Here is a 139,958-nt window from a genome sequence, read left to right on the forward strand (position 1 = left end):
AAAAAACGGCCTGGTCGCCATCTTGGCTCATCACTGTCAATGTTAAAGAGAATCTGTCTGTCTCACTATCGCGGATGAACCCAGAGGTGATCAGGAACTTCTCCCGGGGAGACTCCATCCCTCTCTGCAGACGACGATGAAGATTATCTCTGGAAATCTCTGAAGACAGCTCTCAGATGAACAGCACTTGCTCCGGACGTTGGCGGTAGATGCGCTTCAGTCTGTAGCTCAGGTGCGAATAAAGTTTAAAAAGTGCGGCCTGCTACTTATAGGGACCCATCACTATGGCGACACGTTGTATTTTGATGCTTTAAATAAAGCGCTTTACTCAAATATATTATGTTTAAATGCTAAGTAATTTAAATTACTGTGTCAGTGTGTGTTTTTTAATTTTACGTTTTAAATAAAAAAGTGGTGTGGTGGAATATATATATATATATATATTTATAGCCTATTAAATATATATTATTATTATACCGGTTTTGCTCGTTTATAATCTTAAGTACTTTTTTAGTAGTAAATAATAAATAAATAAATCACTTATGTGTGTTAAATCCCATTTTGCCAAACAAAAACAAAGTCTTTATACAACAAATTATTTCACATTGTGTGTGGGATTCATTATTAAAACAATCCTAGTATCAGCCATAATTAGTCTAAGCAAAATGTTAGCATACTGACTACATAATTTTGTCAACAAAATGCAATGACAAAATACTGATCATATGGGTGCGAGTGAGAACAGAATGCAAGAATATTACTGTTTATTGAACAACACTGAAATGTAAACACTGAGAGTCAGTAGCAGTAAAAACAGAAGCCAGAACTGCACAGCACTAATGGCTAAAAACAATACAATCTGGACAATACATTTGTAAATAAGAGTCTCTCTCACCAATGCATGCACCACTGAAAGTGTTCTGAACTTTTTAGCTAGTTTCTTTCAGGTACTTTTACTTAATTTTATGAAACACAGTACACACTAAGTCCAGAATCAAAGTCTTGTTGTGAGTTAAGGCAACTAGGTGATGATTAAAGAGTAGACCTTCATTCTTATACATTGTACCACTCTGCTGTAATGTTGCATTGATTCAGCTCGGTTTTCTTTCTCATACATGATAAACTACAACATGTGAAATGCTGGGACACAAATACTTGAACAAGTAGAGATTCAGTCAGCACCTAAAGTAAGTGCTAAGTAATTTCTCTGTGTAAATACATGAATGATTAAAACCAGTCATGTTCTACTGGTTATACATCACATTATTAGTGTCATCTTAATGCAAAGCTGACTAAAACTCCCAGGAGTCCATCCACTTCAGGCCAGCCATTGTGCTGCCTGGCTCGTGTGCAAGGGGACCCGTCATGCCATAGGACAGTGGATGAAACAGGTAGAAACTGACAGAGAACAATAGTGATTTGCAGTTCAGTATAGGACCTCAGTAAACACAGCAACTACTCTTTGTCAATGTGTAAGAGTGGAAAAAGTAGAACGTCATCTCACCTGTAAAGAACACCAAACAGAAGAGCAACCTGCCCACATCTCTGCAGCCAATCAGAATAAGGTGGGTGGAGCAGCAAGTCAGCACTTTTCAACAGGATGTCCAAGGTCATTCCTGACAGACAGACAGACAGAACCAGGAACAGATAGGCTTCGTTTCTCTGTAAAAGCCCTGTACTACATCTTTCATTGGCTTTCAGCTTATACTGTTTGGCTCTCTCTTTGCAAAACCAGTGATCTGTGTGATGAAAGCAGGTAAAATGCAGTAAGATTTGGTACCTGTCAGCATGGTGCTGAAAAGCATTGCAGGAAAGTAGTGGTGATAGTACAGGACACGTCCCATAGTATAGAAAGGTGCATAGTGTAGCAGCCAGCCGAGGAGCATCAGCCCTCCTCCTCTCATAAGCACTTGGGAATGCTCTGAAACGCACAGTATTGGATGTTTATGTGTTTAGTCCTGTTGAATCCACAACAGTGTACAAAATCATACTTATTCTTTTGTAGTTCAGTGAGATCCCTCTTTGGATAGCTATCGATGCCACTGCCACCATGATGAGATATAACCCCAAGCTGGCTAGGTTTACCCACCAGACCACCTTAAAAGAATGAATTTAATCAATGAATGTGCTTATCTGTATAGTTTTAACAAGAAAAACTAAAACAAAGACAGTTTCAGAGACTTACAGGGTTTCCCAGCAGGTAAACACGAAACTCTGTCTCGTTGACTCCTGAAAACCTCAAACCCTTCAAGGACACCAACCAACCCCATTAGCAGTTTAAATGTTTTATGCATTCATTTTGAATTCATTCGTAATGAATTTTATTTCATGAATCCTTTATTGTACCTGGTAGTTGATGGGCCAGTGCCAAGGTTTGGAGTTCATTTCATTGTCTTTGGGCTTTAAGCCACTGTTACCCTGAAAAAAAGTTTTCCTTTGATTCAATAAACGGATATTAACATCCACATTCTGTGCCTTCACTATTATTACCCCATACTTACTCTGATCATCACAATGTGTGACTCTAGTAAGATTTCCAGAAAATGGGGCTTCAGCACAGACAGACTAATGTTGGGTACTGTCAAAACACACAGCAGGAAATGTAGTTAGCATGTGACAAGTAGAGGTAAGGACAAAAATATGAATGCAGCAAGTGTGTTTATCATACATTTGGGATTTATATGATCCTCAATGTTCCACTGAGAGCTTGGAGTATCCTTCAAGTAAGGACTACAGGTCACCTCCACCTGCTCCCAGCCCCTTAAACAGAAACATCAACTTGTTGTGTGCTTTGACTGTCTAGAGTTTTAAAATGGAAAATGTGGCAGAACTGAGATGTCACAGCAGAGAACATGAGTTTTACCACTTTGGAAGAGTCTTGCCAGAAGAGTAAAGAACACAACCGGTAGCTCGGTGAAGAAAGCGGACTTTACTACGCAGCACCTTCACCAAGTCTCCCTTCCGACCTCCACACACCTCCACCTGCCATAGGTCATTGACGTCTCCTGTGCCATTCTAAGTGGGAACATACAGACACAGACAATCAGAATAATAAATAATAAAAAAAACATTGTCAAGCGTTATGAGCAGTAAATCACTGGTTTACTCACAATGCCATAGCCTGTAACCTGAAAGTGTTTCTTGGTCATAGGGGCCAGATGGAGGTGACTGTGAAGGTTGCGGGTTGTTCTGCAAAGACCAAGAAAAAATAGGATATGTGCAAATTTTGGATGTACAACTGAATCATGACGATCAGTTACACAGCTTTCGTTTCTGTGGATGAAGAATGGTACTAACTCTTTGTGCTCCAAGCGAATGATGTCACCATGACGAATAAGATCAGGTGTCCCAGATTGAGCTTGTTAAAGGATAAACAATCAAGCAGTCATATTTTATTTTACAAGACAAAAAAAACATAACTGGAAACTGTGAAAAGTAAATCAACAGTATTTTCTTACAATTGTTATCTTGTTTGTGAACCAACCAAAAGTTGTTGTAGTCCTTATGAAGGTAGGCTGTCACCTGTACACACAAATCAAAGACAATAATTAATTCAGGGAATAACAATATTTCACAGTTAAACTGTGGTCTGACCTGTTGTTGCCTTGCTCCCACTCCTTCTGGGTACAAGTGCCAATGAGAGTGCAAATAACCACCAGCAATGCGGAGGTTTTTCACTGTGATAGTGGAGCCATGTGCTAAGTCTGCATCATCAGAGAAACAAGAAATCATTCAAACATGTCAGACACATACAGTTATTGAACAATGTATGTAACCAAGACAAGAAAATACAATGTGAGGAAGCATTCCAGCCAATCTGGGTATCATGCTAGAGTAATGTCTACATTTCTCCCTGATCGCATCTGCCACTTTCTTAGTAGTGTTTAAAGTAAACACAGCTGCAGTAACATTTGGTTTTATTTAAAGTGGGACTCACACTCAGGCATGGATGCATTGTGTAGGTTGTTCCCAATTAGACGGGACTGGAAAGCAGAGCTGAAGAAACCATCTCCTGGACCACTGGCAAGGGAAAACAACCATGAGTACTCTAACGGTACACTGGAAGCAATTGTGGAGATTACCAGGTAACCAGTCTCACCTTTTGTTCAACACAACAAAGTGGACTGCAAATATTGTAACATAGAGGAAAAGTGGCAGCAGGATGAGTCCAACAACCCGAGCCAGGAAGTGCTTTGTTATGTCAACCTAGAGCCAGAAAACATGGTGATAAAGGTGGTCAAACCTCCAGTATTCAACAGCCACAGCATCATCACAGGTGCATTTCAAACTACTCAGTTACATTAACTGTGTTTTTATCTTCTTATCTTCTTTGATCTGCTTTATGTGTGTGTATGTACATTCTTCTTGTGTATGTGTATATAAGAGTTTTTGCTTGTGTTTACTGTATTTATTGTTTTTTTGATATGCTGCTACTACAACTTAATGTCCCCACGGGGATTAATAAAGTATATATCTAACTATCTATCTATTTGTTACCAAAACTAATCTGCTTAAATATGTTGCAGTTTAAAAGGGAAAGGCTAAGGTCTCCCAGAAGCCTCCAGAGATCCCAGAGTGTGTTCAGGCCCACCAGCAAAATGACAAACAGTCCCACAAACTTTACACCCAGAGCCCCAGCAAGGTTCACACCGCTCAGTACCAGCCAAAGCCACCAGGTGGTAGTGAAAGGCCTGAAGGGAACAGACAGCAGTGAACACTCAATTTTTTTACTAATTTACACTACTAACAAACCCCTAGAACACACTATGCACATTATCAGATAATAATTTCATTCTGAGATCTTCCAAAACAAAGACAGGTCTCTTTAAATAGCTGAAGTCAAACATTAAGTCTGCTTTCTAAGACGTAAAGTTTAGTATTTAATCTGAAATGCAATGTAAATAATAGTAAACCCCTAAATTTACTCTAGAAAAATGTAAATATAGTTTAAGAACATAAAAAGATAAATGTTGTAGTGATATAAACCTGTATCTCTCCTGGTTGAACTTTACCATACTCAGCACTGCTGCCATAATGAAGAACATGAGTATCGGGTCTAACAGGATGTACTGGGAGATGGTGATGCAGCCAGTATCTGTCAGGAAGGTGATGTTAGTCACACATATCCTTTTAAAACATAATCAATGCAAAAATCACTGTCTTAACAATGTGTACATGAAGTGTTTTACATTGTGTGAAACAACTATGGAAAATGCAGATTACTCACCAAATATGAGCAGGGTGGCAGTGATACGAGCAGCAGTGTGAGACTGAGACAGCTCTAACACTATGAGGTAGGCAAAGATTGGGAGAAAGGAACCCAGCACCGCACAAAACTGTAGGAAAAAAGACCAGATAAACACATCAGCGACATAAATTATATAAAAAACATGGGGACACAGACTATATCAACCAGGACTGGGCAAGGGTCAGCGCTTTGGCAGCAGGTATCAATAGCTGATCCGCGTATATTCAAAGTGTCGAAAGTAGCATACCCCTCTCATCCCCCAGTAGTTGTGCTGTTCATATTTGTCTCCTGGCTTTATAAAAGGAAAGGTACCATCATAGCCAGTCATGTACCCAGCAAGACCTATCAGCATCTGCAAAAGAGTCATGAAGGTCAATAAGCTACTAGAAAGATCTGTATGTCAGCACATAATATACACCTCACCTTTCCCAGAGGAGGATGGACGTCAAAAAAGAAGGTTCTGTTAATGTAGTAGCTTCCCATCTTTCCAAAGTGTGTTTCGTCCCAGCTGAAACACCCAGAATAGTCATTATGTGAGTATAGCTTGGACTGATAATGATGCATGAAAATGACTTGGACTCACCACACATGAGGGGGCTCTGTAATCCTGTAGAGGCGTGTAGAGAAAGACAGGCCCACCACCAGCATCAGCAGCACTTTCACTGGGAACCCATCATGTCCCCTGTCAGAAAACTGAGAAGATGAGCCATTTGATGACAGTCTGTCATCTTCTGATGAGTGTCCAGCAACTTGACTGGTTTTGTCCTTTAACAGAGTCTTTGCTGAGGTAAGAAAGACTTTCCTGTGCCGTAGTGTTGAAGAGTCCCCTGTTTTGTTCCATTGTGAAATGCATTCTTTTGCCATTAGGAAATTAGAAGTGTGATAAAAACGACCTCTCCTGGCTAACGTATAATACAAATGGATAGTTGATGTGTGGTATCTGTGTGATGAAGGACATGTATTAAATGGAAGTTAACTACATTTAGCATATACATTAAAATGTAAAGCCAGACATCAGCTCTCAGTACCGTAACAGAGCAATGGACAGGGAATGTCTCGCATTTTGTGCTCAACACAGTGTCAGACAAGATATTTGTTACATAGTCGTCAGGCTGTTAGCAGCTTCAGCAGCGACATACATCCTGCAGCGTGCTACTAAGTGTCCACTCCTCCAATGACGGCATTAAAAGTGTTAGCTAACAGGCTGCTAACGGTCTCTGCCCTCTCGAATTATTATTAAAAATTGTATCACAGCACCGCACAAGAGGTTGTTGTATCTTCAATTTACTAAAACACGTATGACACGCACTGGCTTCTGGGAGATGTATTCCAAAACAATATATGCACGATGGATAAAAACCAAAGCGTTGCAGGATGAACACGATTTCCCAAAATCACCACGGAGGCACCACGGAAGCACATGCAGAACTACGGAGTCCTCGTAGGGACATGTTGGGATTTTATGGAGTGAACCGTATGTGTCTATGGAGTGAACTACTAAACCGAGAGACGGAAACAGAGACAACTCGACTTCAAAGTAAAAGTTCCAACCGGAAACCGAGAAAAGTTGCCTTTAAGGTAAAGGTAGCTCATGTTAAGGCGTGTTGGCTGCACTGCATATTTGGGTACTGTGATTATACTTCTTATCTATTCATTTTTATAAGCAGAATCACGGTTTCTTCCCTTTCTTCCCCCTGTTAATCTACAACTCAGCTGTGATTTTGCAGTTTAACATTTGAGCCAGTAGAGGGCTGTATAATACAGTAAATGATGTCTTCCCTTGTAAGATTGCAGACCTTAGTAGTGAATTACTGTCTAGAGAAGTGTAGATTTTTTGTCATAATTTGTTACATATTCAGATATAAGAATTAATCAAAGTAGGCTACAAACAATACTATATATATATATATTCCCATATTCCCATAACGATGAATGGATGGATGAATACTTTTATTTTGAAATGATTCACTTCATAACTAATCTGTTCTTTTCATTATGATTGCAGCATTACAACTTCTTATTCAGTGACATCATTCAGCAGGAAATAAATACATTTTGATTCTCTTTGGTGTAAGAATATCGATCCTTTATAGCTGTTCACTATATAATAAACATTTATATGATTCCTATTTATTCCTATTATTTATATTATATAGTTGTACCAGGTGTACTGGGTGTCAGTTTTAATGTAAATGATTAGAGAGACTGATATTTTTCTGTTTTATTTTGATGACTGATAATGATTACAGTCAAGAGGTAAACAAAAAGAATTAGCATATTTCCATAGACCACAGCTTTACAACAGAACTTATATCAAGTTGTTTTTGTAAGGCTTTAAATATTCAAACATTACTTCTGACCACTTCAGGCAATAATTTGAAAAGTAGCCCAGAAAAGTACAGTGGGAATCAAGTGAAAACATTTGTACAACTTGGTTACAACTGCAGGTCAAAAGCATAAAGTCATCCACGTTAGTCATTCAAAGTTAGAAATTAGACTTGTATGTTTCTGTGCTGCTGAGATTTCTTCCTGAATATAAAAACTAAAAGGTATGAATGGGGAACCAGATGAGAAGGCTGATACTGTCTATGATACATTCATGACATATGGATCCAACAGAGACTGATAATACCGAATATTTAGCTGTAAAGTTGTGAGGCACAGAAGTGGGTGCTTGCATTTCAAAAGCATCGTCTTTGAAATGAACTTAAGGAGAGAAAAAAGTCTGCGATTAGAACAGTGCTGCCACTTCCAAAAAATATAATTCATTGTCTGCTCCACAGGGCAGGGTATACACACACAGTTCCTCTGCTACAGTGTCAGCCACTCTCCTCATACATAAAAAGAAAACATTTTTTTACAGACATATATAAATCTACAAAGCTATAATGTCAGATTTGTCTTACATTTTATGCCTTATGTCAAACAAATTATTGGTTGTGCTATAATGCATCAAGAGAATATGTAACAAAAATAATACATAGTACTAGATCTGTACAAAATATACCAAACCTCTCCACTGAAGCCTTTGTCTTTACAGGCATTCAGAAATGCACACATGGGAATGCTGATGCTGGTGCGTAAAAACCAATTTCTCATTTTAAGCTGTGGATCATTTCAGAGGTAAGGCCAGAACAAAGCCTTGAATCAAAGTCATGACACAGCTGGTATTTTTACACAAAGTATAAACAAGTTAATACTGCTATAAAAAAAAAATCTGGGTCAGTAACAGAGTATATATTTTCCTACTCCATAAGAAAATGGTGTCAAACAGAGAGAGGCAGGTTTTACCTATTGCACCGTTTCAACACATAGAGCATCATATACATCTACAGTCTTTCCACGCCCATGTGAAGACTGAGTCTTTTAATGTGAAAGTTTGGCTGTTGACTTCCCAGTTCTTGGTCTGCAGGTTCTCCTTCTTCAGTTTGCAGTTGCTCGTGAAGAAAGGCAGCTGTGGGAGAAGTTCTTTCTTTTGATATCTGATGTTTGTTGACCCTGGCATCCATTTAGTCCAAAGCCAAAGCTAGTTACAATGACAGAGTCAGACAATATTGGTGATTCATGTAAGGCTGATATTTTTTTTATGAGATTATTTCTCCTTACACTGTCTGTGCAATCAAATAAGGCAAGAGGAACCACACGTGCCTTCTGAAATAGGTTCTTAGTTTACAGAGGCCCATCATGTAAATGAAATAAATAACACAACAAAAAAGGAAGAGACAGAGAAAATAGTGTGGAAAGTGTATCTGCATATCAAATTGCCTGGGGTTACTGAATAAAAAAAAGTCAGTCCACAAAATCCCTTTAAGGCAAATGGAAATCTGGTGAATATTAAATCCCATGTAATACATTCACTGCACAATTCCTGGTCCTCTTGAATGCGTATGAGCGGGATGTGAATGTGTGCTTTTTGATGTAGATGTTTGTGTCAGTGTGTGTGTGTGAGTGAGTGTGTCGAGGGAAACGAGTTTGGACGTTTCAGCATTACTGTTGGAGGTTTAGTGCCGAGCCCTTAGGGAGAAAAGGCAGAGGGGTGTGTTTTCTTTAAGGGGGAGGGCAGGAGAAGCCAACAGTCCAACGGCCTCTGTCTCAGTTTCCTGCCTCCCTAAGCCCAGACTCTGGGATCGTTGGGATGCACTTGTGTGGCTTGGCAGAGGCCACAAAGCCCGGCAAACAGGTGCACTTGTAGGATCCCTCTGTGTTGATGCACTGCCCATTCTCACACAAGGGCACCTTGTCACTGATGTCCTTACACTCGTTTATGTCTGCAGGGGAAGAAGATGAGGCCGGTTAGTCAGCAGGGAGAATGCAGAGCTGAAACAGCTGCCTGCGCCACATGTGCTGCTTTGCAGGATTTTTGGAATGCTAAAATAGATGATATATTTGATTCATTTGTCTTCATTTTATTCCTCCTGACCCTTTCTTTCATTGCAATTTCAGAAAATCCAGTATCAAGCTTTCTCAAAAGCACTTTGTGGAGACACTTACATGGATCCTGCATGTATGTAATAAACTCAGAGGAGACAACTGATTTTACAATCATTTTGGTTAGTCTCTTTAAGCTGACCTTTAGGCTTTTACAGAATGTATCTTTTCACATACATTTCAATTTGTAATAGATGTAAAAATCGTAGCTCAAACTGCTTTTTAGAATTTTGGCTCTTCTTACAACCACATGTAGCTCCAGTCAGACATTGTGAAATGTCAAAACCAATCCAAAATTACACAAGATTGTGTTCCAAGTACAATGACTGGACACTGACTGCCAATGGATATATTGTAATTTTTTGATCAAAATTATTGCCGCTGTCATTCCTATTTAAACTACATTTGACAGAATATTAGGTGGAGGGTTCCGAGCGCTGATTTGGCCAAACAACTACTGATTATCATGAGTTGCTATAATGCTGTTCAATTTCGTGTATAACCAACAAGGGTGTTTTAATTAGTTCCACAAAAGTTCATGCTTGCATGTACAAAGCTTTCACTCAACAAAATCATATGTTGCATAATATCTGCTCTTGTATATCTTTACTCAAACATGCCGTCATGTTGCGTGTCGGCTGGACAGGACCTGATTGGAATTCCCAGCCATGTAGAGCACTGGACTGTTCGGAACGATGGTAAAATTAACAGTGCACTGGATTATGTTTCCTTTTTGGCCTTCAATAAGTTGTTCTTTCCCTCCTTCAGCACGGGAGGTCTGATTGTCATTTTATAGCAGTCAATCTCAAATGACCCTCTTTGTGTTTATGTCATGTTCTACTGGGAAAATGCTAGTGGTGTTATTTATAAAAGGAGGCATGGCACGGGTTGCATGGTCAGCTTCCACATGTTTCCACTGTGTTCAATCACTTTCCTTGGGAAAAAAAGCTGGCCTTGAGGCTGATAAGCCTGCATGCAGACAGAATATTGTAATCATAGCATCTAATTACAAAAAGACAGTCTCACTTTCCTATAAAACAAACAAAGTACATTTAAAAGATGTAACATCTTGTGGAATACACGAGCGGCTAAGATTCAAGGCCTCTTTTCTCTTGGCAGTATGTGACTAGGAAATTTCAGACCAAAGGGTAACACATGATGGTTTTGAGGAGTACACTGCTTTCATTAGTTTCCCATAAAACATAGCTTAATGCAAGGTTGTTAAATTCAAAGCTTCTCCTTGAGCTTGATGATATACAGCATGGAGAGTTACCCCGCTGAAATTAATCCAAGACCTGGCTCCAAAAGGCTTAAAACCTGGAGGGAGAGTACACTGTGGTTTGTTTTCAACATTCAGCACCACATTCTGAAACAAGATTACATGGAGTGATTGATTCTCCTATTGATTCAAGGAAGCCCCTGAACATCTTTAACTTGGAATAAAAAGTCTAAATGTGGGTGGTCTACTAAGAAAGATGCTGGAGGAAAGTACCTACCTATGCAGGCCATCTTGTCGAGGTTAAGCTTGTAACCGTCGAAGCAGTCACAGGTGTAGCCCTCCTCCACACGAACACACTGGCCGTTCTCACACCCATTCAGGATCCCACATTCCTCTGCTCGCAGACCCTCGAAGCCCCCATAGTGCTCTGATAGGATGCAGAAATATGGCAGAAAACATGTACAAATAATAAAGAATCAAAACATTACTAAGATTCTAATTAGGCTAATAATTGACCTGCAGCCCCAACTGAACAAAACTAAAAGCATATACCCACCTGTGTAGGAATCCACCGGCTGTGGCTGACGTTCCTGTGGACGCTGTACAGGCACAAGGGCTGGTGGCTGCTGAACGTTGTAGTCATTGTCATTGAAGAGAGGAACGCTTTCGGGAATGTCATAGGGTGCTGCTGGGCCCCCATAACTGTGCCAGTAAGGAGGAAGAATATGTGCGGGCTCGTCTGGACCCTCCGGGTTATACTCATATCCTGCCCGCTCCCGCAGACTATCTGAGCCTCTCCTCCACTGCAGGTTGCATATTGTTGCATAGTCGCCTGTAAACAGTAACACACTTTTATTAATTATTATGTTCTTTTATTTCAGTATTATAATTTGACTAGACTATTCATCATTATTGATTGATTATTGTGCCTTCGCACCAGAGTCTTTGCTGGGACAGAAGGCACACTCTCCACCCCAGGCAATGCCAAACAGACAGCAGCATTCAGTGTATGTAGTTTCCTGTCCCTGCAGGGGATCCGAACACATGTTGTTTCTTTCAAGCCGGCGCCAGCAAATACCCACATGTACGTCATTTTCAAAATCGACAGTTTCTGGAAGACAGAGAGAAATGTTTAAACATTCGGTCTACCCATCGAAATGATTTAAATGTTTCTTTTAGTATCAGGTAAATATCACATATGTGTGTATGCATCTGTGTGTTTCTGACACCTTCTGAGGTGTTGAGGCCAATGCAGCGCCGCCGTGTGCTGTCCAGGACTAATGGAGGACTGCAGAAACAGTTGAAAGACCCGGCTGTGTTCACACACGCTCCATTCTCGCAAACATTTTCAATTTCACACTCATCGTAATCTACAAACACATGAAATAAGACAGGCAAACAAACGTTATTCAACAGTACATTGTTTGGCATCAAACGGGCAAAACATTGAAATGACATTTAGCTGATGAGTCAATACAAGTAGATGTCAGGTCTCACCCACACACTCCAGCCTGATGTTGTCGTAGTAGAATCCAGAGCGACAGTAACAGGTGTAGGTGGAAAAGAGATTGGAACACTGTCCATTTTTACAAATGTCAGATCCAAACATCTCACACTCATTTGCATCTGAGGAGAGAGAGGGAGAGATTCACACCTTGATGTTGCGTAAGTGAGCTGAAGTACAACAACTGTTTCTGGTAACAGTGGCACACTGCTTGACAAATCATCCTCTCCTCTTGTCAGAACACACAACAATCACAGCAATTAGTCAGATATGCAGGCAGACTTCCCATTAAGCCTGGCTGTCTGTAGAGACAGCTGTGTGATTGTGGTGAGGGATTATTCATGTCTATCTGGCTTTAAATGTTGCTACAGGTGGAAATAAAGCACATTCTGTGCCAGATTCTGTGTGAAGGGAAACTCGAAAAATGTAAAAATAGTATTTATGAAGGTCTGTGTGTGTACCTATGTAAGACCGTTGCTCTCCAAGGCTTTGCGTAGAGGAAACAGCCACGGGTAACAATCCGAGGCCATGTGGGCACAACTTGTTAAAATCATCTAGAAAATAAAACGAAGTTTTTCTAATTAGTAAAAGAAATTATTTTTTAAAGATGATATTTTGACAAGGTGCTGACAGAGTTAATCAGCCTCCTGTTGTACCTCTTCCGGGGACAGGACAGGCATGGATCTCACAGTTGTCGCCCCAGCCTGCTCCGACCGTGCAGCAGCACTCCTGCTTGGTGGTGTTGCGAGACAAGACATTGTCACAGAAGTTGGCATCATTCAAGTTATAGTAGCACTCCTTCCTCTCGCCAATCGAGGGAGCAGATGGAAGGATGGGTTTAGGGTCAGTCTCAGCTGTAGGTGAACAAAGGAAGCAGTTCTGAATAGCCCTGTGGTAGCTCAGGAGAGCAAATGCTCACTGATACAGCTTCTTGAACTCAAATTTTATGTGTGCACATAATGTTGTACATCAGCAGTATATCATCATTATGGAATACCAGCATCTGCTCAGCTGTCTGTCAGCCTACAGCAGGTAGTGCATTACCCCTGCCTGCCACTGCTGAGGCTGCTCATTTGTCCAAAGGCATGGGCTCAGGCATTTCACACATAAGCTGCTGGCTTAGCCAAATGGAAACACTGGCATGTGAGTCAACACACCATTCAGTCTCACATGATTGATTAACACACGTCAAAAGCAAACAGCGGAATGTGGCAAAAAGGTACACAAAGGCATAACTGGGGTTTAGTGCCCAGGCAGGAGGGAAAACATCCCTGCTGAGGGCGCGCCGCTTAATAATGTAAATAGACATACACATACGCCAATCAAGCTGGAGATGAGAAGGTATTTCCATGACTCAAAAGACCTGTTCTGTCCTTTTAAAATTTCAATGCATTGCATATCTGTAACCTCTGCGCTTGAGATGATTTTAGCACGGAACAGAGCAATGTGTCTTTAGCTCTAATTGCCAATAGCTGCACCTTATCCTTGTTTGTCTTGGTGGGGAAATGGGTTTACAGTAACTAGGGCCTTAGGGAATTTGCTTGGCTCTACAGGAGGAGTTACTTCATCAGTCATCCATGGGATTAGGCTAATACAAATTTTTGTAGGCAAACCCACCCAACCATGACCCCAGCCTATAAAAAACAAATGGAAACAGACAGGTCAAAAGATACTCTAAGAGACGTAGAGTAAGCCATGTCCACCTCGTCACCCCTGTTTGGATAATGAGAGACGGCTCATTAAATCAGGGAAAACTCCGTCTCCCAACGATGGGATGGAGAATTAAGTCCTGTGAGTCACTGTGAGTGTTAGTCCTGCTCTATTACCCATGGAGCGGCACTGGCTGTTGGTGGGATCAAATTCCTCATTGTCGATGGGGCAGATGCACAGGAAGCTGCCATCGAAGTTCTCACACAGGGCCTCCCCGCACAGCGCAAAGCTCATCTCGCACTCGTTCACATCTGAGAAAGGCAGGAGAGGAGGTCAGTAAAGGATCAGGCACGTACACACAGGCATGTGCTCCACAAGGTCACAGCAAGGTCAAAGTCAGAGCGCTTCATATCTTCATTTCCTTATGTACCACCACCACAAAACTATGCTCTGTTATTTTAAATGCATGCAGAAAAAGGAAAAAATAAAAGTACTACTAAGATAAAAACTGAACTCAGTATATACTTAAGTATGTACTGCCATATAAGTAAAGTGAAACTAAATACAAAAAGAAATAATATAATAACAAAGAATATTATATACGGTACTAACTCTCCAATATACTTAATTCTTTTATGTCACTGGACAGCAGTTACACACCGACACATCTGGTCAGATCTCCTGGAGGGTTGGTGTAGCCCTGGTCACAGTGGCAACGGAAGGAGCCATCTGTGTTCTCGCAGAAGCCGTGGTTTCCACAGATGGTTTCATTGTCACACTCATCAATATCTGCGGGCCGAGAGCAGGCAGAGAGGTGAGCGCAGCGTTAATATTTACACTGTCAATCTGCACAACAGGCTTCCAAAACTGCCTCCGTAAACACAGAGCTGCTTCTTCAAAATAAACACCACTACCACTCCGACCATACAATAACAACAGAAATCACTGCCATCATAACATGTCAGAAACAGTGTACAGATCAGACAATTCATTAAGGGGGTTTTCAAACTTTGCTGATCGTCAATTAATTCAAGGAGACATTCTCTGCGCATCTACACAGTGTATCTGAGCGCAGTGAGGATTTGGAGAAGCTGCAAGTGAATGTTGTTTGGTTGCGTAGAGGGATAGAGAGGAAGGACGTTTACATCATCTTGTATTCACCCAGACATTTTACAAGCCGTTGGAGAAAAATGAGAGAGCTCAGGTCTGGCATAGGGACGATTTTCTGAAAGCTTTCTGGCTAGAAGAGGTTTCCATCCTAATCAATAAATCTGCTGAAAACCCAAAATGGTGCTCGGAAAAGATTGAAAGCATGTCGACTTTACTTTTCAGCCTAAAATGGAAGTGAGTCTGGCAGGTTGAAAGCAGTTTTCATGGCAGTAAATCATCAAAACAAGTTCAATAAAACCACAGAATTAACTATATTCAGTGTGTCAGTGTGAAAGAAGTGAACATTGAACAAGTCGTTGTTTAAAGGCAACATTTGTTAGCAATTTTTTTACATACATGGTTTAGTAATTCTTGGCATCTTCAGTATAACAGAGGGGCCAAAGACTGATAATGCACGGAGAGTGAGGCTGATTATAATTGTTTAAAAAACAATCAGAGTTTAATGATTACATTTATGTCACGTGAATTTCTCTGGTCAGTTTGGCTTGCCGTTGGTTTCTTCACAAGTTATCAAATCTGGTGACATGACTTCCAATTTCCATTTTTAGGTAACTTCATCAACAAACAGCAGCTCTTTTCAGTTTAAAAAGGCCAGCCAGGACATTCAGTACTTGTATATTTTCTCGGCAAAGGATTAAGTTGGGAACATTATGACAGGCAGTCCTCTCAACTGATGAAATATAAGGACACTGTCTTTTTTATCCAAAGCATAATTTGATTTTTTGTTGATTTTTCAGTTTCATAACAACCCTCCATGAGCATTCCATTCAAAGTTTCCATGACTAATAGTAACTCCTCTGGAGTGATCAGGGTGGCCTATTTTAAATAATATAAAAAAGAAGAAGAGGTAAAAAGCAGTACAAGTCCGATGCTTTTACATCTGCTCCTAACTTCAATAAAGACAAGTTGTCCAGTGGCACCTCAGACATTTACAACAAACTGACTTATGGTGTGAAAAGCACCATTATTCACGTTGTCCAGACCAGCTTTATTTAGCCTCTGAGCACTCATAAATGCTGCGTGAACTGTAGAGGGGAAGACAGCGGGGCCAGAGCAACCACAACCCTTTTGATTTGAACAGTGCACTTGGCCAGGACTCTGTCTTCTCCTCCAACGCAGACAACTGCTTTCTCAGGCTTGCTGGGGGACTACTCCTCTGTCAGTGTTCCTGTCCTGACTTGGCCACTTCACTAACATGCCTCCGGGGTCACAGACAGGGGCTCCCACAAGCTAATAAAGCTGCAGAGACAAAATTGTCTTTGTCGTTTGTAAAACCTTACAGGAAATGCTGAAAAGGACTAAAATTGCTAGAATAGACTTGTGGGCTAAAATGGCTGTAAGATGATAGAGGGAGGATAGATGGACACATACTGAAAACCGCCGACTCGCTGGATTTGCATTTTTCAGCTGTGGCTTGTGACGCCAAACTGATCTCAGATTTGTTTTCTACAGAAATCCATGCACGTAATTGAAAAAATACATTGTCAAGATGAATATTCCCTAGGCTCAGCACAAGAATACTCTCAGAGTAAGGTGAAAAGTATTGTATATCAGAGTTTAAGTAAGATTGCCTCAAGTGTGAAGAGCTTAAGTGGAGTTGGGAATGTTGGAATGACAGCAGCAGCCAGCTGGGAGGTCCGGGAGGAAGGCGATGAAAGCTCTCCGCTAATATACGAAATCATCAGCTTTTGATTCATGTGTAACATGGAACAAAATCTGTTGCAAACCACATGTTGTGATGAGATGCCATCAAATTATCATTCCTGGGAAGAATGAGAGCATCAAGACCAAAACGATGTTAATGGCTTTTGTTGTTCTGTGTATCTAAGTGTGGTCGCGTTTGAGCGACAGGATTGCTTGACCAGCTGTAATATTTGTCATCTGTACACAGAGTCAGCATGCTAATCACAGCGCTAATGGTTTGCGGGAAAAAATGAATAATACAAAATGAGATAACTGCACCAAGAGCTAGTCCCACACCAGCAGGACGTGGGGTTGCCTTTCTTAAGTCTTTCCATGCAATAATCAGTTACATCAGGACACATGCAGCGCAGTAAATTGCCCAAAGGAAAGAACTGAAGCAGGAAAGAGTAGGGTGAGAAGTTCAGATGAGACAGGAGAAGCTGAGGTTAGGGGGCGATTGAGGCCTAATAAGCACCTATTTTAATGCTCTGACCCAGGAGGACGTGCTTCCTGGTTCCGGTGATGCTGTGATTTGGGTATTGAGGTGGGAGCTTTAAGAGCTGTGTCTCTGTGCCATGTGTTAATCTAGAGCACATGGTGGCAGACAGCAAGAATATAGGAATCAGTGACTCTTGGCTCACCCTCCGCAGCCCACACTTCTCCCATACTCTCTGGGCAACCCCTTGTCTGATTGGACCCATATGCAGAGGTTATTTCACACATGACTGGGTAAGGATGAGGTGAGGTATTTGTTTTCAGGGAAGCATGTTTGTGGGCTTTATCTGACATTAGATCTATAGACTCTCTTGGGTTAACTATAGTACAACGGTGGCCAGCCTGTCATATCTAAGAATAAAATCTTACATCTGCACAGTATGATGAATCACACACATGGTAAAGCCTTCACATTTCTATACGTTTACAGGGGTGGGACGAGTGTGACCACAGACAATTTCCGCCCATCGGGCTAGCCTTATTAAAGACAAGGCATATAGCTGGAGGGAATTTATGAGCATGCTGCTAAATTAAAGCTAAAAACAATGGCCTGTAAATGTACACAATCACTCAAACATACATTATGCCCTGTGTATGGTATCATGGTGTGTTTAAGTGCAGGCAGTTGCGGGTGACGTCTGATGTGGAAAAAACTGTTTTTCCCTTTTGTGTCATGGCTTTTAAATCTAAATGAGCGCAGGGAGCAGAGCCAACGACAACCGCTGCCCCTTCGAAAGGCCAATGAGTAAAAATAAAACAACGCCCCTCACAGAAACTGCAAATTACAGCGTCTGGTCTCTTCTTAAATATCTGATGATTTTTACAAGCAGACAAAAATGCCCTGGAGTAATTGAGCTCCCTCCTTGGACTTTTATTGAGGTGACGGCAGCATCTCCCAAAACTTCCCCATCAGGAGGTGAAACAAGCTGCTATTGTGAGTGGTGCTGGGGTTCTGAGGGTAAGAGGGCTTGGTCCTCAAACTGGAGCCGTGAGTCAATGCTGAGCTGTATGGACAGCATCACAACATAGCAACAGGCGAAAAAATGGTCGTAACTCATATACACAATTTAAACTGGGCGTTTTGTTGCACCATGAAGGAGAATGTAAGATTCTTACAGGTAAAAAAATGTATTATAACATTTAACACAGCAGGAACGTCAGTTAGCATTGCACCACAACCATTGACACCACACTTATGTGAACTTATATGAGCTGTTTAGCAGTGTTTTGACTCTGACACTGAAGTAGTAGAGGTGAGCAGCTGGTTTCAATCAGCCCTTATCACACTACAGGCCTCTGCACTCCTCAGCTGGTGCCAGACAGACAACATCATAAAGTGCAGCGAGGAGGCAGCCACACGTATTCAGGATCAGGGTGATGGAGGGGGTGGAGGTAGGATCTGTCACTGATCAGTGCTGCAGCAGCATGTTCTCTCCTGATCTCCATCAGTTGCTAGTCCAATAAAAACCTTAGGGTCATGAGAATATGCAAAGTCGCACAGTGCATCTCTACAAGCATTACAGTCTCTGGTTTTCTTTCTCTAACACAAACACACACACACACATGGAAGGATGCAAAAAACCCACAGCTAACCACATGCACACAAACTTGTGCGCACACAGACACAATCGCCCACAAACACCCACAGCTTCCATCTGCAGTCCAGCACATCATTCCATTCTGATGCTCTCAGCCTGCTTTTCCTTCTTCGCCTGTCATTCTCTGGTGACTGTTGGGATCCTGTGTCTATATGAAAACATATCTGGCCTTTTATTTCCCCCTTCATAGGCCTCATTAACTAGATTTTCTGTTTTATTGTGCCTGACAAAAAACAAGTAATGCACTACAAAACACAGAAGCTTAAATGATTAATATTTCAAACATGAGGTGTTTATTCCTGCCATAAACACAGTGGCTTCATGCATTCTGGAGGTGCTGTTGTTTGACAGATGCAGCATGCCAACCATGCCAAGTTACTGAGCTCCTCCACAGGGAGAACAAAGAGATATGTGACCATCTTTGCTGGCACTGCAATTGTATCTTCTTTTAACTCAACAGTGATCAGGTTCCACCTAGTGTCCCTGCCAGAGGCGCTCCTCCATTAGCTCCGTTGTCAGGAGGATGAGACTATTATCAGTTTCTGGCCTCACACAATGCTTTCAATGACAGTGCACTTCTGTCTCTAACAGGTCCCAATTTCAGGGGCCACTTCTCATCATCTCTGCGGTAGCCTTTTGTGTGGATAGACTCAGGGGGCTTGATAGCTTTGATTCACATCAGCCTCTTTTTGTCTGCATGCCAAACTGATATCATTCTCTATTAATGGAGGGGGAGAAACATGAGGAGTATGTAGAGTATTGGGCCTTGCTCTATCTATAACCACAGTTCAGAGAGTAAATGAATGGCATTAGGATCACTTATTCAAGAAAAATAGGCAGCTTGCCTCAGCATAAAAACACAATTTGTGTACTAGGCTTTCAATTGTACATGGTTTGACCACTCACCACAGTCTGCGGCCTGTTCTCCCTCAAGGCCGGGCTGGCAACCCATGAAGCACCGGTAGGAGCCAATAGTGTTCTCACAGCGCCAGGTACCACATACTGGGCCTTCAAACTCCTTGCACTCGTTCTGGTCTGCATGGGGAGACAGATGTTTGTTAGTAACTGACAAACAAATGCAACCACATGTGCAATCAGACACTAACACGGACACATGCACCCCCGCACACCAACTCCTATTCCCTCCACTGCTCCTCTGGTCCCTGTGTAATGGCTCTGCAGCAGGAGTTGGCCAGGAGGCCTGTGGTGTAGCTGTCCTCAGTAAACGCAGCAGGCAACAGGAATGGCCAAGAACAATATTATCACAGCAACTAAAGAACTTGTGAAGGAGCTAAAGGGAGACGTTCCAGAGGGAGAAACACCTCCTGCTCACAATGGGGTCATTCATACTTACCCCAGGGAAGAGGGAGTTCAGGGCTCCAGCCACGTAATCCAGGCACCCCTCAGCCCTGAGACCACGGAGGAAAGCCTCTAAGCCAGGCTTGGACACTTTCACTAGAGCCTAGTCTTCACACGCTATAGATAATCAATCATAGCCAACTGTGCTATACTGGGTGTGCTTAAGCTGTAATGTAGCATGACAATCAAACAACTAATGCTGACATGTTGGTTTACTCAGAGGGAGGGGAAACCTCTGGGAAGAGTTAGGGGTCAATAACCACAGGGACAAACACAAGCGGACTTCAGGAAGGTTTTAATCCGCTTACCTTCACAGTCAGCTGTGTCAGCGTTGAACTTGAAGCCAGCCTCACACAAGCACAAGAAAGAGCCATCGGTGTTAAGACACTGTCCCCGGATGCACACATTGTCTTTACTGCACTCATCAACGTCTAAGGCACACAAATAGGAAAAAAGGGTGGATCAAGATTAGTTACATAATGATTGTTAATAACCACACATATCTGTCTTCATTAGGTCCACAGAGAGCACCACTCCTTTCATAAGTATCATTGATAGAATGTGTAATCAAGAACTCGTCTGAACACAAGATGCACTGGCCATTTGGAGCATGTAATGCTATACTGGCAAATAGAAAGCCACTGAGGTGAATAAAAACATCTACCCCAGCTTTTTGGGCCGAGAACGTTTTGCTCTGACTTGAAAAATTATTTATGAATGCTGCATGCTTGATTAGCCTTAGATGGATAATTGCAGCATTACGACATGACTTGTAAGGTACTTGGACCTGTAGTGAAAAGGTGGGGGAAGTGGCAGGAAAGCAGAGGGAAATTTATCACTTGGGGAAAACGCCTGTCTCCCTTTTCCAACCTTTGATTATCAGAAGAATAATTCAGAGACGACAAGGTAAACACCTATTTGCAAAGATAGGGAGAAAGAAAAAACAACAGTCCAGACTTTAGGTAAACACATAAATAGGCTGTGAATGGATATTTTTGGAGTTCATTCAAGGGCTTCAAAGTTTTATTGAAAGCCGCAGCAAGTCTATGGCACAAGCTGTTGATGTAGATTAGGTTTAATTAAGTCTTTTAGTCTGCTGTCAGTCTTTTATTATATATGTCCCGTTTTTGCTGAAAGACCAGTCTGGACAAGGCTAAGCATCATTTTGACCTCACCTGACTAAATGCATCCTTTATTCCCATAGCCCCACAAACCCTCATCCTCCCCTCTTCTCCCAATGCATGCTCATGTCAGAGGGGTCTGGCTTTCATTGTGTCAGCACTGAACACACAATGGCAGACTGCAAGAAAATATACGACAACTGCTGATTTATAGGATAATTAGAGCCCAGTATTTGTTATGGCGACCAGCCAAAGTACCTGATGCAGGCTGAGCAATTTGCTCAGAGTTTGTGAATGATATCTAAGGAGCTCCAAGGCTGAAGCCGCTGTGGAAGAATGTCTCTGCTTAACAACTGACCCTTGTCCTCTACTGTAGGTAAACTCTGCCCATTGCAGGTCCACGCCAGAGTCTTGCAAGCACCTGAATGTTAGGAATGAACCTACCTGCTTCATATCATGACAGGATAATTCAATGCCAGACATCCTGTCGTTTACTTAACTTCATAACTTCCCCTTTTACTTGCAAGACCCACCAGGAATAACACTGATCCAATTCTGACATCCTCGCCAGAGTTATTTCATGTATTTTTTTTACAGAAAATGTTCCAGTTGGTGTTGGTCTTCCTTAGTTGGTGATCTGGCTACATTTTTCCCCCCATCGCTATGACCAGTGGGTCACTGGGTGCGGCTGGAATAACTTCAAACTGATGTCCGAGCTGAGAGAGTGAGCTGAGACAGTTGATGAGGCCATGGCCCATTACACAGAAAGGCAGACATGAGCACCCATGCCAGGGGTCCCAGGCTTGGCCTCAGCACCCAGGACTGCACAGTGAGAACAGCCTGTCTGTGTGGAGTTACTGTAAAATGATGTGGGCAATATGCGCTAAAAACTTTATTACATTATTAGCAACTTGATCCAAAATGTGGGTCGGCCCCACCCAAGAACACAAAGCTCATTAAATCATGTGAACTGTTACAGTACCTTGGCAGCCGGGCCTGCCATTGATGGTGGTATATCCATCAGGACAAATGCATGAGTATGAGCCCTCTGTGTTCAGACAGTCTCCTTCTCCGCAGATCCCCATGATGGTCAAACACTCATTGATATCTGTCACAAACAAGCACAAATATACTCACACAGCTGTGTCAATATGCTAACGTGAGGTAAGCCACGGGAAACAGTTAACCACTAATGGTATATTTCATAGGTTGGGTGACCCACAGTGGATACATGTGTGTGCACTGTATATACCTCTGCAGGATGTCCCAGCTACGAGCTCCAGGCCGGACGGGCAAGAGCAGCTGTAGGAGCCAATTGTGTTGGTACACTGGCCTCCAAGGCACAGCCTGGTGTCCTCACACTCATTCACATCTGAAGTGACACATGCACAGACGTCATCACCATGACACATTCACACCAGCTGTAAATCACTGGGCTCACTGCAAATTTGCACAAGTTCTGTCATCTGGATGAAGAGCTTCTAGACCACCGTGAGCATGTCACAAGAAGTCATGCATCATCTACACCAGGAAGTAATGACTTACAGGTCATGCTGAGCTGGAACATATGACTGTGAAAATGACTGCATAGAGATCATAAATTGTAGTGAAACACACACACTGCACTGTTACCTTCACATGAGAGTCCATTGGGGGCCACTGTGAAGCCAGGGTCACAGGCCATGCAGGAGAAGGAGCCCTCTGTGTTGGTGCAAACACCCGTGGGGCAAACACCTGGAGTCTGGCATTCATCAATGTCTGGGAGATAGAAGAGGAAGAAAAGGTTAGATACAGTTATCATTTGAAGCAAAAATGTCTTATCTTTTAAAATTGTTAACAGTTAAGTAGCTCCACATACCGCCTAACGTACAGTAAACGAAGCCCTCTTTATTAGATCGCACTGACAGTGTTTTATTAAAAAGGGAGGAAAGATAAGTATGTAGGACGGTCATCAAATCCAAAACAGCGAGCTATTACAGGTGGCGTATAATTACTGAATCTACAAACAGTCACTGGCACACTGTTATGTGATCATTAGAAATTCCTCAAGCCAGCACAGATTGTATTTCTTAAGAAGAAAATAGTGTGGGCCATTGTTAAGTGATTGAGATGGCTCCGTTTTGCCTTTGGGTGAACGGTGCGAGTTCAACAGGGCAATCTCTCTGCATAACGTGGAAAGCAGGGGAGTGGTTGACTTCATTTCAAATTAAGCCCTTAATATTTTCCATGGCATCAGGGACATCCATTAAAATCCTATCAGAGGCTGACTTGGACTCTGGCTTGTTTTGTAAAACGTTTTCCCAGCACAAAGACACATATCAGTGGGGGATCTTCCTTTCAGGCTACATCCACACTTTCATTCAAAAACACACTGCAGTATATATGACTAACCGAGACCACGTTTAAGTCCATTTAAATAATCATTCCCTTTTCTGATTCCCATGAAGTCATGACAGATCTAACCTCACTGGGTTCGTCAAGCAGCCTTTTTCACTGCATTGATCTCATAAATCATGTCATGACAAATTACTGAATACTGTAAAGATTTTCTGTAATCATCTTCTGGGCTTAATGCATTCTCTTTTTTACTGTGGTCCACCATAACTTTGACAAGGTTTACTACAGAGATACACAATATGTTCTAAGCAGGTAAACACATAGATAGAACATAGATTTACCTTCACAGTGGTGACCATCCTTAGACACTTGGAAGCCTTCTCCGCAGCTCCTGCAGGTGTAAGATCCTGCAGTGTTCAAACATAGCTGGCCCAGGCACAAGTCCGCCACCAAGCACTCATCCACATCTGGACACATACATAGACACATCATTGTACAGATTACCATCTCTGGCTTCAAATAAATAAAGGCCGCCAGTTGTAATCACTTGGATGGGTAATCACTGGAGCTTGGAATTACAAATGTCCACACCTCTAACTTTTTAACTGAGCTATCGGCAGGACATTTGCCTGACATCATCTTGTTCTATTTGAGGGCTGGTGAACAGATGATTGGTGCCAGAGCCAGAGGGGTTCTGGATCCAGCTATGATGTGATGTCTAGGATTATCTCCGACAATTTTTGAGCTCAGATGAAGAGACTTTGGGTCCAACCTGTCACACCTGATGCTGTTAACATTCAATCTAAACCAGCTGGTGAAACATGCTCAACAGAGTTGGCATGTATAATCTCACACAGTAGAGGCAACGATGGAGAAAGCAGGAGCAACACACACCTGAGCTCAAACATGCAAACAGCCTCACCATCACACTGCTGTCCATCCTCAGAGACTCTGAAGCCAGGCTGACAGACGACACATGTAAATGAACCTTCTGTGTTTGTACATGTTCCCTGGGGGCACGTAGTGGGCAGCGCGCACTCATCAATATCTGAGGGGAAAAAATGCAAACTTACATACAAAACTACAAAGGCATGATAAATAGAAAGAGGTTTTGACCCTGAACATAGTGTTACCAACCTTCACACAGTTCCCCATTATACGCCACTCTGTACCCTGTAGGGCAGTTCTCACAGGTGTAAGAGCCTTCCGAGTTCAGACAAATCCCATTGGCACACGTTGACGGAGACTGGCACTCATCAATATCTGAGGAAACGCAGGCACAGACATGCATGAACAGCAGTAAAAAGACTAAATAATATGTGCAGCTGTACAGCAAAGTTAATGGTGAGTTGACAAACAGCCCAGAAGTGTTAAGAGAGTCTTTAACAGTTGTAACAGTATTAATGGTTTTCACTGAAAAAGACAGCTGGGGATTGAATTTACCTTCACACCTCTCCCGGTCTTGAGAAACTCTGTAGCCAGCCTTACATCTAGTGCAAGTGTAGGATCCCGCCGTGTTGGCACACACCCCACCTAGACACAAGTCACCCTGGGCACACTCATTCACATCTGGAAACGGAAAGGACACCACAGGTGGGCAGATAAATCATCACTGTCTACCAGTGGTTCTTGAAAAGCAGTTAAGTGTAAAATCATTAGGCAATTTCATACCTTCACATCTCAGTCCATCAGCAGATGGTTCAAACCCAGGCCTGCAGTTCTGGCAAGTATAGGAACCTGCAGTATTGATGCAAATTCCCGCAGGACAAGCATTACCGGTTGCGCACTCGTTGACATCTAGCAAAAAGAAATAATTTGCAGACATTATGCTGCTGTCGAGAGAGCTCCACGAGCGTACAAGTATGCGGTGATAAGTTACGCCCAACAGCTCCACATAATCCTTTACAGACCTTCACAGGATTTGCTGTCTGAGGTGACATGGTAGCCATGGTTACAGGTACATTTGTGGGTGCCGTTCAGATTGATACAACGGCCATGGGGACAGACTCCCGGAAGCACACACTCATCCACATCTGGAGGGAAGATATAGAGAGGAAAAAAAAGGGGGGCCCAACAAAATAAAGACAACCGCTAACTCGGCGGGAACTATACACAGAACTCTTTCATTGATTTATAATGTCTGACCGAAGGTCTGACTGACAGTTACCTTGACAAACATTGTCTGGTGACAGTTTATAGCCCTGGAAACAGTTGCACTTGTAGGAGCCCTCGCTGTTGACACACCTACCACGGCCACACACCGTTTGGTTCAAGCACTCATTTACATCTGAGGAGAGAACAGGGGGAGGACAGAACACAACATATATATGAGAATATTCTCCTGAAACAAATGCACTGTGTGCTAAAAGGGTTTCTTCAGGAAAAAGTCTTCCCACACGTCTGAGTTTTGAGGTGCAATTGTAGCTTTCTGCACATAAAATCTAAACTCTCGACATGGATCAATGCCACAGGAACAAATCTTTATACAATTCAGACAAAAAACAAATATCTGCATTCAAAATAATGTTTGTGTCAGCACAGTCCGGCAGTAAAAGGGAAACAATTACAGCATAATTAGTCTGCATAATGACTGTAAACAGCAGTCATTAAATTACATCAGTGCACAGAACAAACCTCATTCATGTGGTGGCAGTAGCTGTCTTTTCCACTCAGTGGAATTATGTTTGTGGAAAACCTCATGCAGAAACATTGTTTTATAGTGGAATTTATCATGTGTTAATTGTGGCATTTTTTTAGGTTAGGTGAATTTGTGGGGAGAAAGAGAAAGTGAAGTCTGATCAAGTGAGTGTGAGAGAATGGTAAGAGAAGGTGGAGACGTTACTGGGAGGTGATACAGATTCTGAAATACAGAAATACTCCATCAGAGTCACAGGCCGGGTTTTGTTTGCCTGGCCATGGGCATTGCCAGTCATCTGTCAGTGTTGCCCATTGCTTTGTTTCCACAATCACCTGGAATCTCTCAGGCCTCCCCTGATAAGCCCTGACAAGGGAATGGAGCTGTTTTCTCTATCACACCAACAATTACGCTTATCCACGATTCGGCCAATTGGACTCAAACTACTGTACTGTGCTGCCGTCAATCGACCGAAGCAAATACTGGAAACCCAGGATTAATGCTCCCTGTTTTATGTGACTCCCACAGAGGCAGACGTATGCTGAAGGCCTGTAAGGGCCACTTGTGTGATTGTTAAGAGTAAAAATATTTAGCTCCAGTGATATCCCTCATTTGCAGACTTCCTCTCGGTTACTATTTATAAACCGCAGATTTGCACAGAATGAATAATTTCAACGGGCTGACAAAGAGAAAGTAGAGCATGTGCTGTTTGCTTTGGAGGAAAGGAAATGGTAAGACTTTAAACAAGAGCATCAGTCATCAGACTGAGTGAGAAATCGATTATAAGGAACTCAAACATACCACTAAAGTTAATTTCCATATTTTCCATTATTCATTTGGTGTGTAAGCTTTCATATTTCTGGAATAGTCACTACAGGAGCTTAGGTTTCCAAACAGAATTCCAATCCAAAATTAGAGGGTCACGCAGACGGGATGTGGAAAGTAACACCAGTTGGGCTGTTATGTAACAGGGCCACTTTCTGGTCAGGAGCTGCTAGCATGTTAGCCTAAATAAAACAAACACCAAGCGTAGCCTGTCGACCATTGTGTAGTCACATCTTGTAATCCGCAGTAAGAATTTACAGTGAACCAAAAACAGCATTATGGGTGAGTGAGAAAATGTGTTTGTGTGCCGGGACCTTTCTGCTGTGGGAATTGACCCTTTGACCCACTCATACATCTCCTGTGACTGCTCGGTCCTCTCACCTAGCCCAGCAGTGGTAATAAAGCCTCACTGGCCTCTTCTGAATAGTACAGTGGCCAGAGCTCTCCAACAATAATACACTGTTTGTTCAAGGCTGTGGCCAAGAGAAAATATTTGGACTCTCCCAAATTGAAGTATTATAAACAATCTTTTTACGGGGCCAGAGATATCAAAAGATCAGCAATAACACGGTGAATGTGTTTAAACAATATTGGGGATACGTAGAGGACTGCTGGGTGGGGAGGCTGATATACGTGGAAACACTGAACGGACAACGATCAGCCCCTGCAATATAGCCATCATCGCTGTGGTTTTAGGCTGTCGTGTGGGCCGCACTGGAAATAAAACATTTAATATAAAGTCTTTTGAAGCAAAAAATACAATTTATTTTATAGTTTTCAAGCACATCGGCAGTCAGAGTGTCCCTTTGAGCAAAAAAGCCACAATCCTGCAAATTTAGAGCAGCGTGTGCTATGTGGTGAACTGTACTGCATCATAAGCTGTCAACAGGTCTTTAAAGGCACGGCTCTTTGCCATTTTTTTATGCGATGCCAACTGAGGGCAGCAGCTACGATTAGGTAAACGTTACCTAATACAGGAAGCCTTTACACTGTAAGAGGGAAACCCAGCTTTTTTCCATGCAGTGGTCGGAAACACCCTTGAGATTCTGGCAAATGGTGATGGTGCTGCTGCTATGATGGAGTAGGAGGTAGCCTTACCCACACATCTCTCATTGACAGGCCTGAAACCTGGGCCGCAGGCCTGGCACAGGAAGGAGCCGAGGGTGTTGACGCAGACACTGTTGGGGCAGGAGTCGGGATCCCTGCACTCATCTATATCTGCTCACAGAGAAGGCAGAACGTGAATTCTAGGTAGCGGTTGCTAAAGCAATGTTACTAAAACATTGTGAAGAACGATGGTGTACGCTCACAAATGTACACATATACACACACAATCCCTCTGTTTGTGACAAATGTTTCACTGGAAGAAAATACAATGAGTGTTTTGTTACAAACAGACCTGGCTTGGATTGTGCTGTTACGTGAACCGTGTGTGCGTAGGTGGTTGTGCGTGCATTCAAGTCACCTTCGCATAGGCCTTTCCAGGACTTGGCATAGCCACTGTTGCATTCACAGGTGTAAGATCCTTCTGTGTTGACGCATTTGCTATTCTGGCACTTGTTGGGCATGCTGCACTCATTAATGTCTGCCAGTTTGAATGAAAACCAAGAAGAAGGGAAAAGAAAGTGACTGTTGTGTTCCAGAGCATTAATTAGGGCAGGATGCTTTTTAAACGAACAGTGCTGACAGACAAGTACTTGCAATGCTCTGACACAGAGAAAGTTAACAGCAGCCCATGTTTCCATTGGAAACAGTATATCTCCTACTGTCACAGTAGAGCTGTGTCTCACCTTGGCAGAACTTCCTGTTCTGAGTGATCACCTGGCTGTAGCCGCTGTGGCACTGACAGGTGTAGGAACCATAGCTGTTTACACAGCGGCCCTTCCCTTCACATGGGTTCTCATCACATTCATTCACATCTACAACAGGAGACAGAGAAAGAAGTTGCATTTTTACCATGAAACTCTGTGCACTTTCAGTACAGGATGGACCTGAGCCCAGCTGCATGGCGCAGAGGCTGCGGCCAAGGCCTTTGTGAGGTGAGCTCTTTGGATCGCCTGCATGCTGCTGTCAGGCATCATGGAACAGGTCAGCATAAACAGACGGACCCTTTTCATTTTGGCTGACTTGATTTCTAAAGGCTTCTGGGCTGTATAATAAAACTTTCTCCCACTGCTGTGATGAGAGACAGACCCACTGTGGCCTCAGCATGTGTGTTTATGCGTCTATCCTTCTTTTACCCTCTGTCCTGTTCTATCCCTCACCCACTGTGTGACTCACCAATGCAGTTGGTCTGCAGCGCGCTGAGCTTGAATCCTGGCTCACACTGGCAAGTGTATCCCGTCTGCACCGGGATACATTTCCCACGGCCACATATGGCGGGAGTAGTGGCACACTTGTCAATACCTGAAAAGGCACATTGAGGAGCAGAGTCAGAAGGCAGACAAGGATACCTCTGACCTACGATTACGCAACATTATAGACACTGTAAAAAAGTGCATTCCACTAACACATGTTGTTCTCCACTGGAACACGTCTTGCTGTTTTATAGGTGGAGTCTGGATGAGAAGACTGGTTTTACAGCAGCGTAGTGTTCTAACAGGTGGTATGGAGCTCTTACAAAGGGTTCAGCAAGAAACAGGCCATGCACAGTAGAGCCTGACATTAGTTTTGTTCTTGTCTTTTTCCATCCAAAGTGTGGTAAAACAGAGACATTGGCCCCAGGCTGAGGACAAAAAAAAAGAAACATCTTTCTCTGTAGGATTACTGTAAATTCCTCTGGCTTCCTCAGTCCCTCTGCTGCTCCTTCTGTCACCCAAACACACCTTCACCCTGCCTTCTCCATTTTTCATAAATCTGGCCTCTGATAGTTCCCCTCATCCAAGAGGCACACACTCGTTCTTGGTTTCTCGCCCTCTAACCCTCTGTGCAGCACGGCAGCTTACAGCCAAATTGGCTCTGAGAAAAGGGGTCAAATAAAGCACTCTCCATCTTTACTTTGGGTAAGCCTGCAAAAATGTTTTATGAGATGTGCTGCTGTCTGCCAGCAGTTGACAGAGAGCATAAAAAATGAAGAGTTGAACTTTGTGTTGCTTTTTTGCATAGTAGACCTACATTTCCCTGCCCACCTGTTAACTGGATTTGTACATCCAGTGGAGCTTCTTTTCTATACTGGTACCTTCAATGTATGTCGTTCCTGTGGCTGAGTCTGTGGAGGTTGTTTCCTTTGAGTCTGGCTTCTGATGGATGCTTGTGGAGTCTGGGGAAGTCTCTGTTATTAGGGGGTAAGGATAAGGATAAGGTGGGGTCATGATGAGATGGTGAGTATACATGATAAAGAACTCAGTCTCACACAGCATCAAGTCTGAGTTTTTGCAACCAAAACAAGATCCTGCTTGTTCTACCAAGCACTACTTCCTCATTCATTGTTCAGTATGATGATCTATGCCTTTTCCCTGGATAAAAACATTACAATGACCAAAATAACTCAAAGAAAGAGACAACCCTCAGACTTTAATGTCAATGTTTTCACTGGCGTGAGGGTAAAGCAGACAAGAATTGAGAGTGCCACCGCTGTGTGGGAGCAATTTATAGAATCACACATGTCTGTGCCTGACTCTGTTATAACTGTTATTGCACTACAAGCTCAGAATGCTAAATCAAAGGCATTTACAACAGCACTTGCTCTACAAAGAGTGAGGAAGAAAAATTACCTGGATATTTAAGCGGTGAGTCAGTCACAACAGCTGGCTGAAAAACACGCATATATAACTTGTTAAAAGATAAGATTTCATTGCTTTACTCCCATTTATATATAGAATGCCTGCTAATTAGGTGTAATATATAATCACAACAAACCATCTAGCTGAGATATCCAGAGCATATCGTTCTAAGAAAAACATTTCAAAAGTATGTGCCAAGAGGCAGAACTTACCGGGCTCAGAATTTCCACATCTGCCACAAAAAAAGAAAAAAGGAAAAAAGAATTAAAGGTTTGTCAGTAGCAAACCATGACATTATCACCATTGCTGTATACACACAACATGCACACAAACCCATGCCCTCTTTAGGCACATGACTTGCAGCTTTGGAGGTCTTTATTTCTAATAAAACAAAGCTTACAACATATTTATCCTCTGAGCCAGACCAAAAAAAAAAAAAAAAAAAAAAAAAAAAAGGTATCCAAGAAGGAGTGCTGGCCAAGGAAACAGGCAAAGAGAGACAAGGAAATAGATATCTGATAATAAAGACAAAAACCCCTAAATATTTATAAAATTGTCTCCTCATATAAATCAAAATGTTGTGACGTTGCCAAGTATTTCACAAGCATTACATCAAGAAGATACATTTACAGAAAATCCTGAGGATTTGGATGTATGGCTGATGTGGATTACTTTTCTGTGATGTTCACAGGGGTTTCATCTTGATGGATGGGGTACATGAATACAACTCTGAATACGTTCAGATCAAGAATTTATTTATGGAGCTCAAAACATCCTGTTGATGTTTGGATTCTCAGAAATGAAGCTAATCCATTTACATGGACCCTGCACTGTTTATTGTTCGTAGTGATGTGTCGGTTGCGAACAAAACGGCTCTTAGAACCAGCTCTTATAATCAGCTCTTTGAAGTGAACGATCAGAAGCAGCTCCTACCTGGGAGCTGGAGCTGTTTTTTTTCCTCTGTTATTTCTGCTCAAGCTGCATGTGATTGGTGAACTACACAATGTGTGGTCACATCTGTGTGTTCGCACCAAGCAGGAGGGGAAGGCGGGCGGTACAGATACAACACACACGCACGCGCGCACACACACACACGCACAAAGGGAGGGAGATGGCAATAAGCAAGCGAGAGAGAGAGAACTGCTGCTACAGAGACAGCATGATGAGTGACAGCAGAAAACGTACAACAAAGTCAAGTGTGCAGCCGAAAGAGCCAGCTCTCTTTAGTGAGCTGATCCATAAGAAATTGCCATCACTAATTGTTTGAGTAACTGAGATTGCACAGAATGCACAGCATCATTATTCATCCTTTACCATTCAAAATAACATCTAAACGTACACAACACTTTACCCTTACCCTCTGTCTCTCTACCCTCTGGAGTTTCTCTGGCAGGATGCTGTGTTGTCAGAGGGTACTGGTGTGCTTGTGGTGTCTCGGGGTACACAGGGTACTGGGGTACGTGCGGCGTTTGTGGGTAGCTGGGGTATTGTGGCCAGATGACAGAAGGCTCAGGGGATGGTGACTGAGGATAAGCAGGGCTCTGTTCCTCCAGTGACACTCCAGTGCTCTGCAGCTCATCATCACCCAGGTGTGTGACAGCAAACTGCACATCAGAGCGTGAGTAAGTGTATCCGTGACCGGCAGGGCAGATCTCCTTGAAGTGGTCTGCAGGACACAGGTGCAAATCATAAGAAAACATCACCTCTGTGTTCTGACCCTGGGCTCATAAACTATAATAAACGCTGACTGTGAGTGTAAATGTGGGTCATATTTCTTTCTGATATTCAATGTAGCATCTTAAGCTAACTGTGTAACACTGTTATTATGAGCATGCTGCGTGCTGTGAATGAAAGGATTGTGTTTCAGGCCAGTGACAGCTTTCACAGTGGGCTGCCAGAGAGGGGATTTGGAAAAAGCGGAAGATACCTGCACATAAATGAACAAAAGCATGCCAGGGAAATGGGGGTTGAGGATCATGTAATACTGACTGACCTTTGAACTCTTTGGTGTGGATGTGTATGAGTGAGGAGCTAATGGAGGATTGGCTGGCTAGATAAAAGGAGGGAGACTGCACCTCTTTGTGTCTGAGTCCAACAAGGCTCAGCGATGGTGAATCCATTACAAGTGAGAAGCTCTGTGTCCCTTACCTGACCTGACATCAGCAACTCTACGCCAAAAGAGTCTGGAATAGAGATATGAGTACTGACAGATATGTGGTCTCTGTAAATGCTTGTTTAAATGCAGGAAACGTGGATATGATAGGCTACTGAATGATGATTTTAAAGTGGAGGGAAATGGGGCTACATATGATCAGAACCCACATCAGAGGACCTGGAGTAAATATGGAATAAAAGTCAATGGGCTCCTGTTACCAAGTCACAAGTAATGGGCCTGGCAGAGTGGTTCAGAACATGGCTCTAACAGCTTGTCAAGCTGTACAAAGAGCCAGCGTCCCAAATAATCTGAGGCTGTGTGTCTGTGAACCAAGTCAGCACCATGGAGGTCTGTGCCTGTGATATCTGATCTATGACAATCCCCATGAATCATGTCCAGTACAGACACTCCATAAAACCAGCTTGTTTCTCTCAGTGACTTTGAAGATTAGATCAGTATGAAAAAAAAAGAAAAAGATGACAACTACTTCCCATGTTTCACTTGGCTTAGTTATGTATTTCTGCTGTGAAGCTTTGCCGGTCTGTTAGTGGGGTTTCTCTGAGGGTTGGAGTGATAACACAAGACTGACTCCCACTATTATGTAGTCTCCAAAATATGAAAACTGTTATGTTTTTGGTCCTTTTCCACTCCAAACACATTGGGTTATTTTGAACTGCTTTACACGCCTGGCAGAGAGCACAATGGTGGCTGAGTGGTAAATATTCTCTGCCTGTGGTTTCACTGCCGCTGCTTAAGATTACATGTGACATTGTATATCTGCAAAAGCATTTAAGGGGCTTTTTTACTAAGTACAGTAAAAGCAGAAAATGGGCATTTGTGTCTGCAGATTGAGGACAAGATAATTGCCGGAGACGTTTTTGGGACTGTACCTGATCCTGGCAGAGGACAGCGGTCACATCCAGCGCCCCAGGCTTTTCCCACGCGGCTGCAGCAGCATATCTGCTTGGTGAGGTGATTGGCAAGAGGCAGAGAACAAGTGCCTGCTGAAACTGAGCGGTAGCACAACGCTCTCTGATCAGACACTGCCTTGTCGGCTAGGAAAAAAGTTAATAACATTTATTATATTACAGTTATATAGTACAAGGCCCAAGACTTAAATGATGCATCAATGTTCAAATAAATACTTACAGACACAGTGGGCCCTGGCAGGGTCTAACAGGTACCCTGACTTACATATGCACCTGTAGCTTCCTTTGGTGTTGAGACATTCAGCATTCTTACATATCCCAGGTAACAGGCACTCATTGATGTCTGTGGAGTATGCAGCAGGTCAGTCATGCATTACATTCTGATTATGGAAATATCTTAAAAGTCAAGTTTTTTCCCAGGGCAAAAATATAATTCTGAACTCACACTGAACCAATGTATTATTATCAGACTGTTTTCATGCTTGCAGAACTGGAGGGATGATGTAAGTCTAAAGAAATTATTTACACCTTGAAAGGTGAAAGCTGCAATAGATCATACTGTCAAAACTACTAGCTGCCGAGAGGCGATGAAATATGAAAACGTTAAGGTTACACAATTTGTATGAAAGCTAGGAAGAGTGATGACAAGGGGGAAACATGCACAATAAATTGCACCAGGGTAAAAAAAAAAAAACTTATTAGATCTGTAGAAAAACCAACAGTCATGCAGACATAGAATGTTTCAGACTTTAACATCTTTTGTGACAGCACCTTCGGCTTATGTCAATGAGTGAAAGTCATTAAGAGGTTTTCCCCTCTGCTCTGTACCATGTGTGCTGGAGTGATGCAGTGGCCAGCGGAGTTCACCTACTGCTCCAACAGCTCTAAGCCAACAGTCACTAAGCCAAACAGAGGCAAGCTAGCCAGTTAATGGGCCAGCCAGGAGCATCGGGGGGACATATTTGAGGGGTTTAGTCATGCGATCACACTGGGACCAGGCAAAGTTTGTTGTTCTATCGTGTTAAACAAAGAGTACATCATTAGGTCTTTTCCAATTGCTTTGACGACTAGAACCCAACAGCCTGCCACCACAGATTTTCCCAATTCTAATTAATCTGCTCTTGTTTTGTTGTTTTGCTTCCTGCTGGAAAAAGTGAGCTTATAGGGGATTGGGGCTGATAAATTCAGTGGATTGAAGCAAATCCAGGGAATGCCTCAGTGTTCCTTTTGCTGTTTGTTGTTTCTTCTTTTCTATCTGGTCTGCCTTTTGTTTTTCCATTCCTCTTTTCTAGCTCTCTCAAGAGAGACTAGTTTAAAAGCCAAATGACAAAGCTTGTATGACTGTATAAACAAGCCCGTGTTTCTTTTAGCAGGAGCGACCTGTTTGGATGAGTAGATGAAGCAGACCACAGATGTCCTGCCTGCCTCAGCTGAGACTCACAGTCTGCAACAACAATATTGTGTTTGCAGGTACTGTGGTGACTTTAAGGTGTAGTTCAAGAAGCATCTGGTCAGAGTTCAGGTCAGCGTTGGGCTCAGCCTTCATCACATGGGGTCTTTAATCCATGGTTCGGTTGAGTCCCAGATTAGTGCTATTGTTACAGTCTGCTGGTGGCTTGATTGGGATTGAAACTGACTTCCATGACAGCCTGTCATGACCAGCACTAATCTCAACATCTATTTTGAATTGCTGCTTGGTCGCTCTCTTTGACAAATAGTGCGTGTGGTCGGAACTCACTTTTTTAACGATTGTGTTTATGGTGGACAAGAGGAGATTGATAAATTGGTGGCCTAATGTAAAAAACAAAAAATATACAGTTACACAGCTCTTGTTACATGAATATGCAGCTCTGAGTGCTCATACAGAAAGTTTGTGTTTTTTCTGGTGCTGAAAGTTATAGCACTATTGGAAAAAATTGATAAATGTTCCCAGTGTCAACCCATTCAACGCCTGCCATTTCCTCAGATTACAATGTCTGGCTTACACAAGAAGAAGGAGTTCAGTGGTCACCATTTTGACCTTGATGATGATGATGTCATTGCTGCTCTGATGAAGTCTTTTTCTATCTAATAAAACTGCTATAGTATATGATTGGTGGGACTAAGTTTGTAAATGTAGGGAGAGAGGTGAAAAATGAAGCTGCTAGGTTTTATGAAACGGAATTCTTCTTGAAGCAATCTTATCAATCACACAATAATACATGATAAGAAGCTCCCTAAGCTCAGGTGTCAACCTGTCAGAGGCGACCTCACTTGACCTTGTCTCCTCGTAACTTCTGGAAGAATTCCCATGAACACCTGCAACATTATTTACAGACACTGTAAAGTAAATTGGCAGCATCACCCTCCTTTATTATGAATCGGCTGCTATGGGTAAAGAGATCAGCTTAGGACTACTTTGCAGGTCTCAATCCAGACATAACTTATGGAGCCATTTTGAAACAGTAAAGGAACGGTCCCAAAATTCTGCCAAGGCAGCCGTTACTGGGAAAAATATGTCTTCTCAGAAAGATTCTGATATATCCTACTGATATGTTAGGGTCTTACCCTAAGCTCGTCTGTATTCAATATGGTGAATGTCAGGGTTTTAAAATTGTTAGTAGATTTTATTAACTTGATCCAAAATATCAGAGGAGCTATGTCAGACTTCCATCATCTCTACTTTGAAGTGGTGTATGAGTAATATGACCTGTTCCCAGCACCAGTTAACCACCCACAACAGAGCCTGCACATGCATCTCTGATCTCATCAAACAAGCACAGTTACAACCAGCCAATTCAGCTGACCTCATTTCTGAAAAGCAGCTTCTGGAGATAAAGAGTAGTCTCTGAAGTCAAAGAGCTGAAGGGGCATCTTATCGTACATGCTGTGAGGGCGTCACTGACCGCAAGGGTCGCCATTCACAGTCAGAGCAGCAGTATCTCAGGCCTGTAACAAAATATGAGACAAGCACTGCTCTGTTCCAATATAACACAATACAAGCAGCTCAGAATAGGAGCCACGATGGGGAAGGTTTGGAAGCTACCCTGATAATAATGACAAACCCTCAGAAAAAGCTGATTTTGCCTTCTTGGCAGTGTGTGCGAGGTCTGAAATTAGAAATCATTTTGGGAACGGAGCACCAGCCGAACAGGACAGAGACTTTAAAGAGCTCCAGTAAATATTGTGGGGTAACTGTCAGCTTTGCTTTTTTGGAACTCCTGAAACGAGCAACTGAAACATCTTGAAACAATCATAAAAGAAAAGCATGAATAATAGAAAGATAAATTTCTACATTTGTTGGCTGGTTGACACACTATTGGAAAGTAAGTGTGTCCTTGTCCACAGGTCTTTGTTTTATTAAAATGTTTCCCTGCTCAATCATTACCTGAAACATCAATAAGGCAATAATTCTGTACAGAAAAAAAAATATGCTGAACTGGCTGAACCAGTGGATGAGGCCTGTTACAGAGGTAGTCAAAGCTGTCCGCTGGACCGTATTGTTGTTGTACTCCATAGGCTTCAGTAACCCTCGGGATTATGACACTATTAATCAAGTCAGTGACACAGCTCTAAGTAGCCTGTCAGAAAAGCTGCATTTTGTTATTTCAAGTGTCAACACTGGTTGTCAGTGCTGGGTCCTGTTCCCAGATCAGGCTGCACATTTCCCCCCTGTGACTTCCAGCCATTGTTTATTTGTTCACGCCGATTAATTCCAGCGCTGTGTATGAACAACACTAACAAACATAACTGAATTCGATAGATAGTCTGCACAGTGGACACTGTGGGTGGCAGCTGACAAACAGCCTTCCTTGAGACGTGGCAATGAAGAAAACCACAGTGTACATGACTAGGATTGATCTAAATTTGTTTTTATATGCAGATGGAACATTCAGAAAAGAGCCACCTTCTGCCATAATGATAGCTTGCTGCACCACTCTCCACTCAGAAGCCCAATTAAAACAGGAGCCACGGGTGCTTATTGGCTGCTGACCTCTGACCCTGGAACAAGCTTAATTGTAGCCTTGACTTAGTTCCCATAGACACCAGATGTACAGCCAGATACTTATAGATGTCCTTAGGGATCAATGTATGCATGGAAACATGCAGAAGTTTTTATCACATCCATTATGCCATTATTTTTAATATTTTCCTGTTATTGGTTAAATTAATATGTGCAGTGTTTCCAAAGCTGTCCCACATGCCGTCTATATATTTTACAGCTTACCTTGACAGTGTGTGAGATTCATCCTTTTAAAACCTTTGGAACATTCCACTTGTCCGTTTGCAATCACTGCATAAGCTGCAAACACAAAGAGAAAGCAAAGTTTAGACGAGCAAAGTGATTCTACAGTGCGGTGCCTCTCTGTCACAAAGCATCACATTCTTTGCAGGGGGAGACGAGGAGCTCAGTTTTAGGAGGAGACCATATAACTTACAGATGTGAGCATCTCAGCGAGTGAAAAAAAAAAAATGGAGGGGAACCCACAACTGGGCCTCGCAGGACTCCAGGGTGAGTGTATGGTAATGGATCCCCATCAACCACGTTTATAAGACAGCACTGCCATCCAGCAGAATGTAACGATAACACTAGACGTCATTTATAATCATATTACCTATAACTCTCCACAACCCCCAGGGACACATGAAGGAAGTGCTTACATCATAAATATGTTGAGGAAACCTACATGACAGCCCTGACCTTTGTCATCAACCACAGTGCAAATCTACGTAAACAAGAGACTAATGCTTTAATGGTGCAAGCAAGGAATGACGATTAATGTACGACTCGGAGGAAAACGATTGGCCAAAATGACTTTTTACTTGTTTTGCCAAGGCAATAAAAATCACATGGTGTGTGTGCTTCAGGTGTGTAGATTAGAGGTTTGGAGAAATACTGCAGTAAATAACACGGCATGTCTGTTAATGCTCTGGTGCGCCCAGACTGTCAGTGACAGAGGCCTGAAAACATGGCGTCATTACTCATTCGGCACCTAGTCAAGCCCCAGCATGCTCTATTAAATGTACAGAGGGGTCAATGTGACTATCATATGGCAAAGAGAAAGTCTGCTTGAGTGTGTGTGTGTCGAAGTTTGTTTGACAGAATGGGAGAAAGAGCTGAAATGTGCTTGAAGGTCTATAGGTTTCTTAACTGAGACGGAGTGATTATTAGTAACAGATCTTTCCGTGACATAAACTGAGGCGACAAGTTTCTCTACATATCATTTTGAAAGGAGGAGATCCAACTTCTGATTCTGAGGGGGAAAATGTGTATATGGGTGAAGAGAGCTGTAAAGAATAATGACATGCTTGTTAGCATGACGGAACTGTTTCTCACTGTTACAGTCTATTCAAATTACAGTCACAAATCAGACAACTTAAAGCGCCGATGGTACGGCTGTGCGCTCCCCAATCATGATAGCTATGATTCTGATTTTCAGGCCGGAAAAATGTTGCTTCTGCCAAGTTTTTATGTCTCCACTCAAGGGGGCTTTTTTAAATTCATGAACACGGAGAGGAATTTTTCAAAATATGAAACAGGATGTGATTCTGCCTTCTTAGCATTCATTTTTACTTCATGTCATCATCCAATGGAACAAAACTGAGAGAAAATCTTTTGTCCAGTGTGCAATATTTCCCACTGACAGAGATTATGGTTAAAAGACAGTGATGACAATCTTGGGATTCACACAATGGGCATAAAAAGACAGAAGTAATTAACTTCTTTGAAGCTGCTTTCCAAGCAATGATGGGTTGAAGACAGGCGTGAGCCGTTCAAGATATGACAAAACGTCTTGTGCTCTGGCAAAAAAAACCTGCTTTGTGTTTAAGACCACATTAAACGCTGAACAAATACATCTCTGGAATGATAAATGGATTTCTGGATGCTTACGTGTGAAAGTAGGATCCACCTGTTCTTTTTAAGCCGGTAAAAGTCATAAATATATACATGCACTGCTGTGACCTTACAGCTTATTTTTTCACAAAATTAAGCCATCAAATCATTCAAGAGGTCTGTGTATGTACAGGTGTTTTTGGTGGGCAGTATATTTTGTTACTGCTTATTTGTTAGGCAGCGTTTAAGAAGTGGAAAAGAGCCAAGTCATCTAACCTTCAAACACTTAGTTTACAATAGACAGCACAATAATTTAAGATCAGAAATACATGTGGTTGCAATAATCATGTAGAAAAAAAAATCTGATATTGTGGAAGTTTGAGCAATAACCCTCTAAATATGTACCCTAAAAACAAAAACCAGCAGTCACTCATGAGTTTGTGTCACTTTCCCAGGAGTGACTGGAATGTGTGGCACATGGAGGTTTTCTGGGAACAAGGTCCTGGAAGCTGAGTTGTGTTTTGGTCCTGCTGTGACCCAGTCGACCAGGCAGGGTCAATGTACCTGAGGGTTGACAGAGCAGAAGTGGGTCAGGATGAAGGGGGTAACGAGAAAAAAAGGGGGGAACTGTGTCAAAGCGACGCCCCGGTTCTTGTCTGCCCACCTCCTCATCTTCCTCCATACCATCTTAATCCCTGCAAGGTTTCTGAGTAATGAGCTGTTGTGGTAGGGCAGTGAGCACGTCCTCCTGCAGCGACAGGATCAGGGAAAAGTCTGACCAGAGTGACAGCACAGCGCACATGCCAAGGGAAGCCCAGTGGGGGATGTCCAGGAGTCTCAATAAAGCTTATTAGCGAGCAGAAGAAGACTTCTGCAGACTTGAGTATGAATCTGACAGACAGCTTATGTCAAATGTGTTAGAATTTCCTTGCGTTGTCTTGTGCAGCTTTATGTAAGGCTGTAAGAATGTTTCCACACACTATGTGTTTATAAAATTTTATTTGCACAAAGGATCTCATCTGTTGTGTAGCGCTTAACATTTCCTCATGTGCGCCATGGATCTAAAAATGTTACTGGAGTTCAGAAGATGTTTATTGTTCCCTTAAGGCAATTTGTTTGCAGTAAGTTCCAAAAACCAGCTGCCGAAACCCAACATACAGAAGTTGATAACATCTTGCAGTATTATGGGTTTAAAATAAATCAGTGCAGCCTAGTGTCAGAATCCGAAGCCACATCACTTGCAAATCAGGATGTCTTCTGACCCTCCACTTCATCAGTGATGACCACTTGAGCTATGTCACTTTCATTATACAAAAAGCATCCTTGGTGGATTTAATGACGTGCCAGTTCCCATGCTTGTTTCTACAATCATTTGTGTAGAAAATATAGAGCCACACAGGCAGTGGCTTGCAAGAGTGAGCTCAAGCTGCGCATCATTAGTGTCACCCTTGGTTACAAAGACTGTAGAACCAGACTTGTCTGTATCCAGTGTGGGTTCAGACAAAACCTTCCGATTGTTGTGTATTCATTTAGCCCAGTTCAACAAAAGACTTTGTCACCCCTCACTAATTTATTGTCCGTCTCCATTCAATTGTGTTGTGCATTCCACTGGCAGTGGTTCAATAATATTTGCTTAAATTCCCTGACCTGAAAGTGCAATTCAGATTCCTTGAAGCTCCTTCATTTCTGTTACTGTCCTAACAGAGATATGCATGAATCTGTGTAGTCTCCCAGATATGAAAGTAAAAGTTGCTCAGTGAAAGGCCCTGCTGGGTATTCAAATGAAAGCACAGCTTATGCAAAATTAGAGTAGGTAAAGAAAGAAAGAGGCAGGAGGCTGAGAAAGGGTTTAGAGTTTAGAGTCGGTCGGATTCCTTGGCCATACAGAAATCTTTAATTGCTAATTTTGGTATAATCACTATGTGGACCACCCGGCCTGCAGGCTGTTCTTCTAAGATCACTGAGCGGTCTGGTCCATCAATCACAGGGCTCAGAGCCCTTCACCAGCTTGCCTGGGAGGTGGTGTCAGGCTTCTTCACTAAACTGGATGGAAAAGAATGTGTAGGAGAAAAGAGGGAGGAAGGATGGATGCCATGCACAGGATGCAAACAAGTGACTATCTTCCTTTCTATTACATTGGGGGCCACTCTATAGGAAAACAAGCAAACACCAAAGCCAAGACCTCTTCAGGATCCTATCCAGCAATTTCCTTTATGACATTCCACCACAGGACTAACTGGTGCCGCAGAGAAGACCAGGAGCAGAGAGAGCGCTCTTTAATCACCATGCAAGGTTTCAGGTCTTTCGAGGCAAAGCCATCTCTTCTTGGTCTTTGAGCCAAAGCTTGATTGGAGCAAACAGCTCAAAACAGAATGTCTCCTTGGCACACGACACAGCCGCCAATCTGGCACGGTCCATATCACATGCCCTGTAAATAATGCGTCCCTGCTAGTGAAGCTAAGACTAATCAGCTTGGACACATGGGACTAATATCAACATGCTCCTGCTGATACAGACATAAACCAATATAAACGCCACAAGATACTGTATTTGCTCAATCATTAGCAGTCTTAGTTGTGTACTGTATCTTATTGCTCTAACACAACCATCACACGGCACATGTGAAGCAGCAACAAAAACACTTTGATGATTTTTCTGCCATATTACATCTTTTACTCAAAACATACTTTTCATTGTTTCCATTCCTGAAAATATGCATCTCATATCTCTGTTAGTAGTTTGACAATTTTCCTGAACGCCCTTTTTCGTGATGCTGATGGCAATGCAACCCACATCAAACACATTTAAAACAGACCCACATTCCTCTGTAATTTCCAATTCACTGTGGAATATTAACCACCTGGACTGCTTCCAAAATAAGGCAAGCTATGGTACATTCCAATTAGAAATATGCTTAACTTAGCTTGTATCCAATTAAGAAATGCATCACAAATTTCAAATCTATCTGCCTCCAACTGGGATTTATTTCTTGCAGTGGTTAGGCCAGCTCAGCCCTGATTACCCACACTGCTGCTCAGCTAATAGATTCCATAGTTCTAGTTGTGAAGGGATAAGGCTAAGTCGACATCAATGAGTCAAACGCTGTCGAAGAGATGTGACGTATCTATCTAATCATCATGAGAAGCTGCTGTGGAATTGATCCAGTGCATCTGTTTCACTGCTTCCTGGGTCTGACAGCAAAGTCCCTGCATCTCTGGTTTTTGTTGGTCATTAACAAGTGTTCATGTTTGATCAGCACTAATAGAAAAGCCAGAAGTAAAGGCTTTGGCCCCTCAGAGGATGTCAGATTAAATGTCTTGGGAATAGATGGAGGATTTGGGAGAGATGAGTTCATGTGGGGAGATCTGAAAAACATGGAGCTCTGTGGGCCCCCTCCTCTGACTCATCTGACTTTACTGATCAAAACCTCGTGAAGAATTGTGTCTTCTTTATGGCGAGGAGGAGAGAGCAGGCAACTCCCGCAGACAGAGGTGGAATGGAGGGTGGGGCAAAGACAGCATGAGGGCAGTGACATCATGGTGACCTCGATGACCCAGGGAGATAGAGTCAGAGGAAAGCCAAGGCTCCTGTGGGTGGGGTGTTTACTTAAGGCCCTGGGGACAGCTGATCTGGCTCCCTGGGAAGCCTCCCACCATCACTGACAGGGTAAGTCACGGAGAGGGAAGCTGCCCGTCAATGACAGATACAGAGACAAATGGCTTGTGAAATTCCATTAGCTGTGAAACACACAGGAGCGTCCTGGCACTGGACACACAGTGAGGGAGGGGCTGCCAATACACATATACATTCATGCCCGCATGATGGCTCACAGCACATCACTTTCAGTTGGCTTTGGGATTCTGTGATCTCTTTGCTGATAGAAAAGTAACCTTGAAGCAACCCTAAAGTTTCACAAGCAATCCACACAGGATGAAATTCCTCTCAGTATCATTCATTTTCCACAGTGTGCTGAACTGAATTGGCTCCTGATAGACTCCCCTGTTCTTCAGGACAGTAGTGACCAACTCTACATTGCCTTACTAGAGATTGCAATGATAGAGTGAACAACTCCGAGGTCCAAGCCCAGCACAGGGCCGCTTTGTTTCCCCACCTCATCCTCAGAACTGGGGGAGATGGAGCTGACTACAGCCTGTTCTGGTTGATCTGGATCTCATTACAGGCCAGGAATCCTCAGCATGTGACTTTTAAAGGCACTGGCTCCTTAAGGCCTGGGCTCCCACTGAGATGGGACGCACTGGCATTTATTCCTCCATAACGTCAGCCTTCCTTCACATACACACATACTATCTCATCCTGACTGCCACAAGACTGACATAGTCAGTAATAAATATTACCCAGCAATATACATGTAGAATATCATCAACTGGGCTATAATGCATACACTTTAACAGACCTGAGACACACCCACAATAACAGCAGCAATATATTACAAATGTAGATCCCTGTATCAAAGATTCCTGTCTGCAACAGGACCCCATAAAACTCTGGTCATACTGGCAAAAAAAAATGAAGTAGCAAGCCTTGCTTTCAGTCAACAGTGTGTTTTGTAGCCAGCTATAACCTGACCAATGGTAGCGCTGCACGCCTAAATACAAGCTGGGCTTTCATGACATCATTATCACATACTCAACAAGAGACACAGGAGGCTCTTATAAAGCAATATGACCTCTCTCCACACTGCAAGCCGACAACTGACTCATTCACCGTGAAGTAAAAATGAGCGACATCATTTTTCAAGGGCTGTTTTCTCCACACGGGCTGTATATCATTCCTGTCAAACACAGGTATACACCTAGGCAGTCACAGTGGAATGCAGCCGAAAGAAAAAGCCAAGTGTCAAAACTGAGAACAATAACATTCTGGAGGAATTCAAAGCATTTCTCTTATTAAACTTCCCTCCAAGACTTCTGGGACATAGTACATGACTTCATTTTGACTTCATTTTTTTTCTCTCCTCTTCTCTCTGCCTGTGTGTGACCCTGGCCTACAGTACGTTGCACCTCGAAACAACCACAAAAATGAGCGAACGAGGTATTCATTCCATTTCTCCCCCAAACTTCAAAGGAGTGAGCAGAGGAAAACATCTGGGAGACAAAAGAGATCACGGCACAGGCTGAGGAAGAGCGGGAATCTGGCATGCCAGGGGAGGTAGAGGGCAAAAGGGAAAAGAATGGATCGCCATCCATTATCAATGATTAAGGTCCGGTTAGACACTACACAGGGTACAGTCAATCTGACAGCCAACTGGCATCTGTAGGCATGGCTGTAATATGATTAAGAGTGCTGGGAAATATCTCAGTGATACCCATGTGACACCGTACTGTAGCTCCTTCCCATGAGGCCTAGACCAGCACAGGGATGTAGTCATGCCCTCTACATAGAGCTGTCAGAGCAAGTACGGTGTCGCCAACCACCCTGCCCGGCGGTGCACAACCACCCTGCTGCTGTTTCTCAAACCTACCGCAGCTCTGGTTGAGAAGCAGCTGAATTGTGGCTATTCATTTCCTCAAACTTTCAAGGCCACGCTGGCTCGCTCTGCCCGCAGGGTGGGTGGCACGCCTGCCAACCTCTCATCTTCATGCTAAATGTGTTTTCATTTGCTTCCTGGTTGTGGTTTTATGGAAGAGAAAAGCACAGCTTTACTTTACAATCGGGTGTATGGGTGAGTCACACAAAGGATTTTAGATGGCTAATGAAGACATCATTATTAGTCACCAGTATGAATGAGTCCTCTGATAAAAGATATTATAAACAAATACTCCATGCATAAATAACAGCTGCTTTATAAACACCTTTATATGAAGCAAGTGGAAAGTGCAAATATTCTGCTGGTTTGGGAAACAGACCAAGGATCAACATCAAACACATAAAAAAAACAACCCATATTATAAATACACTGGACACAATGCATCAGGGTGGAAAGAAATATCAACTTTAGTCAGGACAGCTCACCTGGTTTGATTGGGCACTTTTGGCACTTGTTTAATCCCCAGGAGGCACCAACACTTCCACAGCAGTCATCCTGTTTGGTTAGGCCTGGCAGAGGCTTTCCACACTGCAGCAACACACATCTGTATTAAATCTATGCAACAAGTTTTGAGAATGATGTTTGTGAATACGTGTGTGTGTGTGTGTGTGTGTGTGTGTGTGTGTGTGTGTGTGTGTGTGTGCGTGTGTGTGTGTGTGTGTGTGTGTGTGTGTGTGTGTGTGTGTGTTGGCAGGGCTGTGTCTTCATGTCTGAGTGTGTGTGTACCCATTTGCAAGGACAGAGTGAACCACACACATCTGAGAATACTTAGTAGGAGGAGGACATAAACACTAAGTCCTCTGAACAACTATGAACCTCCTGGCATGCCTCATTAAGGCACTTGGTTAATTGTGAAGGGAGATTCCTATCTAAGTCTACTTATTGGATATTTGGCTAGAAGAAATGAAACTTAAGAGAGTTTTTTCTTTGAACACTGGCATTCTGGCAGGACAAGAGGGAAAAGTGCAGTCTAAAGCTTTTTTGGTGCTCTGTTCTTTTTGACATTGTGACCAGAATATCATTATATATCAATCTCCCCATTAAGACAAAGTAGACAAAATGGGGGCTGCAGTTCAGCATGATCAAGCTAATGCTGGCAAAAACAACTACACTGTGGAATAATAGTGTTGTTGCAACTGTAAAACTAAACACTCAGTGACAGCCAAGCAAACAGATGCTGTACTGAACCTCAGATTAGCCAAGCTCACGCACTGCCCTCCCCCTCCCTTACTTTGAAACATAACTGCTGTGACATCCATACTTAATCTCAACAATGAAAAGTACTGTAAATCTGCAGCAAGTGCCACATTGTATGCATACAGACCATGAAAGGTCTATAGACGCTATAGACCACATGAGTGGGATTTCAAGCTTAACCTCTCTCCTTTGAATGCATCCTAACTCATAACATGCCTTTTGTTGGGGAACTAAAGTAAAAGCACTTTCACCTATGTGACCTAGATCACACAATAATAGTGTAAGTGTGTTTTATGATACCTGTCCATCCACTGTTTCCTGAAAGCATCTTCCAACTTGTCCGTTCTGATGGATGTGTGTCCTGGCATGATGGTGGCCATTCCCATTGGTGTGAGGGTGTCTGCTGCTGTGTTCACTGGTGTGGTCGTGTCCATTCCCAGGCTGGGAGCGCTGTTGGACAGAGTGGGCCCCCTCTGTGGTGGCAGGTCTCTGCCCAGGCTGGACTCGAGCAACTTGGTGGACATGGACTTCGGCCTCTGGAGGGTGCTGGATGTGGACATTCACCAAAGACGGGTGGAGAGACGCTGCAGAAGAAGAGATCTGGAGTCTATACAGTATCATGGGTAGTTTATAGATTCAATTATCTAAGTGGAAGCATCCACAGCCAAAAGATAAAAGCTCTGTAAACATAATGCAGTTTTTAAGACATCAGCTAACATCTTACTCAAACCTCTTCAACAAACACTTGCTTCATTCCTGAGTTTCGAGAGTATTATGGGAATTCCCAGCTGTGAATACACTATGAAGATACTACAGTGCACAACAACAACAACAGCACAAAGACTTGGTTTGGGTTTTCTGGTTTAAATCAAATCATCTTAAAGACCAAAAACAGATTTGCTTAAGAGTTGAGAAGATGTTGCAATGTGGAGAATGAGCTCTTTTGTCCTTCTGACAGAGGGGAAGCATCTATCTTCGGGGAGTGCCAGGGTTTTTTTCCCAGAATCCTGACCCACTCTCATAAATCATGGACTCACAGACAGATGAAGGAAACAGCACAGTGCTTATCAAGAGTGAAAAAGAGACTGTCAATACACAAAGCTTAGAGACAGGACAGGTCTTTTCTCTGCTGTGTCACAACACAGACATTGGACTCTGATAAATTATCATTATTCATTGTTATTTATTTCCAAATAGAGGATGGAATATTTCTGGGGCTAATTTAAATTAACTTAGACAGACCTTCTGCTTCTACTTACTGTTCAACAAAGTGAGATACAGAGCAAGACACGAGGAGGAACTAAAAACTGTGCCACTGAGCTTTTTTTTTTTTTTTTTTAGATTTATATAATTTCATGATGCTCCCCTGCCCTGTTTCTAAACTCCACTTCTGTTTGACAAAAAGCAGCATTGTACAAACATTATAAGAACTTCCAGTGAGTCATCCATTAGTTAATCTGCTCAAAATAGAGTCTGACCTCCACAGCTGGGCCACAAAGGCAGAACACCACACAGTAAACAATGTTGAAAATCACAGGCCAGACTTTAGTTTAAAAAAGAAAAGAAAGAAAATCAAGTGTAGCAAAACTCATGCCAGCAGAAAAGCTGAAAACAACGGAGCAAATATTTTGTCTAATCTAAGTGCGAGCACTCTTGATAGTGTTAATGTCTGAAGGGAGAAAGTGCCAGAAATCATCAAAATGATAAATAAATGTGTTGCACTTGCCCCAGTTTGACCCCTCTTGTTGGAGGTTACCTTGTTGATTGGACAGCGGTAGAGTGTACATGGAGTGAGATGGGGATTTTGGTCCTTGGTGGCTGGCATCCTTGTGGCTTTGAGGGGTGGGTCTGGCAGGAGGCAGTGCTGGCAGGTGGCAAAACTTCCCTGTTGAATTTGATGGACACCAGCACAGGTTCCTGCCAATGCACCGGCCTCCATTCAGGCAGGGGATCTGACAGAAGACTGCAGAGACGAAAAAGAAGAGAGGTGGGTGTGTCAGAGGTAAAAAGTGAGAGATTCCTTTGGATATACAACACACCACATTTAATTGTATAGCATCATGCATCCTCACACACAAGGTCTGGTAATAAGAAACAGAAGGAGTAGTCCTAATAGGAAGGGCATGTGCTAAGGCTTCCTGTAGATGGGCTCTGTTTGCAAACGATTAGCAATGGTCATGTCTGTTCTCTGCTTTGGCATTACCAGACACCTCATTCCATATGACATAAAATTTCAACTTTGTGACAGAGCCATGGTACTGCTCCTCAGCTGCACCACCTTCTCTGGCACGAGTTGTCTCATGCCAGTAATTGTATCCTCCTTTGTGGTGCAGTGATTCATCCTGCAATATTTTGGAAAACATAACAAGTGCATGGATATCTGTATGAACGCTGGCAGGAGGCGGAAAAAATATGGGAATTTCCCAAACTATCAAATCTTGTACAAAATTTCAAAGGAGGTAACTGGCTCTGAGCCGTTTGAGAAAATTGAATTTCAAAACGTGCTCTGTCTTAAATTTGATTTATAGTTTGCAATTTACCATGGAGAGAATAGAGGGAAAGGCCAGCAGTGGCCAGATGGTGTTTGACAGTGCGGCTTTCGCAGCCCTTTCATTGGCCTTATCTTTTGGCGTAAAGGATCGGTGCCAGCCCAGCACCCTACATACCTGAGCCCGTTCCCATCTACAGATTCATGCTGACCTCTTCTAACTCAAAACATCAAAGACTATCAAAAAAATTATCCAACCATGACGATAAAGCACTATTATGAGCCAATGAACTTTTGGGGACTAGCTGTGGAAATATGCTGGGAGCTGCATCCTCAGAGTCTCATTGACACAGACAGTAAAACACTAACAGGCTGCTAACAAGGAACAGAGAGACGCTGGACAGTCTCGATGGCATGTAGGGAATGAGCTCCCTGTCACCTAGCATCAACAACAGTGAGACCAGAGGAGAAATACAGAAAGAGATGGAATCAGAATAGATAGGGAATGAAAGGGATTAGCAGAGGATGATGTTAACAGAACAGATTGAAAGCAGAAAACAGACAGGAATGGAGAGAAGGAGGGGAAAAAAAGATTTGGAGAGAGAGGTCTAACATTGGTGTCCAGACACACAGGAAGGCCTCCTGTGATTTGACATGCGGGCTAAATTATCAGCTGAAGGGGGCTATTAAAACCTCTCAATGTGGGCTGTATGTCTGCACTGGTCTGCGTCAGACCAGTCCCACCCCAGCACGGGGTAGGAACTATTCTTAGACGCCGCACTACCGACTCTGCACACCGTGCAGCCTGTCTGCCAATCTGTCTGTCCATTTAACAACCAAGTAGACACGCAAGCACACTTCTCACTCAATAAACAGACTTCTACTTAATCTAATATCAGGCTTTAAAGTAAGCGTTGTACACAGAGTGTGTATCAAGAGAGCCTGTTATAATTATCCAGCCAGATTTTACTGCAACATAACAACAGCATGAGACAACTGTTTGCTGTCCACTTGACATTCCTGGACGAACACGCACACCCAACCATAACAGGATGCAAGCTTACATGGTAAGCAATCTCTTTTTAACATGCTCTTTAACACATGCTTTTACATAATGAAGGGAGATTTCTCCAGAAAAAAAGTGGGGCATAAAAACAAGCCGCTGAGGAAGAAGTGGAGGTGCCAGGAATGTAATCTTGTGGGAGGCCTCTGCCAGGACGCTGAAGTGTTTGGAATATCTACACAACGTTCCAAAAACCCATTAATGGGCACATAAATCTGTAACATCAACCTGTTTATATATTCATAAGTCAGCTAGGTCGTCCCTGAAGAGCCTAGTGTATTTGTGTTGCGTGTTTATATGTCTGTTTGAGTTTGTGTTTGTGTAGCAGCAGAGGAATTATATAGATGTGTGTGGTATGTGGACCCTTCACCTCTAATCCATAAGTATGAATTAGTGTGAGTCTTAGCTAGACCTGTAAAACTGATGAGAAAACTAAGAAACATGCAGGGGTACGACCCCCCCCATGGCATTGGCCACCCCCTCCCTTCCCATGGACACTCCTGTGTGAATTTGGAGCAAAGCCCCCTGGATAAATGGCAGGTTTAATGTAATCCCTATAAAATCCTGTTCATGCTGCTACTCTTTCTCTCCTTCTCTTTCTGCTCTTTCATTTGTTCCTTCTCTCCCAGGGAGCATGTTAAATGGTTAACGGCGGGGCCAACTGCGAGGTGTAAACCGCAAAGAGATGGGGCTAAGTGTTGGGAGCGTGGGACCACCAGCTCCACGTGTGTGTGTACGAGGGGAGATTAGCCCCCTTTTACAGACCCCGCTTTTAATCTGTTCTACCCCCGTCCTTTCTGCTTTCCCTGTCTCTCTTTCGCTTTGACAGTGAGAGTTTTGAGCATAGCTCTCAGCTTTAATCTACACCACTCTGCCTCCTCTCGGAGCTTGGCATTCAGAGCAGACAGCATGCCACCAGGAACCCATTTTGTCAAGCTCACCCCATAAAAAAGAAGACTGGGGACACAGAGAAAGTTTGTGAGAATCAGAAAGTAAGCAAAGGAGACACTAAGGAGACAGACAAATTAAGGGATAAGAGGAAAAATAAGCAGACAAGAAACAACAGCCGTAATGATATTCAAAGGCCCTGGAATCCACACTCACAGAGTCGGAAGCCTTGGTTCTTTGGCTGCTGCTGATGAGAGTTCTCGCTGTAGACCGTAGTGATGTCTCCCTTCTCGCAGCTGTTGTAGCAGCGCCCACCGCTGCACACCCTGTGGCAAACCATAGGTGTGAAGACAATCTTAATGCGGTCCAGGTTGGAGGTGAGGTTGGCCCCTGGAAGACACACACACACCTGTTTGAGCAGGATCAGCAGCAGAGACAGGCTGGAAGCGAGCTGCATCTTTCCTCCTTCAGCCTCACTGTGACACACTCCCCGTCTGGGCAAAGGGAGCTTTATAAGCGTGCGAGGGTGTGTGCTGACGGTGGGCCAGTGGCACGCTGCAGCTGAACGAGAGATGTGCCACAGGCCAGCAAATAGAAAAAGAGAATACCATTAGGTATCGGGCGAGCTTCCAAGCCCTTTATCTTCGGGAGAAGGTGTTTTGGATGTTTGTATGTGTGAAGGAGACAAAGAGACTGTAAGTGCAAGTGAACATTGTGTAATGCTGGGAAGCTGTTCAACAGCCGTTGCCCTGGTACAGAGCTAAAACACAAGAGAAGCTGCAACAGCAGACAGCTGTGTGTGTTGGATAATGCACCAGAGGAAAAAAACGAGGTGGTGAAAGGGGAATAAAAATTAGGACAGACAAGTTCATATTTCTTTTTGTTATGGGTAAAGGTGCCAGCATTCAGTTCCTGTCATGTCAGAGGTGACAGTGTAGATTCCTAAAACATGGAGCTGAGCAAACACGTGCCCACACAGTGAACACAGCTTTGATATGAAATGTCTGACTGTGTGATGCAGACCACAGAGTGGGTGGGAGGTGGGTGGGCAGTGGGAGAAGGGAAGTGCAGCCTGGGATGCTGCCAGTGTTTTTTTTTTTCCTCTTCTGGCTGATGTTCTCTGTTAACAATGACACCACAAGATTTGTATGCATGTATTGAAGCCGCGGTGCATCATACCAAGACGGGCTGTGTTTGTTTTGACGTGGCCAGGGAGAGTGGAAATATTAAGTACAAATGTAAAATGAGAACAGACAGTTTTATTTCACCGTGCGTTTTTCTTCTTACCTGCTGGTAATAATGCATTGTTGAACTGCCCGTTCAGTTGGCTTTCACTTGTAGACCTGTGAGTGTTGGAGAAGTGCGTGTTGCTCTGCCCATTTCTGTTCCCCTGCCAGTTCCTGTGCTCACTGCCGTGGCCATTAGCATAGCCATTTCCATTGGGTAGAGCGTTAGAGGTTATGGGCCCGGAGGATGATGGATAACGTTTAACAGTGCGGGAGGTCCCAGTCTGCTGAGAGGAGGAGTCAGGGGGTCCCCGTCTCACTTGGGTCCTGTCAATCACATCATCACAAGACCACATATATCCTCAGAGAAACGTTGCACACATATTTCTATAAACCCACACGGATACACCCATCAACAATATACATGCATCACCATGAAATCCATTTAAGTGTGGAACAGAAAATAATATTCCTGAGAGACGCACATGCTGTCTAGGTCATAGCTTTGCTTAATTGATTTTATAGATGCAACTAAATCATTTAATTAAATTAATAATATAATGTCATTCTTTAAGCACACAGGGTTTCTCAACTAACATATGCCGTTAAGTCACCCTAACTAATTCATTAAAGATTATTCACCACTGATTAACAAAACTTCATCAACCAAACAAAGGGAATAAGAAATGCTTGTCCAAGTTTGTGTGTGTGTGGCTGGGATCAGGAAAGCGTGTGATTAAACACATTAGATCTTTCCATCATGACTACAAAACCTTTCCATCACCCATTGTGTCTGCTTGACTAGATTAAGAACTCCTTGTTTTGTCTGACTGTGGCCAACCAGGGAGCAACATCCTGAACGTTGCACTGCACTGGAGGAAGTATTAAAACTAGGGTCGGCGAACAAAGCTCTGCCAAGGCTGCGAGGGGGGCACGCTTTTTTTTCCCGGTGAGCATTTCATTTGGGTCAATTACTGAACCTGTGTTGTGCGACCTGGAAGCTGAGCTCATGTGAGTGACCTGGAGTAGGCGCGTGCCTCTCAGACAGACAGGCAGGCAGGCAGGCAAGCAGACAGGCCTACCTGGGCTCTGGGGGTCTAAGATTGATTGGGGAATGCTGGGACTCAGCCCTGTAAAAAACATCTGGATCCCACTGATCTGCCCTGACAGACAGTCAGCAGAGCAAGACAAAGATGAACCATGCCGGTTAGATCAGAAGAATTCTTCTACAAAACACACCTGTGTCCCTGTAAGATAATCGAGGCTGTAATCAAACCCCAAATGAGGATATAAACCATGCATTAACATTCATTACATGTGGTTTAAGCCACACATCATGTATTTACACGCTGAATCGCCTCACAGACACACAACAATCATGCAGATAAACACGTGTGCCTGCAACACAAAAAATGCATGTGTCCACACAAAAGCACACACACACCCTGGCCCAGCTGTGCTAGATGCAGTACAAGCCTCTGCATGTGTCTTTATTAGCAGAGTACAAACTGCATTCCTGCTGCCAATGGGAACAGGACACTAAATGAGAAGCGGAAAGAGAGACAAACATTTGATAATGGTCTCTCACGTCATCCTTCTTCAAGAGACAGCAGGCAGCACCTATAGCAGACAGCTGCTGACCCAGATGCTGAATCTCCAGGGTGGGACCTAAGGGATAGGATGTGACACAAGGAAGCAAGAGGCGCTAGTGTCACATGACAGACAGGAGGTGACAAACCCAGTTACACCTATCACTCTGAATTGTGATTGGGTTTTTCCATCGTTAGCAGTGACACCTGGCCTGTAAGCATCCTGCTCACTTCCCAGGCTTGGCCAGATGTTGCTCTTTCTGCCTCTCTTGCTTTCAATGGCAAAGTGACTTCCTCGCAGCATGAGCTCACCACTGCCCTCTCTGCCTGCAGATCAGGGGGCACAAAGGGGAAGCACGACTTGTTCTGCACGTTTGATGTCATCATTAGAAACTTCAAGGCCCCTGTGGCCGGAGGAGGAACCATTTCCCCCACCTTGTTCTGGGTGACTTAAAAGCAATTTTAAAGACCACTGCCAAGATTACATAGAACATGGACTGACGAGACACATGGAAAAATGTTTTGGGTATCAAGTGATGGCCATACAGTTTTAATTAAATCACTGATGCTACAGATAGGAGAGTTGCTGAATGAGCATATGGTGCAAAGAATGAAGTAAATAAAAATGCTCTCCGCATTATCACAGGTCACACAAAGCTCATGTACACATTGTAACTTGATTAAACTGAGTGAAAATTGTTTTGTCCTTGACAGTGAAATTTTTTTACCTTAAAGAAGCAGTTTGTATAAATGTGAAAAAAGGTAATGTTGTAATGTTACTCAGCCATTGGCATCATGCAACAGTGAGGAAAGCTTCAACTTTTTTATACTTAAAATGTATACCTAAAACACCATCCCTGTTCTCATCCATCTTTCAGTCAGTTTTTATGCATCAGTTCCAGCTTTGCAGCACATGTTTACAGGTCAGAAGTCCCTTGGACCGATATCATCTAAGTTGTAAGAAAACCAATCAAGTCATGAAGGGTTAATTAGATGAGACATTCAGTATGCCTGCATGCCCTCCCTATGCCCATGTGCCAACATGCAAACAACACTAGCAGGTGTGGGTAGGCTTATAACCTCCACCATTACATGAATAAATAAGATACTGGATTTCTGGCATGCCTCTCACCCTAATCCATTCTAAAGCACCATTTCAGCACTTTAACATGAAGACATAATTTTATAATAAATCAGCCGAGTCTCCAAAATAAGCAGGTATGAATAATTTACAAGGAAAAAGCTTCGGCTTAGTACATGACATGTTATTTCATCTTCAGAACATATGCTCAATAATTATATTCTAAGAGAAACAATACGTTTTGATAAATCTCAGTCCAAACACTTGATCAAAGCATCACTTCATCTGATAGCAAACAAGACATAAAGTCACTGGCACTGTCCATTTTCACTTATTATCATTCATTTCTCATGTATGGAAAGCAATTAGAACTGCACCTCATCACATCTGAGGAAATTACAAATCACACTGATGGCCAAGAATCCACACTGTTCATGGAACAACACTGCACAGCTTCCAGCGCTCTGCAGAAGTATTACTTGGCACTGGGCTGATACGCATCTTTGAACCCATCACAGCATTACAACATGTGAATATTAGTTCTCATGGAGGCATGACAGGCAGCGGGAATGGCAGTTCCAGCCTCGCCTCTTGACCCAGATGAGTTGGAGAGGAGGAGCTTTTGGAGCACAAACAGCACACAGTCAGTCAAGCACAGTGAAAACACAAGCCAGTATCCAGAACTGGAGGACGGTCAAACCAGCTACAAGCTTTCTGAACTCTGAAAAACTTGTGCTGTTGCTGATGTTGTTAACAGAACCCAGTGAATCGCACTGCCAACCAAAATGCTAGGTGCACTTTGAAGTTTTCATGTTCTGATGAGTTGGGACGAATTCAGTTAGGTGGCTTTGATTAAGTGCCAGGAAGCCCTTAGTGGGGGCTCAGAAAACACTACTTTCAATCACACAGTGGTCACTGTGTTGTTTCTCTATGTTGACCACTGAAAAAAAGTGCCTCTTAGACAGACAGAGAGGTTTTGGATTTATCTAATGATCCTGCTCACCCCAAACATTCAGTCACACACACACACATGCAATGACCCAGATCCTTAGGAACTGTTTACACCTTAAACCATCTCTGTAGCCTACTTTGTATGACGAGGGCAGCTCAGTGTTTATGTGAAGCCCTGCGTGGTAACGTATGGCCCACAGCTGATTCATTCACTTACAGTTCTGTTATCCTCTGCTCTCTATAAATCTCCATGTGAAATAAAGCATACTTGTCAGTTAATGTATTTCAGGTGGAGGACCTTTGTGAGCTCAGGATGCCAAGTAGGCTGGAAAAGAAGGTCAGGGCTGTGATTAAATGGTTTTTCACAAGCCCTTTCAGCACTTGAAGCTCAGCACAAGTCCACCTTGGCAAAGCTCATTTTTCATTTTGATTTGTTTGAGAATACCAAAGTCCAAACCTAGACATAATGGCTCAGATTGTTGGCTTATAGCAGCTAATGCAGAAAATAGACTGATATGAAGAGCTTGTCTGGTTGTTGGATAGAGCCATTTGGCATTGAACTGACTGTCTAAACAAGACAATCTGACAGCAGGCAGGCAGAAGTGTCTGGCATGAGGGTCCCAGTCTGGGTCACACTGCACAGCTCGATAGCTCCCAGCCTTGTCACTTTGTCGCTTTAGAGTATTCTGGGTGTTGGACTGGACATGACCTCTGGAGTGATGAGTGGCAGACCCCTGGAACCATCAAGGTTTACAACCAATCAACACAAGAGTCCTTCCATTCTGCTAAGGAAAAGCGAGTCATTATTCTTTTTATTTATACAAAATGTTTAATAGTTCCATTTACCTCTTTCCAACACAGAGCATCGGCCAAAACCCTTATTGCATAAGAACTGCACATAATTAGGGCAATTTGAAGGCTACTTGGTAAATGGGAAAATAAATGATGTTCATCAAAGACTGAGAGTAAATCAAAGTTTACACGCATTCATCTCATTCAGAGGAAGCGTTAAACACTGCTCATTTCAAAGGCTGTGCTTCCACATCAACAGTCCGACCAGAGGGAACAGCAGAAATCCAAAAAATTATGCAAACAGCAGCTGAAACAATGAAAACTTTGTACTGCTCAACCACTGCAAACACTGCTGGCAACAAAGAAAAGAGAAGATTTATGAGTGTATTTGGGACACGCACTTTTTGCAGTCAGAGAGGGAGCACTGTGGCCTATACAGAGAACTTTGTGAGGGGTACAAACAAAGTTTGGGATACAACAAGGCACAGTGGTCCAAAGCCTTTAACGTATTTCCTACCAAGTCACTAAGCAATGATTAAGAGATTCAGATGGTTTGTCATGAAAGAGTATGCAAAAACCACACTTTGAAACAGAGAGGTAAACTTCAAATCTTAGATTTGAAAATGTCAAGAATCAAGACACATATCAAGAGAGATGCTTCTCAGCTCTACAACAGATGGTGCTCCAGATTTCACAGACAAAAGCTTGCAGACATGGAAGGAGAGTGCAGACTGTTAAAACTACTCCCGGGAGGTGTTATTCGAGAACATTAGCAAGGGCATTCACACTTGACTCTTGTTCGTGTTTTGCTATTCAAAGCCCAGCAGTGTTATGAATCTCTGTGACGTCCAAGACAACTGCAGCGCAGCAAGGAAAAGAGAAAATATTCCAGATTAGGAGTAAAGATACAGCAGGCTGACAAGGATTGTTGTTGCCGAGTATGACATGTTTGATACAGGATATAATTAGCTCCAATATCTGATAAGAAATAATTACTAATTGGACATTTAAAGTCAAATTGTATGTTTTCATCTCTCAGGGCCTGCAGGAAAACAGGAAGAAACTTTGATTCACATTTTGTTGTTTTTATAGCCTCAGAGTGTTTTAGGAGGTAAAAGAAGTTAAGTGTGAGGAGCAACAACATTAATCCTTTCTTACCCACCCAGTGGATGCACCAAACCATCTGTACCACCAGTGGTCAAACCCCACTGTGGTCACGCATCTCATTCCTAAGGCTTTATGCACAACGTCCTCACCCACTCATCATTCACCACTGAGGTCCTTGTGTGTTTCTTTCAATAAAACCCTGAGGTCTGATCCTTAGCATGCACCAATAAATATAATATCCAACCCCAAAGGCCCATTCTTTTTATTGTTGTTGTGTGTTCCTCATAGCAACAAGGTCATGCAATGGCATGGTGGTAAAGTTTGTATTCATTGAAAATTCAAAAATAACTCAACAGCAGCCTCTGTCACATTAAGGTCTTCCCCTAAATTACAGCCTTTTGTGGATGTTTAATCTCTGGTAGTGAATGTTTTAACTTCCAGAGTCTTGGCTTTTCTCACAGTTTGTTTTGAAAGATCATCATGAGGCTTGCACACATTGTTAAAACTCACTGACGAAGTCCTCATGTTGATTTAAAGAAAAAGCTGAGAACCTTTACACTCTGTTAAAAGGAAACACCACCTGCCAACACCTGTAAGGCTCACTAACTGATAATGTGTTTAATGTGTACAAAACAAAAAACATACTGGGTGGTTGGAGAGGGCCTATTGCTGCCAAATGAAGCAACAAGGGTGGTATAAGTCATCTGATTTCACTCTTGCCGATAAACATGTTTCTTATCAGGGATATTATGTGCATGCTTTAGTGCCGGATACGTTTATGCAATAAAATTTAGCCATGTCCAGCAGATACATTTGAAGCTAAGGCCATAAATGTGGCCCAGGTGAGGCCATATTAAACTTGCTATTGAGATATGTTAATGAAAACGGGCCACTCTGATCGTCTTGAGGTAACACAAGCAAGGCTCACAGTGATATTGCGGTGTGACCACTAAGCACCAAATTCTAGTCAAATTAACCTTGATATCAGGTGAATGTTTTTGCCAAAGGTGAACAAATACTGTGAAGGAATTCCTGTGATATTGCATTTTTGGAAAAACACACTGATGGACAACCTGGAAACTTAATGCGTGGAGGTATTTGCTGCAGATGTAAACACACGACACTAATCTAATACAAACTGATGAAATTTTGACTGAGTGCTCCTTAGAAATCTAATTTAACTTTGCCAGTGGTCCATGTGTCCCAAAGTAGGGATAAAAGAATAACACCTAGACACAGAAACATGTGCACTGCTTAACGATAAGCTCCTCTCTACTGAAACAACTTTTTCTGGTATTCGTGGTCACATAAGGCCAAACATCAGTGAGCAATTAAAGCCCAGTCTTTCTTTGATAACATCTCTAGTCATTATGACTTGGATAATTGTGGGTCCTGGCAGAATATTTCCCCTTGTGAAAATCTGGGTGTGTCTGTGGGCTTATCGCACCAGCCACAGAGGCTGGATTAAATCATGTTCTCTCTGTCTGGACGGCCTTCCAGGAATCCCGCTAGTAGCAGCCAGAGCCTGGGTGAAATAAATTACAGCGGGGTTGGATTGATTCAGAAAGCTTTTTTTTTTTAATCCCCAGGGGATGAGGCTCATATTAGTGCAACAACTGGGCCTAGCGCACAATGAAAAGCAGAAAAGATTCTTGAGAAATTTACTAACCAAAGACTGGATCAGCCAGAGTGCTACACAGACAAATGAAGAGATAAAGTTCCACTAAATTGTATAGGTATAACTTCCTTCCACTGCCTGCATGAAAATAGATTTTCAGTACATTTGACCTCACTGAGGTTTGCTGACATTACATGATCAAAACATGTGACTTCTGCTGTCTACACAATCATCAGCCAAAAGCTGTGAAATAAACAGTTCCCTTTTTATCTCCAGGGGGCCCACAGCAGTGCCAATCTGTCTGTGTTTGCCTCAGCTTTTGCCATTTAAACTTTAAGAAATACAGAAAGCCAAGATTCTGGATGGGAGCAAAGGCAGTGCGGTTGCTGTGGTTCAGGGGCCAGAATCAAAATGCCTGGAGGCATGGTGAGCTGAGAGGCCATTCAGTATTCTCCAGTTTATTGTAGTTGCTCTGATCATTCACTTAGTAAAATGCCACAAGACAGGTCAGCAGGAAGAGCCATTACAGAGTGCTGACTGAGGCTAGGCCTTCATGCTGCTCAGTGTCATATGTCAGGCTGCCTTCAGGGTTTCCAATAAGAAAGGTGATTGAGGGAATTTTTGAACAGGCGTGTAACACTGGTTTGTGAAGCCATAAAAACTTCAGCTGAGGTTCACAGACAACAAAGGGGGGGAAATGCAGACACTAAGAAGGCCAACACAAAGTCAAATACTGATGTCTGGATAATATAAAAAATGATATGTGTTGGAGTTGAGTTTGTTTGATGTGTATGTTTGCCCTTTCTGGAGGTCTATTCCACCACTCAGCCCCACAGGAACCTCACATCCTGACATCTGAATGGATTAACTGGTCCCACGCACAGCCATAATGCTAATTTATGCTTTCAACACCGTGCCCTATATCTGGGAGATGAGCCTGAACACTGGTGTAGAAGGCCAGGGTGGATTCTGGGATAGGCGCCCTCCTTCTTATGACTGCTATACAGTATGCATCCCTCCGACAGCTGCATCTGCACAGGCCTGAGCGATGAGAAGGATTTGGCTATGGATGCAGAGGCCGTTGGCACCACAGCACGGAGAGTGTGTTTCGGATGGGGTTTAGGGGAGCTGGGATGGAGGCAGAGAAAGACATATCTGTCCCATGCTGAGTGTGAGTTCTCTATGGTCCTTTGTTCCCTCTGGCCTAGCAGGAAGCCAAACACTCGTGGGACTCGTTTGGCTCGCACACCAACTCTTCTTGGCCTGACTCACTCAGTATTGTTGTGTTAAAGTTGCTCACATCCAAAAATCTACAGTAGACACACATGTTACAAAGTCTCACAACATATGCTTTGTTCATTTTTACCATTATATCCAACATTTCCTTTATTTTCCAAGCCTCTGGAGGGTTCACCTGAGGACAGGCTGGCATCCATAGCCGAGTATGCACTCTGCCATGTTAATGTTAAACTCACAGTAGCATAGGTGCACAATGCACCACAAAACCTTCACAGAGGATGTTCAGCCATACTCCGGAAAGCCCTGTCCCATTCATATCACAAGTTAAAAAACCAAGGCCAAGGCCAGGTCATAGGTCAAGTTTGTAGCATCAGCACACAAAACAAACAACGCCTACTAGCAGAAAGCCAGTCAACCTGACCCCGTTCAAGTTCATTCCCAGTCTACCCACACAAACCATAACTCTAGACATACAGTTATATGGCTGACTTAGAAAAGAGATAGAGTCCCATTCAAAGAAGAGCAGCACAACCTGCAGTAATTACCCTGCCCTTTACCCCTCAACTCTGTTTTAACCCGACTCCCCATCTGCAGGCCTCCTCTGTTTTGGCAGCAACTAAACAGAGAAACAAGAGGATGATTCTGGACATGTCTTCTTTGAGTAGCAAAGCAGACTGCTAAGTGGTACAGCCAGAAAACATTCCCAGGCTGAATGTTTAGATATATATTTTAGTCATAAGAACACACAAATCCGAACAAAGTCCCAGGTATCAAGGGTAATATCAAATGTAAAGCTCCTGAGGGATCTGAGCTGCAGTTTTAATATATTATTCTCTCAACTCAACTTAAACAAAACCTGTTGAGCGAATTTCCACTCCTGCTTTTCAACATTTCTGATCATATTTAATTCAACCCCTGTGTTTCTTTGACACCTGATACCTTCAGTGATCATTACTACCCTGACAGAAAAACAACACTGTGACACAGGTGCAGAGGTCACCTATTCTGTAAGCGGCACCCAGCAGCACTGGTGGTGTGGTTTGTCTGAAGTAGAAGTGAAAGCATCCAGTGATCCATGATTAACTTGGAGAACTCCCACTACAACCACAGTTTCCTCTGAGAAACGGCTGTGCGGCTGTGTGAGAAGCCTTGAGTCAACAAGCCGCAAAACCGCCAGCCCTATTAGTCACCAGGAAAACAGTGGGCAGATATAAGTATGTAACACTTAATGCAGAGAAAGCCCCCTATGTGACTGATATATTGGAAGTTCTTTTTTATTTTCTTTAACACCTGAAACTCAGAGCAGTCAAATTTGTAATCGTTCCTGCAGGTCTGGAAAACTGTACAGTAAATGGCCAGGACTTCAATGCACAAAAACTATATTTGAAATATTTCAGAAATGCCTCACATCAGGAACATAAACAATGGCAGTTTCTAAAATCTAAATCAGTCATACTTCGCTCATTGTAACAATTTTTATGTGAGTTCACTTGAAATAGCTGCTATGACTGAAACTGAGTGAAGTAATATGGATCAGAGAAGGCCAATCTCCTAAGTTGTTTTTCACAAATTTTCAAAACTTATACCTCATTGTAGAATAAAAGATATCACCTTAGGGGATAGACAATTCATTGTCTAGACAAACTTTTATTAATTAAAAGGCTGCCAACATAATCTAATCTGCAATGTGTACAGTAAAAACACAGCAGGATTGCCTCATGAAGACTCAGCTGACATGTATCAATACACACTTACAATAACAATACAATGATAACAATCACTATTAATCATAGTAATTAACACATCAGTGTATCCACCTGCAGCCATTTGATGATGCAATTTTATCACATCTACTGTAATCGCAAGTGAAGCAGTGAAGAACACCATCTTTGCACACCATTAACACCATCTTGGCTGTGTAAATACTTAACCATTTAGTCACCAGCTTTCTTGAATACATCAGTTTATTTAGACATGACAATTCAAACTGTAATCTGTATCAGTGTACAGTTCAGTTATCCAGGTAGCTACTGCCAGCTGTCCGGAGTCTCACAGAGAGATGACCTTTGGAAGGACAGCCTGCAAACGACACACACATCCTGCTCTGCCCCACTTTGTTTCCTGCAGAAACCTCATGTCAGAGAACGGTTGGGACAGCAGAGATACCATGACAAAAAAACCTCATAGTAGTCTGTGAATACATCCTCTATCACACTTCCAGCTTAGCCGAGAGTATTCACCACTGGCCCTGACCTTCACGCTGTGAGCTGACAGACCTGTGATCTACAGGATCTGGTGATAACAGGGACAAGCCTTTCACTACTGCTGAGCACAGCGCTCACAGGAAACACAGCGTTGTAGTGAAACGCATTTGTTCCAGAGCTCTGCAAAGGAGGAAACGGTTATTTGCTTGCCAGCTGTATATAGGATGTACCGATTTTAACGTTTTTTTTACAGTTAATCCCTCAGAACAGGCTGCTGGGACATTTGGGATACAGAAGGGGAGGAGAGGTGAAAGACTGAGGACAGGAATACAGTAGGAGGGAGATTTGTTGATCATATGTTTTGTCCATTGCAACACTAATCTATCATGAATACATGAACACAATCCTTCAGTAGTGCTGTTCATAAAACAGCCAATTCTAAAAAAAAAATAACATTTTATTCCTGACATTCATGGCAACATAAAAACTCTGAGTGAGCCAAAGAGTTTTTGGAAAAGAATCTGTCACCATGGATATGACCAACATAGAGCAGGGAAGAACTACACAGATAAACAGAACATGCTGTAAATTGTAGATGAGAATTTATTTACATCACATTGTTGATATTTGAAGTCAAAAGCCAAACACACACATACACACACACCCTTCCCTTCAGTGCTCCTTCAGAAGCCAGCCCCATCACATTTGCAGATATGCATTGCTAAGGCAACAACACTAACAGAAGTGAGCAAACAACAACACAGAATATAATGCAGCAGGTCAGCAAACTGTCCTTGTAGTAGCTCCCGCTAACATGCTGAGAGGAGTACCAGCACTGAACAACAGAACAATTCTCCTGCTGTGGGTTTGAACTATGCACAACAGTAGATTATACACATACACACAGACACACACACACACAAATTGCCTTTTCAATAACTGACCACTGGGTGGGACACTTTCAGAGCATTATGTGTTTGACAGAAGAATTTTAAGTCAAAGCAAAGACTTCTGTTATGTTTATATTGGGTAAGTGCTAATTGCCAGACTATGTCTATAATGATAAGGTGCATGAAAATATTGCTCAAGTCCATCATTTCTTCACTGGCACACATCTGAAAACATCTACCAACAATGCCAAAGAAAAGACAGACACTTCAATCAAGTGATAACACTGCAATTAATTTTTGGATGAGATAAGCAGGATGATGTTGAAATCTGTATTTGTGTCAATAGTTTTTTAGTCTTGCTGTAGTATGTATAGCATACTTCAGTTACTCAGTGCCTGATCAAAAAGGCCTGACTCCAGACTTTCCCTGTCTGCTGCCCCCTGACATGATATAACACCACAAGGGGCTTCAAGAAGAACAAGTATCAGCCAAAGTGTAGGAAGCACAGAGGGAATGCCACTGATGTTAAAGGATGCATATACCCTGAAATCAAGTCCTCCTGAGGTCACCTTGTTCAGCTCGATAGAACAGATGACTTTCTCCAAGGGACTTTTTTTGTATTATCATTCTTTTTGTTCGTTCCGTCCTGTCTTGTCTCATTCCTTCTCTTCACTATTTCTTGTTCTTGGCGCCACTTGACAGGCTGGGTTAGTAACAGGGTGCTGCTGACATAACAAGCATGTCTGCTCCAAGAAAGACATATATAGTACCTTACACCTTCTCTAGTAGGGAGAAATGAAAGGAGACTGGCTGCATGCTGCATGTACTGGGCGGCCTTTGCTCCCTCAGTATATAAGTGGGGGCAAGCCTAACATATCTATCTCAGCCTGAGCGTCTGTCCTCCCTACTCCCCTCTCCTTACTCCTTCATTGAGATTTGGCACCAGTGTTTGTATCTGACTCTCACTCTCCGTGACCTCACGTTGCTCGTGCTTTCCTGGCTTTGGAAACAGTGGAACCTCAGCCTGATATATGAAACCAAGACTTGCATCCACCACTTCTCCAGAGGGAACACTGTTCCACCCCTGAATGATCATTCTAGGCTGAGAGAATGCAGAAAATTTGCAGCAGTTCATGAGGGCTGAGCTTTAAATGTGAATTACACAAGCACTCAAATAACTTCCTGGAAGTACCAAATAATTATTTGATTAATGTTTTAATGAAGACATTATACAATATTGGCTGAAGTTTTTATTCTGTCCTAAAAATGACAGAGAAATATGCTGGCTACAACAACTAACACTTGGATTAGCTGGAAATTTTGCAGAAGAAAATCTCATCTGGAACAGCCTGCCTTACAGCCTGTCTGTCAGCTTAGCCGAAACATGTTAGTTAAGACAGTCATAGCAGGGGCATTTGTGATTCAGAAACTCTGTCTACTTCTTACAATGTTGAACCTGCAGCAGAGTCTCTCACTATTTATCCCAGAACTGTGACTCAGGACACAAAAATGTCCTGTGAGTCAAGAACAAAGCAAACATATGCACAGCAACTGTGCACTCTGCAAAGGTCTTGTATTGATTAGAAGATTTACTATGACTTCAAGATAATTGTTTTGGGAAGGAGGATGTACAAAAACTGTTTTATGAACCATCTGCCAAAACATTTAGTAGTCTTTCATTGAGCTACCACAAACACGTGGATGGCTCGGCCAGCATAATTCCTTAACACCAGCAAAAGCCTGAAATGACACAAACCCCTCACAATTAGCAAGAGGAGCACCATAAATGTCAGATGTAATTGAGAATGTTTTGGTGGTTTGGTGGAGAGAAATTACCCAGATGACAAACTGGCTAAAAAGTGAACGATGACCTCAGTGCCCAAACAAATTATGGCACTTAAATGACTGTGAGCGGATTAGAAAAGCACTGGGCCTGAGTCCAACATAGAGCACAATTTGACAAGATAAGTCTGAACCTGTAAGCAATAACGATCCATCAAAAGATTCCCGGAAACAATTACTCCCTTTCAACATCCTTGATCAAGAATATGGTTCTCGCCATGGTAAAGTGATTAATCAAACCAAAAAGTTATTTTCCAACAAGATTGGAACTAAAACAGTCAGACATCCAAGCCAAGAAACTATTAGGCCTGTCTGATTAGCAGCCTTTGGAGAATTTGCTGAATGCACTGAAAGAGGCCTTCGCCCTGGCAATTATTAGTTGGATACATTATAGTCACAGTTATTCCAATAAATCAAAGAACACACTAAAGCAGTCAAAGCCTAAAGAAAATATAATCTTCCTGCTCTATTTTCATAGCAAACAGCATGGGTTAATACCTCTGTCTGGTAAGCCATGTTATATTTTCCAACATTTACAGATTTATTTTTAATACTCTTTCAAGCATGGCAAATGCGTACTTGCTTTACTCAGCATTTGTTTTGCTTAGAGTGTATTAAAGATTTAACATACGAACAGAGTCATCTGGTTTGACTTATTGCAACGATAAACACAACCAGCACAGAACTTGTTAGGAGTGAACTACTGTTTGTTAAAAAGCCTTAAATAATTTCTAATAGCGGAGCGTGTCAATTTGTTTTCTCTGTGCCTGCCTGTACGACAAGCGTAGCTAAAACAAATATCTCTCTGTTCAAAACCATAAAATGCTGCAAATTAACATATGTTCCACAAATGAAACATGATTTGATGGGCTAACAATAAAAATGAGAGCCCTCATTAATGTAGCATAAAGGCCTGGTCACTCACACGTTGATGGTGAAATGGTCACCATGTGTGCTGGCAAAGTAAATACACAAACACACGCAATGTGTTTGACAAGTAAATTTGAGTGTTTACCAACAGCAAACCATCCCACAGTCCTGACCTCTGAGACAGATGAGTGGAATATCACGAAGTGAAGCTACAGTTGCTTGTTAGCATGACAGCTTCATTTACTTTTGTTTAAAAATACTTCCTCAGAGTATAAACTGGTTCACAGGCAGGAAATAAAAGCCTGATGGTGCAAATACATCTATTGTATAAAAAGAATAAACTTATTCTTTGAACACTGACTTGTACAACAAGTCAGTGTGGAATCTTTTTTCTGGCTAGTTCAAGAAATACCACTAGTATGTGTCTACTTTTCTGATGGTTGCTTAATTTAGTGCTGACTGAGGTCTTTTTTTGACAGAACCTTATGTGGAAAACTCATGAGGTTCTTTCTAGCTATAATAAGAAGTAGAAAGCAGTCACTTACCCAGTATGGGCGGGTTGTCTGGTGGTCACAGGTCGTGGGGTCTGGGCCCTGGTGGTGTCGATGGCGTGTCGTTCTGAGGGCCTTCTCTGTGGTTGGTCTCTCTGGAAAGGGTTGGTGCCTGGTTGAATGCGCCTCAGGGTGCCTCTGTCCCGGATGTACACCTGCTCTGGAGCCACCTCCTCACAGCGGGACCCCTGGAAGCCCGAGCGGCACACACACGTTTGTGGCCGGCTGCAGGAGCCACGGTTCTGGCAGGGGGGCTGGCAGTCAGCTGAAGAGAAAGCACAGATGGAGATCAGGTTCACAGTAGGCCATGTTAGAGCCCCCCCTCCAGTAGCAGGAATGGGTTTTCCTGATTGATTCAATCAAGAGGCTATTAGTTTCACTTCTAAACCATTTTTGTCCTTTTCATTCAGCAGAAAGCCTGGAGGGGCTGTCATGTTCAATTTCTTGAGAGTTTTCAACCGCCCTGTTTAGTCTAATGTATATGATCACTTACATTAAATTCTTATCCAATTTCTCACTGAAGTAAAGGCTAAACGACAAAATCGTGGCTCAGTTCAGGGCTGCCAGTGTTTTCCCAAAAATACCTCTTGGTCCTGATGTAGAATCCAGTGTGTGCTTTCACTGTAACACAGACAGCTTAAAAAGGTAATAAAAGAAAGAGGCAATAAAAAAATGAGTGAATAGGAAAAAGTGCATGCAGGAGGCCAACTGCAAATATCTGACACTTCATCAAAGGAACGGCCTGCAGAGCTGTATCCTTTTCTTGAAAAACAAACTAAATCTGATGGCGCTTATTGTACTTAAAAGATAAATGTGTGCATAATATTTATCAATAGTCTGCAAATACACAGCGGTGGGGTTATTTCATGGTCATGGAAAAATAATCTATGTCACTCTGCCAGCCCACCCCCCCCCCTATGTCCTCCCATCACACCACAGACACTTCAAAAACTGAAAAACTGTGGCACACAATTTAATGTAAACAAGTTCTCGATCTTGTGACACAAATGTATGTAGTAGACAGCACTTGGGGATTTATGACATCGTCCTCAAACAGTAAATCTGGCCGCTGGTCTGTGGTGGCTAAAGCAAACAGCGGCACTGTCAACAGTGCTATGGAATGCTATTGACACAGATGCTGTGGACACTAACAGATTGCAGCCAGGAACACTGCTGCCGCTCTTGGCAGCGGGAAAGGCTGGCACTCGAAAAGGACCCCACTGGGTGCGAACATCGCTCTACCTGCTGCACACTTCCTGTTATTGCAACGCAATGCTTGTACTCTGGTCACTTTATGTTTCCTTTAGTCTTGACAGAAAGACCTTCGAGGATGCTTTTTGTGATGACGTGGGCTCAAACTGAAGCGACAGAAGGAAACATTACAGCGCTGTGTTTGCTTCCTACAAGGAGATCTGTTTTTGCCAGATAGCATGTATGTTTAATTGGAAACCACTGCATTACGCATCATCAGGCTGCGGTATGATGAGAAACAAACTGAGGATTAAATATCAGACAATCACCACTCTCCTCCGCTTCACGGTGTAGCCAATTTTATTTGGACCGAATAATTCACTCAGGCATTTCGTTTTAACTACCCAGAGGAAAATGTACAGCCTACTTTGATGAAGTGTACACATTTAGAGAAGTGTGGTGGCGGATTTGTATAACTTGGTATGTGATCTGAATTTTCCATCATGGGATAAAACTGGGATTGTCTGAGCTCTGTTTGGCAAGTAGTAAAATACATCATCATACTGAAAGTAAGGTCTGGCTGGGTGCCACTGCCTTGTCCAGAGTCTGCTTAACCTCAAGTTTAGGGATGAAGCGGTGGATCACATAGGCCACAGGAAAACTGGGTAATGTGTGAAACTGCATTCTTCACACCTGAGCAGAAATGTAGCCCGTTTCTTGAGCTGCGAGGCACAGACCTGAACCCTGACAACCATGTCGCTGGTGCTGACAAACAAACTGAGCGGACAGGTCAGTGACTCCGGGCCTGACATGCGCCCCCACATGAAGCTCAAGCGGCCTGCGGCATACAGTGTCGCTGCCTGTCTGTGTTGTCCCTGGGTCCTGCCTCTGGGCTGTTGAGCACATTGTCACAGTAATTGCTGTCGTGCCGATTTGTCTTGCACATCATTAAAACTAATTGCCTCACATTCCATCCATTTCACAAATATGTGAAGCAATTATTACTTTGCGAGAGTAATAATAAATTGAGAATCCATCGGAAATAAAAGAGGAGAAATGGCAAACATTCCTGGCATTGCCACTTCAGCCCTAATTATGACTGAGACGGACTGGCCAAGGTTTTCGGAGGTTGTGTCCACATCCAGTCATCTGAAAAGTGGAGACTGTCAGACTCTTGTTGGAACCTTTGAGCCTTCCACATAAACAAGCTGATCCAGAGGAGTCAGTAATAAACACTGCATTTTTGGGGCTTAGCTAAGGCATATTTAAGTAGGTTGAGTGTCTTCCAGTCCTCTAAAACTTACAGTGCCCCAAATAATTTTCTTCTGTAGTTACTCTTGCTATTTTGAGTGCATTGACAGTGACAGTACGGCAGCTTGCTGTGTACCATGAGTACTAACATGGTGTCACACATCCTCACAAATGAGTTGCACATTCATACAATGGGCAGCATCCTGACAGCTATGGCTAATGCACATATCCACCCATTTTACCCGGTTTAACCAGCACTGTTATCACTGTCATTTCTACCGTCTTGTGTGCGGTTGACATCACTGAAGCTATCCCTGGTCTGTATTGGGTAAGTATTGCTCATAATTCCTCTTGGGGTCTACAGTTACTGTTACGTATGTGTATATAAGTTTGCCATTCATGTCCCTCTTCCACTCGACTCTCATTTCTAACTCGTTTCCAGTCCATTACAATCCACCTGAGGTTTGGCTTCCCCTCTCCCTGACTGCACGTAACACAACCCATCAAATCTTTACAGTCCCTTCATTCAGCAAAGGGGGCAATTTGAAACCAGTATCTGACATAATTCAAACATGTAGCGAAATCTCCTCACTTTACACAGGTCAGCTGCGCTGCCAGAGGTAACCTGACGTCTTCTGAAAATAATATTGATAATGAAAGCATAATCACAATAATCTGGGGACGGACTCTCTAACAGGCAGAGAGCATTATGCACCCATTATGAGATTTAGAGGCTAGGAGCTGAGTCCGGAGATTACAATATGACTAAAGGCTTGGCTAAAGGTTCTTTCAGCTCCTGAAACGGAAAGAGAGGAAATTGGGGAAATACAAAATTAGACAACATGCTTGTGACTGGCAATCCCTCTTTGCCGGAATAACCCAGCGAGTTTTAGATTGCACTGGATCAGCAATTTTGTCTTTGGAGCATCCGACCTGAGGAAAATTTGTATCTAATCTTAAATGACTTCTTAAAGCCAATTTCCATTGACCCATGTCGGTCATTACATTTTAGTATTTATTTTTTTGTGTTGTCCTTTGCCTCCCTCATCCTTCATCCTCTTCTGTACTTTGCTAACGCCTCTTCTGTTGCATCCATCACACTGTTTTGTAAATTGATTTTAAAAGTGCTGCATAAATGTTATTTTTTAAGTGTTTAAGCTGAAGTTTGTGATTAAAGTTGCTGAAACAAAACTTTGGAGAAGATTATGGTAACTAAACGTGTAGTCTGGTAAACCTCCTGTGATGACAGCAGATGCCTCTCTTTAGAAGTCACCACAGAACCTGACAGAGCTCATGAAATAGGTCAAGTGTTTAGAATGGGAGGAAGGCAAAGTGGTGAGACAAGTTTAAAGGTTCGCCTCTCCTCTGGACTCTCTGCTGAAGAAGTAAGTATTGGTCTATTGAGCAGTTAATACAATTGCCTCTCAATGCTTATCTTTTCAAGTGAGTGTTAATCTCTTTGCAGCATGTGATTTCCACATGGTTGCCAGTGCAAGTGCTATCATCTCAGTCATCTCAGCCAAACACTAACTTTGCTGTGTGTACAACTGAAATTGCAGTTACTGTAAGTCTGGAGGTTTTCATTAAAAGTTCTGAACTAACTTCTCTATTTTTGTAATCAAAACCAGAGGAGAGAAAGCCTGACATGTTTGACTGATCCTTTATTTTCTCTTTGTGGTAAATCTTACAAGAGTAATATTTCACCAAATTAAGGTGCCTCTGACACAGATGCACATTTTCCAATCACAGTGTGGGTTTTTTTTCGGTCCAATACAGTAGTAAGAGTTTTTTTTTCTTCAAACCCACCTCGGCTCTGTGGGGGGATTTTGTTAACCTACTTGTGACCCATGACACTGTGTACATTGCTTTTAGCCATGCTGCATTGTGCCTCCACCACACCCCTCGAACTCCCACATCTAACCTCTAATGGGCCAGATGCTGGGGTGCTCCGTGGAGGACATGTGGATCTGGGGGAGTGCGCCGACAACTTGTAAAGCTGACTCTGTGAGACGTGGTGTTCACCAAAAACCCACAAACCCCATCCTCCTGAGGGATCACATCCCAACAACTTCCATATGGTCTTTAAGCGGGAGGGTGCTATGATATATGGTTGGCCTCAGTACGTGTGTGCGTCTGAAGAAAAAGGGGGTGCTTGTTGTTAATGTGGCTCTGTAAGTGTCAGTCATGCTCAGGCTTGCTTCCTCATTGCTGAGGGATTGTGGATGTTTTTTCATTATAAACAATGGAGAGTTGATGGAGAATACTTAACAGGTTTTCATGGGCTCTACCTTCCCTTTTACACAAATAATAAATGCTACAGGAGGATGTCTCAGTCCAGACGCACAACAGTACCTCATTTTCACCACACTTTCTTCTATGGTAGCAATTAGAAAAACATGTGGCGCAGGAGGCCGAAACAGGACCCAATTGCAACCTACAAACAGACGCACCAGCTGGAGTGGAGAAAGCAGCACTTCTGGTTTGGGTTGACAAACTGAGCGCGAGCTGTCCAGCGCCTCTGTTAATGATGGGGTTTGGAGTGTGTATTGATTACAGGATCTGTCTAATGGCCCATAACTCTCTACAGTCTGCCAGAGGAGTGTCATGCCCCTGAACTGTAAACTGTGCAACCCCCACAAATACACACACACACACACACACACGACATATAAAGCAAAGGAGGGCTCTGTGGCTGTCTGTGCTGCAGTAATTTCAACTGGAGCTCAATGACGTCATTAGAAACACCAGCATCTTATAAACCAGCTGCTAGCTTGGTTTTCATTGGTGTTAGAGCTTTATTTTTGTAAACATTCTTTTCTGTTCTTTGTTACTGCTATGATTTCATTACACTCATTCATCATAAAATTCCTCTCAGCTAATCTCTCAACTCTGCAGCTTCCTATGGGATGTTGAAGATTAGAAACTGCACAGTTTCCACAGGATATCGGCAGAAAAGTCCTGGTGACTCACTAGGTCATGTACACTGTATTATGTGTGTGACTCTTGGTCGTGACTAGCTGCATGTCAGACTTCAATCTTATTTCAATTTGTTACGCACAACAACAATTAATACACATATATGTGACTTGATTAGAGCAGATGTCACGGCACGTGCTTCTCATGTGAGTTTTTGTAGCAGTACAGAAGTCAACATAGGTGATGTGTGCCAGCGAGGTAAAGGCAAACTGAGACGGCTTGTATCTATTAGGTGAAGATGATGAACCCACATTTTTGGGCACTGTTTTGGAGGTCAGAAAACGGTTACACATGTATGTCCTTGATACCTCACCAGCTGCTCAACACATGTTATAGCATGAGACGGGCATTCAATGCATTTTACACGCAGGTTTAAATCTAAAGTGCTGTGAAAAATAAATCAACAAAGCCTGATTCTACACTTTGCTACCAACATCAATAAATATTCATGTAGATCTAGATTTTCAACCGATCACATTTAACATTTAGTAGAAGTATGTAATAAATAAATGCTGAACAGCTGTGTTAAGCCTCAACTCGGAGCGTGTCCACAGTGCAGGCTGTAAACTACCTGTGACAGAATTAGAGGAAACATGTTACATGGTATTTGTTTTAGTTTGGAAAGAGAGGAAACATTACCTTCTGAAGGCAAAGGTAAGGACAATCTTATCTGCGGGAGTTATTTTCGGGCTATGATGGAGCTCTGAGCAGCACAGCATGCCAAAAAAGAGCTGGAAGGCAATCAAAAAGAAACTCTTCTCTACTGCATTTCACCTTGTCAATCACCAACTGCTTAAGAGACTGAAAACAACTTTATTCCTTCAGATGAATGATGCACCTTTCATCTGTACTCTCTCAGAGACAACAAGTTTAAATCAAGGGCCATCTGTGTGTCTTTTTTGGGGGGGTCTATACTGTTGGCTACACTTGCAGCATGTTGCCATATGTACTCTCATGCCTTTGCCAAAACACAGTGATGTATAGTGTGGTGAAATTAGAATGTTAAAGCTTGCACTTTAGGGAGCACTATGAGCTCCGGCAAAATGAAAGCCAGTTCCTGTGTGTGCTGCAGGGAACCCTTTCCACAGTGTTTCCTGGTCTTTAATATTCTATATTGTACCATACATTCACTCCGTGTGTGGCAGACCATGCCATTAATCCAATTACTAAAACAGTCATGTCAAGTGGAGAAGCCAGTGCAACACGACATAACTCTAGAGAACCTGCCAGTATGAGCTACACTAACATACCTCTTAGACTAAAGCCAGGCTTTTTGTCATGCAGACTGAAGTATTTTAAGAACTCTTAAATAAATTGCTAGGAAATTCTGCATAAACATCTATGGTCTCCAAAAGATGACTCTTACAGACTCCCTCGACTTTTCCTGTAGCCATCTGCACAGTAGCGAACAGCTATGACATTATATCAGAGATGTTTGTGTGTGGTGTTACAAATATCTACCAAATTTAGCATGGTAATAGCACTCAATGGATTAATAATCATTTTAGCATCTACTCTGCCCTCAGTCCAACGTGACAGTAAGACAAAGTAGATCTGTCAGAGTAGAGTGTATCCTAAAGCACACGTTGTTTTTGTGTCTACTATACTAACCATCCACCTACAAACTTGTATGACGATCTGTCGGATAAGCTACATGATCTCAGCCTGTGGGGACCTCAGGCCTCCAGTGTCCAGGGCCAGTAGAAGGGACATTGTAAACAATGTGTTAGGAAGTGGAGGTACAGCCATGGACTACCAATACTAACCTGAAAACAAACCATACAGGTTAGACTATCCATCCTGCCCTCCAATGTCTACTACGTGGACTTATGCTACATCCAACTGCAGCAGACTATGGATGGCGACCCCTTGTATGTCAAAGTACGGCCTTACAGAGCAGTTAGCAGGTAGACTGTGCACTCCTAACATAACAGAGAGCCCACTAAAGTAGCACAATGTGTGCAATGTGGTAGGTATGACTGAAAGCCAATTCAGCAAAGATATGATAAGGTTGACACAAACGAGAAGAAATAATTAAATCTGTCATCCAGTAACAGAGGCTTTAATTGTTTTCCTCAACAAGAAACCACAGCTTTAAAACAGTATTTCTTCACTGATGTACAAGACATCTAATAGAGGGTTACTGTATTTATCCAAAAACATGCCAACCCATTCAAACTTCCACTCTAATTCCACAGCTAAGTAACTTACTATTTTGTAAACAGAGGCCATTCCTGATACAATCTGTCCAATGGGACAGAATATTTGGTACTGAACCAACATGCTGCTTTCTCTTTTTTGGCAATTGCTGTTTAGGCAGCTATACAACATTCCCATGGCTTACAATTATTGGCATATTTAATGAATGATGTGTTGTTGAGCCACTTGGTTAAAAAAAGGTTTTAAATTGATGGAGACCATTAAAAAATGTTCATCTAGAGATTTGACAGTGAACATCTGTGTATTCAGGACAAACTTTTCATTGGTTTTTTGTGTCAAGAAGGTGTTGACAGCACTACTAAGCTGATCGATAGTCATGTCTTATAATTGAGGCAGGACTACTGCTGGGCTATTCTTGGGCGAGGCTACAGTAAGGACTCCCTTGACTATTTATCTAAGCAACAAGACTTTTGATGAACAGATGTGAGTCTGTACACAGTGGGGAATGAACACCAGAGCGGACCCAGGAATGAGATGCTCCATTCATCTCGACGGGAGCTTCGATCCTGCTTGTAAGTAAACAAGTTTACACCTGGCCTCCATTTACCAGCCAACACGCACACCTTTGATTTTCGGGCCACCCTTAATAAAACTTACATCCGACAGGTAATTCTACAGTCATAAAAACTTGAGCTTTTTATCTCTAATTTAAAAGAGAAATGAACATAGCAGAGCAGAGGAAATGTTCTTCTTAATGAACTACAGCTTTCCATCACACAGCATTGGTTATTTTTGGTGCTCTAATACATAAACAGGTCTGCCAGCCATCCATCCTGAAGTTGAAAACAGACAGTCTGCACTAAATCTGCCAGGGGCTGGACTGGTGTCTTTAGTGAGCCAGATGACAATCCTGAACCAGACCTACAGAGACCCAGACATTTTCATAAACACATTTATAAAGACATGTAGGCACACTCTCTGGACAACTAGTGATCCAAATCCTGTCATATATTTTCTCAACAAGGAGGTATTGTTACCAAGCCATAATTCTAGACACCCAATCCAGCCATGCAGGTGAAGCCTGCAGCTGACACTTTTAATATTAGACATTACTTCAATCCCTTCAGCGAGAATTTCCTAGACGCAGCTCAGCCGCGTTTTATTTTTACTTTTGCTTCCAGCCGACAGGTTTGTTCCTTTTCTTTCCCCCACGGTGAACATGTTTTCTCATGCTGCCATCTCCTAATAAAGCTGCCTAGGGTCTCAGGCGAGGAAGGAATAAAGATAGCCTGAGCCTGTTTTTCCTCCACGGAGGTCCTCTACGTGGGGGCTTCCAGTCCTAGCTCCAGTCTGGGGCCTTTGTGTTGGCATTTTGCCGGCCGTGGGGCTTCACTCAGCTGATGATAGCATAGCCTCCAGTCAGATCTGGGTGATGGCCAAGCTGTAAGAGGGTCCAGATGGTTGGACAGACCCCTGGCTTGCTTAGATGCACTGCCTTGTTTAACATAGGCGCGTTAGACTGTACCTGTTAACTTTCTGGCAGATTAAAAGTATTTACTCTTTTAATTTGGGTAACTGCAGATCCATGTTAGATGTAATTTACACCTTGGTAAGTGTGCCTTCATCTGGGGATGGAGAAAAAAAATAGAAGGAGACTGTACACTGGGCAGAAGGGGAGGAGATTTAATAAGAAGAGTGCTGGGGCCAAGAGGTTTGTTGTGTAACCGACTGGTGTGAGAACTGTGTGAGTGTGATGGGGAAGATAATTAGCAATAAAGAAAAACAGTAAACAAGTAAAAAAAAACATAATTAGTTAGATAGATGTCACTTGTGGGTTTCACTTTGCTTGTAAAATGTAAAGATAACTTTTACTAAAAAAGGTCTTACTCCAACCTGTTATTTCTGCCTGCAGCAAACAATGGTGGTCAGTGTGAAATTGTAACATGACATGCAGAGAGCCGCTTCTATTTAAGACGAGCCTGAAAGATTTTTCACATGCAAGATAAAGACTAGGGGCTATTTTAATGCCTTTAAAAAAGTAGCTGATTACAGCTGATGTCCTTTTATTTAATTATCTGGCAGTTAGGACATCCAATACTGCTGTGGTCAAATAAAACAAGGAGCAGTTCCATCCATAATTAAGGGCTGGTGTCAAAAGGAGAGCCAAATGCTAAGTGCTGGTAATTTCCACACAAGAAGCTCACATGAAAAGAAAATGCCAACACCGCATGATGAACATGACCGTGGGGGCAATAACACCCTAGGAAAACTTTCATAGGGCAATTCCCCTTGACAGGATAGTCATTAGTATCCATTTACTGTGTTGTTTCAGTCTGTGTGCGTAAGATACAAAAGTCTTTCTGACTGCAAAGTTTACCAGTGAAGAAAGATTTAAGTCAGTGAGCTTGTGTGCTGCAAACATGCACATTTTAGCAGCAGAATGAAAGAATCTTTACAAAAGTTTATATATGATGTTACAGTAAGAATACTCACGCTTTATGCAGCGGTTGGTTCCTGGTGCCAATGCCCAACCAGAGCAGCACTGCTGACCTCCACAGACATTAGGCCTGTACAAAGGACCACAAAATCCAGAGTGAAATAACAATACTTTTTCTCCAAACATAAAATAAAAAAGGAAAACCTCTTCTTAGTCGGCAAAGCATTAACTGTGAGAGTGGGGGGCCTCAAACAATTTTGCATGACAAACAGATCTGATTGCAAATGCTGTTTCAGATCGTTCTGATGTGGTTAGCCTATTGATATGAACACCTCTGAGACTACACTGTAATTGTGTTTTATTTGATAAAAAAATTTCAGGGCAAGTCACGAAACTCTAGATGAATATGGACCCACAAGTCATCCTCATTCTGTTATGTGAGAGTCCAGAGTGAAAACAAATCCAGAGTTCTCCGAGCGTTGAAGGGATTATAGAGGACACACGGGACATGAAAAACACCCTGCATCTTCCATAAATCACTGAGCAAATGAGAGATGACAGCTTTTAAACAGCTACAACTGGATTCTTTGCACTCTTTAATCCACACTTGTAGTGCAGGCCAATTTTTTTTTTCCAGTAAGATAGATGAAAAGGCACCAGACCGCAAGAGCAACTCCAGGGCAACAGTCAACGCGCTGGCATGGATCTGTGCCCCATCATCTTTTCACAAGATATTACAGTAAGTGGATGTCTGACTCATGGTGATTTGAGAAGATAACAGGGATTGACTCATTGACCTCAGTTGGATTGTTGCTCATTAGATGCTGCGAGTGTTACTGAGGCGTCACACGGATAACATGCAGTTGTTTGGGCCCTCTGGCAGGCTTAGCTTTGTCATAAATCAAACACATCAGGCCAGACTCGTGCCAAAGACATCAGTCATCACATTCAAATTCCATCAAGGGATTTATGTATGTAATGTAATGGAGACCTTTATACAACATTATTAGTATCGTGCCCCAGGTTATAATATATGTAGTTATTACCTTGTTCACAACATGTTATAATATTTTTATTTAAACCTGAACATGAGAGGGTGGCGTGTTACTTCACCACGGAGCTATTTGGATCAATCAAAGTATCTGACAGGTGCAGTGAAAACACAGAGGGAGTCATACTGAGTCAACCTGAATGTAAAGCCAGCGGGGTGCAGTAAATGAGTAAGTTAAGTGGGGATTCCAAAAGGGAAGTGTGTCATACAAACACTTTCTCTAACAAGCAGCAGATGATTCATCTGAAGCTAATGACTCAAAGCGTTAAAATCACCGTGCAGGTAATGATCCCGCAGATTTATGTAACGCCACCTTTATGCTTCTTTAAAACTCAAAGAACCCTATTCATTCAACACTGGAATATGTGTTTTTGGCAATGTCAAGCAAGGCATTTGCCCCATGCTGCAATAAAGCATGTTGGATCTAATACTGTGGCTGCTATTTCCTTTACGCACTGCATTAAATAGACAGCACCTCAAGTCAACCATGCACCACTGCAGATGTCCAGAAATGTTGTTTTTATGTGTGAGAGATGGTTTTATGTGTCAAAGTTGGTTCATGGAGCACATTTTCACACATTTATATAGGTAAAGTCTGGCCCTGTCCTGTCCATCTTTTTTTAGGCTTAACACAGGTTAAGTGTTGCACATTATGCAGATTAGAGTCCGGCATAAGTGCATAAAAGCAGCCAGCCCTGTTATGATATGTTGTATTTAGATTTACTGCCTGCAATCCAAGGTGAACCAATCAAATCCTTCTCTGATTATTTTGTAAACACTCACCCCTCCAGTGTGTATCAACTTTTCTCCCTAACAGGACTGGAAGCCTGATTTAACAAAAAGAAAGGAACCCTAACATGGAAACAACCCATCATCCAGTTCAGGAGACAGAAAAACAGAAGAGATTTGCAGCACTGAGAGAAAGCCACTGGAGAAACAGGTGTTTCTGATCACTAAGTGAATTTGCCAATGCTCTGGTTTAGCCACTACAATACATGGCTACAGGCAGCAGCACAAAACTGGGGCACACGGCGTGAAGGAGTCTGCAGCCACTCTGCTACTGCCACTTAAATATACAGTAATGAGAGGAAACTGTGATAATGCACTGTTGCATTTCTCTCAAAACAGTTCAAATGTAGTTCACAATTCATATACATTTGCTGTTCATTACAGACTTCCACTATCAGCCCAGTAATCTGCAGCATTTAACCTCAGCTATTATCCATGTCCTGCCATGACCCTGATGACAAAATGCATGCATTGTAGTAATTCATATTTGGTTAGCCTATAGCTACACAAGCAGTGTGCAGCCCTCGTTACATCATCCATTGGTTTGCATTACAGGATTCTGCAAAAGTGATCCACCACCACTTACAGTAAACCACATGGACTCATACAGTAAAATAGGTCAAACGGCTTCCTACTCCAGGCTCGAGGAGTTTGATATGGGAAAGTAAAACATGTGGCTGTCACTCTTACCCAACGAGACGCCTTGTGCTGGCAGAGCTGGGCTTGCGGTTCGCTCTGGCTCTCTGCTGCTGGCTGGCCGGCTGTCTGGCGGTGCGCTGCGCACCCTCCCGGGGCGCAGAGACGAGGGCTTCCCGGGAGGCGCCAGTAGAATGAACGGGTCCTGCTTTGGATTTTTGCCTGCGTTCCTCTTGAGTTGAAGTGCTCCTGGGCAGGCGGACCAGAGTCCTGGACTGGCTGGTTCCTGGTAAAATTTCTCCGGATGCTTTCGAGGACGCACCGTGCCATGGTCCCTTTTGCGAGTGACCTTGACTGATCCCCCGGGACTGCTGCTGGTCCCATACCGCCCGGCCTGCCCCTGCACCCTCTTTCCTCCCACCTGTTGTGTCCTTGTGACTGTCACCAACACGCACGAGCGCAACAGTCAAAACAATTAAAACAGCAACTCCTGCACGGTCCATTTTAGCCACGCAAAGTTTTGAAATTACCGCGTAAAGGCGCAGATCGCGTTACAGTTTAATCAAGAGCCACTGAAATAAGAGCAAATTCAAAAAACGCGATTAGTCTACCAGAGCTCAGCAAGACGGCATCCTCTCCCAAGAGTGAAAGAAGCCTGGATACCTCTTCATAATGCCCAGGTAAGACTTATCAAATCAGCACCTATCTACTGTACAGGCGTGAGAAATCACCTTTTTCTCCTTCCAGCGCAGGAAAAACAAAATACTATTTTAAGCAAACATTATTCCATCTGTTTCAGTTTATGTTAAACAAGAAAAGAGGCGTAAAGAGAGCTGCGCGTTGGCTCCAGGGCTGCTGAAGCTGTACTCCAAGTGAGAGAGTTTGAATCGTGCTCCCATGAATATCACCACCTCCTTGGATCTGAAGTCACTGGGAATTTTTGTAGGGATTGCATGCGCTTTGCAAGAAGAAACTCCCCCTTGTCGGCTGTATTGTTGCTTCCACTCACAGCACCGCTCGGTCCATGTGCCCACACGCACTTTCTCTGCCAAGTTACATGATGTTTGCTTTTTCTGGGTTTCTTTTGAACAGGGCTGCTGGAATTAGTATAGATGCAGCTGCATTAATCATTACTTTCAATTTCAATTTGAACTGACAGGCTACTACAATATCATAAAAATTAAGACTTCCAGATGTTTTTGTAAGATTGTTATTTCTGTAAAGCCTGTGAAATTCATTTGAGATTATGTAAAACGTGCCTTCTGACCATTTGTAGACATATTTGCGATCTGGCAGTAAAATAAAGTATAGGAAGCTCACAATTCAAACTGAAACCTTGGAAAACCGGTCAAGTTATGTAACACGTCCCATTCATCTCCCCTTCTCATCCATGCTGCATCATCACTTTTCTCCTGACTGTCTGGAAACAACTCATTTCTCTTCTCCCATAAGATCTCAAACAACCCAGAGAGAGTTGGCCCCTCTCCTCTCACTCAGCCCACAAAGATGCACGCCTGTCTCTCTCATGAGTGGTCCACAAGCAATATTACCACTCACAGAACTGCCATCCAAAACACACAGCAGACTGTATTCTGCCCCTTCATCCTCTTTCCCAGCATACATGCCATGACATACAAACCTCAGAGAAGGGACGTTTCTCTAGACTTGAAAAACTGAACTTGAAAAAAAGGATACTGTGTGAACACTCTTGCTTTCCTCTTTTCTGCTGGCTCTTGCAGCCTGTGGAGACTTGGGTTGATCACAGTTCATGAGAAATCTAATTAAGGCATGTGCATTTGTCTTTGGAGTGTCCAACAGTCTTGCCCCACCCTGGGGCTTGCTGCCTACTGCCTCTGAAATTGATCACGGCCAGTTGACCCCAGCATCCTGGAGGGTGACCAGGACATGTATAGACACATCTCAGTGACCTGTGTGAATGAGCAGCTGGCTGCAGCTTAAACTGTGCTGTAACTGTGGATGTAATCAGTGTCTTAATCTGTTTCTGTTTCATGTTATATGATGGAGTATCTGTGGGAGGGGTTCCCAGGTGGACCATACAGCTATGTCATACTCAGATACACAGTATAAATCCAAGATTTTTTTTACTGGGTTATTTAAGACCATGTAAACATTTTGATTTTGATTGCATTTGCATTGTGGACTTACAACAGGAATAAACATGTTTTAGTCTTTAAAAATCATTGTAAATGTAGACGATATAGAATATTGTAGAGAGGGGAATTTTTATGTAACTCACCAGTTTAAATAAGGCTAAGACTGTGAGCACTTTGAGTGACAGGTGGGTGGCATCTCAAATTGTGAGCTGACTCCTTATGCAGCTAGCCAGTCATCTACCCACCTCAACCCCACTCACACTTTAACATTTTCCCCATATTTGGACTAAGTGGGAGGCAGGCATTCTGAAGCACTGTTAAGATGGTGATGGTGGATTCAAAACTACTCTTCAGAAAATCCTTGTGTCACATCACAGTGGGCTCATTCAGCTCTATTTGAATTAGTTAGTGTTTCCCATGTTCCGGCTACCTTGTCTATAGTGAGGTGAAGAACCACCACAGGATCTGAAAAATGCACAGTGGTCAATGGTGAAAGATAACTCACAACAATCTGGCCACTAACAGGGCATATTTAATCTCTAATTCCAGAATGAGTAAAGTAGTGGAAGTTAAGTAGTTGAGTTCTTCTGTAATTTGGTTTCCAAGCGCATCCTATATGGCACCCATGGCACCCATGGCATAAGTGTTCCCATTTGGGACTCACGGAAGATCTGTGGAGCAGCTATTTGTGTTATGAAAGTGGGCTTTAATGCAGCCCAATCTAATACAATTTGCAGCATCTGGAGGAACTCTAGAATAAATACCAGGAGGATGTCTCTGGCTAGGACCGACGCCTCTACACAAAGAGTCCTTTGAAAGCTCTGGCATGACAACCAAGCCACTCCTATCATCTTTCAAACACAGAGCAGAAATATAACTGCATTACACTGCACAGTTCCTTGCAAAGCACAGGGTAACAGTAACAATACCAAAGTCTTGTAATTGCACTGAAACAAACAACTGTGGGTACGATGAAAAAAGAGCTTGAAGTGGGTTCGAGTTGTCTTTCCATTCCTCCACTTTGGGATGGTCTTTAATAATGTGAGGCACATGCTTTGAAGCTAATTAATTCCATCAACGGGAACAACCTCAACATGTTTAGCTGTCAGCAAGAATGTCACATTTACATCCGTTTAGTTAGGAGTGACTGCCTCATCACCACTGAGTGAGTGAGGGGTCAGAGTTCAAGTGTACCCATTAGAAAGCCAAACAGTATCACTACACCCAGAATGTAGGGCTCTCATTATAAGCAACCATCAACAGTGTATTCTTAGCCTCGCCTTCAGAATTTTAAGTGATCCATGTGAATTGGCCTCTGTGATGACTTTCAATGGAGAGCACCAACAAGGAACGTCAATCTGGTCGTTAGCTACCTTTTGCTGTTTGAATCAAAGCCCTCAGCTCTCCTTTCTTTTTGCCCAGGAGCAAACATAATACTGACATTGTTCAGGCTGGGCAGCAGTGAGGACCTGAGGGAAAACGTGGAACAGGGAGGTGCGTTTGGCAGACAGTCACTTCGTAAAAAGCTGAAATTATGTGCTTTATTAATGTAGTTTTTTTTCATTGAACATGACAGGTCTTCCTTCAGGGGAATATTACAGAAGACCTCCACCGTGCTTCCTCACAGACTAAGTGGCATGCATAAAACAGGCAAGAGGAAACAGTTGAAGATAGAGCAGGATAAATGTAATGACTGAGAACTACAGGGTCTTTCCCAGCCTGTATGAATGAAGTGCTGTCAGTTAGGTAATAGAAGTAGGTCACATGGGCGTTATTTAAGACAGGCACTTCCACCTTGCCTTTCATGATATTCATACTTTTTTTGATGGGTGTTGCTAGTGCAGCATGTGTGCGTGTTTGTGTGTGTGTGCTTCCCAGCCACACTATGAATGCAAGCACTGCACGGCATCACTGAAAAATCTTTCATCTCCATCTACACTATTCAAATAGCACACTGATCCATAAGCATGTTAAAGTTTGTCAGACTTTAGCGGCACTGTTGGCAGAGTTTCTGAAGCATGTCATAGCGCTGGGAATACGTCCACCTCGCATTACTTCACAGCTGAATGATCGGCTCATTCATTTATGGGTGTGAGATCTTAAGTTAACAAAGACTTCTAGCTGCCTGGAATGATGAAGACTCCAACAAAGATCTCAGATTAAGAACTTCCCTTTTACAAATTATCCCTTTGCAATTTATCAAAAGCCTCCACAGATGACAAGCTGTTTCACTTTTGATACAGAAACCACCCAAGAAAATCATTACACATCCTCACCTACACACTGAGTGGCCACCTAAAAAGCATGTGTTTAATTGTGTTACATAACCTTGACCCTCTGAAGTAGCATGCAATCTATAAGTACTTCCATAACACACAGCAACTTAGAAATAGATGGACAGAAAGGCTGAGGTTGTTTCCTTGATTTAATCTAGGGTTGGTTAGATAATCTGAGATGCTGCACTAATTGAGTAACTGAGAAATCTAATCACAACGTTTTCTGTCTCACATATAACTCAAAGTAAAATTTGCCCAACATCTAAAGTTCAAACAGTTGAAATTGTTCCTATAGACAACCCGATACACAAAGATTATGAGATGGATTCACTTGAATTTACAGTTCTGTTCCTTCATATTAGGAGTTTTATCAACGGCAGCCTTGGTAGGAAATAAACCCCAGCAAATGTTTCTGTCTGGTCAGTGAGAGAATTTGCCGTTCAGTTTCTATAAACACTTTCTAAATGCTTTACTTCAGCTTTTAATTTCGTGGCGTAGTCCTTCTGTCTCTTGAAGCTTGATTTAAAAGTGTCTCAGATGAACAATACGCAGAATGATGTCACACTGCTGCATGATAAATGCCACTGGAGCACATTCAAAGGGTGGATCACACTGGCAGCCAATTAGGTCAAATAAGAACTCGCCATAACTTTCCAGAAAACATACATTTTCCAAAGATGTGGGGCTTTCTATTCATCAGCCAGATTCACATGGAATCAGTCACTGCATAAATCAATACTGGCAGTAATGTATAAATAAAGGCAGGATGGAGGGCCCTCTGTGACATGTGTTCTTGTAAATTCTGAGTGTTAAGATCACAAAAGGAAAAAGCAGAAGGAGGGATTAACGTGTGTGATGGATCACACAGACTTTTAAACCAAGAGCTTTCTTCCTATTTTTTCCCTACTTTTCTAATTTCCTGGCCCTTCTACCTGCTTCCCCAGCCGCTGGCCTGTGTGGCCCTTGGGGCTCTCCTCCTGGCTATGACCTGGCCACAGGGCCCTCTACATACACTGTGCTGCTATTTGCCCTGGAGTGCTGATAAATGGCAGCGCGCCTCGCAGCTTCATTCCCCTTCTAGGTTGTTTTGTCTCCACCAACCCACTGTGGAAAGTCAAGGTTGAGCATTTTCCACATTAGCAGCTTTAACCAAGAGGATACAAATGGGAATGAGCTGTAATTACCCATCAGCCCTACAACTCCACCTCACCCACTACAGAAGCAATGTTGGAGGAGGTATTTTAGAAAATAGGGCAAAGGTGATACAGGCACCTCTGAGTTCATGTCTGGCACCAACTGAGAGCCAGTTTGTGCCAGTTTTCACCCATACAGTACATCTACTGAAGTTGAACTTTTTCTACTTTTCTACTTTGTGACAGACATCATCATATAATAAAAGGGTTTTGAAGCAGTATGTAAAAAAAGATCACATCTAAACAGGAAGCTTTTTTACTCCAGTGGGTCACTTCCTTTTCATCCAATCAACAAGCAACACACATAGATATTGTCTAAACTGCAGACACTTGCCCTTAAATCAGAGTTTGTTTACAAAATTGTCAGCTGTAAACCTCTTGTTTTTTTCCAGGAGCCACAAAATTACTTGAAGGTTTTCAGAACAAACAGATTCTGTAATTGTGAGACACTGAGAAACACTTTTCTTAAGCCACTCACTCAAGTCTGACCGCACGCACCACAAAGCAATGATTTACCAAATTGTCAGTTGTTTTGATATTAGTCTGCTGCCTGTTGAGTAATGCAGGTTAGGGTTTGTTTATCTTCACTGCTGGGAATAGATGAGACATAAACCCCATTTGGTGGTTGACTCACTGATGACACGTGCCTTCCAGCCTCCAACATGACAGCACATCAATCTGGTATGGCGCTACGCTTTTGGCCAAACTAATTGCTAACTGTTTTTTGAAGCAATGTTCTTCCTCCCATATGTAGTAGCCTACTCATGTTTGAGGATTGCTAGTCCCACTGCACAGGCCTCATGCTTGGTTAGCTGTAAGCAGAGAATCATGTGCTCTCCTCAGCAACAGTTAGGAGAATAAAAAATCTTCTTCAATGCCCCCAATTAACAGTGAAGATCGAGTGCCAGAAAGTTATGATGCGATTTAACCCCCCCGCATGAGGTCAATTTGACCTGACTAGCTTCCTATTAAGCATGATAAATTTGTTATTTTTCAATCCATTAAACCTTTTCTCCATAGCCCATTTAGTCAGAATAAACAGCCGGCCTGCCTTAACCTACGTTCTGTTTACCACCAGTGGGCTGCAAGGAAAAATGGGGATGATACGATGATTAGCTGAGATGACTTCAAAGTGCTTTCTGACACAGGCGTTCACTAATTATCAGTCACCAGTGTTGGGTGAGGATCCCTCCAGCTTGAAGGTCAATAGGGTAACATCAACAGCAGCATATAACAAAGGCTAAACTTCAGTCCAGCTGGCGCAACAGCCATCAATGAAACTTTGTTGTGAGCATGGGATCCATTGGACAGGGACAGAGGGAAAGAAAAAGGCGTGTGAGGTTCAGGGAGGAAGCCTCTCTGACTACTGCTGACCTGTCTGCAAGAACCCCCCAGGCAGACAGGCTCCAAGGCCTCCGACAGATGTTTGGGAAAACTGCCCCATTCATCATTGCACTCATGTGGAATCTCTTTGAACTGCTGCTTCATTTTGTGTCACACTCATCAGAAGCAGAAGAGGAAGAAACTGAGAACTTCAATGAGAATGTATCAACTAATACATAGATACATAAACAAATATAGGTAGATAGTTCATAACAGTATTTCCGTGTTTGTTAAATAGGCCCTTGTTCCTAGATGTCTCCCATCACTGCCGAGCTTGTAAATCACACCCCTGAGGGAGATTTTGGGCTGGACATGTTATTGTGCAACTCTGTCTACAGTCCCACACCACACTCCGCTTCATCCACAGTTCTCAAGCACACGCACGATTTGATAGGTTGGAGTGTGAAGTCATAGCGTGGTTGCAGGGTCTCCTTCAGCCCATGTGGAACTGCTTTTTCCTCCCACTCTCCCATGCTTCAGCAGTGGAGTTTAAATCACCCAAGGCAAAGATGACAAGATGACAATGACAAAACTACACACACGAACATTCGAACAGTCGTGGAGCCAATAAAACAGCATTCTCCACATCAGCTCACAAAATTCATTTCCGCAAAAAATAAAACACAGAGGAACAAGCAGAGAATTGATTGTTCTGAACTGTCTTTGGTTAACATTCCAGTTAAATGTAATGTAAAAGTATTCATATGACTCTAACCCAGCCTGCTGGTACAGCTGAGTTTTATACCGAGTGCTCCGTGGGGAGCAGGAAGAGAGGCCCCGTGTGTCCAGAGCCGCGTCTCCTGAGCAGCACTAAGCACTCAGCAGGCTTCAAGGGCAAATGTTCATTAGGGAGCCAAGTTTTAATAAGCCTGCAGACAGACATGCTGCTAAACAGCCTCAAGTGCCAGAAGAGGTGAGTTTACTTATCCTGCTGATCCTCATGACTTCACATGGCTTCATGAGCAACACATCTACATGTACATGACCCAACAGTCACCTACTGCACATGTATCATCATATGTGAACTGGATTAGATAATTTGTTATTGGAACAGGTGTCTGGATTGAGACAGAGGTGTTAAGCAATGCTTTTTAAAAGTGAAAGCTGACTGAGCATGTGCAGGACTGGTTGGTGAAAGGCCCAGGGGCGTGAGAGAAAGGTGTTCAGCAAAAATAAGAAAGGAAGCAGAAACACTGGAGTAATTCAAAGGACAGTACATTACATTAACATCATTGATAATGGCAGGAGAACTGATTCCAGTTTAGGTGTACATCTACATATACACCAAACGTTTGTAAAATGTTTGGTGAGTTAAACTATTAGAGGTTTCCACTATTAGTGTTAAGCTAGCTGCCGCTGGCTGCAAGATATTTTGACAGTTTTTTTACTTCAGAAAACACACACATTAAATAAAATACTTACACCACAATGTAAATATTTCCAGACACCTTGAAGAGTGGCGGACGTGCACCTTTCAGGTGTATTTTATCACCATGGGGCTTGTTATTAACGTACCGCTGTCTGGTCCGTCATCTTTTATCCTCCCTGGAAACATTTCCGTTCCCTCTTTGCATTACGTTTAATGTTTGGTTGCTTGTAGCGTGTTGTGAATCGCGTATTTGAAACTGCAGCGCGATCACCTCTCTCGGCCACCGTAGTAATTAAAATAAATTGTAAATCTACCTATATCTATGAGTTATGTGTGTTTTCACCCTGCACATCTGCACCCTATCTATCTATACACTATGAGCAGTCACGTTTTATTCAAAAAAGTATCAGCTGAGGGAGCTTTGGTTTGTTTTCTTTGACAAATGTTACAAATGCAAGACAGCAGTAATATATAATGTACTGAAACATGAACACACCAGAGTAAGTCATGCTTGTTTGATAAGTGTGTTGTTTCTGCAATCTCAGAGTGCTCTCCGCAGAATGAGCACCAAACCTCCTTTCCCCATGCACAGAGCAGAATAATGTTTACCTAAGGAAGAGGTAAATCACTTAATGAATAAAAGCAGAATGATAGCTGAGTAGAAAAATACAGGATGACAGCAACAACAGTTATCGAGAGCTGTTAACAAAAGCGATAAAGTCATAAAACTGTCCTTCAACTGCTTCTACTTAACTCAAGATAAGATAGCCCAACCCTGATATGCACTAAATCCATTCTGCGTGGGATGTTTAGAAAAATTTGGGATCAAAATTCAGCTTCAAATCTTGCACATTTTGTTCTGTAGCAGCTTTTGTTTAGAAATTGTGTAAGGCTGCAGAGGATTTCATAATATGGAATGGAAGGCTGTAGTTTATATTCACAAACTACTCAGTCAGCTTGTTGTTTGGTAAATTGATCCAGAATATTTCAAGCATCCCTCTGAAAATAAACACATTCTGTGGCATACTAGCAAAATAATAAAGACTGGCTGATATTAGAGACTATGATGGTTCAGTTCATATTAGCCCTACTACTGTTTCCCACCACTTATATTGTTTTTTATCTTACCAGTTAACAGTATGTGAGAAGAGGTTTGGTAATCATTGGCCATGATTGCTTGCAGAGGCCCAGCCATCTGTCCACCATTTAGCATAAAGAATGACTCCATGTTAGCAGCAAGGAGTCGGATCTGCTTATTAAATCACTGCGTCATCCCTTATGATGATGGATAGTGTCGTGTAGGGTCACTTTTTTATTGGTGAATTGATCAAAAATGCACTCAGTGTGTGTCTGAGGCCAAACCACATCTGGAGGCAACCTGGGGGCTGTTAATCACAAATCTAAACAGAAAATAGCTCAATCTCCTTGTTGCAAACACCCAGAAATGTCTTTAGTTGCATAACAATCTTTATTATGTCATTTTCTTTCTTAGCAAAAGACTGAAAATGGAAGGCTTTCATATTTTTGTGGCAATAAATACAGGGTGTCTGTGACTGAGAAGTGTTGCACACTGTATTTACTTGGAAGTTTGTTTCCATGCAAAACCTCCTTAGAGAAGTCTTTCTGGGCAAATTCTTTGTTGATGTAATGTTTACTTTGCCACAAAAATCTTGCTGTTGCATTCTCTAATGGCTTCAACAAGATCTCAGATTAATTCGGTGGACGGAAAATATCTTAACCACAGTCCACGGACAATGTGGATATCTGATGAAATTTGTATGTCCTTGTGGAGCAGACAGGCTTTGAAAGGATGACGGCGGTTTGGAACAGACGCCTCCAAAAAGACGGGGGATTCCATCAGATCCTTGAAATATATTGACTAATAGTCAAGCGTGATGCTGGGAAAGAAACAAAGATGGAGGGGGCATGCTATATCCTAACAGCCAAGCTGACTGATTATGATGACAGTTTAATGGCATAAGATACAATGGATATCAAGTGTTTCTGTGTGTTTCACAGCTTGGACAGTTTCAGTGATGGACTGCTTCTTCAGCCGCATCCAAACAAATCACAAGTATGTCAGCATCTCTCTCCTGTGTCAGTCAGGCAGGAGCAGGGATATGTATTTTCTTTGACTGACCTCATGCGAGCATTTCATGACAGCAACCTTTTGGACGACCTTTTCCTTTTTGGAATCAGTTGCTTTTTGTCCTCTTTATTTCACTTTGATGTTTCTGCTGAAAACAGTAACCCATTAATGCATCCTTTGTTTTGTCACTGCCACATGACTGTTGTCTTTGTATAAAAGACTTTTAAGTGATTCCTTTTTGCTTATGGCGAATAACATAAATGCCTTCTTTCTTTAACGACGCCCCTAGAAAATCATGAAAAAACGAATTATGTGCTGAGAAGATGAGGAGGAACCAGAGGCCACATGTTTCATAGGTGTAGTTGAAAATCCAGATTTGTTAATGTTTCTCTTTGATATTGTTGGTGCAGCAGTGCAGTGACCCTTGGTGGGGCTTCCACTGTAGGAGCCCTGTTTTAACCGATCACCATTAAAAGAAAAATACACAGCAGCTCTTCGAATAGCTCACACCCGGGGCAAAGCAAACACTCGCTGCTATGTCCGTGGCCTCTCCCATGTCCTCACTTGTTTCTTGTCTGCCCCAGAGTGTCCTGGATGGTATACTCATCATCCCATTGGGTGCTGACACCCTTAAAACAGGAAGAGCCATGACCCGGTACCCTGTTACAGAGCCTGAGCGAGTTACATCACATCCTCTTTAGACTGTCATGCTCAATAAACCTGATACTAACATGTGTCTGTGAAAAATATGGCATGTTGTTGCTTATTCCCCATGATTACATATGCTGAATTGAACGTTTATATGAAGCAGTGGCTGTCAAGTTAGTCATGTGGATCTGCTATTCATGAAAACATAGCTGGGATGAAATGAGGCTGAAGACGTGCAGCCTCCTTTTCAAAGGGTTTAGGCGGCAGCCTGCCATTATCTAAACCGAGAGCAGGGCACGTTTGGGAAGCAGCAGCTGATAGGATGCAGTCAATCTTTCTGTCAGTCGGAACAGAGCCTCTCCCTGTTCCCCTCTCTTAGCACGGTGGTCCCTACCGTGCCGACCATCTCTGCTCAGAATGACTTGGCAGAGATCAGAGCAGCAGACAGGAACACACTTCCCCTCAATCAGCAGTTTCCAGCAGGTGTGCCGTACCTCTCTTCTCTTTCATCCACATCTCTAACTCACTGGCTCCTGGCAGTTGCCCTGGGGTAAATGTGCCGTTTGGTGCCAGCTCGGTCTCTCATATGCTTCAGCCAAGCAAAACGTGTGCAAACGAAAAATCCTTATTTGGCCTGTTTTTAACGTCCTGTCTTTGATGCTCTCTGAGAACTGTTTTTCTCTCTACAGATTCCACTTCACAGCACAGAGGTGAAGGTGATGTGTGACTCTGGACTGTAAACACACTCTAAGCTGGATGTTGCCCATCTAAAAAAAACAAAAAGATGGCACATATGCAGGCCAGATGTGGCTACTATTGTTGTGTCTTGTATTTGCGTGGCTGTGGTCAGTGAAATCCAGGAGAGAGAGTATGAGTGAATGGATTTCCTTTTGAGTTTAAAAACCGTGTGATGATTTGTACCTCAAAAAGATGACTAAAAGCTGTAGAATTTCCACATTGTAGTGACTTGGACCAAACCACAGACCAACACAGTAGTTCATTCACAAATAGTGAGCCTCAGGAAGTGTGACACTGTAGATACTGTGGGATGAAACATCAAGCTTGTTAAGAAACATACTATTTTTAATGTAACAAAAAAGCTTTCGAGTGTATTAAGAAAATGACAAATGAGTGTAAACTGGCTCCGACTGTTGACTTGGTCAAGAGTTACAGTGCTCAAGATGGCCTGGACATCTTTACAGACTTGGCTGTGGTTGGAACGAAGGCCAATGCCATGCTTATTATGGTATGTCGCCAACTTTACTTTGGCATATTTCATATTTCTATCTGTATAATGTGGGGAAATAACCCTGACCTTGTGACCTTATAAACTCGAGCTATGCAGCTTTTAACCACACCAGAAGAAGCCTTGTACTTTTCTATGGTCCAGGAAGCATTTTACACACATGTACAGTTAAAGGGACAATTTGACACAGTGAAGTTTATGAGGAGACGGACAGAAACGATGAAAGAGTTCACAGACGGACTAGCAGCTCTGCTAAGCTGCAGGTATTTGGTCATGAACCAAAGTGAAATGTGTTGCCTTATATGGAAAGTCGAGAAATGTCTGTATCACATTTTATGGCAATCAAGCAAAGCTTTTGTACAAGTTCAGTGAGGAAGATCTGTCCCATCACCTCTGCCTTTCCATCTCATTCCCACTTTAACCCATTGTTAACCTATCATTCAGTCTGTCTTTCAGTCCATTTTTCTACATTTAACATCCTGGTCATCTTCAGATTCGCCAAAATATTCTGATTACACAAACTACTTACAAGTACTTATTACAAACAGTTCCATCAGGTGTCCTCTGAAGCTGTGACAGTGAACTGATGTGCACAAAGGCAGGACCTCCTCTAGGTGGAACGAAGCCATCATTGATACACCTGCTGAGATCTATTCATCCCAGTATGCATGAGTGCTACACAGTGACAGCTGTATTGACACGATAGGGTGGGACAGCATGGGGTATCAGTCAAAGAGCTGGACAATCTACATCAAAGGCCCTGTAGACATATAAGAACTGAAATGTTTCCCAACACACTGAATATAATACAGCTGCACATCCCAGCAGGACAACTAACCCCATGAATCAATAGCTTCTCTCCAACATCATATATAACATAGACAGCCATCAGCTGGGGGACACTTAATCTCCACGCTAGAAGTTTTTCAAGACTGCTGTAAGCTTCTGCTTGTGTCTGACCTCAGCTGTTCTTATGGATGTTTATATCATTTTCAAAACAAAGCACGTGCTGTTTCTGATGGAACAATGCATTTGAACAAGACCAGTTCATGTATGTGTGGCCGCTGGTCTTGCAGCATCCCGGCACGGGTGTTGAGAGGCAAGTCTCAGCACTTAAATCTCAGAGAACTGATAGAAGCAACAGAAAATCTGTGAAATATCAAGATAGGGAGGAAAAAATCTCTTTAATCAGCAGCAGTATCACGTCCATACATTCCTGCGCTGCACTTAGCTGCCAAGCCATTGTCATCACTGGGATGTGCATTCCTTACAGCTGTTTTCTCAATAATCTTCAACAAAGTCAATAGCAGGAGCACATTGTCACCAGTTATAAAGGGATTCAGTTAAATCCCTGGTAGGGAAAATGAAGAAGACACTGCTGATTCAGAAATTCCTCCAAATATTATGTGGTCAGCCATTGTAGAAAGAGGCAGGGAGTTCTTCTTTCATACTGGAGGAGGACTGTGTATATGAAGAGACTTAATATTTGCCAGTGTTTGCATGAGAAACCTTTTGCATGTAACATGAAGTCACCATTCTGTACAGTAAAGAGTAATCTTGAGTCCAGGCCTGCTGCTGGAGCAATACCCCTCTCTGTCCTTCAACAACCCTGATTGTCCTCTAAATCAGCCCAATCACTGCAGATAATGAATACCTGCAGCCAATCCAGTTGGCAGTTAATCAGCAACGTCCAATCAGGTAAATGAGGACCTGCATGTTGGAATGGGAAGCAGACAAGCCCGTTGCTGCTTAGCAGCAGGAAGGAGGGAGAGTGGTCATGTTGTAAAGATGCACAAAGCATGCCACACTTGTGTTGTCAGCCCAGTGTAGATCACTGTCTGCTGACAGCTCCCTTTGATCAGAGAAGGTGATGGACATCTCTTCAGAAGGGAGAATGAGGCAAAGTGTTTTCGATCACATAAAGTCTTTTGAGGAGAACCACCATATAAACCGACTACCTCAGGAACTTGGCAACCCTGAACCCAAGAACTAAGCTGCAGTCAGGTCTGGAGTTGTTTATAGAATGGCACATGGAAAATTTGTCAGAGGAAAACAAGTTTTCTCAGGAAATTTGTATCATCGCATGAATTTACAAAAATGCACAGCATTGTTGCTGAGCGACCTCCCACAGGTTCTCTGGGGAAGGAGGGTCATTCCAACATGGTACATTAGTCTTACAGAGTGCCAAGGGATGACTTTCTGATTTGTGGTCCCTCTTTAGCAAGCATTCCTGGGGGAAATTTGAGAGAGACCATTATGCAAATCCACAGGTGCATGCCAAGACCAAATAACTGGACTCCTGCTTCCAAGTACTTCAAGATGCCTTTCTGCCGGCTCCTGATAGTGTTCAGACCACAGTGTGAGGAGACACGCCAGGAACATGTGGGTGTAATGTGGAGGGCCGAGGGGCCTACATGTCCACAGCCTTCAAGAAAAGCAATTAAAATGAAGTTTTACTTAAGTCCATTATCAGACACTGAGTCAGGAAGGAAACATTCAGTCATGCAAGTTTATTTCTATCACATCCTGTGCTGATAATGGCTGTCAGTTATGACACCATCTACGTATGTTGAAAGGGGAGTCCTTGTCTTCCCTTTCAGTTAGGTATTATCACATCCCATACACACAGTAGAGAGAAAGACTGACTTCATTAAGCCTTCGAGCCGATGCAAAACCAGCAGGTTTGAATGAACTTTGTTTATTTTCTTGTGTTCGCAAAGTATGTGGGGAAATGAGAAATGTCTGTAATGGAAGGGATTCAATCTGGCCTGGTCTCTGTGTTGAAGTGTGGAGGGTCAGCTGAAGACAGGAAAGCCCCTCATCATTTACTGTTGCTAAGCTGTCCCTAGGGATGACAGGAGAGGCATACATCTTTCAGTCATTATGAGCTCACATGTAGAGCCAGTGCCCTCTTGTGTCCAAAATATGCATTCATCTGTTCAAGACCTCTTTTCCTATACTCCCTACTGTTAAAAAAAGAATTATGCATCATTGAGACAGACCTATCCAAACCTTTAAACACAGTTTTAGAGGCACTGGTCTGTATATTCATCAAGTTTGCTTCACTGAAAACAATCTGCAGACACTGAAATAAGATGATAAGAATTTATTCCTTTATGTTTTATTCCCATAAACAAAGGACCTGCAGTCCAGAGAATCTCAAACATTCATCAGCACAGGCTTGCCGTTTAAAAAAAGAAAAGAGAGAGAGAGGGAGAGAGAGAACAAAGAGTACCCCCAGCTTCAAAATCATAGGCAAATATTTCACGATATCTACATCTCTAAAAGTCACACAGGCCATCAAACTCAGAACCATCCAAACATAAAACAGACTAGTAGATGCACATGAAAAGCGAAACATTAAACAACAACATATTAAAACTACAGGACAGACTTCCTTCATCTTCATCCAGAACGGTTCTGTCAAACATGTAATGCTTGAATTAGCTTTGTATGTGATAAATATGAGCTCAGCCATTGGTACTGATGCCGAAAACACACCCTTAACGAAATATTTGTGTAAGAACTTTCCATTGTCTCCTCGGTACATCAGGTCAACATTGCACAACCCATAAACAAACAAAAACCCATAAACCTTCTGATAAACCTCTTAACACTTAACACTGGCTTAAGTTAACCTGCAACACCTACTGTCAAAATGTGATCTTTGCTATTCTACAAGTTAAATCTCTAAAAGTGGGTAAGTGTCAGTGAGAGTGAGTGAAACTGCATTCAGAGTGCTCAGTGGGGAACATGAACCTTACTTAAATGAAAACAATCCTCTATTAGCTTTTGTGCTTTCAGTCTAAACATGTCCTAAAAGCTCAAAAAACACTCTGACTGGCAGCACTACGCTACTATACTATCACAAAATGGCCAATGATGTAAACCCTGCAGCAAAGAGGCTACAAAAGTATGACCAGACGACAAGAAAACAACTGTTGGCTCAGGATTTGGACAACACTAATAACAACAAAAAATAAATAGTTTTACAATAATATAACAAAAAAAAACAAACAAAAACATGTTCACCAAAGACACAATGCTTTAGTACACAGAGGAGAGTATGGCTAAAAGTCTGTGCAGTCAGGGCTGGAAGGAGGCTGGAACACACTCACCTGTGTCAGAGGATGCATAGGTGGCAAAGGAGAGTCTGAGGTAAACCCATAAAAGGCTCTGGATGAGAAAGTAAAAAGCATATATAACAAAGTGTTATATATGGGCTCTCCCACAAGATCTAATACTCCACAGTGACCCCTGCATGTACTAACTTTTAACTATTTCCTACTATTGTCGACTACGTGTCTTTTACCTATGCACCTCGTTGGATACAATCAGAGGCAAAGGGTATGAATAAGGCAGGTTATTAAACATAACAAAAAAAGTTCCAGACAAACCCATTTTCAACAGGATGGGTGAACATAAATATTGTTTCCAAGACATACACAATAAATTAAAACAAATAGAAACAAAGAAATTACTTGGCTTCTTTTAAAAACCCCTTCATCTCCGACATGAAAACAAAAAAACTAATTCAACCCTCAAACGTGCAATAGTAAAGAAATCCCTTCTCCTTAAATGTCAAATCAAAAATACAAGACGAAAACCTATGTATACACACTACTATGTACAAGTATTGAAATAAAAGAGTGATATTATATATTTACATACATACATCAGTCCCTGATCGATTAAGGCCAAAGTGCTGTAGATGCACGTCACCCACATCACATGTAGGCTGCTGTTGCACTTAAGTGTTCCTCAGTTTGCAAAATGCAAAAGAAGCAGTTATACAGTAATACTGAAGGCCTTTGCTCTAAGCATCATCCGTCTCTCAAACATATAAAACTAAGCAAACTTCAGCATTAAGAAATAAAACTAGCCCACTTCTTTTTCTTTTTGTTTATACAAAAGTGAGATATTTTATATACATACAGTAGTACTAGAGTTCTGCTAATGGAATCCCAGTTTCAGCACAGCCTTCTGGGACTTCCTGAAACCCTTTCCTTCTGTTGAGGGAGTACTTATAAGGAGTACTCCGTCAACATGTCTAACTGTTCAATGCAGATGAATACAGGGAACCAGGGCAGTGGAGCAGTGCTCGTCTCCTTTTGCTCCCTCGAGTGGAACCACAGTGCCAGTGATGGAGGAGTTAGAGCATGCCGAAACCCTCGCTGCCCTCACTGATGGCCAGCTTCAGCATCTTGTGCAGCTCCTCATAGGAGTCATAGGTAGGGAGGCACAGCTGGTTAAAACTAGAGACAGAAGAACAGAGAGGCCATTAAGATCTGGGAATACACAGTATCAGCTGTAAATGTTTTGCATGTCTGAGACACGTGAATATTCAAAGGCACCCTAAATCAGATTCCCAAACACCCCTTATAAACGGCTTCCTTTGACATAAAGGAACAGCTTTTAGTCGATACATCAACACAAGGATGAGAAGTGAAATAGTAGTAGAGATCTTCTGCCACTCACCAGGTGTGTGCAGTGGGCAAAGTGCTATGTGTGGGGGCAGCAATGATCTGGAAGGAGGGGCAAAGAGTGTTGAATCCTCCAGGGGGAAGCTGAGAAGAGCCAGTGGTGAACTGCAACAGACGTGCAAGCTCTTCTTGCGTGAAGCTGGACACCACGGCCCAGAACCACTTCATCACCTGCGGCAAAAAAAGTATGTTTAAACATTGAGTCTGCCTCCTGTTGTTAAGCAGAAGGGTGAGAATTTCCATGACATACTTTCTCTCTGAAGTGCCACGATCCTCCAACAATCACAGCGTGAGCCTTGAAGTCCTGCACATTTATATTACCGGTGCCACACATCAACAGCTAAAGGCATGAGGATAAAAACATACATGGGTTATCCAGTGGGTGTTGTAAAGATCAACAGGATTTTATTACAAACATCCACATACCTCCAACTCATTCTCATCAAATATGGCTAGCAGGTTTTCTGGAACCAGTTCAATTAAGCCTGCAATTGATCAGGAAATTACACTAATTATGTGTGAACTTTACAGATCTTAAATGAGGGGGATTAGCAAACATAATGGCAGAATACAGCTGTGCTAGTTTCCTTACCTTTCAGGAAATGTTCCACCTCATCTCTCACCTGGCTGGCCAGCCTGTACTGGGCCAGCAGATTGAGATAATGCATCTTGTTTTCATTGGTAACAGCGATCTGAGCTCCCCCTGATATCAACTCCACCACCTGCAACAGAGCACAAGGCAGGATGAACACACAAAATAGTTAGAAAAAATGGGTGGTGTAGTAGACGTTGAGAAACTTTGCTAGAGGCAATATGCTTCTCTGCTGATTTATGATTAGTTTAATTTAAATGTTTAAGCACTAACATGTTTATCCAATTGAGAAGTGGTTGAACTAACATGCAGAGTTAAACAGCCAGCTATTGTGTGGAAGTTAACGTTTAAAAAAGAGCTGTGGGTGCCAAACTCTACTCATCCACCTTTATATAAACTTACTGCTCCCCCTCTTTAAGAAAAATATAATTCCTGCCAAACAAGCAATATGGTTTCTTTTGTTTGGTTTATTGCTCCTATCTCCTCTGAAATTACATCAGGGATAAAAGGGGAGGTCCCTTTCCAAAGAGTTGCCTCACCTTCTCCAGCTGTCCTGACTTGCTGTACTTCTCCTCAGCAAACACCAGGTCCATTTCACTCACGTCATTGTTTAGGATGAAGCAGACTTTAGTTTTGTAGAACTCCTGGTCATCCGTCTCAAAGTACTGCGTGTGGAAAATAAAACGAAAACACAGGAAAATGACGTTTTTTAAATAAACATGGCAGTTCATCTTCTTGAAAGGGAGGGATAAAGTGATGATTGGGTGGGCTTTAGTTCTCTGCTTTGAAATCTTAGTAAGTTGGATAAACAGCAAAACACACTTGCTAATTCTCCATAAAATAAATAATGCCAAGAAACAAATCAGGTTTCTTGGCTTTGTGAAGGATGCTAAAGAGATGAGATAGGCCAGCTGACACAAGAGAATAAACAATGAAAACATGACCTCCCAACTTCCGAGAGAAATGTCTCTTCTGTGGGAGTGCACTGTTTTCCATACCTTGTAGTTCATCCTAAGGCCAATGATCTGGGCCAAGAAGGAACGTGTAAAGCGAGCTCGGACCAGCTGCTTGTAGGCTCCACCCAGAGCAGATTCGTACAGGCACTTCCCTACAATCCGACCCGCAAATTCATACATCTTCAGACGCAAGTGGGGCGGCCTTTCCGCATTTGGGTGTACCTAGACAAAGGAAGAATATTCTCTTAGATTTGATATTGTTAAATAGGACAATAAGCTGGTTAAAAAGACTCACAAGGCCCTGGTTGTTGTCGCTGAAACGTGTGAACAACTGGTTGGATGTGTCAAAGAGGGTCTTACAGATCAACTCAAACCATTCCCTGCGCGGCCCACCCCAGTCCAGAGCTGCAGAGAAACGTCAGTGTTTATCAGCATCGTCACTGTAAAATGTTTTTTCGTTTGAAGTAAAGTGCTTGAAGCAGAGTCAAGCGTTTTGTTTACCTTCCTCATCCTGAAACACAACCTCGAAATTCTTACTCCAGTCTGACACTGAGAAGTTTCTTGTAGCCTTCAGTGACTGCAAGAAAATGGGCCACATGGGTCACATCACTATTATGATTACATGCCTATTTTCATAATCAACAGTTTATAAAACATTCAAGCAGCAGCACTCACCGAGTCTAAAATGTTGTGTCGTGTGATTTTTAGGCAGGTCTTGGTGCGAGGTCTCTTGGAGTGGAAGTGCCTGAGTTCACGTTGAAAGAAGTTCACCTTGTCTTGGAACGTTTCAGAGCCACCTTAGGACAACATCACTAAATTATTGCTTAAGTCATAGTACACATCAGACTTTACTTATAGTGCAGCTCCAGGCAAAAGGCACTTTAGACTGAAACAAACCAATGTTCTTGTGCAGGAAGCGAATGAAGGTGGCAGCCATGATGTTCCTATCTTTGCAGCTGAGCTCCACAGGAGGCTGTATGCCATCATCCACCACTAGAGTTAGGTACTTGTGAACAGGATCTGGACCGTAATAGGTAAACTGAAGAGAGAAATTGCGATGAGCTGCCAAACCAAGTCCAGAAGTTTGTAACACTGGATCTACTTACCTTTGTTCCTGGACAGACTCGAAAGGTGAAAAGGCGCCATGGAATAATTTTCAGGTAGTACTCCTTCACGGATAGTTGCTGTTTAACAAGAGTCCAAATCAGTGCTATCTTGATGCATATTGAGAGTTCTACTCCCTCATGATGTCGGAAATTACCTACCTTTGGCGATATGTAACAGAAGACCTTTTTTGGTTTCTTAACCTTCTCAGGTTGTCCCTCCACAGGAGAATCATGCTCATCCTCTTCTTCTCCCATGGAGGGCCTCCTCTGAGGAGCCAGCAAAGAGGAGGCTGGTAACTGCCATGATGAACTGCTGTAGTTTCCACTGCTGTAAAGGTATGCCTCAAAGTAGATACTTATGCCTGGAGTGGACACATTTTTCTCCACGCAGGCCTTTTCATTCTCTGTAGTATACAAGAGATCTGTATTAGGCTTCTTTCATAATAGTTTTTTAAAGTGGATTAAAAAGCTGCTCACCACTGAGAACAATAATATCAAATTCCCCGTTGCTGAGTGGCTGATCCTTGTAGGAGATGCGAGCCCTGAAACAGCCCGTTTTTTTGAGGGTCAATCTCAGCAGAACCTGGCACTGCTGCTTGTTGAGTGTTACTGATTTATTGAAGAAGTCCTCCAGACTGTCATCATCCGCTGTGCCTAGCTGGAAGAACAGGAAAGAAATGAATCCCAGCTCAGTTCTTTAAATTACAGTATTAGTCAATAAAAAAATCTTGCTTACAGAGTGAACATGGACACTGTAGTTGGTCTCATCTGTGAGAGATGTGGAGTTACTGGTAGGGTTTCCATACTCATCCCTAGGCTCAATTTGTAGGGTGTGCTGCTGGCAATTTGTGAGCACCAGGGTGGAGAAGTGGTAGGCTATTTTGGTTTTGGATGGAACAACTGTACCTGGTGTGAACAAGTGAAAAAACATTATTAGCCAAAGTAAATGAAAAAAGGTTTGTGTTTACAAATCAGTCATACCTGGCTGGAATATCTTGTAATAAGGGCTGTAGGCCACATTGAGGCCTCCTAACTTGACAGCAACCTCATAGCGTCCGGCCTTCCGCACTGTGAAGGCCACTTTGACTACGTTGGACTCTGGTTCTTGCAGAACCTCCTGGGTAACAGGGATGTCCAGGGCCAGTTCAATGTGGGTAATGTTGACCCTTAGTCCCACAGGCCGATGGGCTGGGAAGGGCTGACCATTCTTATAGAACAGCTGAGAACAATACATAAAAATAAATTGATCCGTTTTACAAATCATATACGTTAATACTATTAAAAGCGCCCTTTGTAATCCCATTATTACCTGGACTCTGAAGCTCATAGTCTGCCCCACTTCCTGTGGTTCCTTCCAGTCCCATGATACCTTGCAGGAACGGGGGTCCAGGTAGTTGCCCCGGACATAGTCGTAGATGCTGCGATCTCCGCGTCGCCCTGGATCCTCATTTTGCAGGAAGCTGACCACCCTTGCCGCAAGTTCGCAGAGGAACTTGATGGTAAAGACAAACGCTATGATGGAAACAGTAATTCCACCTGCCAAAAGAAGGAAAGAAGCAAAGGAGGCTTGTATTACCAAAAGTGAAGACATACTTGTGGACTTAAATATTATTTTCACCTATAAAATTAAAACACAAGTTAAATATAAGGACTCACCAATCACGTAAAACATGAGGTCCCTTATCAAAAAGCACAGTGCCACAGTACAGCCAAATATAAGAGCTCCCGCTGAAAAGACAATTACACAATGACACAATGACTAAAATGAAGGTGCTTCCTGGTCTGAGCTTAGACGTTTAATTTTACTGTGTATTTTACATATTGTTATGATTACAGGTTGGAAACCTGCAATACTTGTTTTACAAACACAGCTTTTAGTACAGAAGTTAAAAACATACCCTGGGTAATATTATCAAAAGGAAAGTACAAATTTATTTGATAGATATTATCCTGAATTTAACCTCAGTGGGTGTAACTGCAATGTTTTATGAGACAGAAAAAGACAGAGATGTGGGGTTGCACATAGAGATGTGGCAACACTAAGTTTCTCCATTACAACACTTGAACTACATTCAAATGATCTGTGACTTGTAGTAACAACATTTGTGAAAACACTTAGCAACAGCACACTCCACCTTATGTTTATGTCTCATATCTAAACGCCTTTTGATGCTACACAGCTGTGGGAAGAAACCAGAACTCACCAAGTGACCACTTCTCATTCAGACGCCTCTCAGCAAGGCTGTGCACCAGCCGGATTTCGTAGTCCTGACCGCGACTCCCCCTGGAGGTCTGGAGGATCCTGATGCCTGTAGACAACTTTATGTAGTCTTCGTAGTAGTAACCCCAAGCAGCTAAGGAGAGCTGCAGTTGACTGTCAAACTGTGACAGATCATCCAGATTCATACAACCCGAAGTCTTCAAACTGTTGTTGGAAACAAAGGTGAAAGTACAGAATGTCCGGTATATGACTGAAGGGAGTGGTAGCATTACATGAATACTTTTCTTATCTTCAGAAATGCAACCAACTATGACTGCTGTCACTCAGTGTCTACTAAGCAAAACCGCTGCCCTACATGTACAAAACCAACTGTGCCACACACAAAACAAACACTAGTTTATGTGATATTCTGAAAGACAGGAACTACAATCTGATCAGGTAAACTTATTTGACACCTCAACAGGATGAAGGTTGATGGTACAATATGTTGCATCTGGCCTTATGAAAACAAATCTAATAAAAATTATAGTAGGCACTGCAGAGGGAAACGCTTTAGAAATAAAAAACATATGGTAAATTGTACCATTGTCTGTTAAAAATGAGTCCATCAAAACATACATAAAATATCAACCGTCCAATCAACAATATACAATCCGATAGCAACCGATTAGTTCGGCAGCTTCAATCAGAAATAATAAAACAAACCATTGCTATAGCTACACTACAACACACAAACGTCGCGGTTGCGTCATTCATACATCCAACAGTCATGAACAACTATTACAGTCAAACACAGTACCTTAAACGTCCCACACCCACATTAGGAAATAAAGTTTTTCTACTGGAAAACCTTACAGTTTCGCTTTAAAACGAAGAATATTAATCATCTGTGGAAGCTATAAAATGATAAAAACATCAGCCAATCCTATGAGGCGCACCTGCGCGGAGTATTGGCTGGTTGGCTGCTCTCTTCCTGCTCTGCGCGCACTAGAGAGGTACATGTATGATGGCCGAAGTCACAGACTGGTTGGGAGGTGTGGCTTCGGGGTGAACTCGAGAGAAAAGGGCGTGTGTTTACTTTCAAAATCTGGCTGACTCTCACTGAGTTTTCAAAATCTCCTACCCTACCTTTAATAATATAATCACTATTACTGAGAAAAATACTGAAGGGTATGAGTCAGCAACTTTAACTTCCCCATTCAAAGGATATTTCAGACCCACAAATGAGTGCAAAGATCACCTTCAGTTAGCCACCAACGGCTCAGCAAAATTATCTGAACAAAGAAAGTCCAGAGCATCAAATAGCAATGGAGGCAGTGATAGCATGACAGCCGTGACCTTCAGAAATGTGAGACTGCATCCCCTTTGACATGACAGTCTTCCAATAAAACATGCTGCTAATTTTTCTGAAAAATGATTGCCCTTTAGAAACATTACGATTTACTTCACTCAAAACAATGTAAAGACAAACAAAGCTGTTGTTTTGATAAAGAAATCAATACTAATGATAGCTGATTCTGTTTGGGTCAATAGGGAACTTCCAACACACATACACAAACATCTGCATTGCTGCAGGGTTTCACTATTGCAGTCTCCAAAGAATACTTTTTACTGCAGTGACCCTCTGAAACACTGCAGCCTACACGCAGCTCAGTGTCAGCAACTCAACTAACAATGAATGGAGAGGCTGCCCTCAAGTGGACACAAATATACATAGCATGTGTTAACCAGCATAAAATATGATCACCACCAATTCAAGACAACACAATGGAAGAATAATCCAACTTGACATGACATGCAAACAAAAAATTCCAGAAGAATAAGGTTGCTCACAAATGCATGCCAGATTACAGTTAATGTTCAAGTTAAAACCAATCATTGCTTACGTATGATAATAGTGCTCCAGGTTCTGGGAGCAAAGCCACTCCTGGAAGGCAAAGTCTCTGAGCAGCTGGATGTGAGCCTCTGCAATTTCCCTCCAGCGCTGCTGCTCCTTCACCACCTCTTCCAAACGGCTCAGTACACTCAGACTCAGTTCCTCCAGTGTCTGTACATCTGGATAACACATGAAAAGCACATAAAAATCCTCATGCTCACACTAGCCAGTAAATCAACATCAGTAATTCCCCAGCACAGGCATAAATACTCATTAAAGTCTACTCTAATGGGTACTTAAGCCTGTGCTGATTGTGCCTGCTTGCCACTTGCATCTCTTAAGGCTGAATATTAATATTTTAAGCCAAAACAATGACCAGGTTCTAAGCAATAAGCAATACAAGTAATATGAATTGAATATTTTGTAAATGCAAACAAGACACTGATTGCCCTGATATTTCTGTACAAACTGGTAGATGCTAAAGATTTGCCATCCAAATAAGACCATGAGTTGAATTTGAACAGAGCACAGTTAAGGAATGAAGGAACAAGAGAACAACTGAAACCCACTGACCTTCAAATAAGTGTCTGTATTGACAAAGCCTATGTCCTTGGAGCCATTCCTCAATCTGACTTTCTTTTCCTTTCTTCCAGTGCACTTCCCAGAAGAAGATCCACGACACTGAGCAGAGGAGGAAGGTCAGGAAGAAGCGGCGGTCCATCAGACCATCTTTCAGCCTTCACTGAGACCCCTCTGTGCTCAAAAGAAAACTGCCACACACTGGTGGGCTAGACAAGTTTCCTACAATGGGAGACAATTTGCAGCTTAAAAAGCTAGATCGAAAAGCTTCTCATTGAACTGATTTTCATATATGAAGTGATGGTCACAGAGATAGGAAATGATATGAGCTCAAGTGGAGAAGTGTGGAGAATAACATGACATGAAACCCAGAGCACTGAAGTTACCGGAATTTCCCCTTGGGGATCAATAAAGTATCTATCTTTCTATCTATCATGAACAATTTGGCTAAAGAATGAATGTAAAACTGTCAACAACCTCTGTTTAGCCAGAACAGACTATTAGAGTTAGAGAAACCAGGTCAACCACAATCTAATTACACAGTAAATCCTTTCCAACAACAGTCCAGCTGATGGGGATGTGAGTAATAACGATGAACTGTCTGGACTCGCTAGCCCAGGTGTCAAAACGTCTTCTAATGTCACCCGTTGCTAATGCCATAACATCACAAAACACAACAAAATAACTGGCTATGTATCCTATAGTTGTAGTAGGGTCTATTGAACGCTTGCTTCACGCTAGTTCAGAGAGCAGAAATCGCCGAACATGTCAAGTAAACACGCTAACTGCAACATCATCAATTTTCGCTGGTCTATTGACACCTGGAGTGCTAGGTAAAGCTGGAGGCTAATGCTACCAACTGCTAGGATTGTGCTAACAAATTGCTTCAGAACAAGACAACACAATGCTACCAGCTAGCCAAGTTAGCCAACAATGTCAGCGTAATTTCAGAAAGCACATCGCGACCCCATCGTGGTTATCAAGATGCAAATAAAACACGCTCACGAGACGCGGTTTGCAAATGCCCGGCTACACAAAGCATGAACATGCAGTGAAAAAACACAATTGATACATGCTATTAGACACTTCATCTACCTTCGTGTGGAGTGCATTAGCATAGCAACCGGAAATGCGCAGAAAATACGTCGCTTTTTGATTACGTATTGCATTGCTACACGAGGGGAGAGAGAGAGCAGTCTTCACTCAGCTAGTTAAGGCTGTGGACAGAAAAATAAACCATGGTATGTAATCCCTTGTTGTAATACAGCTACATCACGGCTGATAAGACAGTCGTTGTCTGTTAAACTTTGCTTTTTTAAATGTTACTGATTTGACGTAGAAGTTGTAGCCACAAACCAGAGCTAACGTTGGCTAGCCTTGCAGCTAAAGTGTTTTGTAAAAATGGTTGCTGATGTGCTATAGTTTGCATCGAAGAACTTCATTAGCATTATATTCACTTTAGTAACAGAGATATTATTTATTTCAGTCTGTAACTCTTTTCTGTTTGACTTGTCCAATCCAGGGGAAGCAGAAAACGCGGAAGTTTGCTGCAATGAAGAGGATGATAAATCTAAAAGATCAAAGGATGTAAGTTTTAATAAATATCGCTAAATAATCTGTCTAACTGTTTAAACCGTCTAATTCTCACATACAAATTCAATAAACCGGTGTTCTCTCACACTCTACCTTCTTGTTTGTTTTGTAGAAAAGACAAAGACCGTGCTAAAGCAAAAGAGAAAAAGAAGAAGGATCCCTCTGACCTTAAGGAGAGAGAGGTGTAAGTTTGTCTCACAACACATTACAATGATTCAAAATACTGGTGAACATCTACTTGACTTCTTTTCTTTGAACTCTTTTTTATTTTTTTTATGCAGGACAAAGTATCCATCATGCTTATTCTTCCAGTATAACACTCAGCTTGGTCCACCATACCACGTTCTAGTCGACACCAATTTCATCAATTTCTCCATCAAGGCAAAACTTGACATTGTTCAGTCTATGATGGATTGCCTGTATGCCAAGTGTAAGTACTATTGCTTAGTGAAAGTTGTTACACAATATTGTTACATAATAAAGTTCATTATGATTTTGAATGTTGCTTTTTATTAAATAATGACATTCCCCCCCAAATTTTCTCCAGGTATCCCGTATATCACAGACTGTGTGATGGCTGAGATTGAAAAGCTTGGAATGAAATACAGAGTGGCCCTACGGTACAAACTGCTGGATATAAATCATCATTGAAGACATCTGCTTATTCAATTCTAAATTACATTTCACCATAACAACATTGGCTTGTTTTCTTTGTTTGCAGAATAGCCAAGGATCCACGGTTTGAACGTCTGCCATGCACGCACAAGGGAACATATGCTGATGACTGTTTAGTCCAAAGGGTGACACAGGTAATAAACTAGCCTTTTTGTAAACCAGCTGTGGATGGTAGAGTCATCACATCATAGCAGGTACATAACACAAGTGTAAATATTTCAACAGCACAAGTGTTACATCCTGGCGACTGTGGATCGAGATTTAAAGAGAAGGGTCAGGAAGATCCCTGGAGTGCCCATCATGTACATCTCAAACCACAGGTAACAATGTCTTTCCAATAGATATCTTTGTTTTGTGTATGTCTTTGCTTACCACATCAAACATAATACTACAACCGACTTATTTTCTTTCTGTTTTTAAATACAGGTATAATATTGAACGGATGCCTGATGACTATGGTGCTCCAAGGTTTTAAGTTCCTACAACTGTACAACTGAGCTGGCCATGTAAATAGAATGAAGTTTCCTGTTGATTGTTTTTTTCTTCCCCATTACATATACATATATTAAACATTGAGGTTTACAAGCTGATTTTTTTGATGATGGTGTGTGTTTGATCAAACTGCAGTTTTCATCATTATGTTTTGTGCATTTTGTTTTTCCAAGTGAATAAATTAATTATGTAATGTATGTTGTCTTCAATTTTTCCAACATGCCATAATGTCTCCAGATTTTTAGCGCACAAAGATGCATTAAAAAAGGGCATCTAAAATTATGTGAAGTACATTTTCTTTATTTTTTTCACTGTACTACTAGTAATAAGCTGCGCGTATCGGTGGTAATAACTCATGGCTGTTATGTTACTACCTCAAACGGATCTCGGATTGACATCTTACGAGGAGCACCTAAATGCAGCATTTGTCATGGCTGAGATCATCCGCTAAGCATAGAGCATGCGCAGAAGACAGAGATCGGGGAGTGTCTGAGCGGCTCGTTGGACGTGAATGTAACCCGCAGACACTGAAGCCAAGAAGAGCATCTGCATTAACAATGAAGCGGCGCCTTGGAAGGAAATGATTTGGTGAAGCGGACATGGAGTGGACTGTAGAGGAGGTTCGGGGCGGTGGGACTGTACAGGAGCAGTGATCCGCCGGATATTTGCCGATAATGACCTCTAACGGTACAGGGAATTAGGATTTTCTAATACTTTCAGTTGTCTGCAGAGTGAATCCTCTAACAGACTCTACGTTGCATTGGCGGGCTTGTGTTTTCTTGATGAACACTCATAATGTTTGCACATCTAATGGTCATCCTGATGTATGTTCATCAATAGCTGATGATTGAGTGGCCTATTCAACCGGCTTCAAAGCCAGTCTCTATTGAAGAATAATTCTCCTTTTTAATTATGCTCACTTCCTACTTCAACTGCAGAGGTGAGTTTTAATTACAGCAGGTCACCTTTACTGCACTTCTTTTTGGAAACACCAATGCCATAATCTGCTTGATGTCATGAGTTGACCATCTGTTGTGGGAACCTGAAGCCAGATTATCCAGTGAAAGAATCAGTCAGGACATTTCTGTGCCAGGACTGCTGTCACCTGCCTGGTGGAAGAGGAGGAGGAAGAGGGAAGAGGAAGAGGAGGAATGCTGAGAACCACAGTGGGCTCTATGGAGGAGAGAGATGAGGAGCAGGAGGATGAAGGTGAAGAAGAGTTGAGGGATGGAGGGGTGCCTTTCTATGTGAACAGAGGAGGCCTACCAGTGGATGAAGAGACTTGGGAGAGGATGTGGCGCCATGTGGCTCGAATCCACCCAAGAGGAGAAGCATTTGGAAGGGAGATAAGGGGTGCCACCGACCTGCCCAAGGTAAAACACTGAATATGAGTATGCTGATTATACAGCGCGGCTTTGTCTGCTATCTAGGTGACATTTAGGCTTAAGACTGTTCACAAGCTGTGAAAGAATGACCTCGTACGTCCATCCAGCATTCATGTCCTGGATGAAATTGTCTTTTTCACAAAGACTCTGAATCTACCGTGACTAATTGAATTTAAATGTTTGGGCTGATCAATGTTTTCTACTGTTATCTTGTGTGTGAAACACAAAGCATGCCTTGTCCATGCTGCCCTGCACAGATGAATGGTGTATTTCATTCATTTCTCAGGAGATACAGATACCTCACCAACTTGCCATTAGTTATACAGAACAGAGAAGAGCATGGTCACACAAGACTACATTCTCCAGCTGCAATGAATATTGGGATTGTACTGTAGTAATGCATTTGTTTGGGCGCTCTGTCTCACAGATTCCGATACCGAGCGTGCCTACATACCAGCCTACCACCACTATCCCACAGCGCCTGGAAGCCATACAGAAGTACATCAGGGAATTGCAGTATCCTTTGACCGAGATGTTTAGAATCAAAATGATAAAGGTGGATTCGAGCCATGCAACATATGCCACTGTCAGTATTCTGTAATAAACTAAAGCTAGATGTATAGTTGGAGAAAAGATTCATTCAATATTAACCAACAGCCTATGACTATCACTAAGTACTTAAAGACACTGCCTCTACTTGTTGTTTGGAGTAGAGTGCATGCTTAAGGTATTGCCTGATATGGTATGCCCTTAACTCTGTCTTGCAGGTACAATCACACAGGAACACAGTTCTTTGAGATAAAGAAAAGCCGTCCTCTCACTGCGTAAGCCAACCTTCCTTTGTTTTAAAAACTTTTCAAGTGTTGAGTTCTTATGGTCGGGTCAGTGACGGCTGACACAAGTACATCAGCCGTTTCTTTGATTTACCCCACAGCACTGTGAGTAGGAACTAACGTCAATCAGCAGAGGCCTGGAACACACTTTCCTGACCTCACTTTATTAGATCTAGTCACACAGATTTCATTTCCCTGGCTCATGGAAAAATGTTGTTGTTTGCTCAGAATCAATAACAGTGTGCATGTGTGATGGGTTGTGCTGGTGCACTGGTGTCTTATAACACAGGCTTACAGTAAAAGCGGTGCTCTCTCTTTTTCCACACAGGTTAATGGACATCGCTAAGGAGATGACACGGGAGGCTCTGCCAATCAAATGTTTGGAGGCAGTCATCCTGGGGATGTATCTTTACAGCCGCAGAGGATGTTGCATGATTAAACAGATAGTTTAATCGATACACTGTGATGTCTTTGTATTGTGTAGCTGTATGTTTTGTTTTTAGTACTGTACAGACTGACTGATGGAGTGAGAAATGTGTTTTTGGCAGGCTTGCTCTATGTTTTCGCTCCAAGTTTGGCTCATGATCTTGTCGCAGAACAGAACAGAAGGATTCTTCATATTGTACAGAAGCTGTAGGGTTGCCTGAGGCACATAAATTAAAGAAGTATTTCCTTGACAAATCTTGACACAGATACCTCACCAACAACATGCCAAGTGTGGAGCGTTTCCCCCTCAGCTTTAAGTCTCAGTTCTCAGGGAACCACTTCTACCATATTGTGCTGGGAGTCCACAGTGGGGGACGCTTTGGTGCCCTGGGCATGAGCCGAAGGGAGGACCTCATGTTCAAGCCCCTGGAGTTCCGGACTCTGATGGACTTGGTGCAGGAATTTGAGGGAGCTTACCGGGGTTACTGGCACACCCTGCGCAAAGTCAAAATTGGTCAGTACGTGTCCCATGACCCACACAGCGTGGAGCAGATAGAGTGGAAACACTCGATACTAGACGTGGACAAGCTGACAAAAGAGGAGCTACGGAAGGAGCTGGAGAGACACACTCGGGACATGAGGCTGAAGGTACAGTTTAGCTGGCTGCACAGCTTTGTAGGAAGTAAATAGTTGTAAATATTTGTAAGATTTCTGCATATTTGACACTTATTTTGCAGCTGATACCAGCTGTAAAGCCAATGATGAGGAATAGAATTTGTCCTCAGCAGATGCTTATTAGATTTCCTCTGATGTGCCGTTTCTTCATGCACAGTGACACTGAGCTGCACCACAACTTGAAGGGCAATTCCTCTCAAACGGGGCTCTCTCATCACCTCTCATGCTGCAATAATGACGGCAGCCTTGATGCTGAGCTCTGTGTATAATAAAACTAATGTGATGACCTGCCTCTGCTCTGCTGTGCTTCATGCACGGCCAGCTCAATCCATCAATAGCTGATCTTTACACTGAGTGCTTGGTGCAATCACATTAAAGACATGGACAGGTTTCAACCACCAACACTCTGTGGGGCATGAGCATCATTAACTCAACCATGTGATGTTTTAAAATGATTAAATTCTGATTCTGTTTTGTGAACTTTTTTTTTGTTTGCAGATAGGAAAGCCTGCACCGCCCTCTCCCACCAAAGATAGAAGAAACAGCATGGGCTCACCCCTCAGAGGACCAAGCAGCCCCATTCGGAGGATCAGCCGCGTTGAGAGACGGTATGATTACTCACATGCTCTGGATCATTTAGTTCTCATGCAGAACAAAATATTAGGACTACAGACGTCTCATGATCTAAAGCAAAAGAAGCATTTAATGGATCTTATGAATAAACCTTATTGTTTTATATTTCTGTGTTGCAGCCCCTCTGGAGACAAGAAGGTTTTGGAACAAAAATCTTCAACTGATATGAACGGATATCAGATCCGAGTCTGAAGATGAACTTTAATTTGTTGAAAATTAAGGTACCCACACGTTTTATACTGAAACTTACTGTAAGGCCTCACATTTTTTGGCCTATTCACAGGATGCAAGTTTGAATAGGTCACCAGCAAAACAAAACGCCTCATTCACAGCTTTCCTAGGCTTTGTGTGTGTAGCAGTTACTGTACATAATAAATGGTGCTGGCAATCCTCCCAACTTATAAAAAAGGGAGCAAAAGTGCAGTAAATATGTTAACACTTTGAGATAACTGCAGAATTTTGCCATGTTAAGACATCATGATCCTTCCCTGATACTGTTATCAGTCAGTGTAAATGTGCTTCTGGACATATCATAGGTTTGTATGCTGTTATTTGTTCAACTAAAGCTCTTAAGGCTCGTCTGCAGCAGTCTGTATCGTGATACTGTAAGTGTGCAAAAATCAAGTAGTATAAGTTCACTTTGACTGTGCTGGGCTACAATTACTTGTGTAGTGAGTAGTTTGCAAAACCACTACCCCTTGTGCCTTCTATGAAAATTCAAAGAGAAGAAAAAGAGTTCATCGCCCAGAGGCTGTTGTGTCATATTACTTATTTTCTTAGACTGAATATGCGAGTGCGCTACATACCAGGTACACTGATCAGCCACAACACACCCACAAACTATTGACAGAAGAAATATTATTATAGACACAGCCAGTTTTTTAAGTTAATGGTTTGAGGCAGGCTTAACTACGGTTAGTAGCTATCAAAAAGTGGGCCAAGATAGGAGCCTTGGTGCATTGATACATAGGAGTGAAGGGTCTGAGCCCACAGAACAGCTACTGTAGCAAGAACTGGTGAAGACCTAATCTGGCAATAAGAGAAAGATGTCAAAATCGGCCTATTGTACCACCTACGTACTTTTATTGGACGACTATCGCACGACTACTCAGAATAGATAATTTACAGGAACCACAACAATTGTTGAATTGAATTGAATTAATTATATGGTGGCTGACTGCAAAGCAGCTGATGGACCTAGTCTGTATTTAATGTGGACCTAAAGTCAGTTTCTATGTTTGGTAAAACTTCTTTATGTGTACAGTATTGTTTTTTTTATGTGCAGCAACTTTATCTAATATTTCTCTTGCCTTAAGTGGTATCTAAATCTAATTGATTGACTTCCATTTAAGCTAAGATGTAAAGCAGTTTGTTTACAGCACTTTTACCTGCATTTTGTATTTTTTTATTGGAAATTCTGTCATTTTATACTTCCTCCAGTGTAAGTAATCACCGGTAAATACACACTTTCTTCAAGGTCACTAGTGCCAGCATATTTATCTGTACAATTAGGTGGTGTCTTTTAATTTTAATGTTCAAACACAGGTGTTTTGTACCAAAAGACTGCTGTTTTACATAATCACAATAAAGCCTGGCTATGATTGTGGCAAACTCATTTTTTATGTATGTTTCTTTATAAAGTACAAAAGTACTGATTTGAGCATGTCCCAAAAACATGCACCAATGTGCAGTCAATGAGTAGGTAATTAGTTGTGCGGATGTTGGGCAGGGAATGGCACCAGTTTTCTGTCGACCAATAATTCACAGTGAATACAGGGTGTCCTCAGCTGTGGGCAGCTTCTAGGCACCACAGCAGATGACGATGATAGCAGACTGATCTCCAAACACTACTGCTGTTAGGTTTATACAAAGCAGAACCAATGGCAACAATGCTATAAAAGGAAAAAGCATGCCACAGTACATTAAAACAGAAGGGGATGGCTTCATGTGTTAGTTGTCTTAGATATCCAACAATTTCAAATGGAATCAAAAGTAAGATTGTGTGGCATGATTCTGTGTCACTTTATTTCTATAGTTAACTGCTGAAGTCTGCTGGCTGACATCACATGATCAGGAATCCTGCTGCTTTATGGATCCTTACATTGGATGAATTGAAGCACCTAACAAGCCTTGATGGCTGCTACATCCAATGAAACCAGCTTGTACGAGCATCTGGGCGAATGATACTTCTAAAAAAAAAATTAGAGCTAGCATGAACAAGCAAATCCTCCAGAACAAGAGTGTAACAACAGCAGCTGCCTTGCTAAATTATAAAGAGACATAAGTTATGAGAAAGAGCCATATTCCATATTTCCTCCTTCAAGTTGATCCCATGTGCCTTGTGCACCAGTGTAAACAGAAGGCCTTATGCCCTACTTGGTTAAAAACCTATTGACCTACTTTTATTATTTCTCATGCATTTGATGCCTCAAGCATATTTAAGACACACAGTCTGTCAAGACACACAGTCTGTCAATACAATTTTAACTTCTGTTTGTTGGTATTCACAGGCAAATACTGTATTTACTGATAACAATGAGGGAAACACGTGGAAGTAGTCCTTCTGATGAGAAACAATCTGCAGCCACCACATAACCATGGCTCCATCATCGACTCTATGCATGAATTATTCATTCATGCATCAAATATACACACAGATGAACCGAGAGCTTATATGGGACGGGCCAACATTCAGGTCAGAATCTCAGCACAACACAAGGCAGGATACACAGAGAGGAGTTAATGCTATTGGCTGTGTTCAAGCTACTATGTCATAAATCAAGGAAACACAGATTCTTACTTAGATCTTACTCAGGTTAAAGAGGCTGAGAATCACACATTAATGCAAAATATTTATTCAACATTTGACCACCTGAAAAATATATTATTTCAAAATTAAGTTAAAACATTTGGCAACAGCAAAATGAAATGCCTTCATTTTTTATATCAATTTTCCAGCAAACTATGACAAGAACTGTCATATCCTCATCACACGTCTACATCACTACCTGATCAAAATCACACGATCACGATGTTTTCTAGCTCCAAAAACAAAAATATGAACTTCAGTTACAAAACTATAATCCTTTGTTGCCACAAGTAAACAAAAACTTGACATAACATCTAAATCATTTGAACAAAGAATATTTTCATCTTTTAATGCAGTTCAATCAAAAAGTCTTTCCCGTCATACCGTGTCCACATCAAGCTGGAATTTGGCCATGAGACTGAGATGGTCAGATGGGAATATGTGATTGGGAAGGCCATGCATTGACCACAACACATCCTCAGACAGGAGAGAGAGAGAACCAACGAGCTTCAGACCTTCACTCGCCAGCCTGGAGACAGCTAGAGGAAACCACATAAGTTATTTATAGTAGCAAATCATTTATTCAGAGCTGCAACTTGTCAAAGACTCTGCTGCTCCGTCACATCCTCGTACCTTTTTTATCAGGAGCGCATCTGGGGGTGTAGAAGATGTAGTCAACAGTTTGTCCCACTTCAGAATGCAGCGTTGTGACTTCTGGTCTGCCAGAGCCTGGTAGAACGTGTTTATAGACAGACTCCAGGTTTAACCGGTGACTGAGTCTATGTCCGAACCTGTGACAACAATATTTATAATAAAGTTCATCATATTAAAATGACAAATAGCATAAACTAGCACCAGGATTAGACTGAATTACATTAAAAATACTGGTAAACTGACCTTTGCTCAAAATGCTGACTTCCTTTTGAGGCTTCTGTGCACAATAAGAAAACCCAAATATATTTGACACATTACACTCTGGCCATCAGGTAGTATAAATTACTCTAAATTCTTTTTGTGGTTTTTGTTATTTGTGTGTGTAACACCTGGTGTGATGTCGGTCACTCCTGGAATCAGTTTCAGGTCCTGTGGACGGACACACGCAGCCGGACAAAAGCGCAGCTGCAGCATGAAGTCATGACTGTACCGACTTTTACCTACCAAAGAGGATCGAGTAGGGGTAGAGAAGTAAGAGAAAATGTACAGCTGAAGATTGAAGATCACTTCTTAAAACAAATGACTCTCTTTAGTATGAGACCAACCTGGGTTTTGACACTTAAATGTCTCGTTGACAGTAGTGTACTGGCAATTGTTAGTGATTTCCAGACAGCTGGGCCACAGAGGGGAGAATAGTCTGTGACAGTAGGCCTTGTGTGACAGGTCTTCTTGACCTGATATCTGTTGGAAACAGTTAACATATCAAAGGTTATAGAAGTTACAGCTGCAAACATCATAGAAGAAAATCTGAAAAAGTCACAGAAACATTCTGGTTTTTACATTTACTGTTACCTAACCTCTCTCAACTAATTTCCAGTATCTAAAGTAGGATCAGGTAGACATTTTAAAGACATTAATTATATACTTGGTTTGCCCTTCAGTGTTTTTCCTCACCATCCATGCAGGCAGACCCTGGTAGTACAGCTCACTCGTGGTGATCAGCTGGTACAGAGGCATGTGTGGAATGGAATTGAAGTCTCCACACAATATAACATTACAGTGTTCACCTTTGGCCTTGCAGCGCTTGATAACGCTGTCAATTTCTGCTAGCATTATTGCTAACTGAGCCAGCTTAACGTCACCCCTCCTGGGGTTGAAGAGCAGGTGGGTGTTGGCCACACACAGGGGTGGGGCCTCCTCCTTGACCTCTGAACCGTGGCTGACCAATGGCCGAAGCAGCAAAACAATACCCACGTTGTGCCGATCTAGCAGTTCTGTCTCAGGCCTGAAAAACTCCAGCTGAGTGGCAGCCACTTCAGAAAAGCAAGTGCTACGATAGCAAGTCGCACAGCCATCTGTCTTTGTCCCCGTACGTCGTTTGTACACACAAGTGTAGCCTAGGACAAATAACAAACAATGTATTTATGTCTTTTTCACAATATCTCCCAACACTGTTGTCGTCTCAGCTGACCAACCTATCTGAGACAGAGCGGGATGCAGCTGCTCATGGTAGTGGTTCTCCTGAACCTCTTGGAGACACAAAATCTGCACCCAACAGGACATACGCCATTTATTAGTGAACGCATAGAAAATGTAGTGAAATATACTTAAAAAGAACATAAAGTGGATTTTACTCACATCTGGTAGCCATTTTTCTATTTCCTCTAGAAGCAAGCTGCAGCGGTAGCTCCAGTCTAGCACCTCTAGGGGACAGTGTATGTACAATTCCTGGTTGGCCTCCAGTAAGTCCTGAGCAAGGATGTTGTAGGACATGACAGTAAACTCCACTGATACCTTCTTGAGTGGGAAAGGTATCAGGGTAGAGTCTTCTGCTGCAGCACTCTCATCCAACTTCTCCCATACTCTCCAAATTACTGCGTGGAACACATACAAAGGCTGAATATTAACCACCTGACTAGTGTAGACAAATTACATTGAACTGAAAATATAATTCATTTTTTTTTCACCTTCAAATGGCACTGTTGCTTCCTCTGGAGGGTAGTAACTCATGGCAGGAAAGTGCCACAGTGGGCACTGCACTTCTTCTACCAGGCCACGTCCTACAGGGAAGTGCAAACTGGATTGTGCATTGTGTTGCCTCGTTGTCTCAGTGTTGGAGAGAAGGGGGACAAATGCCAATTGAGAATTGCTTGCTTCACCCTGTGGTAAATCTGTATTAGGAAGTACATATTCATCCCAGCACTCAGGTTCTGCAGCCGTCTGTGGAATTTCCTTGTTTGTTTTGTTGATTTGATTCTCTGCTGCGCTGCTGGTTTCCTGCATTCGGTCTTTAGGACTTAATGACTCCAAGTTCTGTGTCTGTGGTTGTTCCTGAGGTGGATGGGAAAGTTCTTGTATGCTGTCCTTTGTTTGCAGGCAAATAAATTGCACCTTGAGAATGTTCTCTAGACTCCAGTCTTCTGCTGGAGAAATGCTTTCCCTCTCTGTTTTTTCCTTGCAATACAGAAGCTGATGGTGCATAGTTTCCACGTCCCCCTGTCTGTGAGCTTCCACTTCTTCCTGCTGAGGTGTATGACTCTTCCCTGTTTCTTCCTGCATCACTGCAGGCTGCACCTCTCTCATCTTTGAGGCTGTGTCATTCTGTGTGTGTTTGTGCAGGGCAGCCATCAGCAGTGCTTTGTCCATGTCAGGCCTTGTATCATCTAACTTTTCTGAGTTTGGGTCTTTTATCCTTTCTCCCTTCGATCCACGGGAGGAAGGACGGAGCCACAGGTCCAGCAGTGCTGTCTGGGACGGACTGAACCTCCTGGATGTGACGGCAGCACCATCACACACTGCCGTGCCAATAACAACTGCAGAGGCCTCTGTATGACAATAAAGGACCACCCATACAAACTGTTATAATTCAAGACAGCCTGGCTGCACTACACGTTGCCACACGCACGTAGGGCAAAACAGGTGCGAGCTAACATACTTTTGCAATGAGCTAAAGTTAACTTGCTAAGTTGCCAACATGCTACGCGGACATGTTTTCATACAAAAGGACGCATTACAGCAGGAAACCACAGCGCTCTTTTAATACTGAACTTTTAAAAGTAATAACATGACCCACATAACCCAGCAAAATGCTGAGAAAGCGCTCAGTCAGCTGCACACCACACTTAGCAAACATTAGCTCCTGAGCTAATGCATGCTTAGACTGCATGGACTTCAGAGCTGTTCGCAGGCGTTTGTCAATGTACTGTAAGATTTACCTGAGCGCCGACCGGTCAGGTACCGTGACACAGGGTAGAGCACATAGTAGAGCAGACTGCCAATCATGCCTTCTCTTTACTCTTGCAGCTTGTCGACGTAAAGGGAGGAGCCTAACGACGTCAGACCCAGCTGAGTGTGAGTGTCTCCAAAATACACATTTCAAACGATCATTATACACATTAAGCTAAATTCAGTATATCCCAGCCATTAAATGCAACTTGACATACATTTCTGTACTTTTGTCATGTTTTGATTAAAGTTGCTAAAGCATACAGCTGAGGCATCAATTGTTAATGTGACACTAACATGACACTTTACCTGAGGGATAGAGTTACCTGCTGCACTGCACAGGGCTGCCAGGGTTACATTGCTCTGTGCACACTCTCACAATCCCATTCAATGGAATGATCCAGTGTTTTAGAGGGGTATAAAGAATGCCGCAGTTCTCCTTTGAGTCTCTCTCCATAAAAGATGATGACTATGTATCGTCTGACCTGGATGATGAGTCTGAAAACTTGGAAAAAGATGGTGAGTACAATAAATTCATTCATGGACTTCTTGGTAAATGCTTTAAAATAAAAATAATAAAGAAAGATAGGGTTACGCCTAAGGTAGGACGGCTTACAGTGGCAGATCTCATCACTCATGTTTTCTTGTTTATATGCAGAAAATAAGAAAAAGAACAAACAGATGTCCACAGCTGAAGTGTACATGGAGGCCTGCAAGCTGGTGGGTGTAGTGCCAGTCTCTTACTTTCTCCGAAACCTTGACTCTCCAACCATGACACTCACCCACCATGGGATTGGCCCTTTAGGTTGCAAGGCTCTATCTATTGCTTTAGTGGTAAGTTTAAAATGCACAGGTGGCACTGAGTGACACTTTGAAACAGAAAAATTCAATAGATCTTTTATATTTTGTATTTATTTTTATTTAGGCTGACATGCATATTAACACTCTGGAACTGGCAGACAATCACATTCAAGCAGAAGGAGCAAAATACCTTGTGGAGATGTTGAGGGCTAATTTCATCATTCAGCAGCTGGTATGTCATTTTGCAAACTGACCACTGGAGGGCGCACGTGTCTTTCAGCTCATGGATGTAAACTGGAGAAAAACCTAACACTTAAGTACTTTTTTTTCTTGTAGGATTTGTCCAACAACTATTTGAAATCTACTGGAGCTGAATATGTGGCTAAAATGTTGCTGGACAATATTTCATTACACTCTATCAAACTTTCAGGTAATGCACACTGGCTGATGTGTTAAAATCAGTGAGGCAGCCATAACATTGATTTTGTTTATCATATTTTTTGCCTGTAGGAAATGGATTTATTGATGACGACAGTAAATATTTTGCAGATGCTCTGTCTGTAAGTTATCTGTGAATAAATCCCAGCTGATGAATGGCATTATGGTTGCACAGTGAATTAACATTCTACTTGTTGTTATTTTGACAATTAGACCAATTCCAGGATAAAGGAGCTGGATCTAAGCCATAACGAGTTTTGCGGAAGAGGAGGAGAACATCTTGGACAGCTCCTGGGTAATTTTAATATAGATTCAGTCTTCAAGTGCTTTGCTTGACTTTTTAAATATAATGCTGTAACACAAAAAAAGGACTTTCTCTCTTGTTACAGCAAACAATGAAGGCCTAGAAGTGCTGGACCTCAGCTGGAATCACCTTAGAATGAAAGGGGCTGTGGCGTTTTGTGCTGGACTAAAGGTACAGTTCAACTGTCAGCATAACAACATGAATCTGGGTATATGATCTAATCACTGTCCTGTCCTGTTTAGGTGAATACGATGCTAAAACACCTTGACTTATCATGGAACGGCTTTGGGAATGAGGGAGCCCTGGCCTTGGGAGAGGCCCTGAAGTTCAACAACACCCTAGTTCATCTCAACCTCAACAACAACCGCCTCACCAACGAGGGTGTCAGCATGCTCTGCAGAGGTCTTGAATTTAATGACTCACTCCGAGTCCTGCTGGTGAGATTGCAATAAGATAACCTCACCAGTATGGCTTCGGTGACACTCATACAGGATGTGCTTCTCTTCTGTAGCTGGCTTATAACTCTTTAACAGTAGAGGGAGCACTGGCCCTGGTTAACATGGTAAAGAACACACCTCAAACTGCCTTGGAGGAGATCAACATATGTGTGAGTGATTGTGGTAGGACAGCCACTATAGATTCACTTTAATCAAGAAAATATTCTTTTTTGACAATGCCTGTACCATTTTATTTTGTTTGAGCAGAATGTGCTGGTAAATCAGAACTTTGTGCATCTGCTGGAGGTGACATGTCAGGAGCATCCTAGTCTGGAAGTGCAGTACGGAGGGGTTGGAGGCTTTATTGCTAAGAAGCCACCAAAACGTATTGATCCTATGAAAGTTATCCAGGTGTGTTCAGAAATAGTTTGTGTTGCCACTTGAATAACATGGAATCATTTAGGTTTTGGTTCTGTGTGTACCTTATAAAACCTCCTCTTCTCCTAAGGATTACCTTGATCAGCGCAAGCTGCGCCTGTGGGATTTCTTTCGGAACATTGACAAAGATGGCACCATGAGAGTCCCTGTGGCTGACTTCAGGAAGGCCGTTCAGGTTTCTAAACAAATGAATTCATAGAAATGAGTAGTCAGTGTCCAAAGTCATAGACTTTTTTTTTTTTGTTGATTGGTATTAGCAATCAAGCATTCCTTTGGATCGATACCAGATTGAAGAGCTGATTCAGAGACTGGATCGTGACAGAACAGGAATTGTAGACTACAGGTGAACATTTTCTCTGTTCATATATCATACGATATGACAAATGGGCCATCTTAATGACTTTAAAGTCGTGTAGAAGGCCTATTTGTTGAGCATTAGAACACACTGAGTAAATGCTGGTCTTATCATGATGGTGTAGTACAGCCTTGTGTATTTTGTTTATGAGGTGGGAAATTGACCAGATTTGCAGCCTGAATGTTGCGGCTGTAAAAGTGATATGCATGTAGAAACTGTTGTTTCTTCGCAGGGGACTGGCGGATACTAGGAAACAAATGATGAGAGACCACCGCCGCCAACTAAAGAAGTTTGAGTCCCGTCAGAAGAAAGAGAAGCAGAAGAGCGACCGCATCCTCAAAACCTTCCAGAGTGCTGTGGAGGCAGTAACACCCCGCAGTTCCATGGTTATTTCCCCAGGAGGTGCCAAAGAAGACTCAAGCGGCCCTCAGCACTTCTCTGCTACCCCTCTCAGCTCTTGGCACCACATTGTCATGTCCAACAGCAGTCGCTACTCTGTCACTAATCTGAGCAATGATCATGTCCATCTGCCCATGTTAGGACGCACCACGCCTTACCGGCCTACCAGTTCCCCAGCAATGCGCTCCTACTCCCAGCCTAACCTGCTGGCTGACTCCCCACACTCTGCTCTGGGCAAATCCATTTCTGCTCAGGGCGTTCGCTCTGATCCAGAGATGGGCCACAGCAAGTTTAGCCCCACTGCTAACAGCCTGACTAGGTCCAGGCCTGCTCTCAATGCCAAGCAGCCAGCAGGTAAAGTCAAAACAAAGAAAGTAAAGAAGAAGAAACCAAAAAAACATGCAGATAAACCCACAAAGAATCCTACCCAATCTGTCAAGTGATATGAATTCTGTGTAATGTTGATATCCACTTATTGCTTTTCTGCTACAATTATAAAATAAAGAAGCAATTTCATAAAGGAAAAAATGTGCTCACTGTACAAGAGAGTTCTGTTATTGAGTAAGATGTGCAACAAAGTTGATAATACCTAAGAACTCTATCAAAACTGGAATTCTGACGCACATCCATAAACTCATAAATTATTTTAAACATCCAAGTATGTAATGTCTATTTGCTAAAGATAACTATTATATCTTGACTCGGCTAACAATGCTGTGAACCAGGACAGCTGCTGCACCCTGTGACATACTCAGGTAGGCTATATAAGTTCGGAAGCTCCAGCTTTCTCAGTCATACCAACTCTGACTGCATGACAATGATCAGCACCTTGTATTTCTTTACACTGCTGAGCTCCACAATGGCCTGGGGGGTACGTATGGCATGACTTAGATCAACCGATTGATCTTCAGTCTTTGAAGCTATACATTAGAGGTAAGCTGATCTCTGTTCATTGGTCCTTGTTTCTCAGAGGGTCGGCCTGTGGAGTGAGGGGAGTCCAAAGAATGGGACTGGAGGTGAGGACCGGTGTACCTGTGATGCTTTCCTGCCCAGTTCAGTCTTTCCTATAAGAGAATTGGTAGAGGTGGAAATCAAAGCTCAGGAGATCTCACACCAGCTGGATCTGGAGATGGGCAAGGTATTCAGCCGCGTTGGAAGAACGTGCATTAAACTTAGATATATTTGTGAGAAAATGTATGCAAGCTTTTTTTTTCTTTTTCAATTTCAGCTGGAAGACTATGAAATTAAGATTACAGCGTACGCAGAAAAGATCATAAAATTGACAGAAAAAATTGAAAAAATTGAGAAGAACCCCGATGACTACAATGAGGCTGACTTAGAGGAGCTTAAGGTGGAGATTAAACAGGTGGAGGCCCTAATCAAAGAGCTGCAGATCTCCATCAACAGCTCCACAACCATCTTTGGTTCTATGCGCATAGAGGTAAGTCCTGAACTCAAAGCTTCAACACATTCAACAAATACAATAATGATCTAATAGCAATCATCCTTTACCTTGTAGATCACAAGCATGGAACAGGTGTTGATCAGGTTGGAGAAGACCTACGACAAGAATGTGGTTCTAAAGACCCGTAGAGAATACATCAAGGTGCAGCTGCAACTGGAGGAATGTGAGAGGCGCCACCAGGAAATTTTCAACCCCAACATTGGTAAGCTCATACTCACAATCCTGTATGATTTATGCTTCCTTTGAGATCATTTAATGCATTTTTTTCTCTCGTTCTGCAGGCTCTTGTGCACACACTGGTATCATCAGAGTCAGCAAGCCATATGTAACCCAACTGAATGCCCATCTGAGCGCGAGCCAAATATTTGGAGGCTGGGGTAAAGATTCAAAGCCTCTTCCTGACAGAGAGTCTATGTACTGGTACTCTGGCCACACTAGTGCTTCAATTGTTGACATTAGGTTCTACACTAACTACAAGAACCTTATTCTGAGAAACCCCTTTCAGCATAACACTTTAAAGAATGGCTGGGCTGGCACAGGAAACAATTTTATCATCCGTGACAACACTTTGTATTACCAGATCAACAACCCATTTTCAATGGCTAAAGTGAACTTCACTGACATGACCTACACCTACAGGGTGATTTCTAAGGCTAGCCCCAATTTCTCCTATAGCCATTCCCCCTCACAAAACTTTGACTTTGCTGCTGATGAAACTGGATTGTGGGTGACCTATGCTACAGAGGAGTCTGGTGGTCGCATGGTGATCGCCAGAATACACGAAGCTTCTTTTGGGGTAGAGGAGGAATGGCAGACTAGCGTTTATAAACCAGGCGTGAGCAATGCTTTCATGGTGTGTGGTGTTCTGTATGCAGTCAGGACAATTGACATGCAACATGAAGAGATCTTTTATAAGTATGACACCAAAACCAAACAAGAGAGCTACATCAGTGTTCCCTTTGAGAGATTCCAGGAGAAATATTCCAACCTGGACTACAACCCAACTGACCAGAAGCTCTACATGTACAACGGTGGCTACTATGTTAACTATCATCTGTGGTTTAACCACACAACTAAAGCCACCGTGTCACCACCATATGCTCTGACCTAAATCATTTTCTGTGATCAGATGACATTTTACAGTTTTTAAATGAAAAGGTGATGGTGGTGGTCACTTTTTACCTTCATTTATCCTTCTTCAAAATAAATAATTTCAAGCATTACATAAGTGTCATGTGTATTCAATAGAGAGTATTGTGCTTTATTTACATATGAAACATTAAAAAATAATATTTTAAACATTTTTTTTAAGTACGATTGAAAAAGGCCTAGAGTGCAATAAGGCAGCATAAATTGATTAGAATAAGAATAGATAGAATTCTAATAGAATAGAATAGAATGCCTTTTATTGTCACTATACACAAGTACAATGAGATGAAAGCCATCATCCAGTTTCAGTGCAAAAAGAAGCAATATATAAAAAGAGATGTATAAAAGATATTAAAAAAGAGATATTAAAAAAGACATTAAGAAAAATATTTACAATATAAACATAGAGGTCAGTGCACAGTCCTATATAAATATAGAATATATAATAACAATATAAATATGGTCTATATACAGTATTTAAGTACCCAGAGGGTAGCAGGGCAAACAGATCGAAGCCAGGGTGGGAGCTGTCCTTGATAATGTTTTTGGGTCTGCTGAGGCAGCGGGAGGTGTAAATGTCCAGCAGGGAGGGGAGAGGGCAGCCGATGATCTTCTGTGCTGTCTTAACTCTCTCTAACCTCTCCCTGTCTGCTACAGTGCAGGTGCCAGACCAAACTGTGATGCAGTATGTCAGCAGGCTCTCAATGGATGAGCGGTAGAAGGTCAGCAGCAGGGCAGCGTTTAGGTTGTGCTTCCTGAGGGCTCTCAGGTAGTTTAGATGTGCTGAGCCTTCTTGACAGTACATGTGATGTTCTCTGAACTAAATTAAACATTTATTTTTATACATATTTATATGTATTTATACACAAATATTTATATTATTTCAAATATGTTTTCATATGAATCCCTTCTTAATCATCCTCAACTTGTCTCAGGCAGTTTTCAAATTTCAATCAATTTTCTAATGTAAGTAATTTTTAATGTTTCAGCACAGGTGTGTCGTTTTATATATCCACACAGACACATGACCATGCTCACACACAAACAGTAGGATCTGTGCTATTATTGTACATTTTTGTCACTAGTTTTGTTGTAGAACTGTGCACCATCAGTGGTAATTTCTGTTATAAAGTGTCTAATGCAAAAATTATTAAATAGTGTATAGTGTTTGTGAGGCACTGACATTCCAGTAAAGTCCAGTAAAAGCACAAAAGGCAAAAGGTGTAACACTGTAGTCACATCTCTTTCTTATTTCAGAACGTCACAAACCACAAGAATGGGAATGAACAAACCAATATGTACTGCAATCATTATATTTAAATATGTATTTTTGTCATGATATGGTACGTTTAAAAATTACTGTCAAAAGGTGCATCTTTGGGTAGAGATCTGGTGACGTTTATTAAATCATCCAGTCACACCTCCTGTCCTGTGTATATGGAGGAAGAAGTGTCTTTAACTCATTTATAAATCCTTTCTGGATCCTGAGAGGGCTCTGTTTATGTGCCTGTAAATATAACAGTAAATATTAAAATAAAGAGAAAACATGAGTCTAACTTTAGGCATACACACTATTTCCACAGAGCTGATATCAGCATTTTATTATTGTTCTTCTATGGCACAATATTTTCTTCTTATGAATCACAAAGCTCTAGAGTACCACCCATGTCACATGCATAGGATTATGCAATTTACCAACATGAAAAAGGAAACAAAACACTCCTAATTTACTCAATAGTGACCTGAACTTTGACCGTTAAGATGATGACCATTAAGTACGGATTGTAATAAATCATAATGTCCTGCTTGTCTGTTTGCAGTAACATAGTAAATTGAAATACTTACATAGCCATAACCGTATCATATGGTGTTTTCAGAAGGTGTGCCACCTGTTGTGTTTCTCAACCACACCCAATGTTTAGATCAAACCTGACGTAGTGCTCATTATAGGCAAACACCTCAACTCAAACACTTCTTGTGAATGAACATCTGTAGAGAAGTGCTGTTTGGTGATGATCTGATAAGAGCTGTCTTTAAAAACCCTCTGACCAAGACACAGAGGAGACGCAAGAGAGGAGAAGTAAGACACAATGCTGCCAGTTCTACTGCTGCTCCTTCCAGCCCTCAGTCCTGCTTTGGCATGGATTGTAAGTCATGTTCTGTTAAAACATGCAGGTGGCTGCAACTGTTTGTTATTACTAACATGATTTTCTTTTGTGATTTTTAGCCAGATGAGGAATGGGAGTCTGGAAATGTAACTGCATCGGTGGGTGAGTCAGGTCAATGTGTTTGTCACGTGTATCTGCCCGACACCATCTTCCCTGCCGACCGGGTTCAGCACATGCAAGAAGTCACCAAGGATCTGATACTGGAAGTGAAAATCCAAATGGAGAAGGTGCAGTGGGACCTACAAGTAGCATAAAAACATGCTGTGTCAGATGTTATTAAATTTAACCCCGGCTTTCTCACTCTTTCAGATGGAAAGCTATGAGGGTAAGTTGAAAGTCTATTTAAAGGAACTGAAGGACCTGACATTTAGAGTGGCCATGCTGGAGAGCAGCGCAGACAAGTACATTAAACTGGACTTTGAACTGCTCAGGATTGAGCTCAGAGAGTTTGAGGCTCTAGTGTCTCAGCTCAAAGACTCCTTCAACTCCTCCTCACCCCTGTTCGACAGCCTGTACACTGAGGTGAAAATCTGTCTGCAAACATTGCAAAACATTCAGGACACTAATATCTCCTTTCTTTATTTGATTTCCACTTAAATCATGTTTTTGTAACTAGATCCGCAACATGACCCACATTGTGAACCAACTGGAGAGCTATGACAAGAGCAACCTGGACGTGATCCGCATTGAGTTTGCTAAGCTGCAGAAGAAGCTGGAGGACTGCCAGAAGGAGCAAGACCTCATTGAGCCAGATATTGGTAAGGTACCTAGCAAAGATAGTCAAGGTATAAGTAATAGAGTTTAGACTACTAATCTACATTCTTCTTTTCAGGCAACTGCAATCACACTGGAATCCTGAGCATCGGCAAACCCATGGTGGTCCAACTGAACGCTCATCTGGCTCCATCTTATCGTTATGGAGGTTGGGGAAAAGACTCGAAACCAATCCGAGGGTTTGAGTCTATGTACTTTTATGGTGCATACAGCAGCCCCGCAGTGTTAAGCTTCTTCTTGTACTCTGACTATGAAACTCTGATTCTGAGGTCTGCATTCAAACAACATAACCTACCAGATGGATGGGAGGGTGCTGGAAACAATTATATAGTCCACCGTAATAGCATCTATTATCAGCACAACTCACCTTTCAGTATGACCAAGTTGAATCTGACCAGTGTCAAATTTGACTACAGAGTGATCCCAGCTGCTAGTCAAAGGTTCACATACAGTTACTCTGACAACCAGAACATGGACTTTTCAGCTGATGAAAAAGGATTGTGGGTAATGTATGCCTCTGAGGAGAGTATGGGTAAAATTGTCCTTGCTAAGATTGATGAGAAATCTTTTGGTATTGAGGAAGAGTGGAAAACTGGTGTGTTTAAGCAGTTAGCAGGCAATGCCTTCATGGCATGTGGAGTCATGTATGTCACCAGGGCCGTGGATGTCAACACTGAGGAGATCTTCTACGCATATGACACCAGGACCAAAGAGGAGAAACACATCAACATTCGCTTCCAGAAGTTTCAGGAGAAGTACAGCAACCTGGACTACAATCCCACTGATCAGAAGCTCTACATGTATAATGACGGCTATTACGTGTCATATAATGTGAAATTCAACAAGGAATGATTCATCTCTTTGTGATCCAACGTATTGTGATTGATACGGTTGATCTGTACACACCTGTGAAGGCCTGTGTTCTGCAGACTTTATATCTTATATCTCCTTGAATAAAATCAAACTGAAGCATTGAAGTGGTGTGAATGTTCTCAAGTTATTTACCTAATAATGACTGACAAATAAAATAAGTGCATCATTTTCAGATAATAAATTAAATAATAAAAGGAGAATATGATATTAATATTTCAAGAAACAAGAAAAAATAGATACAGTGCTCATTCGCTGAAGCAATAAAGGTTAAAAATAAAATGCACAAGTTAAACACAAGCGTCTTTAAATCCCAGTTTAAGCAAGATTCAAAGTCATATAATAATTGGAGTGTACTGAAAAAAACATTTCTGGACTTCTATCTGATTATAATAAATATAAATATATATGCAATAATAGCCACCACACTTCAAGGCTCAAAACAACAACCATGGGCTCTGTGAATGAGATATGTATAGAATAAATGCCCCTCTTCCTTTTACCATGCCCTGGTGCAGTTTCACTATACTGCACCATCAAAACCAAATCTGAGAGTATAAGGCAGCTTTATAACAGTAATAAGATTCTTAGAGATCTCCAGGGATGGAAGGGTTTTGTTTGAAGTCTTATTGGGGTAAATTGGACTATACAGGTGCATTTTTATCATGAAGGGTGATAATGTCAGGTCTTGGTTATGAGATGACCCAGGCAGAGGTAGAAGGTTCAGCAAAAGGTGAGTATTTACTGTTACAAAACAAAATTACCCAAACCCAAAAATACAAAACTAAACCAAGGAAACCCACATTCAGAAACAATCAAAACGAAAAACTTACGGGAAACCAGGAGGTAAACAAGTTAACAAGACAACCCAACACAAACAAAGGGAAGCACAGGGCAATGTAACAAGACACAGGTGCAACACATCAGAACAGGTGGGAACACAGGGGAAGTAAAAGACATGGACAAACAGGGAGACAGGGCTTTCAAAGAAAAACAAGAAGCAAGACCAACCCAAAGGAAACATAGCACAGACAGCCAGAAACAGGACAACACAAGGAACTCAACAAATCCAGAAAAACCCAAATAATATGAAAATAACAAAGCAACAAAGAATTAAATCACAAAACATGAAAATAATAAAAAAAGATATAAACCCCAAAACCAAATCATGACAGATAATTGGGTACATTTTTTCCCAAAGACCAGCACATTATTATTTCTTTACTTTGACTATATAATCTTTGCACCATCGAGGTATTTGATGAAATTAAATTTCAATTTAGCAGATGTGTGTGGATCAGTGTCTTGTGCATGTACAGTCATAAAACTGATCATAAAACCACAGTCCACCTCACTGATATTATGCACAATGTGAACACCTGCACTGATCCCAAGGATCCTATAAAACAGAATGAGAAATGACTGTGAACGATGTCACATGCTTTAGTTTAGCTTCTAAGATATGTGTGATCCCATAGATAGGACTCACATCTGACTCAACCAGACAGTCCAGACACAATGGCTTTGACTTCACTGCTGCTCTTTTCCTTATTGAGTCCAGCGCTGGCTTGGCTCGTACGTATTTAAGTCTTTCAGCATCTTGTGTTTTGTTCTGTGATCTTTGAATCGTTACTGAGTAAAATTTGCTTTCAGCCGGTGGAGGACTGGGAGTCAGGGAATGTGACCACGTCTGGCGGGGCACTGGAGTGTGTCTGCAGTGTGTTCCTGCCTGACAGCACCTTCCCTGCCGACCGAGTGCAGCACATGCAGCAGTTCACCACTGATCTGAGGCTGGAAGTGGAGATTCATATGAACAAGGTACGTTTATGTAACAGATAATGATGTAAAGCCTTATATTTATTACAGTATTTTTTTTTCTTGGTTACTAATCATATAAACCATTGTTCAGATCATCAGCATGTGCATCTGTCTTGTCTTGCTAATACAATGAGTGAGTTTTTGTGATCAAAGAGGAGACAATTTTAGAAAAGCTAGCACATTTATTTTTCATGTATTGTCTCCTCCAACAAACTTGTATATAACTAAAAGAAGCCATTTTCATTTACCCAAAACAGAAATACTTTTGGTAAGATGAATTATATGACTATGACTATGCTGACCTTATGATCACACACTGATGCATGTGTGTGTTTCAGCTTGTACACTACCAGAGCAAAATGGATATCTTCTTGGGAGAACTGAAGGACCTGACATTCCGAGTGGCCTTGATGGAGAGCAGTCCAGACAAATACATCAAACTGGACTTTGAGCTACTGAGGACTGAGCTCAGGGAGTTTGAAGCTCTGGTGTCTCAGCTCAAAGACCACATGAACTCGTCCTTGCCCGCGTTCGACAATCTGTACACTGAGGTGAAAAAAGTTTAAGACTGCTTAATTACTTCTGTGGTGTTATTGATTATGTGCTAACTGTGTCTTCTTGTGCCAGATTCACAACATGACCCTTATTGTAAATCAACTGGAGACTTTCGACAAGAACAACCTGGAAGTGATCCGCATTGAGTTTGCCAAGCTGCAGAGGAAATTGGAGCAGTGCCTCAAGGAGCAAGACCTCATCAACCCTGACACCAGTAAGTTTATTAGACAGCTATATGGAATAAATGGCCAACAATATATGACAGTGATAGAAACTCTCTTTTTTGTTTATTTTTTCCCTAGGCAACTGCAACCATACTGGAATCCTGAGTGTCAGCAAGCCTACAGTTATCCAAATAAATGCTCATCTGAATCCTGGTTATCAATATGGCGGCTGGGGAAAGGACTCCAAACCTGTCCGAGGCTTTGAGTCAATGCACTGGTATAGTGCATATAGTACTCCCTCTGTGTATGAATTCTACTTGTATTCTAGCTATGATAAACTCATTCAGAGGTCAACCTTCACACACCACAGTCTGCCACAAGGTTACGACGGCACTGGCAATAATTACATTGTTCATGGTAACACCATATATTACCAGGCTGCAAATCCGCTGAGGATGTCCAAACTAAATCTGACCTCTTCTGTCTTCAGTCACAGAAGACTCACAAAAGCAAATGAAAAATTCACTTACACTTACTCCTCAAAACAGTACCTGGACTTTTCAGCAGATGAGAAAGGATTGTGGGTAATGTATACCACAGAGGACTCCAAGGGTAAAATTGTGATTTCCAAGATTGATGAGAAATCTTTTGGTACTGAGAATGAATGGACCACCAATGCTTTTAAACCTCTTGTAGGGAATGCTTTTATGGTATGTGGAGTAATGTATGCCACCAGGCCAGGCGATGTGAAGACAGAGGAGATCTATTACTCATACAACACTGAGACAAGAGAGGAGAAACACATGAGTATCCCCCTTCAGAAATTTCAGGAGAAGTTTGTCAACCTGCACTACAATCCCACTGATCAGAGGCTCTACATGTACAACAATGGTTATTATATGTCCTACCATGTGAAATTTAACAAAAAATGATGCCTCTTGCTCTTGATCTGCTGTATTGTGATTGGTACAAATGATCTTCTCTGACTTTCACTTCTCTAACATCACTGGATTGTTTCCTGCTTTTTGAAATAAAATCAAAATTGTGCATTCAAATAAGCATCCTGTTTGTTTGAGCAAAATGACAAATGAATTATACTCTGCTTGCAAAATTTGATCCTATAGCCCCCCCCCCCCCCCCCCCTTCCTCATGTCTTGGGGCCATAGTGTAGTTTCCTCCCCCCTTCTGTATGCCGGCCCTCCCTTGGGGCGGGGGTGACTTTGTGCTGTGGTTGGAGCCTGGCTCCATCTGGTACTGAGCTCCAAAACCCAGCAGATTAGGAATTCTAGGCAGGATGATCCCAGCTTCCCTCTATGCATGACAGACATCAAACAAATACAGTATTATCATGCAAAGCCAGGACCTGATGTATTCATCAGTAGGGGACAATAAATCAATTCTATCAATATTTTTAAAGTAAAAATCAGGAATAAAAATGGCCTTCAGTGCACACAAAAACAGCACTGTCTCTTTAAATCCTCCAGCATCTGCCAGGATGAGAAGGGGGAAGTGGCTGCCTTGCGTGTGCTGAAGTGACATCACACTCAGCAAATCAGCAGCCTCGGCTGAGCTCTCCCCTCCTCTTCTCCTCCTGGGATGAGTGTGTTCTGGCTGCTGAAGACACGGGCTGCTGCTGCTGCTGCTGATGCTGGTGGGGTGGAGGGTCCAGGACATGCTCGCCTCACATCAGGTACAGCATGTTTATCTGTGTGTGCGCTCCAGTTTTCTGTGCTATTCGTGTGTTCATTTGTTGTAATCGACTGCCAGCTGACTGCCTATGGTGGAGCATGTTGTGAAGATAATGAATGGCAATGGAGGGGAGTGATGATGGCTTTGTGTGTTTCATCACACTCCTTGGATGATGTCGCCTTCATTGCTGCAACCAGGCTGGGCTGAGTGTGTGTGTGTGTTTTATTTTTCCTTTTTTGACTGAACTGTGGAAAAAGGAGTGTCAAATTTTCATAAATATAAGGTTTAATAGTCAGATCAGTTATACATGTGTAAACTGATTTATAATGTTTGTCAAGATTTTTCTCAGCAAAGAATTAATTTGCTTCTGGGAACTAATCCATTTGATGTAATTTGGGGTAAATGTGTGGGTGGAATTCAAAGGAGATGTCCATGTGTCTACAGTGTGCCATTCATAGACACCTGGTTTTCAAGCATTATTAGTGGGGTTGTGTCCCAGAATTCATGCATCTGCCCCTTTTCCAGGTGGATCTTTAGGTTTTTGTGATGCTGTATGGATAAATAATGTAATTACTCTGAGACACAATCCGCCTCTCTGCTCTTGAGTCATCTCTCTGTCATCTTGGATGTTTGCGGCTCTGCTTCTTTCCATTCATCAGAAATAGCAGGCACGAGCTTGTAGTCACTTCCTGTTCTGCTTTGAAGGTTAACTCTTTGTTTCCACTGGCTCAGATGATCATGCTCTGCAGCAAAGACCTGAGCCATGGAGTCATGGGGGGCAGACACACACCGAGCCCTGTGACAACAGACAAAGATGCAAGCTGCTGTTGATAAGACCAAGGAGCAAAGGTGAGTCTCCCAGCTGGTGTCATGATGCACTTTAGGAGACAATGATTTACTTTCTGTTTCTAAAATTATTCACCACATGTCTTGAACACTCATTTCTAACTTTTGTTGGCCCATCTGGACCTTGACGGGTCCCAAACAAGGCAGCGATGGCGAAGAGAGATTACCTGGTGGAAGCTGCCAAGCAGATCCGCATGGCACTGGACAGTGAGGTCAACGAGGACTACGAGGCAGCCTTCAGTTATTATAAGAATGGGGTGGACTTGCTGCTGAATGGGGTTCAGTGTAAGTGGACGAACATTTCCTCTTTAAGACCACAGTGCAATGAAAAAGATGAAGAGGTGTGTTTGCACGAGACATGTGATGGGAATGTGTGGACTAAACAGGAAGTCACAAACCAAAGGTTAAACAGATTTGCATGCATTCTTCACAGCAGTGTCAACAGTTAGCTGTGTGTGTCTGTCTCTTATCTCAACCTAAAGGGCAGTTGGGCATCTAGTGACATCTACTATATTCTAGAGCTGCTGTGTCAAATAGAGTTTCCCTATTTTACAGTGGACCCAAACAAGGATCGGCGTGAGGCTGTGAAGAGGAAGACAACCCAGTATCTGAAGAGAGCTGAGGAAATCTTTATAACACATCTACAGGACAACCTGGGGAAGGGAAGCTCTCATTTAGGGGTAAAGAAATTCTCCTCTACTATCATTAATTCCTAGTTTGTGTTCTTACTAAAGGAGAAGAGCACTTGCTGGTCTGCTGCTTCTTAAAATAGATGAAACAGTTAGTTCCTGCTGTCACACATTAATTCTCAGCATGGCGCTGTAGATCATATCCTTTATTGTTTTTTATTTTCCCCAGGGGTACAGTAGTCTGAGATTTCGTCCAATCAGACACCTGAGTTCACCTGTAGAAGATTTGGAGATGTGTAAGGTGGTGGGTGTTAGTGATAAGGTATGTCACCAACACAAAAAACAATCCCTGGCTGTGAATGATCAACTGCATTCTATGATGGCTGTTTATGGAGAAACATGCTGTAATAATTTACCTGCTTTTCTGACTGTTATTTTTCAATCCAAAGGTCCTGATTGTCCAGAGTATGGTCAACAAAGAGACATTTGTTGTAAAGGTGAGTAAAGGGTTGGATGGTCTGCCTTTATCCTTCAACAAATGTCTGCTTTTGCTGCTTTCTCTCTGCTTGGCATCAGTTGCGAAATGATCTCACAAAATGAATTTTAAAATGACTTGGAGGCATGTGTCTGGCTTTATATGTTTTAAATGATCCACATTGCTCCTGTTTGTTGTTACTCACTGCTGCTGCCTGCTTTGATAGACGATACTCTTGAAAATTGTTTGAAATGATTTCATAAAAAATAAAGGTTACAGTAACAATAATAATAGTGTGGAGATGTTTAGGGGGTTTTCAACTGGCTGCAATCCAGTCCTTGTGCTCAGTGGCAGCCAGGCGATGGAAGCTCTTCCATCCTGTCTCGTTAAGTATCACCCAGCATTGATCTGCCTGAGAGCTCTCACCCTTTTAGCCAAGTGCACCTCAAATTTCAGTGGCTAGGGAGCATGGTAACAGATATTTGTGGTGTAAGGGGGAAATCCAAGCAGTAGTTAATATTTTTTTGTAACCACATCTGAATAAATACACAGTTTTTTTATGTGAATACACACATTTCCAACTCTAAAAAAATGTACATGTCCTTTTCTAAAGTGCTTGTGTGTTTCTGTAGAGCCTGGTAAAGTCGAGCTGGGAGAGCAGGGACCAGCCAACCATCATTCCTCAAGGGGTGCCATACATGGTGAAGCTGCTGCGATATTATGTTAGTGAAGATGCTGTTTATCTGCATCTAGAGCATGTCAAAGGTACACAGTGATATTTTATACTTTTTTATATATATAAATAACAACAATGTAACACAATTCCTTGGTATCTTTCTAGGTGGGAGGCTCTTCTCCAAACTGCACAAGCTGAGAAATGAGAAGGCCAAAGAACACCCAGAATGCCTCGCTTCTAGCCAACACAGTGTTAAGTTGAAGACCAGCTACACCTCACCTACAATCAGCACAGACTACCAGCACAACAGCAGAGGGAGTACAGCAGTGATTCCAGACAAATTAAGCGATGAGAGCCCAGACACAGACTTCCCCACCTCCTGGGATGAGACTCAGCAGCGACTGGAAAGCTGCGGGACTCACTCCTACATCGAGGAGACAGGTTGTCTGCAGAACACTCGCACTGCAGCATCATTTTATAACAAGCTCGATCGGCTGACTCTGGTGTCTGGCCCTGTGAGGACAAAGGTCAACACCCACATACATCCACCAGCTCCTAGCTTGGTTTTGCACTCTAGTGAAACTCAGGAAAAGCCTGCTCTCCCTCTTTCTTGTGCTCGCGTCAGCCAAGCCCTGGATGTCATGTCAGAACTCAATAAAAAGAAAGCTGGGATGGGACTAATAGAGTGCAGCTCAGAATTTGAAGTTGCATGGAAAGCTGCAGATCAACAGCACAACTGTGAGAAGAAAACCCCCTATGCAGTGACAGACAGTGACTTATCAAGAACACTTGGACAAACTGCACCTCATACAAACCAGACCTCATGTATAAAAGCAGGATCACCAAACAGTGAAAACAATGGTTTGAGTTCTTCTCCTGCCATTTTGCATCTTCCTCTCCATTGCCAAACACAGATTCGTGGTAGGGCTTCGTGGGATATTGGTGGCTCTCTTTTAAGTGGCAGCTCTGCAGAAAAAGTTACAGACTCAAAGCAAGACCGGAGCAGTCCCACTGCAGAAGAAACAAATGGAATGGTAGTCATCAGGAGCACAGACAGAGCAGTGTTCTCTGACCACACAGATACAAGAATCACCTCTGAAAGATCTTGGCCTTCCATCAGCAACGTGGAAAAACAGCCCTCAATCCTTTCTGGGGTAAAATTTAAAGGGGAAAAATGGTCACAGGAGGCAAAAGAAGGTATAGAAGAGGCCTGTGAGTTGATGAGTCCTGCATCTTTAAAGGACAGATCATTTGTAGGTTGGTTCTCTGGCTCTCTCCATACCCTGCCCCACCAGAAGAGAGAGGATATGGATGCTTTCCTTAAACCAGAGGGACCAGAAGGGCAGGGAGAGTACGAGACAATTGAGGTGGATGGCTGGTGCCACCTGCCTCGGTTTCCTGTCAAGACTACCAAGTCTGCAGATAAGACCATGCAGACATGCTGGGGACTTCCTGAAGCAGAAGTGCGTGTCTGGGGGGCACAGATCCTGTTGGCCCTGGAGAGTCTGCATCAACAAGGCATCCTGTGCCGAGACCTCAACCCTAGAAATGTTCTGCTAACCAGCAATGGTGAGTCTGTGAAAAAATGAAAATCACCCCATGAAGAAAACAAGTGCACCTAAAGTGGCATTTGTTTTTTTGTTTTTTTACAGGAAAGGTGTGTTTGACATTTTTCAGCCAGTGGAGTGAGGTGCAATCAGAGATCAGCTCCAAAGCCATGGAACAGATGTACTGTGCTCCAGGTTAGATGTGTGCTTCACTGTCAGAGCTGACACCACCCCTTAGTGCAATCTGCCATCTAGTGGCAATATGTAGATTATCTACTTTACTCTGTATGAGAAGTCAAATATGCACTTTTTTAAAAAAAAAAAAGTTAGTTCACACTGTTCTCAATTTGTGTTTGCAGAAATTGGAGGAGTGTCCAGGGTTACAGAAGCATGTGACTGGTGGAGTCTTGGGGCTTTGCTGTTTGAACTCCTAACCGGAATGGTGAGCTAAAAAGCTCTACAGGAACATTCAGAACATACTGCTCTGCTTCTGTTTTACAAAATTCTTACAAATTATGATGTAATGGCCTCTCATGCTCCTCCAGCCACTGTGGCAGCTCCACCCAGCAGGAATCCACTCCCACACCCAGCTGCTCATCCCAGACCACCTGAGTGCTGCAGCAGCATCGCTGCTCACTGAGGTTAGAGATGCAGTTCTGAACACACTTCTAATACATAAAATACAAAAGCACACTAACATTTGATCTTTGCATTATTATTGCTCCATAGCTGCTTCAGTTTGATGCTGGGTATCGCTTGGGTTCTGGAGGTGGAGGTGTAAGTGACATCAAGTGTCACCCCTTCTTCAGCAGTGTCTCCTGGAAAGCTCTAAGCTGTTAGCTTTTCTCATCAGTATGTATAACCCTGGACTCGCAAGATTCACACTCCACACAACCTGATGCGGCCGAATGGATGTAGCACTAGTGCTGTTTTCCAGTGCGTTTTGTGCTTCCCAAAAAGTTCAAGTGATGTAATAAAAAAACTAAAACTGGTGAACTACATTGAGATTCACATGGGGACTTAAGAGATGCATTTGATGAAATTTTGATAAATATGTTTTTCCACATAACATCTGCACGCATGAACATAACTCCACTTCAGTAATTCATTTTAGTTCAGTTAATTTTTTGGACTACCAATTATTGTAGAAATGCAATAACAATAGGCAATAAATAGTAATATCTTTGCAATACCATCCTGAGGTGTCTGATTAGCTCCAGTCATTCCACATCATGACAATTACCACAAACATACAGCCAGTCTTGATCAGTGCAGGGTCCTGCAACAGTTGGTCTGGCCCACACAGAAGCACAGATTCACTAAGTTCTCCATGACGGTTGGAAGAACAGTGGGCCTACATGTGACAAGCCTCCTTTAAAGCTTTTGTGTGTGGTTTATTAAATCACAAAAACTCACCACAAAAACTACAGTTGAGTAATTCTGTTTTTATTGTTTAAAACCTTTTTCTTAAATAGTCTTTCTTACACCGCAAAAAGAATTTTCCTCATATTTTGTGAAACTGATGAATTCTCTGAGGATTTCTTTACTTTGGAGATTCGGAACATAGTGTTTCTTGGTTTTAAGTCCAATACTGTGCTCATTGTTCTTCTCTCAACCAAAATAATAAAATTATACTATGCAGCTTTATCTATTTTCACCATTCATTTCACAATAAGTGGAAAATTTTTTGAGTTGTATGTAGAAAATGACATACGAGTAGTAGAATATCTTTTTGATCTAGAGACACCACAAAGCCCAGACCCTGACATTTCTCCACACAATAGCACCAAACCTTTAATCACTGCCAGTTTTCCAAAAATCCTCTTCTCTAGTTAACCAATACAACAATACATCAACTGCAGTTATGGTAATGTTCATCAGGTGAGTACAGCCACTGTTTGTGTAGGGTGTTTTGTTTGGTTGGGCCTGGAGTTCACAAGGGTTTACATGTCAAGGAGCAGCACCCTGGGGTCCTCCACCACTGACTTGATCTTGCGCAGGAAAGTGACGGCCTCTCTTCCATCAATCAGACGATGATCGTACGTCAGGGCAACATACATCATGGGACGGATCTCCACCTACACAAAGAGGAACAAATCACTTTCCTCAAATTCCTCTAACAAACAAGAATTAGGAAAAAAAACCTGTGACTTAATGTCTGTATATCATAATTCCATACAGATAAAATAGTAGTTTTAATGTGATAGACCAAGCATGATAGAAGTACAACATGTTTCTTTAGATGGTAATCCCCAATATAATCAGGACACAAACCTTGCCACCGACTGCAACAGGCCTGTCAAAGATGCCATGCATCCCTAAAATAGCAGACTGTGGTGGGTTGATTATAGGTGTGCCAAACATGGACCCAAACACGCCACCGTTGCTGATGGTGAAGGTTCCTCCGTCCATGTCCTCAACAGCCAGCTCATTCTTACGGGCCTATAACACACAGTTACAATTCAATCACATTACACTGTAGAACTGTCTACATAAGAACCTCCAGAAGAAGTGTAAAAAAAAAAATAGTACCAGCATTGAATATTACCTTTTCTCCCAACAAATTGATGGCCTTCTCAATATCAGTGAAGTTCATTCCCTCTACATTACGAATAACAGGAACCACCAACCCCTGAGGAAGAAGTCACAAGACTAAACTTTCTGTATTTAAGAAACAAGACCTGTCAATCACTCAAAACTAATATTTACTTATAATCCTCTCGGCTTACCTTTGGTGTGGCCACAGCCACACTTATATCCACATAGTCCCTGTACACAATCTCTTTGGTTGTGTCATCAATTACTAGAAACACAAAGAACATATAGTACATATTACAGAGAAAACCATCACATTTTCAAGATTAGTTTCTTGTCTTCTGTACATTTTTTTTTCTGTTACATGCAAGTGAAACCCACAGACGATTATAGATTTTAAAAGGCAGCAATTCAGACTCCCCCCATTCACTGTGGTCTATGTAAATAGGTCAGGGTGGCCTAAGGGCACTAAATGAGTTAGAGTTGGTTTTGAGGTAGGGCAGCACAAGGTACTGAAACTTAAATCTTTTTCTTCACCACACACACTTGCAAAGACTTGATACGAACCATGCAAAGATGCAGTCATGTCTGACACCACAAAGTGAGATTTCTGAGACTTTCAAGGTTGACTATTTACCAGCATTGACAGCAGGTTGGTCCCCAAGAGCGTATGCAGCAGCCTTCACAAAGGCAGACATGAATCCCAACTTGATGTTATGCTTTTTCAGGAAGGCATCTTTATAAGACTTCCTCATCTCTGTGATGTTGCTGCAGGAAAAAACAAAACAAATTATCAAGTGATGTGAAGTGAAGGTTACAGACACTGGGTTCAGTCTAAGAGCACAAGAAGGAAGTTAGTAGGCTAATATTTGACACATCCATACAAACATTAAAAACATGTGTGCTCTTGTAAAATTGAAAAAAGTTAAGTAGTTTACAAATATTGTACCCATGTCAAAAAATATAGGGCAAAAATCTGACACTCTTTTTAAGAGAAAAACAAAACAAAACAAACAAACAACCCTTCACTTTTCTGATAAAACAATGCTGCTGCAGATAGTAGTGAATAAACCTATTGAAATTGGCCTGCTAATTGTTTCACTATTGCTCATTTTTCTCTTGTATCTCTCTTTTTAATTGTTTGTTTTCCTGTCTCTAACCCTGTTGAAGCTCTAGGGTTTCTCCGCTAACTTAATTAGCCCCTCCCAAGACACAGACTCTCCGAGAAAGGAGAGAAGAAGCGATAAAAATCTTCACTTTCTAGAGCCTGTAAATCTTATTGGGCTGTCATAAAAGCCCATATCGGTTGAGGCAGCTCTTCCACTCAGAGCACAGGTCTCTGTGGGCCCCTGCAGATGCTCCAGCCT

The 139,958-nt window shown here is 42.3% G+C and overlaps 12 protein-coding genes across 15 annotated transcripts in view; 7 read left to right on the top strand and 5 right to left on the bottom strand.

Annotated features, from left to right (window-relative positions):
• Window positions 1-747: 747 nt before the first annotated feature.
• On the bottom strand, window positions 748-6,648 carry pomt2 (protein-O-mannosyltransferase 2). Of its 2 annotated transcripts, XM_028395357.1 has the most exons (22): window positions 6,277-6,648; window positions 5,832-6,188; window positions 5,672-5,756; window positions 5,496-5,600; window positions 5,228-5,336; window positions 4,987-5,095; window positions 4,533-4,691; window positions 4,100-4,207; window positions 3,938-4,020; window positions 3,595-3,704; window positions 3,459-3,522; window positions 3,298-3,358; window positions 3,111-3,189; window positions 2,864-3,015; window positions 2,669-2,760; window positions 2,502-2,578; window positions 2,347-2,418; window positions 2,186-2,245; window positions 1,992-2,097; window positions 1,781-1,921; window positions 1,505-1,616; window positions 748-1,398 (listed from the first exon to the last, which is right to left on the bottom strand). In XM_028395357.1, exons 2-22 carry the CDS (start codon window positions 6,110-6,112, stop codon window positions 1,293-1,295), a joined length of 2,271 nt encoding a protein of 756 aa, XP_028251158.1. In that variant the 5' UTR covers window positions 6,113-6,188; window positions 6,277-6,648; the 3' UTR covers window positions 748-1,292. The 2 variants fall into 2 exon arrangements, with proteins under 2 accessions (XP_028251158.1, XP_028251157.1); XM_028395356.1 differs by having other exon boundaries at window positions 5,832-6,648.
• Window positions 6,649-7,454: 806 nt separating this feature from the next.
• On the bottom strand, window positions 7,455-80,049 carry LOC114427121 (latent-transforming growth factor beta-binding protein 2-like). The gene is made up of 41 exons (XM_028394916.1): window positions 79,583-80,049; window positions 77,109-77,182; window positions 67,032-67,302; window positions 52,365-52,630; window positions 51,294-51,467; window positions 48,395-48,601; window positions 46,939-47,222; window positions 45,867-45,969; window positions 38,286-38,360; window positions 34,299-34,421; window positions 34,040-34,204; window positions 32,352-32,660; window positions 31,207-31,226; window positions 30,986-31,022; window positions 30,451-30,543; window positions 29,553-29,678; window positions 29,063-29,191; window positions 28,738-28,857; window positions 28,371-28,490; window positions 25,980-26,099; window positions 25,723-25,845; window positions 25,484-25,609; window positions 25,256-25,381; window positions 24,950-25,075; window positions 24,735-24,860; window positions 24,154-24,279; window positions 23,108-23,233; window positions 22,728-22,847; window positions 22,458-22,583; window positions 20,663-20,785; window positions 19,902-20,030; window positions 14,710-14,838; window positions 14,226-14,360; window positions 13,056-13,253; window positions 12,861-12,953; window positions 12,393-12,521; window positions 12,125-12,265; window positions 11,833-12,006; window positions 11,452-11,727; window positions 11,173-11,322; window positions 7,455-9,516 (listed from the first exon to the last, which is right to left on the bottom strand). Exons 1-41 carry the CDS (start codon window positions 80,029-80,031, stop codon window positions 9,341-9,343), a joined length of 6,243 nt encoding a protein of 2,080 aa, XP_028250717.1. The 5' UTR covers window positions 80,032-80,049; the 3' UTR covers window positions 7,455-9,340.
• A 16,325-nt stretch (window positions 80,050-96,374) lies between these two features.
• On the bottom strand, window positions 96,375-105,795 carry arel1 (apoptosis resistant E3 ubiquitin protein ligase 1). 3 transcript variants are annotated; one of them, XM_028395416.1, is made up of 22 exons: window positions 105,755-105,795; window positions 104,654-104,881; window positions 104,091-104,259; window positions 102,188-102,408; window positions 101,640-101,711; window positions 101,293-101,519; window positions 100,965-101,202; window positions 100,720-100,889; window positions 100,461-100,641; window positions 100,143-100,387; window positions 99,984-100,061; window positions 99,775-99,916; window positions 99,553-99,674; window positions 99,379-99,454; window positions 99,173-99,282; window positions 98,920-99,099; window positions 98,461-98,586; window positions 97,922-98,051; window positions 97,756-97,814; window positions 97,580-97,669; window positions 97,325-97,500; window positions 96,375-97,101 (listed from the first exon to the last, which is right to left on the bottom strand). In XM_028395416.1, exons 2-22 carry the CDS (start codon window positions 104,799-104,801, stop codon window positions 96,999-97,001), a joined length of 3,063 nt encoding a protein of 1,020 aa, XP_028251217.1. In that variant the 5' UTR covers window positions 104,802-104,881; window positions 105,755-105,795; the 3' UTR covers window positions 96,375-96,998. The 3 variants fall into 3 exon arrangements, with proteins under 3 accessions (XP_028251217.1, XP_028251218.1, XP_028251219.1); XM_028395417.1 differs by lacking the exons at window positions 104,091-104,259; window positions 104,654-104,881; window positions 105,755-105,795 and adding an exon at window positions 103,143-103,179; XM_028395418.1 differs by lacking the exons at window positions 104,091-104,259; window positions 104,654-104,881; window positions 105,755-105,795 and adding an exon at window positions 103,004-103,121.
• Window positions 105,796-105,813: 18 nt separating this feature from the next.
• Window positions 105,814-107,509, top strand: fcf1 (FCF1 rRNA-processing protein). Its single transcript, XM_028395420.1, has 8 exons — window positions 105,814-105,900; window positions 106,182-106,246; window positions 106,365-106,436; window positions 106,534-106,682; window positions 106,800-106,872; window positions 106,974-107,061; window positions 107,153-107,247; window positions 107,354-107,509. Exons 1-8 carry the CDS (start codon window positions 105,898-105,900, stop codon window positions 107,400-107,402), a joined length of 594 nt encoding a protein of 197 aa, XP_028251221.1. The 5' UTR covers window positions 105,814-105,897; the 3' UTR covers window positions 107,403-107,509.
• A 447-nt stretch (window positions 107,510-107,956) lies between these two features.
• Window positions 107,957-112,651, top strand: vash1 (vasohibin 1). Its single transcript, XM_028395678.1, has 7 exons — window positions 107,957-108,792; window positions 109,232-109,320; window positions 109,572-109,628; window positions 109,966-110,040; window positions 110,330-110,711; window positions 111,237-111,346; window positions 111,491-112,651. Exons 1-7 carry the CDS (start codon window positions 108,571-108,573, stop codon window positions 111,561-111,563), a joined length of 1,008 nt encoding a protein of 335 aa, XP_028251479.1. The 5' UTR covers window positions 107,957-108,570; the 3' UTR covers window positions 111,564-112,651.
• A 1,907-nt stretch (window positions 112,652-114,558) lies between these two features.
• Window positions 114,559-118,139, bottom strand: angel1 (angel homolog 1 (Drosophila)). Its single transcript, XM_028395994.1, has 10 exons — window positions 118,050-118,139; window positions 116,802-117,659; window positions 116,473-116,708; window positions 116,310-116,379; window positions 115,789-116,231; window positions 115,440-115,575; window positions 115,224-115,334; window positions 115,078-115,111; window positions 114,814-114,971; window positions 114,559-114,719 (listed from the first exon to the last, which is right to left on the bottom strand). Exons 1-10 carry the CDS (start codon window positions 118,114-118,116, stop codon window positions 114,559-114,561), a joined length of 2,274 nt encoding a protein of 757 aa, XP_028251795.1. The 5' UTR covers window positions 118,117-118,139.
• A 344-nt stretch (window positions 118,140-118,483) lies between these two features.
• lrrc74a (leucine rich repeat containing 74A) lies at window positions 118,484-121,674 on the top strand. Its single transcript, XM_028396183.1, has 13 exons — window positions 118,484-118,578; window positions 118,718-118,893; window positions 118,985-119,092; window positions 119,197-119,290; window positions 119,371-119,420; window positions 119,512-119,593; window positions 119,688-119,773; window positions 119,845-120,039; window positions 120,114-120,209; window positions 120,307-120,450; window positions 120,548-120,652; window positions 120,735-120,820; window positions 121,065-121,674. The coding sequence occupies exons 1-13, from the start codon at window positions 118,485-118,487 to the stop codon at window positions 121,672-121,674; spliced, it is 1,926 nt and encodes a 641-aa protein (XP_028251984.1). The 5' UTR covers window position 118,484.
• A 362-nt stretch (window positions 121,675-122,036) lies between these two features.
• olfm4.1 (olfactomedin 4, tandem duplicate 1) lies at window positions 122,037-123,919 on the top strand. The gene is made up of 5 exons (XM_028395949.1): window positions 122,037-122,102; window positions 122,202-122,369; window positions 122,460-122,672; window positions 122,751-122,898; window positions 122,978-123,919. The coding sequence occupies exons 1-5, from the start codon at window positions 122,043-122,045 to the stop codon at window positions 123,805-123,807; spliced, it is 1,419 nt and encodes a 472-aa protein (XP_028251750.1). The 5' UTR covers window positions 122,037-122,042; the 3' UTR covers window positions 123,808-123,919.
• Window positions 123,920-125,912: 1,993 nt separating this feature from the next.
• On the top strand, window positions 125,913-127,764 carry olfm4.2 (olfactomedin 4, tandem duplicate 2). The gene is made up of 5 exons (XM_028395941.1): window positions 125,913-125,992; window positions 126,073-126,240; window positions 126,323-126,535; window positions 126,630-126,771; window positions 126,846-127,764. Exons 1-5 carry the CDS (start codon window positions 125,936-125,938, stop codon window positions 127,637-127,639), a joined length of 1,374 nt encoding a protein of 457 aa, XP_028251742.1. The 5' UTR covers window positions 125,913-125,935; the 3' UTR covers window positions 127,640-127,764.
• Window positions 127,765-129,121: 1,357 nt separating this feature from the next.
• Window positions 129,122-131,127, top strand: LOC114427860 (olfactomedin-4-like). Its single transcript, XM_028396069.1, has 5 exons — window positions 129,122-129,232; window positions 129,311-129,475; window positions 129,814-130,026; window positions 130,103-130,244; window positions 130,333-131,127. The coding sequence occupies exons 1-5, from the start codon at window positions 129,176-129,178 to the stop codon at window positions 131,124-131,126; spliced, it is 1,371 nt and encodes a 456-aa protein (XP_028251870.1). The 5' UTR covers window positions 129,122-129,175; the 3' UTR covers window position 131,127.
• A 632-nt stretch (window positions 131,128-131,759) lies between these two features.
• Window positions 131,760-137,540, top strand: rps6kl1 (ribosomal protein S6 kinase-like 1). The gene is made up of 12 exons (XM_028396021.1): window positions 131,760-131,884; window positions 132,616-132,732; window positions 132,873-133,014; window positions 133,285-133,409; window positions 133,588-133,680; window positions 133,808-133,855; window positions 134,466-134,598; window positions 134,675-136,078; window positions 136,162-136,251; window positions 136,416-136,498; window positions 136,602-136,697; window positions 136,786-137,540. Exons 3-12 carry the CDS (start codon window positions 132,879-132,881, stop codon window positions 136,894-136,896), a joined length of 2,319 nt encoding a protein of 772 aa, XP_028251822.1. The 5' UTR covers window positions 131,760-131,884; window positions 132,616-132,732; window positions 132,873-132,878; the 3' UTR covers window positions 136,897-137,540.
• A 279-nt stretch (window positions 137,541-137,819) lies between these two features.
• The window catches only part of dlst (dihydrolipoamide S-succinyltransferase), a 5,511-nt gene continuing 3,372 nt past the window's right edge, over window positions 137,820-139,958 (bottom strand). Inside the window, exons 11-15 of the mRNA XM_028396023.1 lie at window positions 139,229-139,359; window positions 138,786-138,859; window positions 138,605-138,688; window positions 138,331-138,498; window positions 137,820-138,134 (exon numbers count right to left, since the gene is read on the bottom strand). Coding sequence (XP_028251824.1) covers window positions 138,000-138,134; window positions 138,331-138,498; window positions 138,605-138,688; window positions 138,786-138,859; window positions 139,229-139,359 — 592 coding nt within the window. The 3' untranslated portion in view covers window positions 137,820-137,999. The remainder of the gene's footprint in view (window positions 138,135-138,330; window positions 138,499-138,604; window positions 138,689-138,785; window positions 138,860-139,228; window positions 139,360-139,958) is intronic.

This window comes from Parambassis ranga, chromosome 22 (genome assembly GCF_900634625.1).
Source record: "Parambassis ranga chromosome 22, fParRan2.1, whole genome shotgun sequence".
NCBI lineage: Eukaryota > Metazoa > Chordata > Actinopteri > Ambassidae > Parambassis > Parambassis ranga.

Bases quoted from the DNA above. Each gene is read 5' to 3' on its own strand.
- angel1 (XM_028395994.1), bottom strand. From the start codon at position 118,116: ATGATTGGCAGTCTGCTCTACTATGTGCTCTACCCTGTGTCACGGTAC. The intron at 117,660-118,049 runs GTAAATCTTACA...ATTGTCATACAG, and splicing joins CCTGACCGGTCGGCGCTCAG to AGGCCTCTGCAGTTGTTATT. The intron at 115,576-115,788 runs GTGAGGAAAAAC...TGTTTCCAACAG, and splicing joins AGGGTCTGCCTGCATGGATG to ATATCAGGTCAAGAAGACCT.
- LOC114427121 (XM_028394916.1), bottom strand. From the start codon at position 80,031: ATGGACCGTGCAGGAGTTGCTGTTTTAATTGTTTTGACTGTTGCGCTC. The intron at 52,631-67,031 runs GTAAGTGACTGC...TGTGATTGACAG, and splicing joins AGACAACCCGCCCATACTGG to GACCCAAGTGAGACGGGGAC. The intron at 12,954-13,055 runs GTACAACAGGAG...TTTATTTTCTAG, and splicing joins CTGTCCTGTCCCCGGAAGAG to ATGATTTTAACAAGTTGTGC.
- pomt2 (XM_028395357.1), bottom strand. From the start codon at position 6,112: ATGGCAAAAGAATGCATTTCACAATGGAACAAAACAGGGGACTCTTCA. The intron at 3,523-3,594 runs GTCAGACCACAG...TTGTGTGTACAG, and splicing joins TGGGAGCAAGGCAACAACAG to GTGACAGCCTACCTTCATAA. The intron at 3,016-3,110 runs GTGAGTAAACCA...GTTCCCACTTAG, and splicing joins AGGTTACAGGCTATGGCATT to AATGGCACAGGAGACGTCAA.
- vash1 (XM_028395678.1), top strand. From the start codon at position 108,571: ATGCTGAGAACCACAGTGGGCTCTATGGAGGAGAGAGATGAGGAGCAG. The intron at 109,321-109,571 runs GTATCCTTTGAC...TCTGTCTTGCAG, and splicing joins AAGTACATCAGGGAATTGCA to GTACAATCACACAGGAACAC. The intron at 111,347-111,490 runs GTATGATTACTC...TCTGTGTTGCAG, and splicing joins ATCAGCCGCGTTGAGAGACG to CCCCTCTGGAGACAAGAAGG.
- fcf1 (XM_028395420.1), top strand. The intron at 106,683-106,799 runs GTAAGTACTATT...AATTTTCTCCAG, and splicing joins GGATTGCCTGTATGCCAAGT to GTATCCCGTATATCACAGAC. The intron at 106,873-106,973 runs GTACAAACTGCT...CTTTGTTTGCAG, and splicing joins AAATACAGAGTGGCCCTACG to AATAGCCAAGGATCCACGGT.
- olfm4.2 (XM_028395941.1), top strand. From the start codon at position 125,936: ATGCTGCCAGTTCTACTGCTGCTCCTTCCAGCCCTCAGTCCTGCTTTG. The intron at 125,993-126,072 runs GTAAGTCATGTT...TGTGATTTTTAG, and splicing joins GTCCTGCTTTGGCATGGATT to CCAGATGAGGAATGGGAGTC. The intron at 126,241-126,322 runs GTGCAGTGGGAC...TCACTCTTTCAG, and splicing joins TGAAAATCCAAATGGAGAAG to ATGGAAAGCTATGAGGGTAA.
- olfm4.1 (XM_028395949.1), top strand. From the start codon at position 122,043: ATGACAATGATCAGCACCTTGTATTTCTTTACACTGCTGAGCTCCACA. The intron at 122,103-122,201 runs GTACGTATGGCA...CTTGTTTCTCAG, and splicing joins GCTCCACAATGGCCTGGGGG to AGGGTCGGCCTGTGGAGTGA. The intron at 122,899-122,977 runs GTAAGCTCATAC...CTCGTTCTGCAG, and splicing joins AATTTTCAACCCCAACATTG to GCTCTTGTGCACACACTGGT.
- rps6kl1 (XM_028396021.1), top strand. From the start codon at position 132,879: ATGGCGAAGAGAGATTACCTGGTGGAAGCTGCCAAGCAGATCCGCATG. The intron at 133,410-133,587 runs GTAAAGAAATTC...TATTTTCCCCAG, and splicing joins AGGGAAGCTCTCATTTAGGG to GGGTACAGTAGTCTGAGATT. The intron at 136,698-136,785 runs GTTAGAGATGCA...ATTGCTCCATAG, and splicing joins CAGCATCGCTGCTCACTGAG to CTGCTTCAGTTTGATGCTGG.
- lrrc74a (XM_028396183.1), top strand. From the start codon at position 118,485: ATGCCGCAGTTCTCCTTTGAGTCTCTCTCCATAAAAGATGATGACTAT. The intron at 119,594-119,687 runs GTAATTTTAATA...CTCTTGTTACAG, and splicing joins ACATCTTGGACAGCTCCTGG to CAAACAATGAAGGCCTAGAA. The intron at 120,210-120,306 runs GTGAGTGATTGT...TTGTTTGAGCAG, and splicing joins TGGAGGAGATCAACATATGT to AATGTGCTGGTAAATCAGAA.
- arel1 (XM_028395416.1), bottom strand. From the start codon at position 104,801: ATGGACCGCCGCTTCTTCCTGACCTTCCTCCTCTGCTCAGTGTCGTGG. The intron at 100,062-100,142 runs GTAGGTAATTTC...CTTGTTAAACAG, and splicing joins TCTGTTACATATCGCCAAAG to CAACTATCCGTGAAGGAGTA. The intron at 99,675-99,774 runs GTTTGTTTCAGT...TGTTGTCCTAAG, and splicing joins CTTCCTGCACAAGAACATTG to GTGGCTCTGAAACGTTCCAA.
- LOC114427860 (XM_028396069.1), top strand. From the start codon at position 129,176: ATGGCTTTGACTTCACTGCTGCTCTTTTCCTTATTGAGTCCAGCGCTG. The intron at 129,233-129,310 runs GTACGTATTTAA...ATTTGCTTTCAG, and splicing joins GTCCAGCGCTGGCTTGGCTC to CCGGTGGAGGACTGGGAGTC. The intron at 129,476-129,813 runs GTACGTTTATGT...TGTGTGTTTCAG, and splicing joins TGGAGATTCATATGAACAAG to CTTGTACACTACCAGAGCAA.